Source organism: Ranitomeya imitator, chromosome 2 (assembly GCF_032444005.1).
Source record: "Ranitomeya imitator isolate aRanImi1 chromosome 2, aRanImi1.pri, whole genome shotgun sequence".
NCBI classification, from domain to species: Eukaryota; Metazoa; Chordata; class Amphibia; order Anura; family Dendrobatidae; genus Ranitomeya; species Ranitomeya imitator.
This window is the reverse complement of record NC_091283.1, coordinates 265,698,512-265,842,690: the sequence shown is the minus strand read 5'-3', so window position 1 is coordinate 265,842,690 and position 144,179 is coordinate 265,698,512. Positions and strand designations below refer to the sequence as shown.

Genomic DNA, 144,179 nt, shown 5'->3' with positions numbered 1-144,179 from the left:
CCGGGCCCGTATCTTGCCCAAAACGCGTGGCAAAGCTAAAACCTGTTGGAGGACAGCGTGGCCATCCGGTTAAAGCTCAGTCTGCAATGCCTGAAAAGGTATCCGATGCTAGAAAGAGTGCAGTCTGGCATTTTTTTAAACAACATCCAATTGATCAGCGCAAAGTCATCTGTCAAAAATGTTCAACTACCTTAAGCAGAGGACAGAATCTGAAAAGTCTCAATACAAGTTGCATGCATAGACATTTAACCACCATGCATTTGCAAGCCTGGACTAACTACCAAACGTCCCTTAAGGTTGTAGCACCCTCGGCCAATGAAGCTAGTCAGCAACGCAACATCCCTTCCGGCAGTGTAGGGCCACCATTTTCCGCACCACCTGCAGTATCTGTGCAGGTTTCTTTGCCAGGCCAAAGCCGTCAGGGTCAGGGAATCACCAGTTTCGTAGTAGGAAACACTGCATCTAGGGCACCGGTGGCAACAATACCATCTCCCACCGTCTCTCAGTCTGCCATGTCCACCGGCACCCCCGCTAGTTCCACGATCTCCAGCTCTCCAGTCCAGCTCACCCTACATGAGACTATGGTTAGAAAAAGGAAGTACTTAGCCTCGCATCCGCGTACACAGGGTTTGAACGCACACATAGCTAGACTAATCTCGTTAGAGATAATGCCCTACCGGTTAGTTGAAAGCGAAGCTTTCAAAGCCCTGATGGACTACGCTGTACCACGCTACGAGCTACCCAGTCGACACTTTTTTTCCAGAAAAGCCATCCCAGCCCTCCACCAGCATGTTAAAGAGCGCATCGTCCATGCACTCAGGCAATCTGTGAGCACAAAGGTGCAGCTGACAACAGATGCATGGACCAGTAGGCATGGCCAGGGACGTTACGTGTCCATCACGGCACACTGGGTAAATGTGGTGGATGCAGGGTCCACAGGGGACAGCAAGTTTGGGACAGTTCTGCCTAGCCCACGGTCTAGGAAACAATTGGCTGTAGCCGTTCGCACCCCCTCCTCCTCCTCTTCGTCCTCCTGCAGAAGCGAGAGCTCGTCCACAGACCGCAGTCGCACAACCACTCCATCCGCAGCTGCCACTGTTGCACACCAGGTCTCCCATTATGGGGCAGCTACTGGCAAACGTCAGCAGGCTGTATTGGCTATGAAGTGTTTGGGCGACAACAGACACACCGCGGAAGTTCTGTCCGAGTTCTTGCAGAAAGAAACGCAGTCGTGGCTGGGCACTGTAGATCTTGAGGCAGGCAAGGTAGTGAGTGATAACGGAAGGAATTTCATGGCTGCCATCTCCCTTTCCCAACTGAAACACATTCCTTGCCTGGCTCACACCTTAAACCTGGTGGTGCAGTGCTTCCTGAAAAGTTATCCGGGGTTATCCGACCTGCTCCTCAAAGTGCGTGGACTTTGCTCACATATCCGCCGTTCGCCCGTACACTCCAGCCGTATGCAGACCTATCAGCGTTCTTTGAACCTTCCCCAGCATCGCCTAATCATAGACGTTGCAACAAGGTGGAACTCAACACTGCACATGCTTCAGAGACTGTGTGAACAGAGGCGGGCTGTTATGTTTTTGTGGGAGGATACACATACACGGGCAGGCAGTAGGATGGCAGACATGGAGTTGTCAGGTGTGCAGTGGTCGAAGATTCAAGACATGTGTCAAGTCCTTCAGTGTTTTGAGGAATGCACACGGCTGGTTAGTGCAGACAACGCCATAATAAGCATGAGCATCCCCCTAATGCGTCTGCTGATGCAAAGTTTGACGCACATAAAGGATCAGGCGTCTGCAGCTGAGGAAGAGGAAAGCCTTGATGACAGTCAGCCATTGTCTGGCCAGGGCAGTGTACAGGACGAGGTAGCGGGCGAAGAGGAGGACGAGGAGGATGATGGGGATGATTATATTTTTAATGAGGAAGCTTTTCCGGGGCCACTGGAAATTGGTGGCGCGGCAAGGCCGGGTTCTGGTTTTTTGAGGGACACAAGTGACGTGGATTTGCCTGAAACTGCCCCTCAACCAAGCACAACCGCAGATTTGAGAACTGGAACTTTGGCCCACATGGCGGATTATGCCTTACGTATCCTCAAAAGGGACACACGCATAACTAAAATGATGAATGATGACGATTACTGGTTGGCCTGCCTCCTTGATCCTCGCTATAAAGGCAAATTGCAAAATATAATGCCACATGAGAACTTGGAACTAATATTAGCAACCAAACAATCAACTCTTGTTGACCGTTTGCTTCTGGCATTCCCTGCACACAGCGCCCGTGATCGTTCTCACACGAGCTGCAGGGGCCAGCAGACCAGAGGAGTTAGAGGGGCAGAAATCAGAAGTGGCGTTGGCCAGAGGGGTTTTCTGACCAGGTTGTGGAGTGATTTTGCTATGACCGCAGACAGGACAGGTACTGCAGCATCAATTCAAAGTGACAGGAGACAACATTTGTCCAGTATGGTTACAAACTATTTTTCATCCCTTATCGATGTTCTCCCTCAACCGTCATTCCCATTTGATTACTGGGCATCCAAATTAGACACCTGGCCAGAATTGGCAGAATATGCATTGCAGGAGCTTGCTTGCCCGGCAGCTAGTGTCCTATCAGAAAGAGTATTCAGTGCTGCAGGTTCAATACTAACAGAAAAAAGGACTCGTCTGGCTACCCAAAATGTAGATGATCTAACCTTCATTAAAGTGAACCACAACTGGATTTCGAAATCTTTTGCCCCACCTTGCCCGGCTGACACCTAGCTTTCCTATGAAAAGGTCTTGCCTGTGGACTATTCTGAATGCCTTTTCCAATCTCGTAATTTTCTGCACCTGATTGTCCAGCATACGACATGTTTACACCTCACTAAATGGCCAAACTCCCCACACGGGGCCGTGGTATCGACACTTGGCGCCAGCACCCGTGAGAGTGCAGTTTGTCTGAAGAGGTGGGTGAGCCCGCTTTTGGTCGACGGCACTGCCACTGGGTCCCTCCTAGTACAATAAAGTGTCTCTGGCGGTGGTGGTGCGCACCCAACGTCAGACACACCGTTGTAATATGAGGGGCCCTGGGCCTGTACCGCCGGCCACAAGACAGTTTCCCCCCACCCCAGCTCAAACAGTGCTCTACCACTTGCAAAATTATCTCACAGCTCCACCAATGTTTAGTCTATGCGCTGACATCCTTCAATGCCTGCCACTGACAATACCATTGTATTGACATTTTTGTTATGTTAGGCCTTCGATGCCTGTCTGTGGTCACTCCTTCCACTAGGCCTCCACTGACCACACCACTGCTGCCCGTGTACCCCTGGAACCAATTTAAAATTGCCTACAGCCATGTGTTATTATTTTAGGCCTTCGATGCCTGTCTGCGGTCACTCCTTCCACTAGGCCTCCACTGACCACACCACTGCTGCCCGTGTACCCCTGGAACCAATTTAAAATTGCCTACAGCCAGCCCAATTTTTTTATTTTAGGCCTTTGATGCCTGTCTGCGGTCCATTCTTTCAACTACTACTACACTGACCAGGGCACTGCTGCCCGTGTACCCCTGGAACCAATTTAAAATTGCCTACAGCCATGTGTTATTATTTTAGGCCTTCGATGCCTGTCTGCGGTCACTCCTTCCACTAGGCCTCCACTGACCACACCACTGCTGCCCGTGTACCCCTGGAACCAATTTAAAATTGCCTACAGCCATGTGTTATTATTTTAGGCCTTCGATGCCTGTCTGCGGTCACTCCTTCCACTAGGCCTCCACTGACCACACCACTGCTGCCCATGTACCCCTGGAACCAATTTAAAATTGCCTACAGCCAGCCCAATTTTTTTATTTTAGGCCTTCGATGCCTGTCTGCGGTCCGTTCTTTCTACTACTACTACACTGACCAGGCCACTGCTGCCCGTGTACCCCTGGAACCAATTTAAAATTGCCTATAGCCATGTGTTATTATTTTAGGCCTTCGATGCCTGTCTGCGGTCACTCCTTCCACTAGGCCTCCACTGACCACACCACTGCTGCCCGTGTACCCCTGGAACCAATTTAAAATTGCCTACAGCCAGCCCAATTTTTTTATTTTAGGCCTTCGATGCCTGTCTGCGGTCCATTCTTTCAACTACTACTACACTGACCAGGGCACTGCTGCCCGTGTACCCCTGGAACCAATTTAAAATTGCCTACAGCCATGTGTTATTATTTTAGGCCTTCGATGCCTGTCTGTGGTCACTCCTTCCACTAGGCCTCCACTGACCACACCACTGCTGCCCGTGTACCCCTGGAACCAATTTAAAATTGCCTACAGCCATGTGTTATTATTTTAGGCCTTCGATGCCTGTCTGCGGTCACTCCTTCCACTAGGCCTCCACTGACCACACCACTGCTGCCCGTGTACCCCTGGAACCAATTTAAAATTGCCTACAGGCATGTGTTATTATTTTAGGCCTTCGATGCCTGTCTGCGGTGACTCCTTCCAGTAGGTCTCCACTGACCACACCACTGCTGCCCGTGTACCCCTGGAACCAATTTAAAATTGCCTACAGCCATGTGTTATTATTTTAGGCCTTCGATGCCTGTCTGCGGTCACTCCTTCCACTAGGCCTCCACTGACCACACCACTGCTGCCCGTGTACCCCTGGAACCAACATCAGAAAATATAAAAATAAGTATTTTGCTTATAAAAAAGAAAATACTGGAGAGATATCAAATGCAGACATTTTAACATTAAAAACAAACACACAACTAAAATCTGGTACAGTACTAAAAATGGCCACCAGCTACAATTACTTTCTCCTGCAAGTAGTTAACTAAAAGGTTTTTTAAATTGAAAACACAGATATGGCATCCACCGAGTGTTGTCCTGTCGCGTCTTCTTTATATTATTGCCGAGAAGATGCAAAACAATGAAAATAATAAAATCATTAATTACCAAAATAATAGAGAAAGTCAACACCACATTGCAAATAAACATTCATTCCAAATAAAGAAGCAGGGCGCGTCCGAGGGTGAGTATATATCTAATAAGAATATAATCACCCTCGGACGCGCAATGCTTATTTCCAACAGCCTTCCTTCCTAAGAATCAGCCCTTCCGTGGTGTAGAGAGACGTTGTGTTACACTCCAAGGTGTTCCCCAGGTTGCCTTTCCTGAGCTTCGATCTTCCGGCTCTCGTTTAGTAGTTGTTGGAAACTACACTGCATTAGGCCTTCAAATTGGGTATGGGGTGTAGAGAGAGGGTGTGTTACACTCCAAGGTGTTCCCCAGGTTGCCTTTCCTGAGCTTCGATCTTCATGCTCTCGTTTAGTAGTTGTCGGAAACTACGCTGCATTAGGCCTACAAATTGGGTATGGGGTGTAGAGAGAGGGTGTGTTACACTCCAAGGTGTTCCCCAGGTTGCCTTTCCTGAGCTTCGATCTTCCGGCTCTCGTTTAGTAGTTCTTGGAAACTACACTGCATTAGGCCTTCAAATTGGGTATGGGGTGTAGAGAGAGGGTGTGTTACACTCCAAGGTGTTCCCCAGGTTGCCTTTCCTGAGCTTCGATATTCCGGCTCTCGTTTAGTAGTTGTTGGAAACTACACTGCATTAGGCCTACAAATTTGGTATGGGGGAAACATTGGCGCATCTGCGGTCCCTCCTTCCTCTAGGCCTCCACTGACCTGTCTACTGCTGCCCGTGTTCCCCTGGAACCAATTTTAAATTGCCTACAGGCAGCCCAATTTATTATGTTAGGGCTTCGAAGCCTGTCTGCGGTCCCTCCTTCCACTAGGCCTCCACTGACCTGTCTACTGCTGCCCGTGTACCCCTTGAACCAACATCATAAAATAAAAAAAAAAGTATTTTGCTTATAAAAAAGAAAATACTGGTGAGATATCAAATGCAGACATTTTAACATTAAAAACAAACACACAACTAAAATCTGGTACAGTACTAAAAATGGCCACCAGCTACAATTACTTTCTCCTGCAAGTAGTTAACTGAAAGGTTTTTTAAATTGAAAACACAGATATGGCATTCACCGAGTGTTGTCCTGTCGCGTCTTCTTTATATTATTGCCGAGAAGATGCAAAACAATGAAAATAATAAAATCATTAATTACCAAAATAATAGAGAAAGTCAACACCACATTGCAAATAAACATTCATTCCAAATAAAGAAGCAGGGCGCGTCCGAGGGTGAGTATATACCTAATAAGAATATAATCACCCTCGGACGCGCAATGCTTATTTCCAACAGCCTTCCTTCCTAAGAATCAGCCCTTCCGTGGTGTAGAGAGACGTTGTGTTACACTCCAAGGTGTTCCCCAGGTTGCCTTTCCTGAGCTTCGATCTTCCGGCTCTCGTTTAGTAGTTGTTGGAAACTACGCTGCATTAGGCCTTCAAATTGGGTATGGGGTGTAGAGAGATGGTGTGTTCCACTCCAAGGTGTTCCCCAGGTTGCCTTTCCTGAGCTTCGATCTTCCGGCTCTCGTTTAGTAGTTCTTGGAAACTACACTGCATTAGGCCTTCAAATTGGGTATGGGGTGTAGAGAGAGGGTGTGTTACACTCCAAGGTGTTCCCCAGGTTGCCTTTCCTGAGCTTCGATCTTCCGGCTCTCGTTTAGTAGTTGTTGGAAACTACGCTGCATTAGGCCTTCAAATTGGGTATGGGGTGTAGAGAGAGGGTGTGTTACACTCCAAGGTGTTCCCCAGGTTGCCTTTCCTGAGCTTCGATCTTCCGGCTCTCGTTTAGTCGTTGTTGGAAACTACGCTGCATTAGGCCTTCAAATTGGGTATGGGGTGTAGAGAGAGGGTGTGTTACACTCCAAGGTGTTCCCCAGGTTGCCTTTCCTGAGCTTCGATCTTCCGGCTCTCGTTTAGTAGTTCTTGGAAACTACACTGCATTAGGCCTTCAAATTGGGTATGGGGTGTAGAGAGAGGGTGTGTTACACTCCAAGGTGTTCCCCAGGTTGCCTTTCCTGAGCTTCGATCTTCCGGCTCTCGTTTAGTAGTTCTTGGAAACTACACTGCATTAGGCCTACAAATTGGGTATGGGGTGGAGAGAGATGGTGTGTTACACTCCAAGGTGTTCCCCAGGTTTCCTTGCCATTGCTTCGGTCTTCCGACTCTCGTTTAGTAGTTGTAGAAAAGTACACTGCATTAGGCCTACAAAATGGGTATGGGGTGGAGAGAGATGGTGTGTTACACTCCAAGGTGTTCCCCAGGTTGCCTTTCCTGAGCTTCTATCTTCAGGCTCTCATTAAATTGTGGTTAAATGGAACAACTGCATTTGGCGTACTAGTTGGTTTGGGGCCTACTATCGGTGTCTGCCACTCCTTGCTGTTCTCCTGGTTTCCTGTCCTGAAATTCCATTTTCAGGCTCTCGTTAAGTAGTTGTTAATGTTAGACTGCATTTGGCCTACTAGTTGGGTTGGGGCCTACTATCGGTGTCTGCCACTCCTTGCTGTTCTCCTCCACTGAACAAAGCTGTGCCGCCTGTTTACTACGGTTGCCAATTTTGAACTGCATTTCGACTACTTACTGATTTGGCCCTACTCTCTGTGTCAGCCTCTCATTCCAGTTGTCCTGTACTGCAATGCCCCCTGGTTATTCCTGTGTTACCAATTTTGAACTGCATTTAGCCCACTTTATTCTTTGGGCCTATATCTGTGTTTCCACTTCATCGTGCCCATTGCCCAGCCAGTGATAGATGAGTCTGCTGGTACATTGACCCATAACGCAACATTCCCCGTGCATGCTACACAACAACATTGTGACCCTGCTGAAAGTCAGGTTGCTCTTCCCGCATACCATACCACCTTACACCGGGACAAAGAGGAAGGTGCAGATGAAAGTGCAGGTTCCTTCATCAGGTGGGGGGAGGAATACTAGTTGGCGACGTCACTGGCACAGGGCCTCTCATAGTACGCAAAAGTGTTGCTGCCGGTGGGAGGCGCCCCCGCCGTGCAAACACACCGCTGTACTTTGAGGGGCCCTGTGCCAGTGCCAATGCCAACAAGTGTGCCCCCCCCTGCTTGCTCAGGATCACAGCACTTGCAAAGTTGAAATACTTACCTCTCCCTGCTCCACTGCCGTGACGTGGTCCAGATTTCCTGGGCCCACTAATTACTTGAACCAGCCCTACCCCACACAACTTTAGCCAAATGACCCCCAATTTCAAATGCCTTCCAATTATTATAAGGTAAATTACGCTTGACAAGCTTCATTAAGAAGAATGGATGGTTTTGACATTAAAATGGGCACTCTAGGTGTTTTCCTGGCCCCCACTCACTGCCGACTATGCTGCCCCATTGACTTGCATTGGGTTTCGTGTTTCGGTCGATCCCGACTTTACGTCATAATCGGCCGATTTCACTCGACCCGACTTTTGAGATAGTCGGGTTTCGCAAAACCCGGCTCGACTCTAAAAAGGTCAAGGTCGCTCAACTCTATTCAAGAATATATACCTGACTGCAGCCCATACACTCTAGCATCTTCAGTAGTGAGCCTGCTACACTGTATGTGCTGCAGTCAGGCACCTGGAAGGAGCCCATACAGTTTAGCATCTTCAGTAGTGAGCCGGCTAGACTGTATGGGCTGAAGTCAGGTGACCTGGAAGGAGCCCATACACTCTAGCATCTTCACCAGTGAGCCGGCTAGAGTGTATGGGCTGCAGTCAGGACCTGGAAGGAGCCCATACACTCTAGGCTCAACCCGCACATATGGCTGCTCTGTGCGCACAGGACCTGTGATGAGGTCACAGGAGGGAGGAGTCAGGGTCACGTGATCAGGGGCCTCAGGGAATGCTATCCATGCTGGCATTGGGCAGCAAGCACAGGGTGAGTGAGGCACCGCCCTTCCTCGTGACGTTATGTCCTCCTAGGATCCGGTTGTGCGGCTCTGCGGCTGGCTATAGCGTGTATTCACACCTGGGAGTCCTGGCTGTGTCTGTGCAGTGAGTGCGTTTTCCTCTTTGTCTCCACACAGTAATGTCCTCCCCTGTGTACCGGCCACTAGGGTTGAGCGAAACGGGTCGAACATTTTCAAAAGTCGCCGACTTTTGGCGAAGTCGAGTTTCATGAAACCCGATCCGACCCCTGTGCGTTGTCGGCCATGCGGTACGCGACTTTCGCGCCAAAGTCGCGTTTCAATGACGCGAAAAGCGCCATTTCTCAGCCAATGAAGGTAAACGCAGAGTGTGGTCAGCGTGATGACATAGGTCCTGGTCCCCACCATCTTAGAGAAGGGCATTGCAGTGATTGGCTTGCTGTCCGCGGCGTCACAGGGGCTATAAAGGGGCGTTACCGCCGACCGCCATCTTACTGCTGCTGATCTGAGCTTAGGGAGAGGTTGCTGCCGCTTCGTCAGAAGCAGGGATAGCGTTAGGCAGGGTCCATTATCCACCAAACCGCTTGTGCTGTAGCGATTTCCACTGCCCAACACCACCTTCGGTGTGCAGGGACAGTGGAAGCTACATTTTTTTTTTTTTTCCCCCCTCAGCGCTGTAGCTCATTGGGCTGCCCTAGAAGGCTCCCTGATAGCTGCATTGCTGTGTGTACGCCGCTGTGCAAACCAACTGCTTTTTTCAAAGCACAAATCCTCTTGTTCCTTCCTTTCTGCACAGCTATCTTGTTTGTTTGTCCACACTTTTTATTTAATTTGTGCATCAGTCCACTCCTTATTGCTGCCTGCCATACCTGGCTGAGATTACTGCAGGGAGATAGTAATTGAAGGACAGTTCCTTTTTTTTTTTTTTTTTTTTGGTGGGAGATTAAGATTGGCATTTCTGCTAGAGTGCCATCCCTGTCTGTGTCATCTCTCACTCTGTCGGCCATAGAAAGCCTATTTATTTTTTTTGCTTGATTTGGCTTCTAAAATCTACCTGAAAAAATAACTACATCAATCAGTGGGAGAAAAATATTGGCCTCAGGGCTTGAGTGCCACTCCTGACTCCTGTGTGTGCCATCTGTCACTCAGTGGGCCATAGAGAGCCTATTATTTTTTTTGCTTGATTTGGGTTCTAAATTCTACCTGAAAAAATCAATAAATCAATCAGTGGGAGATTAATATTGGCCTTTGGGCTTGTGTGCCAGTCCTAAGCGTGCCATCTCTCTCTCTCACATAGTGGGCCATAGAAAGCCTATTTATTAATTTTTTTATTGGGTTTATAAATTTTCCCTGGAAAAAAAAAAAAAAGTGGGAGATTAATATTGGCCTCTGGGCTTGTGTGCCAGTCCTGAGCGTGCCATCTCTCTCACAAATAGTGTGCCATAGAAAGCCTATGTATTTTTTTGGTTGATTTGGGTTCTAAATTCTACCTGAAAAAATCAATAAATCAATCAGTGGGAGATTAATATTGGCCTTTGGGCTTGTGTGCCAGTCCTAAGCGTGCCATCTCTCTCTCTCACATAGTGGGCCATAGAAAGCCTATTTATTAATTTTTTTATTGGGTTTATAAATTTTCCCTGGAAAAAAAAAAAAAAGTGGGAGATTAATATTGGCCTCTGGGCTTGTGTGCCAGTCCTGAGCGTGCCATCTCTCTCACAAATAGTGTGCCATAGAAAGCCTATGTATTTTTTTGGTTGATTTGGGTTCTAAATTCTACCTGAAAAAATCAATAAATCAATCAGTGGGAGATAAATATTGGCCTCTGGGCTTGTGTGCCACTCCTGACTCCTGTGTGCGTCATCTCTCACTCAGTGGGCCCTAGAAAGGCTATTTTTTGTTTTATTTGTTTTCTAAATTCTCCCTGAAAAAATCATTTTATTTTATTTGGTTTCTAAATTATTCCTGAAAAAATCATTTTGTTTGTATTTTCTCAGTCGCCCATGACAGCACTACCAGAGAGAGGGAATCCGCCCTTCAGGACAGGAAACCTACAGGATAAAAAGGGCGGTACCTCTCTCCTGCGTCAGTTTTGTTTCCTGTCCTGACAGGGAACCCTCTAGGATGGTACCTGAGATCCGGAGCCGACCAGTCGACCTATGACGGCGGGGAGGCCCCTGTCACGGCTGGCGCGGTATCCGACGCTGCCGCTGCTGGGTCCGATGGGGCTGCAGAGTGCGCGGAGGGAAGCGCGGCCGCCTCCCCAGATTGGGGTAGGGGCTTCGGGGACCCGGTGTGCCTCGGCGGTGAGCAGGCACTTCCTGATTCGGAGCGGTGGCGTGGTGTGTGTAAGGACACCAAGGTGGCCGCCGCACCGGATATAGAAGGTACTACTTCCGGGTCCCGGGCAGAGCGCGCATGCTCAGTGATCCAAGGGGGATCAGCGCTTTCCGGGAACGCAGCCCTGGAGGAGGGGGTGAATCGGCGCCAAAAGATATGATATTTAAACACCGCTGTGGAACCGCTCCTTGCTGCATGCAGTCCTAATAATGGAGGACAGCGACCAGCAGCTCCAGCAGGCGCAGCCCTTGCAGCAGCAGCAGCAGCCACCGCAGCAGCAGCAGCAGCAGCAACGCCAGCGGCACCACCAGCGCAAGCCAGATGACCAAAAGAAAAGGTCCTCTGCAGGCACCAGCAGTACCCTCTCCAGCAGCCATTCCACGCCGCGGAGTAAAGCCAATATGCCTAACCAGTCGACACCGCAGACTACGGATCTGATACAGGATCCTATACCTCCTCCAGAACCGGTACCTGTGGCTGCGCAAGATGGGTGAGTGATCTTCGTGAAAGTTCACCAAATAATTGGGGTCCCCCTTTTCCGTTTGTTTTTAGGCAAGAAAAAAAACGGAGAAAACTAAGAATAGAGTCTGCCCCTTATGCAGTGAACCCCTGTTGCAAAACTGGGATAAGAAATTGTGTGGCTCCTGTATAGGACAAGTCCTATGTGAAGAAACCCCTAGTTTCGCCTCTGAATTGCGATCTGTAATAAGATCAGAGGTGGAAACAGCATTTAAATCTCTTAAAGGGGAAGGGGTCGAGGAAAAAACACCTGTGCCCTATTCTCACTCTGATTCTTCTAGTCCTGAGGGGGACGCTTCAGACAGACAGGGTTCCTCCTCCTCCTCGGATTCTGAGAGCGGAGGCCGCCACTGCTTCCCATTAGACGAAGTAGATGCCCTTGTAAAGGCCGTAAGATCAACCATGGGGGTTGTAGATCCTCGTCCTGACAAAACAGTACAGGACATTATGTTTGGGGGCCTAGGACAGAAAAGGCGCAGAGTCTTCCCACTTAACGAGAATATTCAAGCATTAATTAAGAAAGAGTGGGAGAAACCAGAAAGGAAAAATTCATCTGTCCCCTCCCTTAAAAGAAAATATCCCTTCGAGGAAGAGGCTTCTACGTCATGGGACAAGGCACCAAAACTCGACGTAGCAGTAGCCAAAGCATCAAAAAAATTCGCATTGCCCTTTGAGGACATGGGAACTCTGAAGGATCCCCTCGATAAAAGAGCTGATACTTTCCTTAAAGGGGCCTGGGAATCGGCAGGGGGGTGTCTAAGACCTGCAATAGCAGCCGCATGTACTTCCAGATCTTTAATGATCTGGATAGATAACTTGGAAAAGCAACTAAAAGATGGAGTATCTAGACATAAAATGATTGAATCAATTCCCATGATTAGAGGGGCGGCAGCCTTTTTGGCAGATTCATCAGCCGATTCAATCAAGCTTACTTCAAAATCGGCAGCCCTGTCCAATGCAGCTCGTAGGACGCTGTGGTTAAAAAGCTGGCCGGGCGACCTACAGACCAAACAAAAACTCTGTTCAATTCCATGTGAAGGGAAATTCTTATTTGGGGAAACCCTAGATGACATTTTGCAAAAAGCAGGGGATAAGAAAAAGGGGTTCCCTATCTTAGCCGCACCATTTGTTAGACGGCCCTTTCGGAGTAGGAAGTTTTTTCGCAGACGTCCCCCAAGGGAACAGAACAGATGGGATGATGGGAGAAGGAAGGATAGGGGCTTCCTCTTCGGTAATTCTCCAAGAGATAAAAAACCCCCTAAGTGACACCTTCCCCAGGGTGGGAGGGAGATTGTCTCAATAACTTCCGGCCTGGGAAAAAATTTCAACCAATTCTTGGATTTTAGATCTGATAAAGATGGGACTTCAAATAAACTTTACCTCCCTTCCTCCCCAAAACTATGTGGTCACCCCACTAAAACCCTCACCTCAGCAACAACAGGCCTTGGAACAAGAAATTTCAAAGCTCATAATGAAAGATGTGATCCAAGAAGTTCCCCTACTGGAAAGAGGCAAAGGGTTCTTTTCCCCACTATTTCTAGTCCCAAAACCGGATGGTTCTTTCCGCACAATAATCAATTTACGGAAACTAAACAGTTATGTAAAAAATCAATCCTTCAAAATGGAATCAATAAAATCAACAATAAAAAACCTGTTTCCGAATTGCTTCATGATAGTGTTAGATCTCAGCGACGCGTACTATCATGTCCCCATCCACAAAAATGCCCAGAAATACCTCAGACTAGCAGTAGTCATGGGAGGAGAAATAAAACAATACCAGTACAAGGCCCTTCCATTTGGCATCTCGGTAGCGCCTCGGATATTTACCAAATTGGTAGCGGAAATGATGGCCCACATAAGAGAAAAAGACATTCTAATAATACCGTATCTGGACGACTTCCTAATTGTCAGCAACTCGGCCCAACATTGTCGCCAACAATGCGACAGAGTGATAAAAATCCTAACAGAGTTAGGTTGGCTCCTAAATCTCCAAAAGTCAAAACTAGAACCGACCAGGGTTCAAGAGTTTTTAGGCCTCACTTTGGACTCGATAACACAGGAATGTCGTCTTCCAGACCAGAAAAAACAGAAAATATCAAATCTTGTGTCCAGAGCTCGTTCAAACCCTCATATGACCCTGAGAGGGGCGATGTCACTGCTGGGGTCCCTTTCTGCTTGTCTCCCGGCAATACAGTGGGCACAAATTCACACGAGGGATCTCCAGTGGGATATTCTGAGGAATCAGGTTACACTGGGGGGACACCTAGAAGGAAACATGTCTCTAAATTCAAACACTATTCGTTCCCTAGCCTGGTGGTTAGATTCCAACAACTTATCAAAGGGGGTTCCGTGGGTAATAGAAACATCTCGGATAGTTACCACGGATGCCAGTCCCACGGGGTGGGGAGCTCACCTGGACGACAGTATCACTCAGGGGGTCTGGACAGATCAAGAATACGAGGTATCTTCAAATCAAAAAGAACTTTGGGCAGTGAGTCACGCTCTATCATATTTTCTTCCCAGCCTACAGGGGCATCATGTCCGGGTTTTTTCGGACAATCAGGTAGTGGTAGCCTACCTGAACCATCAGGGGGGAACCAGATCCCAAGCCCTAATGAACACCACTTCCCAGATCTTCACATTAGCAGAAGTCAACTTCCTATCCCTCTCTGCGCTGCATATAAAGGGGGTAGAGAACCAAAAAGCAGACTTCTTAAGCCGTACCCGATTAAAACAGGGGGAATGGGCACTAAACCAAAGCATCTTCGATCGGATTACCAAAATCTGGGGGGTTCCTGTAATAGATCTCTTTGCCAGCACAGAAAACAGGAAAGTAAGGGAATTTTGTTCTCTGAACCCCAAAGGGGGCCCTCGGGCTCTGGATGCATTTACGATCCCATGGACTCAGGGTCTAGCATACGCGTTTCCTCCTTACATCCTTATTCCGGCTGTCCTGCGGAAAATCAGGCAGGACAGGGCGAGAATCATCCTAATAGCCCCCTTCTGGCCCAAAAGGGCCTGGTTTTCCTGGCTGAGAATTCTATCGGTCTCCGATCCCTGGGTTCTCCCGGATCTTCCGGGTCTTTTATACCAGGGACCGGTGTTCCACCCTCAGTCAGCAAACCTCCACTTGACAGCGTGGAACTTGAAAGGTCACTACTAAGGGCAAGGGGCTTTTCAGATAAGTTAGTATCTACACTATTAAAAAGTAGAAAATCAGTAGCAACTAAAATCTACGGTAAAACTTGGAAAAAGTTTTTGTCCACCTCTGGGGTAAAATTACAAGACGGGGTCCAAGTGGTCAAAATATTAGAGTTTCTGCAAAAAGGCTTAGATATGGGCCTCTCGGTGAGCACCTTAAAAGTGCAAATAGCGGCCTTAGGTGCATTATACAGTGAGAGTATCGCCTCTAACCCATGGGTAACAAGGTTTATTAAAGCTGCAATACGGTCTAAACCTTTAAAAATCAGAAGCCTTCCGACCTGGGACTTAAATTTAGTCCTATCCGCTCTGACAGAACCTCCATTCGAACCCATAGATTCATTACCAATTAAAATCTTATCTCTCAAAACGGCCCTTCTCACAGCGTTGACATCTGCTCGTAGAATTAGTGACCTCCAGGCTCTATCTGCGAACCCTCCATTCACACAAATCATGGATGATAGGGTAATACTAAAAACAGATCCCGCTTATCTACCCAAGGTTGCTTCCAATTTCCACAGGTCCCAAGAAATAATCCTTCCCTCCTTTTGTCCAAACCCTAAAAATAAAAAAGAGGAAAAGTTCCACACCTTAGATGTGAGAAGGTGTTTAATACACTACTTAGAGTCCTCCCGACAGTATAGGAAGGAAGGGTCTCTCTTTATCTGTTTTCAGGGACCTAGGAAAGGACTCAAAGCCTCCAAAAGCACTATAGCTCGCTGGGTAACTGATGCGATAGCCTTGGCATACTCGTCCACAGGAAACGCAGTTCCTGAGGGGCTCAAGGCGCATTCTACAAGAGCCATGGCGACCTCCTGGGCCGAAAGGTCGGAGGTACCAATAGACAAAATCTGCAAGGCGGCCACCTGGTCATCACCTTCAACCTTCTTTAGGCACTACCGCTTAGACTTGGCCTCTTCGTCTGACTTAGCCTTCGGAAGAAGGGTCTTGCAGGCTGTGGTCCCTCCCTAAAGCAATGATCTCTGTAATTCTCTCTGGTAGTGCTGTCATGGGCGACTGAGAATACGGTAGTTACTTACCGATAACGGTATTTCTCAGAGCCCATGACAGCACCTGCTTATTCCCACCCTATCACGTGTGCGGTGAGCACCTTATTATATGAAATGTGTGTTTCTAATTTAGACACGGTGTAATCCTGATAAGTATTTTGTTAAAATTGTATATTTTCCTGTTGTCACTAACCTGGAGGACCTCTGATGCTATGTAAACCAAACTGACGCAGGAGAGAGGTACCGCCCTTTTTATCCTGTAGGTTTCCTGTCCTGAAGGGCGGATTCCCTCTCTCTGGTAGTGCTGTCATGGGCTCTGAGAAATACCGTTATCGGTAAGTAACTACCGTATTTTTTTCTCTAAAGTCTCCCTGAAAAAAAAAAAATAAAAATCTGTGGGAGATTCATATTGCCCTTTCTGCTTGTGTGCCAGTCTTGACTCCTGGGTGTGCCATCTCTCTCTCTCTCTCTCTCTCTCTCTCTCCAATTGTGGGCCATAGAAAGCCTATTAATTTTTTTGCTTGATTTGGGTTCCAAAATCTTCCTGAAAAAATCACTAAATCAATCAGTGGGAGATAAATATTGGCCTCTGGGCTTGTGTGCCACTCCTGACTCCTGTGTGCGTCATCTCTCACTCAGTGGGCCCTAGAAAGGCTATTTTTTGTTTTATTTGTTTTCTAAATTCTCCCTGAAAAAATCATTTTTTTTTATTTGGTTTCTAAATTATTCCTGAAAAAATCATTTTGTTTGTATTTTTTTTTCTCTAAAGTCTCCCTGAAAAAAAAAAAAAAACAAATCTGTGGGAGATTCATATTGCCCTTTCTGCTTGTGTGCCAGTCTTGACTCCTGGGTGTGCCATCTCTCTCTCTCTCTCTCTCTCCAATTGTGGGCCATAGAAAGCCTATTAATTTTTTTGCTTGATTTGGGTTCCAAAATCTTCCTGAAAAAATCACTAAATCAATCAGTGGGAGATAAATATTGGCCTCTGGGCTTGTGTGCCACTCCTGACTCCTGTGTGCGTCATCTCTCACTCAGTGGGCCCTAGAAAGGCTATTTTTTGTTTTCTAAATTCTCCCTGAAAAAATCATTTTTTTTAATTTGGTTTCTAAATTATTCCTGAAAAAATCATTTTGTTTGTATTTTTTTTTTCTAAAGTCTCCTTTTTAAAAAAAAAAACACAAATCAGTGGGAGATTAATATTTACATTTGCGCTTCAGTGACAGTCCTGCGTGTGTGGCATCTCTCTCATTTGTTGCCAACAACAACAGAGTGTGTAACATTGTGGCTGATTTTCGTTGTGGTCTCACCCACCTGTAAAGGGGTAGCTAAATCATACTGAAGTTATAGCTCACCGTGTAAGTTGTGTGACAGCAACAAATACCGTTAGTTTGTTAACGTTTTTAAAACAATGAGGAAGTCTGGTGGAAGAGGCCGGGGGCGTTCATTGTCAGCTGGTAATGAGGGTAGTGGTAGTGGTGTAGCATCAGGTGGTCGTGGGAAAAAAAATATTGCACCTAAGTCTGGAGCTGTGGAGCCAGGTTCGTCGTCTGGCTACACAAGGCCTCGAAAGCTCCCTTTTCTGTGAGTAGGAAAACCGCTTTTAAAGCCGGAGCAGCAAGAGCAAGTTTTGGCTTATCTTGCTGACTCAGCCTCTAGCTCTTTTGCCTCCTCTCGTGAAACTGGTAAAAGTAAAAGCAGCGCGTCGTTAGTGGATGTTCACGGTCAGGGACAAGTCGCTTCCTTGTCCTCTTCAGCAAAAACAACAACAGAGAAGAATGCAGCAGGCGACACAACGGGTTACTCCATGGAGCTCTTTACACATACCGTCCCTGGCTTAGAAAGTGAAGCAGTTAACAGTGCATGCCCATTACAAGTTGAATCTGACATGGAGTGCACTGATGCACAGCCACAGCCAGACTACTATGCTGGTCCTTTGACTCAGACCACAACATTGCCCTCGCAGGGTGCTGATCAAGAATCAGACCCTGATGAGACTATGTTGCCCCATCACGAACGCTATACCACCGACCGACACGGTGACACAGACGAAGTTGCACACGAGCTACAAGAAGAGGTAATAGATGACCCAGTTCTTGACCCCGATTGGCAGCCATTGGGGGAACAGGGTGCAGGCGGCAGCAGTTCTGAAGCGGAGGAGGAGGGGCCGCAGCAGGCATCAACATCGCAACAGGTTCCATCTGCCGGGCCCGTATCTTGCCCAAAACGCGTGGCAAAGTCAAAACCTGTTGGAGGACAGCGTGGCCATCCGGTTAAAGCTCAGTCTGCAATGCCTGAAAAGGTATCCGATGCTAGAAAGAGTGCAGTCTGGCATTTTTTTAAACAACATCCAATTGATCAGCGCAAAGTCATCTGTCAAAAATGTTCAACTAGCTTAAGCAGAGGGCAGAATCTGAAAAGTCTCAATACAAGTTGCATGCATAGACATTTAACCACCATGCATTTGCAAGCTTGGACTAACTACCAAACGTCCCTTAAGGTTGTAGCACCCTCGGCCAATGAAGCTAGTCATCAACGCAACATCCCTTCCGGCAGTGTAGGGCCAACATTTTCTGCACCACCTGCAGTATCTGTGCAGGTTTCTTTGCCAGGCCAAAGCAGTCAGGGTCAGGGAATCACCAGTTTCGTAGTAGGAAACACTGCATCTAGGGCACCGGCGGCAACAATACCATCTCCCACCGTCTCTCAGTCTGCCATGTCCACCGGCACCCCCGCTAGTTCCACGATCTCCAGCTCTCCAGTCCAGCTCACCCTACATGAGACTATGGTTAGAAAAAGGAAGTACTTAGCCTCGCATCCGCGTACACAGGGTTTGAACGCCCACATAGCTAGACTAATCTCGTTAGAGATGATGCCCTACCGGTTAGTTGAAAGCGAAGCTTTCAAAGCCCTGATGGACTACGCTGTACCACGCTATGAGCTACCCAGTCGACACTTTTTTTCCAGAAAAGCCATCCCAGCCCTCCACCAGCATGTTAAAGAGCGCATCGTCCATGCACTCAGGCAATCTGTGAGCACAAAGGTGCACCTGACAACAGATGCATGGACCAGTAGGCATGGCCAGGGACGTTACGTGTCCATCACGGCACACTGGGTAAATGTGGTGGATGCAGGGTCCACAGGGGACAGCAAGTTTGGGACAGTTCTGCCTAGCCCACGGTCTAGGAAACAGTTGGCTGTAGCCGTTCGCACCCCCTCCTCCTCCTCCTCCTCGTCCTCCTGCAGAAGCGAGACCTCGTCCACAGACCGCAGTCGCACAACCACTCCATTCGAAGCTGCCACTGTTGCACACCAGGTCTCCCATTATGGGGCAGCTACTGGCAAACGTCAGCAGGCTGTATTGGCTATGAAGTGTTTGGGCGACAACAGACACACCGCTGAAGTTCTGTCCGAGTTCTTGCAGAAAGAAACGCAGTCGTGGCTGGGCACTGTAGATCTTGAGGCAGGCAAGGTAGTGAGTGATAACGGAAGGAATTTCATGGCTGCCATCTCCCTTTCCCAACTGAAACACATTCCTTGCCTGGCTCACACCTTAAACCTGGTGGTGCAGTGCTTCCTGGAAAGTTATCCGGGGTTATCCGACCTGCTCCTCAAAGTGCGTGGACTTTGCTCACATATCCGCCGTTCGCCCGTACACTCCAGCCGTATGACAAACGGATACACGCATATATTGGGAGGGGTACCTCATAATCAATCAGCGTAACTACTAGTGTATTAGATTAGAGGCACTCTCACCCACATCATAGGACGATAAGGACCCACCAAAAACTACATAGAACCACAATGTAGGTAGATCATGAGCGCAAGTGCGCAGCATGCCCCCTGAGGAAGGAAGTGTTATACTTCCGAAACGCGCGTCGGGGAGTGCGGGAGCCCACACTTGCTGGGTGCATATATACGATTGGGTAAGGCTTACAGTATGCTTTTATGTTCTTATACTTTGCTGCGCACTTGCGCTCATGATCTACCTACACCCCAGTATGTGGGCTCTCGCTAACTATGTGGTGATGTACTCTGCTGCCTGATTTTGTCTTGTCCCTGTTTGATACCTTTGTGTATAGTTTTATTAATAAAGTTGTTTCTACCTTTGTACTTGCGGACATTTTTCCACCTTTTTCTTTGTGGTTCTACTCCAGCCGTATGCAGACCTATCAGCGTTCTTTGAACCTTCCCCAGCATCGCCTAATCATAGACGTTGCAACAAGGTGGAACTCAACACTGCACATGCTTCAGAGACTGTGTGAACAGAGGCGGGCTGTTATGTTTTTGTGGGAGGATACACATACACGGGCAGGCAGTAGGATGGCAGACATGGAGTTGTCAGGTGTGCAGTGGTCGAAGATTCAAGACATGTGTCAAGTCCTTCAGTGTTTTGAGGAATGCACACGGCTGGTTAGTGCAGACAACGCCATAATAAGCATGAGCATCCCCCTAATGCGTCTGCTGATGCAAAGTTTGACGCACATAAAGGATCAGGCGTCTGCAGCTGAGGAAGAGGAAAGCCTTGATGACAGTCAGCCATTGTCTGGCCAGGGCAGTGTACAGGACGAGGTAGCGGGCGAAGAGGACGAGGAGGATGATGGGGATGATTATATTTTTAATGAGGAAGCTTTTCCGGGGCCAGTGGAAATTGTTGGCGCGGCAAGGCCGGGTTCTGGTTTTTGGAGGGACACAAGTGACGTGGATTTGCCTGAAACTGCCCCTCAACCAAGCACAACCACAGATTTGAGAACTGGAACTTTGGCCCACATGGCGGATTATGCCTTACGTATCCTCAAAAGGGACACACGCATAACAAAAATGATGAACGATGACGATTACTGGTTGGCCTGCCTCCTTGATCCTCGCTATAAAGGCAAATTGCAAAATATAATGCCACATGAGAACTTGGAACTAATATTAGCAACCAAACAATCAACTCTTGTTGACCGTTTGCTTCTGGCATTCCCTGCACACAGCGCCCGTGAACGTTCTCACACGAGCTGCAGGGGCCAGCAGACCAGAGGTGTTAGAGGGGCAGAAATCAGAAGTGGCATTGGCCAGAGGGGTTTTCTGACCAGGTTGTGGAGTGATTTTGCTATGACCGCAGACAGGACAGGTACTGCAGCATCAATTCAAAGTGACAGGAGACAACATTTGTCCAGTATGGTTACTAACTATTTTTCATCCCTTATCGACGTTCTCCCTCAACCGTCATTCCCATTTGATTACTGGGCATCCAAATTAGACACCTGGCCAGAATTGGCAGAATATGCATTGCAGGAGCTTGCTTGCCCGGCAGCTAGTGTCCTATCAGAAAGAGTATTCAGTGCTGCAGGTTCAATACTAACAGAAAAAAGGACTCGTCTGGCTACCCAAAATGTAGATGATCTAACCTTCATTAAAATGAACCACAACTGGATTTCGAAATCTTTTGCCCCACCTTGCCCGGCTGACACCTAGCTTTCCTATGTAAAGGTCTTGCCTGTGGACTATTCTGAACGACTTTTCCAATCTCGTAATTTGCAGCACCTGATTGTCCAGCATCCAACATGTTAACACCTCCCTAAATGGCCAAAGTCCCCACACGGGGCCGTGGTATCGCCACTTGGCGCCAGCACCCGTGAGAGTACTGTTTGTCTGAAGAGGTGGGTGTGCCTGCTTTTGGTCGACGGCACTGCCACTAGGTCCCTCATAGTACAATAAAGTGTCTGGCGGTGGTGGTGCGCACCCAACGTCAGACACACCGTTGTAATATGAGGGGCCCTGGGCCTGTACCGCCGGCCACAAGACAGTCCCCCCCCCCAGCTCAAACAGTGCTCTACCACTTGCAAAATTTTCTCTCACAGCTCCACCAATGTTTAGTCTATGCGCTGACATCCTTCAATGCCTGGCACTGTCAATACCATTGTATTGACATTTTTGTTATGTTAGGCCTTCGAAGCCTGTCTGCGGTCCCTCCTTCCACTAGGCCTCCACTGACCTGTCTACTGCTGTCCGTGTTCCCCTGGAACTCATTGTAAATTGCCTACATCCCAATTTTTGTTATGTTAAGCCTTCGAAGCCTGTCTGCGGCCCGTTCTTTCCACTACTACTACACTGACCAGGCCACTGCTGCCCGTGTTCCCCTGGAACCAATTTTAAATTGCCTACAGCCATCCCAATTTATTATGTTAGGCCTTCGAAGCCTGTCTGCGGTCCCTCCTTCCACTAGGCCACCACTGACCTGTCTACTGCTGCCCGTGTTCCCCTGGAACCAATTGTAAATTGCCTACAGCCAGCCCAATTTATTATGTTAGGGCTTCGAAGCCTGTCTGCGGTCCCTCCTTCAATAGGCCTCCACTGACCTGTCTACTGCTGCCCGTGTTCCCCTGGAACCAATTGTAAATTGCCTACAGCCAGCCAAATTTATTATGTTAGGGCTTCGAAGCCTGTCTGCGGTCCCTCCTTCCACTAGGCCACCACTGACCTGTCTACAGCTGTCCGTGTTCCCCTGGAACCAATTGTAAATTGCCTGCATCCCAATTTTTGTTATGTTAGGCCTTCGAAGCCTGTCTGCGGTCCCTCCTTCCACTAGGCCTCCACTGACCTGTCTACTGCTGTCCGTGTTCCCCTGGAACTCATTGTAAATTGCCTACATCCCAATTTTTGTTATGTTAGGCCTTCGAAGCCTGTCTGCGGCCTGTTCTTTCCACTACTACTACACTGACCAGGCCACTGCTGCCCGTGTTCCCCTGGAACCAATTTTAAATTGCCTGCAGCCATCCCAATTTATTATGTTAGGCCTTCGAAGCCTGTCTGCGGTCCCTCCTTCCACTAGGCCACCACTGACCTGTCTACTGCTGCCCGTGTTCCCCTGGAACCAATTGTAAATTGCCTACAGCCAGCCCAATTTATTATGTTAGGGCTTCGAAGCCTGTCTGCGGTCCCTCCTTCAATAGGCCTCCACTGACCTGTCTACTGCTGCCCGTGTTCCCCTGGAACCAATTGTAAATTGCCTACAGCCAGCCAAATTTATTATGTTAGGGCTTCGAAGCCTGTCTGCGGTCCCTCCTTCCACTAGGCCACCACTGACCTGTCTACAGCTGTCCGTGTTCCCCTGGAACCAATTGTAAATTGCCTGCATCCCAATTTTTGTTATGTTAGGCCTTCTGTTGTGAATTCTGTGGCTGAATTCACTCCTGTGGTCACAAGTGGTACTGCAGCTTCTGAGCTTCCTCCCTCAGGTGTTCTGGTGAGCTCGTTAACTGCTTCATTACTTAACTCCGCCTGATGCTGCTATCCTTGCTCCTTGTCAATGTTTCAGTGTTGGATCTGAGCTTCTCCTGATTGTTCCTGTGACCTGCTGCTCTGTATAGCTAAGTGCTTTTTGCTTTTTTGTTGCTTTTTTTCTGTCCAGCTTGTCTTTTGTTTTGCTGGAAGCTCTGAGACGCAAAGGGTGTACCGCCGTGCCGTTAGTTCGGCACGGTGGTTTTTTTTTGCCCCCTTTGCGTGGTTTTGCTTTAGGGTTTTTTGTAGACTGCAAAGTTCGCTTTACTGTCCTCGCTCTGTCCTAGAATATCGGGCCCCACTTTGCTGAATCTATTTCATCCCTACGTTTTGTCTTTTCATCTTACTCACAGTCATTATATGTGGGGGGCTGCCTTTTCCTTTGGGGAACTTCTCTGGGGCAAGTCAGGCCTATTTTTCTATCTTCAGGCTAGCTAGTTTCTTAGGCTGTGCCGAGTTGCCTAGGTAGTTGTTAGGCGCAATCCACAGCCGCTTTTAGTTGTGTTTAGGATAGGATCAGGTGTGCAGTCTACAGAGTTTCCACGTCTCAGAGCTCGTTCTTGTATTTTTGGGTATTTGTCAGATCACTGTGTGCGCTCTGATCGCTAAGCACACTGTGTTTCTGGATTGCCTTCATAACACCTGTCATTAGCAAACATAACAGTACAAGGAGCCAAACTAATGATTCTCAATAGAGGGAAAGAAAAAGTTCTGACATCATTTTTTTTTTTTTCTGCTCTGTGTTCACTTTTTTTTTTTCCCCTAGACATTTGGGTGATTCTGGACACAGGTGTGGACATGGATATTCAGGGTCTGTGCTCTTCAATGGATAATCTCGTTATAAATGTACAAAAAATTCAAGATACTATTGATCAGAAATCTATGTTAGAACCAAGAATTCCTATTCCTGATTTGTTTTTTGGAGATAGAACTAAGTTTCTAAGTTTCAAAAATAATTGTAAGCTATTTCTGGCCTTGAAACCTCATTCTTCTGGTAATCCTATTCAACAGGTTTTGATTATTATTTCTTTTTTGCGCGGCGACCCTCAAGACTGGGCATTTTCTCTTGCGCCAGGAGACCCTGCATTGAGTAGTGTCGATGCGTTTTTCCTGGCGCTCGGATTGCTGTACGATGAGCCTAATTCAGTGGATCAGGCTGAGAAAAATTTGCTGGCTTTGTGCCAGGGTCAGGATGATATAGAAGTATATTGTCAGAAATTTAGGAAATGGTTAGTACTCACTCAGTGGAATGAATCTGCGCTGGCAGCTTTGTTCAGAAAGGGTCTCTCTGAGGCTCTTAAGGATGTCATGGTGGGATTTCCTATGCCTGCTGGTTTGAATGAGTCTTTGTCTTTGGCCATTCAGATCGGTCGACGCTTGCGCGAGCGTAAATCTGTGCACCATTTGGCGGTACTGCCTGAGGTTAAACCTGAGCCTATGCAGTGCGATAGGACTATGACTAGAGTTGAACGGCAGGAATACAGACGTCTGAATGGTCTGTGTTTCTACTGTGGTGATTCCACTCATGCTATTTCTGATTGTCCTAAGCGCACTAAGCGGTCCGCTAGGTCTGCCGTCATTGGTACTGTACAGTCCAAATTCCTTCTGTCCATTACCTTGATATGCTCTTTGTCGTCGTTTTCTGTCATGGCGTTTGTGGATTCGGGCGCTGCCCTGAATCTGATGGATTTGGATTATGCTAAACGTTGTGGGTTTTTCTTGGAGCCTTTGCAGTGTCCTATTCCATTGAGAGGAATTGATGCTACACCTTTGGCCAAGAATAAACCTCAATACTGGGCCCAGCTGACCATGTGCATGGCTCCTGCACATCAGGAAGTTATTCGCTTTCTGGTGTTGCATAATCTGCATGATGTGGTCGTGTTGGGGTTGCCATGGCTACAAACCCATAATCCAGTATTGGATTGGAATTCCATGTCGGTATCCAGCTGGGGTTGTCAGGGGGTACATGGTGATGTTCCATTTTTGTCGATTTCGTCATCCACCCCTTCTGAGGTCCCAGAGTTCTTGTCTGATTATCAGGATGTATTTGAAGAACCCAAGTCCGATGCTCTACCTCCGCATAGGGATTGTGATTGTGCTATCAATTTGATTCCTGGTAGTAAATTCCCTAAAGGTCGATTATTTAATTTATCCGTGCCCGAACACGCCGCTATGCGCAGTTATGTGAAGGAATCCCTGGAGAAGGGACATATTCGCCCATCGTCATCACCACTGGGAGCAGGGTTCTTCTTTGTAGCCAAGAAGGATGGTTCGCTGAGACCGTGTATTGATTACCGCCTTCTTAATAAGATCACTGTTAAATTTCAGTATCCCTTGCCATTGTTATCTGACTTGTTTGCTCGGATTAAGGGGGCTAGTTGGTTCACTAAGATAGATCTTCGTGGTGCGTATAATCTGGTGAGAATCAGGCAAGGAGATGAATGGAAAACTGCATTCAATACGCCCGAGGGTCATTTTGAGTATCTAGTGATGCCATTCGGACTTGCCAATGCTCCATCTGTGTTTCAGTCTTTTATGCATGACATCTTCCGTGAGTATCTGGATAAATTCCTGATTGTTTACTTGGATGACATTTTGATCTTCTCAGATGATTGGGAGTCTCATGTGAAGCAGGTCAGAATGGTTTTTCAGGTCCTGCGTGCTAACTCTTTGTTTGTGAAGGGATCAAAGTGTCTCTTCGGTGTGCAGAAAGTTTCATTTTTGGGGTTCATCTTTACCCCTTCTACTATCGAGATGGATCCAGTTAAGGTCCAAGCCATCCAGGATTGGATTCAGCCGACATCTCTGAAAAGTCTGCAAAAGTTCCTGGGCTTTGCTAATTTTTATCGTCGCTTCATCTGTAATTTTTCTAGCATTGCCAAACCATTGATCGATTTGACCAAGAAGGGTGCTGATTTGGTTAATTGGTCTTCTGCTGCTGTGGAAGCTTTTCAGGAGTTGAAGCGTCGTTTTTGTTCTGCCCCTGTGTTGTGTCAGCCAGATGTTTCTCTTCCGTTCCAGGTCGAGGTTGATGCTTCTGAGATTGGAGCAGGGGCGGTTTTGTCACAGAGAGGTTCTGATTGCTCAGTGATGAAACCATGTGCTTTCTTTTCCAGGAAGTTTTCGCCCGCTGAGCGTAATTATGATGTGGGTAATCGAGAGTTGCTGGCCATGAAGTGGGCATTCGAGGAGTGGCGTCATTGGCTTGAAGGAGCTAAGCATCGCGTGGTGGTATTGACTGATCATAAGAACTTGACTTATCTCGAGTCTGCCAAGCGCTTGAATCCTAGACAGGCCCGTTGGTCGTTATTTTTTGCCCGCTTCGACTTTGTGATTTCGTACCTTCCGGGCTCTAAAAATGTGAAGGCGGATGCTCTGTCTAGGAGTTTTGTGCCCGACTCTCCGGGTTTATCTGAGCCAGCGGGTATCCTCAAGGAAGGAGTCATTGTGTCTGCCATCTCCCCTGATTTGCGGCGGGTGCTGCAAAAATTTCAGGCGAATAAACCTGATCGTTGTCCAGCAGAGAAACTGTTCGTCCCTGATAGGTGGACTAATAAACTTATCTCTGAACTTCATTGTTCGGTGTTGGCTGGTCATCCTGGAATCTTTGGTACCAGAGAGTTAGTGGCTAGATCCTTCTGGTGGCCATCTCTGTCACGGGATGTACGTACTTTTGTGCAGTCCTGTGGGATTTGTGCTAGGGCTAAGCCCTGCTGTTCTCGTGCCAGTGGGTTGCTTTTGCCCTTGCCAGTCCCAAAGAGGCCTTGGACACATATTTCGATGGATTTAATTTCTGACCTTCCCGTTTCTCAAAAGATGTCAGTCATTTGGGTGGTCTGTGATCGCTTTTCTAAAATGGTCCATCTGGTGCCCTTGGCTAAATTGCCTTCCTCCTCTGATTTGGTACCTTTGTTCTTTCAGCATGTGGTTTGGTTGCATGGCATTCCTGAGAATATTGTTTCTGACAGAGGTTCCCAGTTTGTTTCAAGGTTTTGGCGAGCCTTTTGTGGTAGGATGGGCATTGACCTATCCTTTTCCTCGGCTTTCCATCCTCAGACTAATGGCCAGACCGAACGAACCAATCAGACCTTGGAAACATATCTGAGATGTTTTGTTTCTGCAGACCAGGATGATTGGGTGTCCTTTTTGCCGTTGGCTGAGTTCGCCCTTAATAATCGGGCCAGCTCGGCTACCTTGGTTTCTCCATTTTTTTGCAATTCTGGGTTCCATCCTCGTTTCTCTTCAGGACAGGTTGAGTCTTCGGACTGTCCTGGTGTGGATTCTGTGGTGGATAGGTTGCAGCAGATCTGGACTCAGGTAGTGGACAATTTGATCTTGTCCCAGGAGAAAGCTCAACTTTTCGCTAATCGCAGACGCCGTGTGGGTCCCCGACTTCGTGTTGGGGATCTGGTTTGGTTATCTTCTCGTCATATTCCTATGAAGGTTTCCTCTCCTAAATTTAAACCTCGTTTTATTGGTCCGTATAGGATTTCTGAGGTTCTCAATCCTGTGTCTTTTCGTTTGACCCTCCCAGACTCCTTTTCCATACATAATGTATTCCATAGGTCGTTGTTGCGGAGATACGTGGCACCTATGGTTCCATCTGTTGAGCCTCCTGCCCCGGTTTTGGTGGAGGGGGAATTGGAGTATATTGTGGAGAAGATTTTGGATTCTCGTGTTTCTAGACGGAAACTCCAGTATCTGGTTAAATGGAAGGGTTATGCTCAGGAAGATAATTCCTGGGTTTTTGCCTCTGATGTTCATGCTTCCGATCTTGTTCGTGCCTTTCATGCGGCTCATCCTGGTCGGCCTGGGGGCTCTGGTGAGGGTTCGGTGACCCCTCCTCAAGGGGGGGGTACTGTTGTGAATTCTGTGGCTGAATTCACTCCTGTGGTCACAAGTGGTACTGCAGCTTCTGAGCTTCCTCCCTCAGGTGTTCTGGTGAGCTCGTTAACTGCTTCATTACTTAACTCCGCCTGATGCTGCTATCCTTGCTCCTTGTCAATGTTTCAGTGTTGGATCTGAGCTTCTCCTGATTGTTCCTGTGACCTGCTGCTCTGTATAGCTAAGTGCTTTTTGCTTTTTTGTTGCTTTTTTTCTGTCCAGCTTGTCTTTTGTTTTGCTGGAAGCTCTGAGACGCAAAGGGTGTACCGCCGTGCCGTTAGTTCGGCACGGTGGTTTTTTTTTGCCCCCTTTGCGTGGTTTTGCTTTAGGGTTTTTTGTAGACTGCAAAGTTCGCTTTACTGTCCTCGCTCTGTCCTAGAATATCGGGCCCCACTTTGCTGAATCTATTTCATCCCTACGTTTTGTCTTTTCATCTTACTCACAGTCATTATATGTGGGGGGCTGCCTTTTCCTTTGGGGAACTTCTCTGGGGCAAGTCAGGCCTATTTTTCTATCTTCAGGCTAGCTAGTTTCTTAGGCTGTGCCGAGTTGCCTAGGTAGTTGTTAGGCGCAATCCACAGCCGCTTTTAGTTGTGTTTAGGATAGGATCAGGAGTGCAGTCTACAGAGTTTCCACGTCTCAGAGCTCGTTCTTGTATTTTTGGGTATTTGTCAGATCACTGTGTGCGCTCTGATCGCTAAGCACACTGTGTTTCTGGATTGCCTTCATAACACCTGTCATTAGCAAACATAACAGTACAAGGAGCCAAACTAATGATTCTCAATAGAGGGAAAGAAAAAGTTCTGACATCATTTTTTTTTTTTTCTGCTCTGTGTTCACTTTTTTTTTTTCCCCTAGACATTTGGGTGATTCTGGACACAGGTGTGGACATGGATATTCAGGGTCTGTGCTCTTCAATGGATAATCTCGTTATAAATGTACAAAAAATTCAAGATACTATTGATCAGAAATCTATGTTAGAACCAAGAATTCCTATTCCTGATTTGTTTTTTGGAGATAGAACTAAGTTTCTAAGTTTCAAAAATAATTGTAAGCTATTTCTGGCCTTGAAACCTCATTCTTCTGGTAATCCTATTCAACAGGTTTTGATTATTATTTCTTTTTTGCGCGGCGACCCTCAAGACTGGGCATTTTCTCTTGCGCCAGGAGACCCTGCATTGAGTAGTGTCGATGCGTTTTTCCTGGCGCTCGGATTGCTGTACGATGAGCCTAATTCAGTGGATCAGGCTGAGAAAAATTTGCTGGCTTTGTGCCAGGGTCAGGATGATATAGAAGTATATTGTCAGAAATTTAGGAAATGGTTAGTACTCACTCAGTGGAATGAATCTGCGCTGGCAGCTTTGTTCAGAAAGGGTCTCTCTGAGGCTCTTAAGGATGTCATGGTGGGATTTCCTATGCCTGCTGGTTTGAATGAGTCTTTGTCTTTGGCCATTCAGATCGGTCGACGCTTGCGCGAGCGTAAATCTGTGCACCATTTGGCGGTACTGCCTGAGGTTAAACCTGAGCCTATGCAGTGCGATAGGACTATGACTAGAGTTGAACGGCAGGAATACAGACGTCTGAATGGTCTGTGTTTCTACTGTGGTGATTCCACTCATGCTATTTCTGATTGTCCTAAGCGCACTAAGCGGTCCGCTAGGTCTGCCGTCATTGGTACTGTACAGTCCAAATTCCTTCTGTCCATTACCTTGATATGCTCTTTGTCGTCGTTTTCTGTCATGGCGTTTGTGGTTTCGGGCGCTGCCCTGAATCTGATGGATTTGGATTATGCTAAACGTTGTGGGTTTTTCTTGGAGCCTTTGCGGTGTCCTATTCCATTGAGAGGAATTGATGCTACACCTTTGGCCAAGAATAAACCTCAATACTGGGCCCAGCTGACCATGTGCATGGCTCCTGCACATCAGGAAGTTATTCGCTTTCTGGTGTTGCATAATCTGCATGATGTGGTCGTGTTGGGGTTGCCATGGCTACAAACCCATAATCCAGTATTGGATTGGAATTCCATGTCGGTATCCAGCTGGGGTTGTCAGGGGGTACATGGTGATGTTCCATTTTTGTCGATTTCGTCATCCACCCCTTCTGAGGTCCCAGAGTTCTTGTCTGATTATCAGGATGTATTTGAAGAACCCAAGTCCGATGCTCTACCTCCGCATAGGGATTGTGATTGTGCTATCAATTTGATTCCTGGTAGTAAATTCCCTAAAGGTCGATTATTTAATTTATCCGTGCCCGAACACGCCGCTATGCGCAGTTATGTGAAGGAATCCCTGGAGAAGGGACATATTCGCCCATCGTCATCACCACTGGGAGCAGGGTTCTTCTTTGTAGCCAAGAAGGATGGTTCGCTGAGACCGTGTATTGATTACCGCCTTCTTAATAAGATCACTGTTAAATTTCAGTATCCCTTGCCATTGTTATCTGACTTGTTTGCTCGGATTAAGGGGGCTAGTTGGTTCACTAAGATAGATCTTCGTGGTGCGTATAATCTGGTGAGAATCAGGCAAGGAGATGAATGGAAAACTGCATTCAATACGCCCGAGGGTCATTTTGAGTATCTAGTGATGCCGTTCGGACTTGCCAATGCTCCATCTGTGTTTCAGTCTTTTATGCATGACATCTTCCGTGAGTATCTGGATAAATTCCTGATTGTTTACTTGGATGACATTTTGATCTTCTCAGATGATTGGGAGTCTCATGTGAAGCAGGTCAGAATGGTTTTTCAGGTCCTGCGTGCTAACTCTTTGTTTGTGAAGGGATCAAAGTGTCTCTTCGGTGTGCAGAAAGTTTCATTTTTGGGGTTCATCTTTACCCCTTCTACTATCGAGATGGATCCAGTTAAGGTCCAAGCCATCCAGGATTGGATTCAGCCGACATCTCTGAAAAGTCTGCAAAAGTTCCTGGGCTTTGCTAATTTTTATCGTCGCTTCATCTGTAATTTTTCTAGCATTGCCAAACCATTGATCGATTTGACCAAGAAGGGTGCTGATTTGGTTAATTGGTCTTCTGCTGCTGTGGAAGCTTTTCAGGAGTTGAAGCGTCGTTTTTGTTCTGCCCCTGTGTTGTGTCAGCCAGATGTTTCTCTTCCGTTCCAGGTCGAGGTTGATGCTTCTGAGATTGGAGCAGGGGCGGTTTTGTCACAGAGAGGTTCTGATTGCTCAGTGATGAAACCATGTGCTTTCTTTTCCAGGAAGTTTTCGCCCGCTGAGCGTAATTATGATGTGGGTAATCGAGAGTTGCTGGCCATGAAGTGGGCATTCGAGGAGTGGCGTCATTGGCTTGAAGGAGCTAAGCATCGTGTGGTGGTATTGACTGATCATAAGAACTTGACTTATCTCGAGTCTGCCAAGCGCTTGAATCCTAGACAGGCCCGTTGGTCGTTATTTTTTGCCCGCTTCGACTTTGTGATTTCGTACCTTCCGGGCTCTAAAAATGTGAAGGCGGATGCTCTGTCTAGGAGTTTTGTGCCCGACTCTCCGGGTTTATCTGAGCCAGCGGGTATCCTCAAGGAAGGAGTCATTGTGTCTGCCATCTCCCCTGATTTGCGGCGGGTGCTGCAAAAATTTCAGGCGAATAAACCTGATCGTTGTCCAGCAGAGAAACTGTTCGTCCCTGATAGGTGGACTAATAAACTTATCTCTGAACTTCATTGTTCGGTGTTGGCTGGTCATCCTGGAATCTTTGGTACCAGAGAGTTAGTGGCTAGATCCTTCTGGTGGCCATCTCTGTCACGGGATGTACGTACTTTTGTGCAGTCCTGTGGGATTTGTGCTAGGGCTAAGCCCTGCTGTTCTCGTGCCAGTGTGTTGCTTTTGCCCTTGCCAGTCCCAAAGAGGCCTTGGACACATATTTCGATGGATTTAATTTCTGACCTTCCCGTTTCTCAAAAGATGTCAGTCATTTGGGTGGTCTGTGATCGCTTTTCTAAAATGGTCCATCTGGTGCCCTTGGCTAAATTGCCTTCCTCCTCTGATTTGGTACCTTTGTTCTTTCAGCATGTGGTTCGGTTGCATGGCATTCCTGAGAATATTGTTTCTGACAGAGGTTCCCAGTTTGTTTCAAGGTTTTGGCGAGCCTTTTGTGGTAGGATGGGCATTGACCTATCCTTTTCCTCGGCTTTCCATCCTCAGACTAATGGCCAGACCGAACGAACCAATCAGACCTTGGAAACATATCTGAGATGTTTTGTTTCTGCAGACCAGGATGATTGGGTGTCCTTTTTGCCGTTGGCTGAGTTCGCCCTTAATAATCGGGCCAGCTCGGCTACCTTGGTTTCTCCATTTTTTTGCAATTCTGGGTTCCATCCTCGTTTCTCTTCAGGACAGGTTGAGTCTTCGGACTGTCCTGGTGTGGATTCTGTGGTGGATAGGTTGCAGCAGATCTGGACTCAGGTAGTGGACAATTTGATCTTGTCCCAGGAGAAAGCTCAACTTTTCGCTAATCGCAGACGCCGTGTGGGTCCCCGACTTCGTGTTGGGGATCTGGTTTGGTTATCTTCTCGTCATATTCCTATGAAGGTTTCCTCTCCTAAATTTAAACCTCGTTTTATTGGTCCGTATAGGATTTCTGAGGTTCTCAATCCTGTGTCTTTTCGTTTGACCCTCCCAGACTCCTTTTCCATACATAATGTATTCCATAGGTCGTTGTTGCGGAGATACGTGGCACCTATGGTTCCATCTGTTGAGCCTCCTGCCCCGGTTTTGGTGGAGGGGGAATTGGAGTATATTGTGGAGAAGATTTTGGATTCTCGTGTTTCTAGACGGAAACTCCAGTATCTGGTTAAATGGAAGGGTTATGCTCAGGAAGATAATTCCTGGGTTTTTGCCTCTGATGTTCATGCTTCCGATCTTGTTCGTGCCTTTCATGCGGCTCATCCTGGTCGGCCTGGGGGCTCTGGTGAGGGTTCGGTGACCCCTCCTCAAGGGGGGGGTACTGTTGTGAATTCTGTGGCTGAATTCACTCCTGTGGTCACAAGTGGTACTGCAGCTTCTGAGCTTCCTCCCTCAGGTGTTCTGGTGAGCTCGTTAACTGCTTCATTACTTAACTCCGCCTGATGCTGCTATCCTTGCTCCTTGTCAATGTTTCAGTGTTGGATCTGAGCTTCTCCTGATTGTTCCTGTGACCTGCTGCTCTGTATAGCTAAGTGCTTTTTGCTTTTTTGTTGCTTTTTTTCTGTCCAGCTTGTCTTTTGTTTTGCTGGAAGCTCTGAGACGCAAAGGGTGTACCGCCGTGCCGTTAGTTCGGCACGGTGGTTTTTTTTTGCCCCCTTTGCGTGGTTTTGCTTTAGGGTTTTTTGTAGACTGCAAAGTTCGCTTTACTGTCCTCGCTCTGTCCTAGAATATCGGGCCCCACTTTGCTGAATCTATTTCATCCCTACGTTTTGTCTTTTCATCTTACTCACAGTCATTATATGTGGGGGGCTGCCTTTTCCTTTGGGGAACTTCTCTGGGGCAAGTCAGGCCTATTTTTCTATCTTCAGGCTAGCTAGTTTCTTAGGCTGTGCCGAGTTGCCTAGGTAGTTGTTAGGCGCAATCCACAGCCGCTTTTAGTTGTGTTTAGGATAGGATCAGGTGTGCAGTCTACAGAGTTTCCACGTCTCAGAGCTCGTTCTTGTATTTTTGGGTATTTGTCAGATCACTGTGTGCGCTCTGATCGCTAAGCACACTGTGTTTCTGGATTGCCTTCATAACACCTGTCATTAGCAAACATAACAGCCTTCGAAGCCTGTCTGCGGTCCCTCCTTCCACTAGGCCACCACTGACCTGTCTACTGCTGCCCGTGTTCCCCTGGAACCAATTGTAAATTGCCTACAGCCAGCCCAATTTATTATGTTAGGGCTTCGAAGCCTGTCTGCGGTCCCTCCTTCAATAGGCCTCCACTGACCTGTCTACTGCTGCCCGTGTTCCCCTGGAACCAATTGTAAATTGCCTACAGCCAGCCCAATTTATTATGTTAGGCCTTCGAAGCCTGTCTGCGGTCCCTCCTTCCACTAGGCCTCCACTGACCTGTCTACTGCTGCCCGTGTTCCCCTGGAACCAATTGTAAATTGCCTACAGCAAGCCCAATTTATTATGTTAGGCCTTCGAAGCCTGTCTGCGGTCCCTCCTTCCACTAGGCCTCCACTGACCTGTCTACTGCTGCCCGTGTTCCCCTGGAACCAATTGTAAATTGCCTACAGCCAGCCCAATTTATTATGTTAGGCCTTCGGAGCCTGTCTGCGGTCCCTCCTTCCACTAGGCCTCCACTGACCTGTCTACTGCTGCCCGTGTACCCCTTGAACCAACATCAGAAAATAAAAAAAAAAGTATTTTGCTTATAAAAAAGAAAATACTGGAGAGATATCAATTGCAGACATGTTAAAATTAAAAACAAACACATACAACAAAAATCTGGTACAGTACTAAAAATGGCCACCAGCTACAATAACTTTCTCCTGCAAGTAGTTAACTGAAAGTTTTTTTAAATTTAAAACACAGATATGGCATCCACCGAGTGTTGTCCTGTCGCGTCTTCTTTATATTATTGCCAAGAAGATGCAAAACAATGAAAACAATAAAATCATTATTTACCTAAAAAAAAGAGTAAGTCAAAAGCACATTGCAAATAAACATTCATTACAAATAAAGAAGCAGGGCGGGTCTGAGGGTGAGTATATACCTAATAAGAATATAATCACCCTCGGACGCGCAATGCTTCTTTCCGACAGCCTTCATTCTTAAGAATCAGCCCTTCCGTGGTGTAGAGAGAGGGTGTGTTACACTCCAAGGTGTTCCCCAGGTTGCCTTTCCTGAGCTTCGATCTTCATGCTCTCGTTTAGTAGTTGTCGGAAACTACGTTGCATTAGGCCTACACATTGGGTATGGGGTGTAGAGAGAGGGTGTGTTACACTCCAAGGTGTTCCCCAGGTTGCCTTTCCTGAGCTTCGATCTTCCGGCTCTTGTTTAGTAGTTGTTGGAAACTACGCTGCATTAGGCCTACAAATTGGGTATGGGGTGTAGAGAGAGGGTGTGTTACACTCCAAGGTGTTCTCCAGGTTGCCTTTCCTGAGCTTCGATCTTCCGGCTCTCCTTTAGTAGTTGTTGGAAACTACGCTGCATTAGGCCTACAAATTGGGTATGGGGTGTAGAGAGAGTGTGTGTTACACTCCAAGGTGTTCTCCAGGTTGCCTTTCCTGAGCGTCGATCTTCCGGCTCTCGTTTAGTAGTTGTTGGAAACTACGCTGCATTAGGCCTACAAATTGGGTATGGGGTGTAGAGAGAGGGTGTGTTACACTCCAAGGTGTTCCCCAGGTTGCCTTTCCTGAGCTTCGATCTTCATGCTCTCGTTTAGTAGTTGTCGGAAACTACGCTGCATTAGGCCTACACATTGGGTATGGGGTGTAGAGAGAGGGTGTGTTACACTCCAAGGTGTTCCCCAGGTTGCCTTTCCTGAGCTTCGATCTTCCGGCTCTCGTTTAGTAGTTGTTGAAAACTACGCTGCATTAGGCCTACAAATTGGGTATGGGGTGTAGAGAGAGGGTGTGTTACACTCCAAGGTGTTCTCCAGGTTGCCTTTCCTGAGCTTCGATCTTCCGGCTCTCGTTTAGTAGTTGTTGGAAACTACGCTGCATTAGGCCTACAAATTGGGTATGGGGTGTAGAGAGAGGGTGTGTTACACTCCAAGGTGTTCTCCAGGTTGCCTTTCCTGAGCTTCGATCTTCCGGCTCTCGTTTAGTAGTTGTTGGAAACTACGCTGCATTAGGCCTACAAATTGGGTATGGGGTGTAGAGAGAGGGTGTGTTACACTCCAAGGTGTTCCCCAGGTTGCCTTTCCTGAGCTTCGATCTTCCGGCTCTCGTTTAGTAGTTGTTGGAAACTACGCTGCATTAGGCCTACAAATTGGGTATGGGGTGTAGAGAGAGGGTGTGTTACACTCCAAGGTGTTCTCCAGGTTGCCTTTCCTGAGCTTCGATCTTCCGGCTCTCGTTTAGTAGTTGTCGGAAACTACGCTGCATTAGGCCTACAAATTGGGTATGGGGTGTAGAGAGAGGGTGTGTTACACTCCAAGGTGTTCTCCAGGTTGCCTTTCCTGAGCTTCGATCTTCCGGCTCTCGTTTAGTAGTTGTTGGAAACTACGCTGCATTAGGCCTACAAATTGGGTATGGGGGAAACATTGGCGCATCTGCGGTCCCTCCTTCCACTAGGCCTCCACTGACCTGTCTACTGCTGTCCGTGTTCCCCTGGAACCAATTGTAAATTGCCAACATCCTAATTTTTGTTATGTTAGGCCTTTGAAGCCTGTCTGCGGCCCATTCTTTCCACTAATACTACACTGACCAGGCCACTGCTGCCCGTGTTCCCCTGGAACCAATTTTTAATTGCCTACAGCCAGCCCAATTTATTATGTTAGGCCTTCGAAGCCTGTCTGCGGTCCCTCCTTCCACTAGGCCTCCACTGACCTGTCTACTGCTGCCCGTGTACCCCTTGAACCAACATCAGAAAATTAAAAAAAAAGGATTTTGCTTATAAAAAAGAAAATACTGGAGAGATATCAATTGCAGACATGTTAAAATTAAAAACAAACACTTACAACAAAAATCTGGTACAGTACTAAAAATGCATTTCAAAAACCTGACCTGCACATCCAAACATAGACTGAGTGTGAACAGGTGCTGAACCCAGAGTCGCCAACTCGTATATAGTTAAGTAAAAAGGGCAGCACACTGCAGCGCCAAAACATGCAAACTTGAAAACACGAAATTTGAACTGCATTACTGCACTAGAAATATGAAAAATGAGAGCTTTTAGCGCATAAAAATGGCCATATTTATGTGTACCTCGTAGCCACTTTACGGCATCTCTCTTATACGAGGTCCTACGCTTGACCTACCTCACCGAGAATAAACGTCTCCATCTGAATGGGTACATGTGAAACCTCTTCTTGGACTCAAATTCTCTCTTTCTGTGGAGGGGTATTGGACCTACTATAATTAAAACACCTGTGGCTAGGAGGCGGGGAGTGCACGATCAGAAGGCTAAAGAATACATTTCAAAAACCTGACCTGCACATCCAAACATAGACTGAGTGTGAACAGGTGCTGAACCCAGAGTCGCCAACTCGTATATAGTTAAGTAAAAAGGGCAGCACACTGCAGCGCCAAAACATGCAAACTTGAAAACACGAAATTTGAACTGCATTACTGCACTAGAAATATGAAAAATGAGAGCTTTTAGCGCATAAAAATGGCCATATTTATGTGTACCTCGTAGCCACTTTACGGCATCTCTCCTATACGAGGTCCTACGCTTGACCTACCTCACCGAGAATAAACGTCTCCATCTGAATGGGTACATGTGAAACCTCTTCTTGGACTCAAATTCTCTCTCTCGTGTTTTCAAGTTTGCATGTTTTGGCGCTGCAGTGTGCTGCCCTTTTTACTTAACAGTACTAAAAATGGCCACCAGCTACAATAACTTTCTCCTGCAAGTAGTTAACTGAAAGTTTTTTTAAATTTAAAACACAGATATGGCATCCACCGAGTGTTGTCCTGTCGCGTCTTCTTTATATTATTGCCAAGAAGATGCAAAACAATGAAAACAATAAAATCATTATTTACCTAAAAAAAAGAGTAAGTCAAAAGCACATTGCAAATAAACATTCATTACAAATAAAGAAGCAGGGCGCGTCCGAGGGTGAGTATATACCTAATAAGAATATAATCACCCTCGGACGCGCAATGCTTCTTTCCGACAGCCTTCATTCTTAAGAATCAGCCCTTCCGTGGTGTAGAGAGAGGGTGTGTTACACTCCAAGGTGTTCCCCAGGTTGCCTTTCCTGAGCTTCGATCTTCATGCTCTCGTTTAGTAGTTGTCGGAAACTACGCTGCATTAGGCCTACACATTGGGTATGGGGTGTAGAGAGAGGGTGTGTTACACTCCAAGGTGTTCCCCAGGTTGCCTTTCCTGAGCTTCGATCTTCCGGCTCTCGTTTAGTAGTTGTCGGAAACTACGCTGCATTAGGCCTACAAATTGGGTATGGGGTGTAGAGAGAGGGTGTGTTACACTCCAAGGTGTTCCCCAGGTTGCCTTTCCTGAGCTTCGATCTTCCGGCTCTCGTTTAGTAGTTGTCGGAAACTACGCTGCATTAGGCCTACAAATTGGGTATGGGGTGTAGAGAGAGGGTGTGTTACACTCCAAGGTGTTCCCCAGGTTGCCTTTCCTGAGCTTCGATCTTCCGGCTCTCGTTTAGTAGTTGTTGGAAACTACGCTGCATTAGGCCTACAAATTGGGTATGGGGTGTAGAGAGGGTGTGTTACACTCCAAGGTGTTCCCCAGGTTGCCTTTCCTGAGCTTCGATCTTCCGGCTCTCGTTTAGTAGTTGTAGAAAACTACACTGCATTAGGCCTACAAATTGGGTATGGGGTGGAGAGAGATGGTGTGTTCCACTCCAAGGTGTTCTCCAGGTTGCCTTTCCTGAGCTTCTATCTTCAGGCTCTCGTTAAATTGTGGTTAAATGGAACAACTGCATTTGGCGTACTAGTTGGTTTGGGGCCTACTAACAGTGTCTGCCGCTCCTTGCTGTTCTCCTGGTTTCCTGTCCTGAAATTCCGTTTTCAGGCGCTCGTTAAGTAGTTGTTAATGTTAGACTGCATTTGGCCTACTAGTTGGGTTGGGGCCTACTATCGGTGTCTGCCACTCCTTGCTGTTCTCCACTGAACAAAGCTGTGCCGCCTGTTTACTACGGTTGCCAATTTTGAACTGCATTTCGACTACTTACTGATTTGGGCCTACTCTCTGTGTCAGCCTCTCATTCCAGTTGTCCTCCACTGCAATGCCCCCTGGTTAGTCTTGTGTTACCAATTTTGAACTGCATGTAGCCAACTTTATTCTTTGGGCCTATATCTGTGTTTCCTCCTCATCCTGCCCATTGCCCAGCCAGTGATAGATGAGTCTGCTGGTACATTGACCCATAACGCAAAATTCCCCGTGCACGCTACACAGCAAGATTGTGACCCTGCTGAAAGTCAGGTTCCTCTTCCCGCATACCATACCACCTTACACGGGGACAAAGAGGAAGGTGCAGATGAAAGTGCAGGTTCCTTCATCAGGTGGGGGGAGGAATACTAGTTGGCGACGTCACTGGCACAGGGCCTCTCATAGTACGCAAAAGTGTTGCTGCCGGTGGGAGGCGCCCCCGCCGTGCAAACACACCGCTGTACTTTGAGGGGCCCTGTGCCAGTGCCAATGCCAACGAGTGGGCCCCCCCTGCTTGCTCAGGTTCACAGCACTTGCAAAGTTGAAATACTTACCTCTCCCTGCTCCACTGGCGTGACGTGGTCCAGATTTCCTGGGCCCACTAATTACTTGAACCAGCCCTACCCACCACAACTTTAGCCAAATGACCCCCAATTTCAAATGCCTTCCAATTATTATAATGTTAATTACACTTGACAAGCTTCATTAAGAAGAATGGATGGTTTTGACATTAAAATGGGCACTCTAGGTGTTTTCCTGGCCCCCACTCACTGCCGACTATGCTGCCCCATTGACTTGCATTGGGTTTCGTGTTTCGGTCGATCCCGACTTTACGTCATAATCGGCCGATTTCACTCGACCCGACTTTTGAGATAGTCGGGTTTCGCGAAACCCGGCTCGACTCTAAAAAGGTCAAGGTCGCTCAACTCTACCGGCCACTGTAAGAATTCTCCCTTCTTCCCCCACATGGTGATATTCACCTACAGAGGCCATACGTCCTTCTATGTGGCCCTAACTAGTATTAGTGGCCCCTGTGTGCCCACATATATTACTACTGGCCCCTGTGTGCCCACATATATTACTACTGGCCCCTGTGTCCCCCCATATATTACTACTGGCCCCCGTGTGCCCTCATATATTACTACTGGCCCCCGTGTGCCCCCATATGTTACTACTGGCCCCTGTGTGCCCCCATAGATCGCTACTAGCCCCTGTGTGCCCCCACAGATCGCTACTGGCCCCCGTGTGCCCCCATAGATAGCTACTGGCCCCCGTGTGCCCCATAGATCGCTACTGGCCCCCGTGTGCCCCCATATATTACTACTGGCCCCCATGTGCCCCCATAGATCACTACTTGCCCCCGTGTGCCTCCATATATTGCTTCTGGCTTCTGTGTGCCCCCATAAATCGCTACTGGCCCCCGTGTGCCCCCATATATTACTACTGACCCCCGTGTGCCCCTATAAATTACTACTGACCCCCGTGTGCCCCCATAGATTGCTACTGGCCCCCGTGTGCCCCCATAGATTGCAACTGGCCCCCGTCTGCCCCCATATATTACTACTGGCCTCTGTGTGCCCCCATATATTACTACTGGCCCCCGTGTGCCCCCATATATTACTACTGGCCCCCGTGTGCCCCCATAGATCACTACTGGCCCCCGTGTGCCCCCATAGATCGCTACTGGCCCATGTGTGCCCCCATAGATCGCTACTGGCCATCGTGTGCCCCCATAGATCGCTACTGGCCCCCGTGTGCCCCCATAGATCGCTACTGGCCCCCGTGTGCCCCCATAGATAGCTACTGGCCCCCGTGTGCCCCATAGATCGCTACTGGCCCCCATGTGCCCCCATAGATCACTACTGGCCCCCGTGTGCCTCCATATATTGCTTCTGGCTTCTGTGTGCCCCCATAGATCGCTACTGCCCCCCGTGTGCCCCCATATATTACTACTGACCCCCGTGTGCCCCTATATATTACTACTGACCCCCGTGTGCCCCCATAGATTGCTACTGGCCCCCGTGTGCCCCCATAGATTGCTACTGGCCCCCGTGTGCCCCCATATATTACTACTGGCCTCTGTGTGCCCCCATATATTACTACTGGCCCCCGTGTGTCCCCATATATTACTACTGGCCCCCGTGTGCCCCCATAGATCACTACTGGCCCCCGTGTGCCCCCATAGATCGCTACTGGCCCCTGTGTGCCCCCATAGATCGCTACTGGCCACAGTGTGCCCCCATAGATCGCTACTGGCCCCCGTGTGCCCCCATAGATCGCTACTGGCCCCCGTGTGCCCACATATATTACTACTGGCCCCTGTGTGCCCCCATATATTACTGCTGGCCCCGTGTGCCCCCATATATTACTACTGGCCCCCATGTGCCCCCATAGATCACTACTGGCCCCCGTGTGCCTCCATATATTGCTTCTGGCTTCTGTGTGCCCCCATAGATTGCTACTGGCCCCCGTGTGCCCCCATATATTACTACTGATCCCCGTGTGCCCCTATAAATTACTACTGACCGCCGTGTGCCCCCATAGATTGCTACTGGCCCCCGTGTGCCCCCATAGATTGCTACTGGCCCCCGTGTGTCCCCATAGATTGCTACTGGCCCCCGTGTGTCCCCATATATTACTACTGGTGCCCCCATATATTTCTACTGGCCACCGTGTGCCCCCATAGATTGCTACTGGCCCCCGTGTGGCCCCATATATTACTACTGGCCCCCGTGTGCCCCCATATATTACTACTGGCACCCGTGTGCCCCCATATATTACTACTGGCCCCCGTGTGCCCCCATATATCACTACTGGCCCCCGTGTGCCCCCATATATCACTACTGGCCCCTGTGTGCCCCAATATATTACTACTGCCCCGTGTGCCCCCATAGATTGCTACTGGCCCCCGTGTGCCCCCATATATTGCTACTGGCCCCCGTGTGCCCCCATATATTACTACTGGCTCCCGTGTGCCCCATATATTACTACTGGCCCCCGTGTGCCCCCATGTATTACTACTGGCCTCCGTGTGCCCCCATATATTACTACTGGCTCCCGTGTGCCCCATATATTACTACTGGCCCCCGTGTGCCCCCATGTATTACTACTGGCCCCCGTGTGCCCCCATATATTACTACTGGCTCCCGTGTGCCCCATATATTACTACTGGCCCCCGTGTGCCCCCATGTATTACTACTGGCCTCCGTGTGCCCCCATATATTACTACTGGCCCCCGTGTGCCCCCATATATTACTACTGGCCCCCGTGTGCCCCCATATATTACTACTGGCCCCTGCTTGCCCCCATATATTACTACTGGCCCCCGTGTGCCCCCATATATTACTACTGGCCCCTGCTTGCCCCACATATTAGTAATGCCCCCTACAGGGGCTTCTCACAAAATTAGAATATAATCAAAAAGTGAATTTATTTCAGTTCTTCAGTACAGAAAGTGATATTCTATATTCCATAGAGACATTACACACAGAGTGATCTATTTCACGTATTTATTACTCTTAATAAACATCGGCCTTGCTATTATATATCTATGGAAAATCTATAGATATATTTATGGATAGATATATCTATAGATACATAGGTATACTAAACATCGGGCTTGGTATTATCTATCTATTATCTATAGTATCTATCATCTATAGATATATCTATCGATAGATAGATAATAGATACGATAGATACGATAGATAATAGATACGATAGATAATAGATACGATAGATAATAGATTCGATAGATGATAGATAGATAATAGGTGACATAGATAGATAAGATAGATCTGTCGTATCTATTATCTATCAATATATCTATCTAGCTATATATAGATATATCTATCGATAGATAGCTCTATCGTAGATATATTTATAGATATCTATTTATCATCTATCTCTCTATTATCTATCGATCATTTATCGATATATCTAGCTATCTATAGATATATCTATTGATTGATGGATGATAGATGTATGATAGATAGATCTATCGTATCTATTATCTATAAATCTATCTATTATCTATCTGTCCCATATCTATCTATAGATCTATCTATTATCTATCTATGTGTGTAAACATTATTCTTCAATGGAGTATGTAAATGAAGAGGTTGGACAAGAAATGACATCACAATTCTTTTTATTTTTTGTATATCTTTATTGAGCTTACAAAAACACACAAATCCGCATGTAAAAACGCATCAAAAACGCAGCTGACCTGCCAGTGACCTCTGGTGCAGATTTGGTGCAAATCTTGATGCAATCCTGACCGTGGAAACATTCCCTAAGTTCTATTGGTCATGAGTTGCTGACACAAGGAATGTGACACTTGTAGCCCATGTCCTGGAGACGTCTGTGTGTGGTGAAGCAATGACTCCAGCAGCAGTCCACCCCTTGTGAATCTCCCCCACATTACTGAATGGCCTTTTCTGAACAATCCTTTCAGGGCTGCGGTTATCCCGGTTGCTTGTGCTCCTTTTTCTACCACACTTTTTCCTTCCACTCCACTTTTCACCTTTAGCAATGACCTTTTGTGGCTTCCCCTCCTTGTGGAGTGTCAGTGACGCCTTCTGGACATCTGTCAGGTCAGAGTCTTCCCCATGATTGTGGAGCTACTGACACAGACTAAGGACCTTTATAAACTCTTAGGAGCCTTTGCAGGTGTTTCTTGATAAAGTGAACCTGTCAGCCGTTGTGGCTGAGATACGATGCAGCCACTGCCTTTCAGGGCTTATCTAAAGCGTTCTATAATGCTGTGGAAAAGCCCCTGATCCAACCTGCAAGACAAGAAAAATAATTTTTATAATGCTCATCCGGGTGGCGGTACTGTGCGGTCTGGTCCGATGGGTGTCGCAGGTCCAGGTCTGGCCTCTTGCTTGCTTCATTGCTCCCCGGCATCGCGCTCCTGCACAGGTGTACTTATATTTCTTGCTGAGAGCAGAGTAAAGTACTGCAGTGCGCAGGCGCCGGGCCCCTCTGACCTTTCCCAGCGCACTGCAGTACTTTCCTCTGATAAGTGCGCCTGTGCAGGAGCGCGATGCTGGGGAGTGATGAAGCAAGAAAATGGGAGGACCCGGACCTGCGACACCCACCAGATCGCACCGTACCGCTCCCCCCGGGTGAGTATAATAACTTATTTTTCTTATCTTGCATTTCGGATCGGGGGCTTATCTACAGTATTCTAGAACGCTGTATATCAGCCCTGAAAGGTAGTGGCCGATTCTTATAGTGACCAAAAGAGGTGACAGGTTCCCTTTAATTGTTCTAATAATCATCAACATTAACAGAAATAAACACGTGAAATAGATCACTCTGTGTGTAATGACTCTATAGAATATATGAACCATTGTTAAACCCCTCTGACCAGTGCGATCATCCAACATACAAGCCTCTGATGGCTCCGGTGATGCCCTGTACTACTGTAGTGCCGTGTATCATCACTGCTGTCAGTGTAATACCTAAATATATAGGATTTATTAGTAGATGTAAAGAATGAAACTAAATACTGTAAAATAATAAATCTCCTCATGTTTCCCTTATTATCTCCAGTAATTGTATTATTACAGGATTCTTATGATGTTACATCGGCTCATCTTCTCATTCAGGTCTCTACAATATCGGATCCTCTCAGTGAAGATCTTCTACAAAAGAACATTTGATGGCGGAGAGGATATTACACCTCACCCTAGAGATCCTCTTCCGGCTTACTGGAGAGGTGAGAGATTCTGATGACGTCACATTACATCATTCTTATCTATGGCAATAACAGATGGACAGAACTGGAGAGGTGAGGACTCTGGAAATGTCTGTAGTGAGATTTATTAATGTGTCTCTCCATTACCAGGATTACACAGTGGTGAAGAAGACCTCATGTGATCGCTGTCAGGACCCTGTGTCTGAGGGATGGGGAAGACCCCTGAGCCCAATCACGGGGCCTCCACCTCACCCCCTGATCCATGAGGACATCAATGACCAGAAGATCCTAGAACTCATCTACAAGATGATTGAGCTGCTGACTGGAGAGGTGACACTGCTGGGAATGCTGGGACATTATACAGTAACACTATGAAGGGATCGGGGGATGACGGTATCATTGTATGTGTCAGGTTCCTATAAGGTGTCAGGATGTCGCTGTCTATTTCTCCATGGAGGAGTGGGAGTATTTAGAAGGACACAGACATCTGTACAAGAACGCCATAATGGAGGTTCCCCAGCCCCTCACATCTCCAGGTAATAGGACAGGACTAAATACACACGGCCTATAATTATCTGTATGTAAAGAATGAATTCACTCCCTGTATGTGTTTCCTCCAGATCTATCCAGTAAGAGGACAACACTAGAGAGATGTCCCCATCCTCTTCTTCCACAGGACTGCAAGCAAGAAGATCCCAATGCTCCTCAGGACCATCAGGTAGATGGAGAGAAGGTGTCAGGAGATCTCCCCTATGATGTGTAGACGCCGGTGAAGGTCTTGTGCTCAGTCTTGTTTTATCCACCAGTATTATATGTTTTATACTTGTGTAATGAGAACGGTGGAGATGGCAGGATTAGAGCTGATCATAGATGTGACTTCTCCATCTGTCGGTGACTTTTATAATATTTGTTTCAGGGTGAAGATCTGACCCATATTAATACTACGGAGACATATGTGAGAGGTGATGAGCGGTGTAAAGAGGAGATTCCTACATATGGCTACCCAGGTGAGTAGTGACCACTAAATGCAGAGAAGTCACAGATTCTTCTCAGTCACCGGCTGTGGCTGCTTTATCGGTGGTGTAGTCCGGCCGTATTCCCATGATCACCATTTTGCCTCTAGACCACAACATTCTCCTCCACCCAAAACTGTTCTAATGACTTTGGTCATTGAAAGCCCTTTTCTATAGATCTTACAACCTGGTAGATCCACCTACCCCCTGGGTTTAGGAGACGCTGTTACCTGCCCAGATCTGTGAACTATAAAGCCAAATGACAGCGTACGTAGAATGTGCTGACAAGATGGAAAATCACTTGAAGAAAAATATGATGATGGGCTGTAAGAGAAAGCGGAGGGTAATGATGCTGTTGGCTTCCTAGAACCCTGAGATCTTATCGGAGGAATCTCCCTTCTCTCCCTTCTGTGCTGCTGAATGTGATCATATGGTCCCTACAAGACCAGGTCCAGTCTTTCTGGCCAAACTTCACTTTTATGATCGACAACATTAAATGTGCAGTGAGGCCAAGTGTGAATTTCTGTATAATAACAGAGTTTCCCTTTATCCTGACTTTTCAATTTGTATTAAAACCGACTAACTTCCAGGAGGATTGTGATAATCTACATAAACCCATCACACCGGTGCCATGATATATCTCTGAGCTGTGCGTGGCTGATGGCTGTAATATACATTTATTCCCACCTGCAGGAGATGTGTTGTCTCCAGCCCTGGTTTCATGGATTCACTCCACCTCATAAATTACATTGTTTCTGATCCTAAGAAATTCAGATTACTGCACAATCTCTCCTGACATGGGGAGTGATATTATTTCTTCTGGTCAGGATTCATAGTAGTTCCAATGGTCCACCATAAATGAATGCAACTCTGGTTTACTGTTGTTTAATCTGTGTTTGTAGTTTTCAGTTAATGAGATTCTCGTACTCTGGGGCGGGGCTTTATGTGGTGCTCTGGGGCGGGGCTTTATGTGGTGCTCTGGGGCGGGGCTTTATGGGGTGGGCTGTGGGTGGGGCTTTATGTGATGCTTTGATTACATATTCATCTGACAGTGAACAAGAAAATAGTCCGGCACTCACCCTTTTTTTTTTTTTTGCTGTGAGATTCGTGTTCTTTATTGGAAGTTAAAATAGTAACATGTAGTACATCTGTTAGGACATCAGGTCAAACATGAGGGTGTGGGAGCGGAGGAAGGACGACGGCCGTTTCGCACAGTGTGTGCTTCAACGGGTCCAGGTGATTGATTACCATACGTCATTTCCTTTTTAAGGGTTTCTGACGAACATGCATATTACAAAAAGGTTTAATACAAAGTGAAAAAATGTTAGTGATTGTGAATTAATAACAAGTAATCATTTCTCTTATGCAGACTGTAACTACAACAAACATTATTTTAGAATCTATTTTCCATGTACCTTAAGATTTTTAACCCTTTATTAATTTCTTGCTTATAAGAATACCACCATATCTAACCTATCGTTTAAGCCGATTGGACCTTGTGCGTTAGAATCAAGTATCCATCTGGCTTCTTTTTGTAATAATAATTTATTCCGATCTCCTCCTTGCAGAGGGTATTTGACGATTTCTAGACCAGCAAATTTAAGCAAATCAGGATTAGCGTTGTGTTTCTCTTTCATGTGCTGGCTTAACCTTAGACAACCTTTATCTGTCGTTATAGAGTTAGGGTACCGTCACACAGTGCAATTTTGATCGCTACGACGGCACGATTCGTGACGTTCGAGCGATATAGTTACGATATCGCAGTGTCTGACACGCTCCTGCGATCAGGGACCCCGCTGAGAATCGTACGTCGTAGCAGATCGTTTGAAACTTTCTTTCGTCGTCTAGTGTCCCGCTGTGGCGGCATGATCGCATGGTGTAACATATATCGTATAAGATGTGCGCATAGTAACCAACGGCTTCTACATCGCACATACGTCATGAAATTATCGCTCCAGCGTCGTAAATTGCAAAGTGTGACAGCAGTCTACGACGCTGGAGCGATATTGTTACGATGCTGGAGCGTCACGGATCGTACCGTTGTAGCGATGAAAATTGCACTGTGTGACGGTACCCTTACAGTGTTCTTTAAATCTCGTTATCAGAAGTCTTATTGTTTTTCCGATATAAAAATATCGGCAAGGACAAAATACAACGTAAACTACAAATTTAGTCTTACAAAATATTTAATCCTGCACTTTATGTGTAATGGGACCTATTTGGATAGGGTTATCTGAAATATGAAGATGACAGAATCTGCAATTTCCGCACCTGTAATTACCCACTAACGGGTTACTAGTCAACCAACTACTTCTAGGTATTGAGATTCTATTATGCACTAATATGTCTGAGAGATTACAGGTACGTTTATATGCAAATTTAGGGGCATTAGTGTGTATGCTCTCGAGATCTTTATCAGTTTGTCACACATGCCAATTTTTTCGTATTGATGAAACCCTTAAAAAGGAAATGACGTATGGTAATCAATCAACTGGACCCGTTGAAGCACGCACTGTGCGAAATGGCTGTCGTCCTTCCTCCGCTCCTGCACCCTCATGTTTGACCTGATGTCCTAACGGATGTACTACATGTTACTATTTTAACTTCCGATAAAGAACACGAATCTCACAGCAAAAAAAAAAAAAAAAAGGGTGAGTGCCGGACTATTTTCTTGTTCATTGTCGGATTATTTGGCTGTATGCTTTTAGTGCAGAGCACCATATGCCCAGTTTATTCGTGACACCTGCATATTGGTCCATAAGAAGTCGCACTCGTCTGGTGCCGTCCCTTTCCATACTTTTGTTTTGTTGGTTACATATGCACCTATATTGGCTTATGACCGGTCGCTGATCCCTCACTGTCCTGCCCCCATTTTTACATAATGCATATAATACTGTTGATATTATTGTTGATAATGCCTATATTATTGTGGTTATTGGGAGGCTTAGAAAAAAATTACATCCTGCAAAATGACACCAGCGGCGCCTGTCCAGTAACATCTATCTCTTACTTATAGATGCTACTGCGCAGGCGCCGCCATCACCGGTGACCTCTTGCTGGATGTGATATATATATATTTTTTTTTTTTCTAAGCACGAGAATCTCATTAACTGAAAACTACAAATACAGATAAAACAACAACCACAAGACGGATTTCATCACCACGTATCTGTGTAATCAGTATAACTGCACCAACCTGACAGTGTCTGTAGTCACTGAGCACAATCCTGCTGACAGGTTCCCTTTAAGACATCTCTGCACTATTATACACAGTTCTCTTTAAATCTAATATATAAAGCTGAATGTGTGTATGTATGTGTGTATGTCCAGGATTGGCATCTGCACCGTCGCAGCTACAGCCACAAAATTTTGCACACTCACACGTGTGGACCCCGAGAGCGTTATAGGCTATGTTGTGAGGTGAAATTTTAACCCCGCGCATTCCAATTCACCAACAATTTTCCTATCACCACAACAGCACCCCTACGAGAGAGGGTATCCGCCCACCTTCCGGAAAGGAACCTACAGGATTTAAAGGGGCGGTCCCCCTCAACACTCCAGTTTGGGTTCCTGTCCGGACGGCGGGAGCCTGCAGCAGCAGTCTTACCCGGGCCTCCATGCCTCTGCGCGGTATCTTCAAAGAACGGCAGAATCGGGGGCTCGAAAGCAGCGTCGGGGGTGTCCTGCGCGCAGACCTCCCCTCGTCTGGCCATGTGGAGCGCGTCCCAGGAGTCGGGCAGTGCCGTCCTGGTCCGCAGTTGAGCACGGTGTGCAGCGTCCACACCGGCGCTGGTGAACCCGGAAGTAGTTAGTACACTTCCGGGGTAAGCCGGGTGAGGAGCGCTGCAGCGCTATAAAAAAGCGGCGCCTATGGAATGAGATTGTGCAGCCATGTCCTCAGTAGGGGACGCCGAGCACCCTCATGGAGAGGGAACGGAGCAGCGCAGTAAGAGCGGTAGCGGCCGCTCAAGGAGAAGCGGCAGCAGCGTGGTACGGGGGCAGCAGCGTGCGAGCGCCCCAGCGTCACATTTGGATCCCACTCCTCCAGAACCGGTATTCACAGAGTCAGCCTTAATGGTGAGTGTTAACTAAACACCTGGTGCTGATATGGTCTGTTATTTGTGCTTTGTTTTAGGGGAAAAAAACAACTAAATCTAAGCACAAGCAATGTGCTCTATGCATGACTCCAATGCCTGACAGTTATACCAAGAGGCTTTGTCAGGCTTGTATCTGTCAGACCTTAGAAGAGGAAGCTCCCCTTCGGTCATCAGACCTTAGAGCGGTCATCAGGGAGGAAATAAGTTATTCCCTTAGAGGCAGCCGCCAGGAAAGGTCGGGCAGGGACGTATCTCCAGGATCTAGTCTGTCCCTGCAAGAAGGGGAATGTTCCCGCTCCTCATCTCCATGCTCCTCAGATGAAGAGGGAAGGCCTTGTTTCTCGGTGGAAAACATGGAAATGTTAGTTAAAGGAGTCCGAGCAACCATGGGTGTTGCAGAGAGCAAGGAACCAAGGTCCGCACAGGACATAATGTTTGCGGGCTTGTGCCAGAGGAGTCGTAAGGCATTCCCGGTTGTGGATACAGTTAAGTCCCTTATAAAGCGGGAATGGGATAAGCAGGATAAAGGTTTCCTGCCGTCATCAGCCAAGAGAAGATATCCCTTTGACGACAATGATCTGGCGGAATGGATGAAAGTTCCAAAAGTGGATGCAGCGGTGGCTTCTACGTCTAAAGCCGGTGCTTTGCCGCTGGAGGACGTGGGCCTTCTGAAAGATCCGTCAGATAGGAAGGCGGATATGTATTTGAAAAAAGTATGGGAGTCATCTGCAGGGGCGTTCAAACCTGCCATCTCTAGCACGTGTACGGCTAGATCCGTCATGGTATGGATATCTTAGCTGGAGGAACAGCTAAAATCCAAGGTGCCCAGAGACAAGATGCTGAACTCCCTTTCGCAAATACGGGAAGGGGTGGCGTATTTAGCGGATGCATCAGTAGATTCTTTAAAACTAGCGGCAAGATCAGCAGGCCTCTCAAACGCTGCTCGCCGAGCCTTATGGCTTAAGACCTGGAAAGGAGATGCCCAGGCGAGAGCTAAACTGTGTACAATACCGTGTAGGGGTGAGTACCTGTTTGGCCCGGTATTGGATGATATCCTAGCTAAGGCGGAAGATAGGAAGAAAGGTTTTCCTAAAGCTTTCAATCCTACCTTTAGGAATACCTTCAGGAAACGCTTCCAATACCGAAGACCTTACCACAACCGAGACTGGGAACCAACAGACCTGAAAAAGAAAGGTTCAGACTTTAATGCCTCATCATCTTCCTCAAGAAGAAGAAGAAATTATCGCTAGTAAAGATCTTCCAGTAGGGGGCAGGTTAAAATATTTCTATGCGCAGTGGGCTAAAATAACTGCGAGTAATTGGGTTTTAGGTATAATTGATTCAGGGTTAAAATTAGAGTTTCGGGAAAAACCTTCTGATTTTTATACTTTAACTGCCCCTGATTCCTTAGACCAACAAAAAGGCCCTTGAAAAAGAGGTCCATATGTTAAGACGGAAGGAAGTTATAGTGGAGGTTCCAAAACATCAGCAGGGGAAAGGGTTCTATTCCCCTTTATTTTTAATCTCCAAGCCAGATGGATCCTTTCGAACCATCATAAATTTACGGAGATTGAACAAACATCTAGAGTATCATGCCTTTAAGATGGAATCTATTAAAACGGCGACTAAACTTCTTTTTCCCAGATGTTATATGACAGTCCTGGATTTAAAAGATGCATATTACCATCTGCCCATTCACCAGGATCATCAACAATTCCTCAGAATGGCGGTGTGCTTAAACGACCAGGTCAGACACTTTCAGTTTACTGCAATGCCATTTGGTCTATCTATGGCACCGAGGGTGTTTACTAAAGTCATGGCGGAAGTAATGGCCCATGTCAGAGAACAGGATACATTAATTGTACCCTACTTGGATGACTTCCTGGTAGTGGGAAATTCGTTTTTTCAGTGTAGTACTCGCCTAAATCATGTAATATCTTCCTTACAGGACTTGGGGTGGATAGTCAATATGGAAAAATCGAGATTGGAACCTTCAACAACTCAGACCTTCCTGGGTATTCTGCTAAATTCGGAAAAGCAACAATGTTTCCTTCCGGAAGACAAAAAGCAGAGGATTGTGCACAAAGTCAGTACGGTAACAAGGAAGCCAGATCTGACTTTAAGAGACGCTATGTCCCTTCTGGGATCCCTAGCGTCTTGCATACCAGCCGTCCAGTGGGCTCAATTCCACACTCGGGTGTTGCAGGCCCAAGTCTTGGATGCAGAGAGGAGTCTTCAAGGGCAATTAGGCGGAAGACTCAGGCTGTCCACCGCCACTTTACACAGTCTGAGATGGTGGTTAAACAGGAGACATTTAGAAAAAGGGAGTACGCTGGAGTGTAGTACCAGACAACACAGTTACAACCGATGCCAGTCCAATAGGTTGGGGAGCTCATATAGGAGATGTTTGGACTCAAGGGCAATGGTCTCTCTTAGAGGCTCAAGAGTCCTCAAATTGGAAAGAGCTCACAGCAGTAAAGAAGGCCTTAAGGTACCGTCACACTAGACGATATCGCTAGCGATCCGTGACGTTGCAGCGTCCTCGCTAGCGATATCGTCCAGTGTGACAGGCAGCAGCGATCAGAATCCTGCTGTGATGTCGCTGGTCGGGGAAGAAAGTCCAGAACTTTATTTCGTCGCTGGATCTCCCGCTGACATCGCTGGATCTCCCGCTGACATCGCTGAATCGGCGTGTGTGACGCCGATTCAGCGATGTCTTCGCTGGTAACCAGGATAAACATCGGGTTACTAAGCACAGGGCCGCGCTTAGTAACCCGATGTTTACCCTGGTTACCATCGTTAAAGTAAAAAAAACAAACACTACATACTTACCTACCGCTGTCTGTCCCCGGCGCTCAGCTTCTCTGCACTCCTCCTGCACTGGCTGTGAGCACAGCGGCCGGAAAGCAGAGCGGTGACGTCACCGCTCTGCTTTCCAGCTGCCCGGCGCTCACAGCCAGAGCAGAGAAGCAGAGGGCCAAGGACAGACAGCGATAGGTAAGTATGTAGTGTTTGTTTTTTTTACTTTAACGATGGTAACCAGGGTAAACATCGGGTTACTAAGCGCGGCCCTGCGCTTAGTAACCGGATGTTTACCCTGGTTACCGGGGACTTCAGGATCGTTGGTGGCTGGAGAGCTGTCTGTGTGACAGCTCTCCAGCGACCAAACAGCGACGCTGCAGCGATCCGGATCGTTGTCGGTATCGCTGCAGCGTCGCTAAGTGTGACGGTACCTTTACTCAGGTTGCTTCCATCTCTGCAGGATTCACATGTAAGAGTCCAGACAGACAACACAACAGTAGTGGCGTATCTCAACCATCAAGGGGGCACAAGGTCAAGATCCCTAATGAACACCGCCACAGACATACTCAAAGTAGCCGAAACCCACTTTCGCTCTCTATCAGCTGTTCACATTCGGGGAGAGCTCAACACAGAAGCAGATACCTCAGCCGTCATTCTTTACGTCAGGGAGAATGGGTTCTGAATCGACGGGTGTTCAATCAGATAGTAGACCTATGGGGGTTGCCCTTTATCGATCTATTTGCAACGAGAGAGAACAGACAGACCAGGAACTTCGCTTCTCTTCAGGTGGCGGACAAGCCCTGTATAATAGACTCCCTTCAAATACACTGGGATGTCTCTCTGGCTTATGCGTTCCCCCCAATGTGTCTGATCCCTATAGTCCTCAGGAAGATCAGGGAGGAGAGAGCGAGAGTGATCCTGATTGCCCCCTTTTAGCCCAGGAGGGCATGGTTCTCGTTACTCAGGGCAATGTCTGTGTCCGACCCCTGGGTACTGCCGACCAGCCCGGAGCTTCTTTCTCAGGGTCCATTCCGTTACCCCAATGTGGAATCCCTGCATCTGACGGCGTGGAATTTGAGAGGGAGTTATTGAGGAGAAGAGGGTTTTCAGAGGCTCTCATATCTACCCTTTTAAATAGCCGGAAAGAAGTTACCATTAAAATCTATGCTAAAATTTGGAAAAAGTTCCTTGCCTTCTACCAAAATCCCTTTTCTAGCAAGGTCCCAATTCCGGCTATTCTGGAGTTTTTACAGAAAGGCCGAGAATTGGGCTTGGCGGTAAATACCCTTAGAGTCCAAGTATCAGCTTTGGGAGCGTTATATAACAGCGATGTGGTGGGAAATAGATGGGTTTCCCAATTTATTAGGGCCACTGAACGTAGTAACCCAGTGTATATTCCTAGATTACCACCATGGGATTTAAATTTGGTTTTAGACGCCTTAACAGAACCCCCCTTTGAGCCATTAGATTCTGTCTCCATAAAAAATTTAACTTTAAAAACAGCCTTCCTAGTAGCCCTGACCTCTGCTAGGAGAGTGAGTGACTTACAAGCTTTGTCGATAGATCCTCCTTATTTAATGGTCTTTCAGGACAGGGTAGTGTTAAAACCTGATCCAGCATACCTACCAAAAGTGGCTTCCAAATTTCATAGAAGTCAGGAAATAATTTTACCATCTTTCTGTGACAATCCGAATTCAGCTGACGAGCAGAAATATCACATGTTAGATGTTAGAAGAGCTCTATTAGAATACCTACACAAAACAGAACCATGGAGGCAGAGTAGGGCTCTGTTTGTTTCCTTTCAGAATCCAAGGAAAGGGGCGAGTGTAACTAAGGCGTCTATCGCTAGATGGATAAGAGATGCCATATATCTTGCTTATACTGCTAAAGGCCAGACACCACCAGATGGCATCAGGGCCCACTCCACTCGAGCCATGGCTTCATCCTGGGCGGAAAGAGCGGACGTCTCCATAGACGTAATATGTAAGGCGGCAACGTGGTCATCTCCTTCCACCTTTTATAGACATTATCGTCTTGACTTATCTTCAGAGGCCAATTTAGTTTTTGGCCGTACAGTACTTAGTGCTGTAGTCCCTCCCAGGTGACTGATCTTTGAAAATCTCTCGTAGGGTGCTGTCGTGGCGATAGGAAAACCGGTTTTTATGTACCGGTAATAGGATTTTACGGAGCCACGACAGCACCCGCACATTCCCCCCCGTAGTTATTCACTGGTTTATGCACCCTTTGGGGAAAGTGTGCTTGTTAAAAAATCACTCTTTAGAAGGTGATGGTATTTAGTAATGTTTAAGTATATATGTTATGTACTAACTCAATGGCGGTGTCCCTCATACTCTGAAACACAAACTGGAGTGGTGAGGGGGACCGCCCCTTTAAATCTTGCAGGTTCCTGTCCGGAAGGTGGGCGGATCCCCTCTCTCGTAGGGGTGCTGTCGTGGCTCCGTAAAATCCTATTACCGGTACGTAAAAACCGGTTTTGCCCCTATCTACATAATGGTGAAAAAGTGAAAGGAAAAGTGTTGGAGGCAAATTGACAGCTGCCAGATGTGAACAAGGGGGACTTATAGAATAAGAGCGATGGCACCAAAGAGTATATACCATACAGTTACTAAGGTGGGGCCCCGACATGGGATACTCACCACACAAGGGGATATGAACACACACACAAAATGCGCCACACACTACCACGTGCTTGAACACATATACCACCCTCAGCACACATTTCACCACACATACACCAACCTCGCCACATAAAAGTCGAAACAGAAAAGTCGCCGCTCAAAACTCGCCACGTCCAAAACTCGCCACGTGCAAAACTAGGCTCACGCAAAACTCGCCACACGTGCAAAACTCACCTCATGGAAAACTCGCCACACGCGGAAAAATTGCCACATGCACAAAAGTTGCAACACATGCAAAAGTTGCTGCACACAACTTGCTACACTAACCTGTCACATGCAACTCGACACAAAAAGTTGCTACATGCATGTCGCCACACAAAACTCATCTCACAAAAGTCGCTACATGCATGTCGCCACATGCAACTCAACACACACAACTTGACACATGAAACTCGCCCTAAAACACACACAAGTCTGGTATTATCCTTCAAAAATAAAAATCTGATTAATAAGCAGACAAACTACAAGAGCAACAAATGTATCCATATAGGAAATACGCCAGCTGTCAGTCACATGACCTGTCTATCATTTGTATGTGTGAGCTAATATATACTGCCAGGGGGGAGGGCTTCCTGTTGGCTGGGGATTTATCAGGCTGCCAATTTAGCTTACAAATACTGAGGTAAAAATACTGACCAAATAACGTGTGAGCGAGGTCTAATACAGGAGGAGATGACATACAGATATATACTATACAGGTCCTTCTCAAAAAATTAGCATATAGTGTTAAATTTCATTATTTACCATAATGTAATGATTACAATTAAACTTTCATATATTATAGATTCATTATCCACCAACTGAAATTTGTCAGGTCTTTTATTGTTTTAATACTGATGATTTTGGCATACAACTCCTGATAACCCAAAAAACCTGTCTCAATAAATTAGCATATTTCACCCATCCAATCAAATAAAAGTGTTTTTTAATAACAAACAAAAAAACCAACAAATAATAATGTTCAGTTATGCACTCAATACTTGGTCGGGAATCCTTTGGCAGAAATGACTGCTTCAATGCGGCGTGGCATGGAGGCAATCAGCCTGTGACACTGCTGAGATGTTATGGAGGCCCAGGATGCTTCAATAGCGGCCTTAAGCTCATCCAGAGTGTAGGGTCTTGCGTCTCTCAACTTTCTCTTCACAATATCCCACAGATTCTCTATGGGGTTCAGGTCAGGAGAGTTGGCAGGCCAATTGAGCACAGTAATACCATGGTCAGTAATCCATTTACCAGTGGTTTTGGCACTGTGAGCAGGTGCCAGGTCGTGCTGAAAAATGAAATCTTCATCTCCATAAAGCATTTCAGCCGATGGAAGCATGAAGTGCTCCAAAATCTCCTGATAGCTAGATGCATTGACCCTGCCCTTGATGAAACACAGTGGACCAACACCAGCAGCTGACATGGCACCCCACACCATCACTGACTGTGGGTACTTGACACTGGACTTCAGGCATTTTGGCATTTCCTTCTCCCCAGTCTTCCTCCAGACTCTGGCACCTTGATTTCCGAATGACATGCAAAATTTGCTTTCATCAGAAAAAAGTACTTGGGACCACTTAGCAACAGTCCAGTGCTGCTTCTCTGTAGCTCAAAAGTGGCTTTACCTGGGGAATGCGGCACCTGTAGCCCATTTCCTGCACACGCCTGTGCACGGTGGCTCTGGATGTTTCCACACCAGACTCAGTCCACTGCTTCCTCAGGTTCCCCAAGGTCTGGAATCGGTCCTTCTCCACAATCTTCCTCAGGGTCCGGTCTCCTCTTCTCGTTGTACAGCGTTTTCTGCCACATTGTTTCCTTCCAACAGACTTACCATTGAGGTGCCTTGATACAGCACTCTGGGAACAGCCTATTTGTTGAGAAATTTCTTTCTGGGTCTTACCCTCTTGCTTGAGGGTGTCAATGATGGCCTTCTTGACATCTGTCAGGTCGCTAGTCTTACCCATGATGGGGGTTTTGAGTAATGAACCAGGCAGGGAGTTTATAAAAGCCTCAGGTATCTTTTGAATGTGTTTAGAGTTAATAAGTTGATTCAGAAGATTAGGGTAATAGGTCGTTTAGAGAACCTTTTCTTGATATGCTAATTTATTGAGACAGGTTTTTTGGGTTATCAGGAGTTGTATGCCAAAATCATCAGTATTAAAACAATAAAAGACCTGACAAATTTCAGTTGGTGGATAATGAATCTATAATATATGAAAGTTTAATTGTAATCATTACATTATGGTAAATAATGAAATTTAACACTATATGCTAATTTTTTGAGAAGGACCTGTATACAGGGGATATGTGTTGTGAGTTCTGTTTTTGGGCTCCCTCTGGTGGTTGCTGATGGTACTGGGTGACTTGTCTTTCCTGGGTCTCTGGGTTTCACCTGTTCCATCAGGGTGTGGGAGTTTCCTATTTAACCTGGCTTTGCTGGCATTTCCTCGCCGGTTATCAATGTATCCAGTGTGTCTTGTTACCTCTGCTCCCTGCTCCTAGAACCTTCTGGTCAAGCTAAGTTTGGATTTTCCTGTTTTGGTGTTTTGCTTTATTTGTTTTTTTAGTCCAGCCTGCAGATATGTGATTCTTTGCTGCTGGTTGCTCTGGTGGGCTGAAATTGCTCCTCATGTGCCATGAGTTGGCACATGAGTTCAGGTAATTTCAGGATGGTTTTTTGAGGGGTTTTTCGCTGACCGCGCAGTTCACTTTTGTATCCTCTGCTATCTAGCTTTGGCGGGCCTCATTTTGCTGAAACTGTTTTCATACTGCGTATGTGCTTTCCTCTCATTTCACCGTCATTATATGTGGGGGGCTGCTATTTCTGTGGGGGATTTCTCTGGAGGCAAGAGAGGTCTGTGTTTCTTCTATTAGGGGAAGTTAGATCTTCGGCTGGAGCGAGACGTCTAGGATCATCGTAGGCACGTTCCCCGGCTACTTTTATTTGTGTGTTAGGTTCAGGGTCGCGGTCAGCTCAGGTTCCATCGCCCTAGAGCTTGTTTGTATCTGTGCTTGTCCTTTAGTGATCCCCTGCCATTGGGATCATGACAGTATAACCGGCCCACAAAGTGTTAATTGTATTGGCTGAAGTAGGAGGATAAGTAGTCTGAGGAAGTTTTTTTTTTTTTTTCTCTTTCCCTCAGAGTTTGCTGCCTAGCCTTATTGCAGCCTGGCTACTTCCTCCTCCTCTTAATCTTTGAATGGCTCTGATCCCAGCTGTTTATCATGGACGTCCAGAGTTTGGCTTCCAGCCTGAATAATCTTGCCGCTAAGGTTCAAAATATACAGGATTTTGTTGTACATGCTCCTATGTCTGAACCTAGAATTCCTGTCCCAGAGTTTTTTTCTGGAGATAGATCTCGTTTTCTGAATTTTAGGAACAATTGCAAGTTGTTTCTTTCTTTGAAATCTCGCTCCTCTGGAGACCCTGCTCAGCAAGTCAAGATTATTATATCTTTCCTGCGGGGTGACCCTCAGGATTGGGCATTTGCATTGGCACCAGGGGACCCTGCGTTGCTTAATGCGGATGCGTTTTTTCTGGCATTGGGTTTGCTCTATGAGGAACCTAACCAAGAGATTCAGGCTGAAAAAGCTTTGTTGGCCCTCTCTCAGGGGCAAGATGAAGCAGAAATTTATTGTCAAAAATTTCGGAAGTGTTCGGTGCTTACCCAGTGGAATGAGTGCGCCCTGGCTGCAAAGTTCAGAGATGGCCTTTCTGAGGCCATTAAAGATGTTATGGTGGGGTTCCCTGCGCCTACTGGTCTGAATGAGTCTATGACTATGGCTATTCAGATTGATCGGCGTTTACGGGAGCGCAAACCTGTGCATCATTTGGCGGTGTCGTCTGAACCGTCACCTGAGATAATGCAATGTGATAGAATTCAGTCCAGAAGTGAACGGCAAAATTATAGGCGGAAAAAAAGGTTGTGCTTTTATTGTGGTGATTCAGCTCATGTTATATCAGCATGCTCTAAACGCACAAAAAAGGTTGATAAGTCTGTTGCCATTAGTACTTTACAGTCTAAGTTCATTCTGTCTGTGACTCTGATTTGTTCATTATCATCCATTTCCGTCGATGCCTATGTGGATTCAGGCGCTGCCCTGAGTCTTATGGATTGGTCATTTGCCAATCGCTGTGGGTTTAGTCTGGAGCCTCTGGAAGTCCCTATTCCTTTGAAGGGAATTGACTCTACACCTTTGGCTATGAATAAACCTCAGTACTGGACACAAGTGACCATGCGTATGACTCCTGTTCATTAGGAGGTGATTCGCTTCCTGGTACTGTATAATTTGCATGATGTCCTAGTGCTTGGTCTGCCATGGTTACAAACTCATAATCCAGTCCTTGACTGGAAATCGATGTCTGTGTTAAGCTGGGGTTGTCAGGGGGTTCATGATGATGCACCTCCGATTTCTATCGCTTCATCTACTCCTTCTGAGATTCCTGTGTTTTTGTCTGACTATCGGGATGTTTTTGAGGAGCCTAAGCTCAGTTCGCTTCCTCCTCACAGGGATTGCGATTGTGCTATAAATTTAATTCCAGGCAGTAAATTTCCTAAAGGTCGTTTGTTCAATCTGTCAGTGCCAGAGCATACTGCTATGCGGGATTATGTTAAGGAGTCCTTGGAAAAGGGACATATCCGGCCATCTTTGTCCCCTTTGGGAGCAGGTTTTTTTTTCGTGGCCAAAAAAGATGGTTCCTTGAGGCCTTGTATAGATTATCGTCTTTTGAATAAGATTACCGTAAAATATCAGTATCCTTTGCCATTGTTGACTGATTTGTTTGCTCGCATTAAGGGGGCTAAATGGTTCACTAAGATTGATCTTCGGGGTGCGTATAATCTTATACGAATAAAGCAAGGTGATGAGTAGAAAACCGCATTTAATACGCCTGAGGGCCATTTTGAGTATTTGGTAATGCCTTTCGGACTTTATAATGCTCCTTCAGTCTTCCAGTCCTTTATGCACGATATTTTCCGTGAATATCTGGATAAATTTATGATTGTGTATTTGGATGATATTTTGTTTTTTTCTGATGACTGGGAGTCTCATGTTCAGCAGGTCAGGAAGGTGTTTCAGGTCCTGCGGGCCAATTCCTTGTTTGTAAAAGGCTCAAAGTGTCTCTTTGGAGTCCAGAAGATTTCTTTCTTGGGGTATATTTTTTCCCCTTCTACTATTGAGATGGATCCCGTCAAGGTTCAGGCTATTTGTGACTGGACGCAGCCTACATCTCTTAAGAGTCTACAGAAGTTCTTGGGCTTTGCTAATTTCTATCGTCGTTTTATAACTAATTTTTCTAGTGTTGTTAAGCCTTTGACGGATTTGACTAAGAAGGGTGCTGATGTTGCTAATTGGTCTCCTGCGGCTGTGGAGGCCTTTCAGGAACTTAAGCGCCGGTTTTCTTCTGCTCCTGTGTTGCGTCAGCCAGATGTTTCGCTCCCTTTTCAGGTTGAGGTTGATGCTTCCGAGATTGGAGCGGGGGCGGTTTTGTCACAGAGAAGCTCCGATGGCTCAGTGATGAAGCCATGCGCGTTTTTTTCTAGAAAGTTTTCGCCGGCTGAGCGGAATTATGATGTTGGTAATCGGGAACTTTTGGCCATGAAGTGGGCATTTGAGGAGTGGCGTCATTGGCTAGAGGGTGCTAGACATCGTGTGGTGGTCTTGACTGATCACAAAAATTTGATTTACCTTGAGTCTGCCAGGCGTCTGAATCCTAGACAGGCTCGTTGGTCACTGTTTTTCTCTCGTTTCAATTTTGTGGTTTCATACCTGCCAGGTTCAAAGAATGTGAAGGCGGATGCTCTTTCTAGGAGTTTTGTGCCTGACTCCCTTGGAAGTTCTGAGCCCTCTGGTATCCTTAGGGATGGGGTGATTTTGTCTGCTGTCTCCCCAGACTTGCGACGTGCTTTGCAGGAGTTTCAGGCGGGTAAACCTGATCGTTGTCCGCCTGAGAGACTGTTTGTTCCGGATAATTGGACCAGTAGAGTCATCTCCGAGGTCCATTCTTCTGCGTTGGCAGGTCATCCTGGAATATTTGGTACTAGAGACTTGGTGGCCAGGTCTTTTTGGTGGCCTTCCTTGTCGAGGGATGTGCGTTCTTTTGTGCAGTCTTGTGAGGTTTGTGCTCGGGCTAAGCCTTGCTGTTCTCGGGCCAGTGGATTGTTGTCACCTTTGCCTGTCCCGAAGAGGCCTTGGACGCACATTTCCATGGACTTTATTTCGGATCTCCCTGTCTCTCAAAAAATGTCTGTCATCTGGGTTGTGTGTGATCGCTTTTCTAAAATGGTTCATCTGGTACCCTTGCCTAAGTTACCTTCCTCCTCTGAGTTGGTCCCTCTGTTTTTTCAGAATGTGGTTCGTTTGCTTGGGATTCCTGAGAACATCATTTCTGACGGGATCCCAGTTTGTGTCTAGATTTTGGCGGACGTTCTGTGCTAAGATGGGCATTGATTTGTCCTTTTCGTCTGCATTCCATCCTCAGACGAATGGCCAGACTGAACGAACTAATCAGACCTTGGAAACTTAATTAAGGTGTTTTGTTTCTGCTGATCAGGATGACTGGGTTACCTTTTTGCCGCTGGCCGAGTTTGCCCATAATAATCGGGCTAGTTCTGCTACCTTGGTTTCTCCTTTCTTTTGTAATTCGGGGTTTCATCCTCGTTTTTCCTCTGGTCAGGTGGAACCTTCTGATTGTCCTGGAGTGGACATGGTGGTGGATAGGTTGCATCGGATTTGGAGTCATGTGGTGGACAATTTGAAGTTGTCCCAGGAGAAGGCTCAGCAGTTTGCTAATCGCCGTCGCCGCGTGGGTCCTCGACTTCTTGTTGGGGACTTGGTGTGGTTGTCTTCTCGTTTTGTTCCTATGAAGGTCTCTTCTCCTAAGTTCAAGCCTCGGTTCATCGGTCCCTATAGGATCTTGGAAATTCTTAACCCTGTGTCGTTTCGTTTGGATCTCCCGGCATCGTTTGCTATTCATAATGTGTTCCATCGGTCGTTGTTGCGGAAGTATGAGGTACCTGTTGTTCCTTCGCTTGAGCCTCCTGCTCCAGTGCTGGTGGAGGGAGAATTGGAGTATGTTGTGGAGAAGATCTTGGATTCTCGTGTTTCCAGACGGAAACTCCAGTATTTGGTCAAGTGGAAGGGTTCTGGTCAGGATGATAATTCTTGGGTGGTTGCCTCGGATGTTCATGCTGATGATTTGGTTCGCGCTTTTCATAGGGCTCATCCTGGTCGCCCTGGTGGTTCTCGTGAGGGTTAGGTGACCCCTCCTCAAGGGGGGGTACTGTTGTGAGTTCTGTTTTTGGGCTCCCTCTGGTGGTTGCTGATGGTACTGGGTGACTTGTCTTTCCTGGGTCTCTGGGTTTCACCTGTTCCATCAGGGTGTGGGAGTTTCCTATTTAACCTGGCTTTGCTGGCATTTCCTCGCCGGTTATTAATGTATCCAGTGTGTCTTGTTACCTCTGCTCCCTGCTCCTAGAACCTTCTGGTCAAGCTAAGTTTGGATTTTCCTGTTTTGGTGTTTTGCTTTATTTGTTTTTTTAGTCCAGCCTGCAGATATGTGATTCTTTGCTGCTGGTTGCTCTGGTGGGCTGAAATTGCTCCTCATGTGCCATGAGTTGGCACATGAGTTCAGGTAATTTCAGGATGGTTTTTTGAGGGGTTTTTCGCTGACCGCGCAGTTCACTTTTGTATCCTCTGCTATCTAGCTTTGGCGGGCCTCATTTTGCTGAAACTGTTTTCATACTGCGTATGTGCTTTCCTCTCATTTCACCGTCATTATATGTGGGGGGCTGCTATTTCTGTGGGGTATTTCTCTGGAGGCAAGAGAGGTCTGTGTTTCTTCTATTAGGGGAAGTTAGATCTTCGGCTGGAGCGAGACGTCTAGGATCATCGTAGGCACGTTCCCCGGCTACTTTTATTTGTGTGTTAGGTTCAGGGTCGCGGTCAGCTCAGGTTCCATCGCCCTAGAGCTTGTTTGTATCTGTGCTTGTCCTTTAGTGATCCCCTGCCATTGGGATCATGACAGATATGACACAGGTATATACTATATACAGGGGAGATGACACACAGATATATACTATATACAGGAGGAGATGACATACAGGTATATACTATATACAGGGGAGATGACACACAGGTATATACTATATACAGGGGATATGGCACACACAGGTATATACTATATACAGGGGATATGACACACCGGTATATACTATATACAGGAGGAGATGACACACAGATATATACTATGTACAGGAGGAGATGACACACAGATATATACTATATACAGGAGGAGATGACACACCGGTATATACTATATACAGGAGCAGATGACACACATACTATATACAGGGGATATGACACACATGTATATACTATATACAGGGGAGATGACACACAGGTATATGCGATATACAGGAGGAGATGACACACAGATATATACTATATACAGGAGGAGATGACACACAGATATATACTATATACAGGAGGAGATGACACACAGGTATATACTATATACAGGAGCAGATGACACAGGTATATACTATATACAGGAGGAGATGACACACAGATATATACTATATGCAGAAGGAGATGACACACAGGTATATACTATATACAGGGGAGATGACACACAGGTATATACAGGAGGAGATGACTCACAGGTATATACTATATACAGGAGGAGATGACACACAGGTATATACTATATACAGGGGAGATGACACACATGTATATACTATATACAGGGGAGATGACACACACATATATATACTATATACAGGGGAGATGACACAGGTATATACTATATACAGGAGGAGATGACACACAGATATATACTATATACAGAAGGAGATGACACACAGGTATATACTATATACAGGAGGAGATGACACATGTATATACTATATACAGGAGGAGATGACATACAGGTATATACTATATAAAAGAGGAGATGACACATAGGTATATAGAGGAGGAGATGACATACAGCAGGTATATACTATAAACAGGGGAGATGACATACAGGTATATACTATATACAGGAGATGACAACAGGTGTATACTATATATAAGGGAGATGACAAACATGTATATACTGAGGGGAAGATGAGAGGTGTGAGTGCAAAATGAGAGGAGTGATCGGAAAATGACTGATGTGATGTCGAAATGACAAGTGTTAGGGGGGAATGAGTGGATTGAGGGGGAAAATGAGAGGCGTGATGGGAAAATAAGAGAAGTGAGGTGCTATAACTAACCACAGATATTTACTATGCCCAGGCAACCCTAGTGTGTAATATTTTTTCTTGAAACTCATCTGACAGAAAATATTGGAGCTTCCGATAGTTTAGATTGTGAAGTCACCGAGCCCCGTGCTCTAATTACCCCAGAGAGGTTTCACCACTAGCTGCTCATTTGTTACTGATGAAGACTGTTCAGTTTGAGCCTTTCAGTAGATGTTATTGTCTATAGTCAGTTTTTGATTACAGTAGTGTCAACAAAGCAAAAAATCTGTATATAGAATGTGAGTCATACAGATGATCCCACTAATAATTAATCATAACAAAGCAAAAAAGTGGAAAATAAAACATAACTTTTAATTCACGAAAGTCATAAAATCACGTCACCCAAGTGAATATAAAACACAGAAGGGCCAAGTCTCAACCATATGTGATGGATTAGAGATACAAATGAGCCCAAAATAGGATTAGTAAAATTCCGACAGTAATTGCGGAACCTCTATTACTGAGACAGGGATCACAAGGTGCTGTAACCAGAAAAATGAGAGACAGCACCAATCCCTATATCCTCAGGTGCATACATAGACAATAAACAATTTGCTTAGCATGTACTGTAAGAGATGCTTATTGTAACTTTTAAACAAACTAAAAGGAACTGTCTCACCAATTCCATCAGGCAGGCATAGGAGCACCAGATGTTCCCACGTCCGATAAACACCCGGGTAAAGCAGAGATGACAATCCCTATGTCAATCCCTATGAGGCTAACAGTAAGCTATCCCCAAAGCTCCTGCCCTTACAAGGGCAGTCCACAGTTACTCCTGTATGCACATGCCCTGCACTCTCCCTTTCTTGTCGTCCCGACGCGTTTCTTCCAAGCTCAAGTCATCAGGGGACCTGCTTGTATAAGGAGGTGTTGCTAAGTGCTGGTAAAGGAGGGACAAAAAGTCCTGCCACCCTCTATGCTGTCCTGCAGGTGGTAGGTCTTTAATCGTTCTGCTGTCCTAGGACAGGTACCTGTATGGCAGGCAGCCTTGGCCGTGTGAACTGGGGTCTGTTCTTGGTGACTCCAGGCTCCTAGGTGCTGCTGTGCCACAGGTAATTATGGGCGAAGTCCTTGTAGAACAATACCCCCCAGTTCTGCTCTGTGTTTTACAATCCACAAAAGCCTCGGGCTCCCGGTACCGGAATACTTGCGCTGATACTCTTCAGAAGCCTGCTCATGGCCTCCTGTGTTGTGAATTCTGTGGCTGAATTCACTCCTGTGGTCACAAGTGGTACTGCAGCTTCTGAGCTTCCTCCCTCAGGTGTTCTGGTGAGCTCGTTGGCTGCTTTGTTATTTAACTCCACCTGATTCTGTCTTCCTTGCTCCTTGACAATGTTCCAGTGTTGGATCTGAGCTTCTGGATCTTTCCTGTGGCCTGCTGCTCTGCTTAGATAAGTGCTTTTTGCTTTTGTTGCTACTTTTTCTGTCCAGCTTGTCATTTCGTTTTGCTGGTAGCTCTGAGACGCAAAGGGTGTACCGCCGTGCCGTTAGTTCGGCACGGTGGGTCTTTTTGCCCCCTTTGCGTGGTTTTTTGCTTTAGGGTTTTTTGTAGACTGCAAAGTTCTCTTTGCTATCCTCGCTCTATCTAGAATATCGGGCCTCACTTTGCTGAATCTATTTCATCCCTACGTTTGTCTTTTCATCTTGCTAACAGTCATTATATGTGGGGGGCTGCCTTTTCCTTTGGGGTATTTCTCTGAGGCAAATCAGGCTTGTTTTTCTATCTTCAGGCTAGTCAGCTCCTCAGGCTGTGCCGAGTTGCATAGGTAGTGTCAGGCGCAATCCACAGCTGCCTTTAGTTGTGTTTAGGTTAGGTTCAGGTATTGCGGTCTACAGAGATTCCACGTCTCAGAGCTCGTTCTATTGTTTTTGGGTTATTGTCAGATCACTGTATGTGCTCTGATTGCTGGCACACTGTGTCACTGGATTGCCTACATAACAGTACAAGGAGCCAACCTAATGATTTTCAATAGAGGGAAAAAAGAAGTTCTGACATCATTTTTTTCTCTCAGCTCTGTGTTCAGTCTTTTTTTTCCCCTAGACATTTGGGTGTTTCAGGACACAGGTGTGGACATGGATATTCAGGGTCTGTGCTCTTCAATGGATAATCTCGTTACACATGTACAAAGGATTCAAGATACTATTGATCAGAAATCTATGTTAGAACCAAGAATTCCTATTCCTGATTTGTTTTTTGGTGATAGAACTAAGTTTCTTAATTTCAAAAATAATTGTAAGCTATTTCTGGCCTTGAAACCTCATTCTTCTGGTAATCCTATTCAACAGGTTTTGATTATTATTTCTTTTTTGCGCGGCGACCCTCAGGACTGGGCATTTTCTCTTGCGCCAGGAGACCCTGCATTGAGTAATGTCAATGCGTTTTTCCTGGTGCTCGGATTACTTTACGATGAGCCTAATTCAGTGGATCAGGCTGAGAAAAATTTGCGGGCTTTGTGCCAGGGTCAGGATGATATAGAAGTATATTGTCAGAAATTTAGGAAGTGGTCAGTACTCACTCTGTGGAATGAATCTGCGCTGGCAGCTTTGTTCAGAAAGGGTCTCTCTGAGGCTCTTAAGGATGTCATGGTGGGTTTTCCTATGCCTGCTGGTTTGAATGAGTCTATGTCTTTGGCCATTCAGATCGGTCGACGCTTGCGCGATCGTAAATCTGTGCACCATTTGGCGGTATTGTCTAAGATTACACCTGAGCCTATGCAGTGCGATAGGACTATGACCAGAGTTGAACGGCAAGAACACAGACGTCTGAATGGTCTGTGTTTCTACTGTGGTGATTCCACTCATGCTATTTCTGATTGTCCTAAGCGCACTAAGCGGTTCGATAGGTCTGCCGTCATTGGTACTGTACAATCTAAATTCCTTCTGTCCATTACCTTGATATGCTCTTTGTCATCGTATTCTGTCATGGTGTTTGTGGATTCAGGCGCTGCCCTGAATCTGATGGATTTGGATTATGCTAAACGTTGTGGGTTTTTCTTGGAGCCTTTGCGGTGTCCTATTCCGTTGAGAGGAATTGATGCTACACCTTTGGCCAAGAATAAACCTCAGTACTGGACCCAGCTGACCATGTGCATGGCTCCTGCACATCAGGAAGTTATTCGCTTTCTGGTGCTACATAATCTGCATGATGTGGTCGTGTTGGGGTTGCCATGGCTGCAAACCCATAATCCAGTATTGGATTGGAACTCTATGTCGGTATCCAGCTGGGGTTGTCAGGGGGTACATGGTGATGTTCCATTTTTGTCTATTTCGTCATCCACTCCTTCTGAGGTCCCAGAGTTCTTGTCCGATTATCAGGATGTATTTGAAGAGCCCAAGTCCGATGCCCTACCTCCGCATAGGGATTGTGATTGTGCTATCAATTTGATTCCTGGTAGTAAATTCCCTAAAGGTCGATTATTTAATTTATCCGTGCCTGAACACGCCGCTATGCGCAGTTATGTGAAGGAATCCCTGGAGAAGGGACATATTCGCCCATCGTCATCACCACTGGGAGCAGGGTTCTTTTTTGTAGCCAAGAAGGATGGTTCGCTGAGACCGTGTATTGATTACCGCCTTCTTAATAAGATCACTGTGAAATTTCAGTATCCCTTGCCATTGTTATCTGACTTGTTTGCTCGGATTAAGGGGGCTAGTTGGTTCACTAAGATAGATCTTCGTGGTGCGTATAATCTGGTGAGAATCAGGCAAGAAGATGAATGGAAAACTGCATTTAATACGCCCGAGGGTCATTTTGAGTATTTAGTGATGCCGTTCGGACTTGCCAATGCTCCATCTGTGTTTCAGTCTTTTATGCATGACATCTTCCGTGAGTATCTGGATAAATTCCTGATTGTTTACTTGGATGACATTTTGATCTTCTCAGATGATTGGGAGTCTCATGTGAAGCAGGTCAGAATGGTTTTCCAGGTCCTGCGTGCTAATTCTTTGTTTGTGAAGGGATCAAAGTGTCTCTTCGGTGTGCAGAAAGTTTCATTTTTGGGGTTCATCTTTTCCCCTTCTACTATCGAGATGGATCCGGTTAAGGTCCAAGCCATCCAGGATTGGACTCAGCCGACATCTCTGAAAAGTCTGCAAAAATTCCTGGGCTTTGCTAATTTTTATCGTCGCTTCATCTGTAATTTTTCTAGCATTGCCAAACCATTGACCGATTTGACCAAGAAGGGTGCTGATTTGGTTAATTGGTCTTCTGCTGCTGTGGAAGCTTTTCAGGAGTTGAAGCATCGTTTTTGTTCTGCCCCTGTGTTGTGTCAACCAGATGTTTCTCTTCCGTTCCAGGTCGAGGTTGATGCTTCTGAGATTGGAGCAGGGGCGGTTTTGTCACAGAGAGGTTCTGGTTGCTCAGTGTTGAAACCATGCGCTTTCTTTTCCAGGAAGTTTTCGGCTGCTGAGCGTAATTATGATGTGGGCAACCGAGAGTTGCTGGCCATGAAGTGGGCATTCGAGGAATGGCGTCATTGGCTTGAAGGAGCTAAGCATCGCGTGGTGGTATTGACTGATCATAAGAACTTGACTTATCTCGAGTCTGCCAAGCGCTTGAATCCTAGACAGGCCCGTTGGTCGTTATTTTTTGCCCGCTTCGATTTTGTGATTTCGTACCTTCCGGGCTCTAAAAATGTGAAGGCGGATGCTCTGTCTAGGAGTTTTGTGCCCGACTCTCCGGGTTCATCTGAGCCGGCGAGTATCCTCAAGGAAGGAGTCATTGTGTCTGCCATCTCCCCTGATTTGCGGCGAGTGTTGCAAAAATTTCAGGCGAATAAACCTGATCGTTGTCCGGCGGAGAAACTGTTCGTCCCTGATAGGTGGACTAGTAAAGTTATCTCTGAACTTCATTGTTCGGTGTTGGCTGGTCATCCTGGAATCTTTGGTACCAGAGAGTTAGTGGCTAGATCCTTCTGGTGGCCATCTCTGTCACGGGATGTACGTACTTTTGTGCAGTCCTGTGGGATTTGTGCTAGGGCTAAGCCCTGCTGTTCACGTGCCAGTGCGTTGCTTTTGCCCTTGCCGGTCCCAAAGAGGCCTTGGACACATATTTCGATGGATTTCATTTCTGACCTTCCCGTTTCTCAAAAGATGCCAGTCATTTGGGTGGTCTGTGATCGCTTTTCTAAAATGGTCCATCTGGTGCCCTTGGTTAAATTGCCTTCCTCCTCTGATTTGGTGCCTTTGTTCTTCCAGCATGTGGTTCGTTTGCATGGCATTCCTGAGAACATTGTTTCTGACAGAGGTTCCCAGTTTGTTTCAAGGTTTTGGCGAGCCTTTTGTGGTAGGATGGGCATTGACCTATCTTTTTCCTCGGCTTTCCATCCTCAGACTAATGGCCAGACCGAACGAACCAATCAGACCTTGGAAACATATCTGAGATGTTTTGTTTCTGCAGACCAGGATGATTGGGTGTCCTTTTTGCCGTTGGCTGAGTTCGCCCTTAATAATCGGGCCAGCTCGGCTACCTTGGTCTCTCCATTTTTCTGCAATTCTGGGTTCCATCCTCATTTCTCTTCAGGACAGGTTGAGTCTTCGGACTGTCCTGGTGTGGATTCTGTGGTGGACAGGTTGCAGCAGATCTGGACTCAGGTAGTGGACAATTTGACCTTGTCCCAGGAGAAGGCTCAACTTTTCGCTAATCGCAGACGCCGTGTGGGTCCCCGACTTCGTGTTGGGGATCTGGTTTGGTTATCTTCTCTGTTATGTCTGCTAATGACAGGTGTTATGAAGGCAATCCAGAAACACAGTGTGCTTAGCGATCAGAGCGCACACAGTGATCTGACAAATACCCAAAAATACAAGAACGAGCTCTGAGACGTGGAAACTCTGTAGACTGCACACCTGATCCTATCCTAAACACAACTAAAAGCGGCTGTGGATAGCGCCTAACAACTACCTAGGCAACTCGGCACAGCCTAAGAAACTAGCTAGCCTGAAGATAGAAAAATAGGCCTGACTTGCCCCAGAGAAATTCCCCAAAGGAAAAGGCAGCCCCCCACATATAATGACTGTGAGTAAGATGAAAAGACAAAACGTAGGGATGAAATAGATTCAGCAAAGTAGGGCCCGATATTCTAGGACAGAGCGAGGACAGTAAAGCGAACTTTGCAGTCTACAAAAAACCCTAAAGCAAAACCACGCAAAGGGGGCAAAAAAAAAAACCCACCGTGCCGAACTAACGGCACGGCGGTACACCCTTTGCGTGTCAGAGCTTCCAGCAAAACAAAAGACAAGCTGGACAGAAAAAAAGCAACAAAAAAGCAAAAAGCACTTAGCTATACAGAGCAGCAGGTCACAGGAACAATCAGGAGAAGCTCAGATCCAACACTGAAACATTGACAAGGAGCAAGGATAGCAGCATCAGGCGGAGTTAAGTAATGAAGCAGTTAACGAGCTCACCAGAACACCTGAGGGAGGGAGCTCAGAAGCTGCAGTACCACTTGTGACCACAGGAGTGAATTCAGCCACAGAATTCACAACAGTACCCCCCCCTTGAGGAGGGGTCACCGAACCCTCACCAGAGCCCGCAGGCCGACCAGGATGAGCCGCATGAAAGGCACGAACAAGATCGGAAGCATGAACATCAGAGGCAAAAACCCAGGAATTATCTTCCTGAGCATAACCCTTCCATTTAACCAGATACTGGAGTTTCCGTCTAGAAACACGAGAATCCAAAATCTTCTCCACAATATACTCCAATTCCCCCTCCACCAAAACCGGGGCAGGAGGCTCAACAGATGGAACCATAGGTGCCACGTATCTCCGCAACAACGACCTATGGAATACATTATGTATGGAAAAGGAGTCTGGGAGGGTCAAACGAAAAGACACAGGATTGAGAACCTCAGAAATCCTATACGGACCAATAAAACGAGGTTTAAATTTAGGAGAGGAAACCTTCATAGGAATATGACGAGAAGATAACCAAACCAGATCCCCAACACGAAGTCGGGGACCCACACGGCGTCTGCGATTAGCGAAAAGTTGAGCTTTCTCCTGGGACAAGATCAAATTGTCCACTACCTGAGTCCAGATCTGCTGCAACCTATCCACCACAGAATCCACACCAGGACAGTCCGAAGACTCAACCTGTCCTGAAGAGAAACGAGGATGGAACCCAGAATTGCAAAAAAATGGAGAAACCAAGGTAGCCGAGCTGGCCCGATTATTAAGGGCGAACTCAGCCAATGGCAAAAAGGACACCCAATCATCCTGGTCTGCAGAAACAAAACATCTCAGATATGTTTCCAAGGTCTGATTGGTTCGTTCGGTCTGGCCATTAGTCTGAGGATGGAAAGCCGAGGAAAAGGATAGGTCAATGCCCATCCTACCACAAAAGGCTCGCCAAAACCTTGAAACAAACTGGGAACCTCTGTCAGAAACAATATTCTCAGGAATGCCATGCAACCGAACCACATGCTGAAAGAACAAAGGTACCAAATCAGAGGAGGAAGGCAATTTAGCCAAGGGCACCAGATGGACCATTTTAGAAAAGCGATCACAGACCACCCAAATGACTGACATCTTTTGAGAAACGGGAAGGTCAGAAATTAAATCAATCGAAATATGTGTCCAAGGCCTCTTTGGGACCGGCAAGGGCAAAAGCAACCCACTGGCACGAGAACAGCAGGGCTTAGCCCTAGCACAAATCCCACAGGACTGCACAAAAGTACGTACATCCCGTGACAGAGATGGCCACCAGAAGGATCTAGCCACTAACTCTCTGGTACCAAAGATTCCAGGATGACCAGCCAACACCGAACAATGAAGTTCAGAGATAAGTTTATTAGTCCACCTATCAGGGACGAACAGTTTCTCTGCTGGACAACGATCAGGTTTATTCGCCTGAAATTTTTGCAGCACCCGCCGCAAATCAGGGGAGATGGCAGACACAATGACTCCTTCCTTGAGGATACCCGCTGGCTCAGATAAACCCGGAGAGTCGGGCACAAAACTCCTAGACAGAGCATCCGGCCTTCACATTTTTAGAGCCCGGAAGGTACGAAATCACAAAGACGAAGCGGGCAAAAAATAACGACCACCGGCCTGTCTAGGATTCAAGCGCTTGGCAGACTCGAGATAAATCAAGTTCTTATGATCAGTCAATACCACCACGCGATGCTTAGCTCCTTCAAGCCAATGACGCCACTCCTCGAATGCCCACTTCATGGCCAGCAACTCTCGATTGCCCACATCATAATTACGCTCAGCGGGCGAAAACTTCCTGGAAAAGAAAGCACATGGTTTCATCACTGAGCAATCAGAACCTCTCTGTGACAAAACCGCCCCTGCTCCAATCTCAGAAGCATCAACCTCGACCTGGAACGGAAGAGAAACATCTGGCTGACACAACACAGGGGCAGAACAAAAACGACGCTTCAACTCCTGAAAAGCTTCCACAGCAGCAGAAGACCAATTAACCAAATCAGCACCCTTCTTGGTCAAATCGGTCAATGGTTTGGCAATGCTAGAAAAATTACAGATGAAGCGACGATAAAAATTAGCAAAGCCCAGGAACTTTTGCAGACTTTTCAGAGATGTCGGCTGAATCCAATCCTGGATGGCTTGGACCTTAACTGGATCCATCTCGATAGTAGAAGGGGTAAAGATGAACCCCAAAAATGAAACTTTCTGCACACCGAAGAGACACTTTGATCCCTTCACAAACAAAGAATTAGCACGCAGGACCTGAAAAACCATTCTGACCTGCTTCACATGAGACTCCCAATCATCTGAGAAGATCAAAATGTCATCCAAGTAAACAATCAGGAATTTATCCAGATACTCACGGAAGATGTCATGCATAAAAGACTGAAACACAGATGGAGCATTGGCAAGTCCGAACGGCATCACTAGATACTCAAAATGACCCTCGGGCGTATTGAATGCAGTTTTCCATTCATCTCCTTGCCTGATTCTCACCAGATTATACGCACCACGAAGATCTATCTTAGTGAACCAACTAGCCCCCTTAATCCGAGCAAACAAGTCAGATAACAATGGCAAGGGATACTGAAATTTAACAGTGATCTTATTAAGAAGGCGGTAATCAATACACGGTCTCAGCGAACCATCCTTCTTGGCTACAAAGAAGAACCCTGCTCCCAGTGGTGATGACGATGGGCGAATATGTCCCTTCTCCAGGGATTCCTTCACATAACTGCGCATAGCGGCGTGTTCGGGCACGGATAAATTAAATAATCGACCTTTAGGGAATTTACTACCAGGAATCAAATTGATAGCACAATCACAATCCCTATGCGGAGGTAGAGCATCGGACTTGGGCTCTTCAAATACATCCTGATAATCAGACAAGAACTCTGGGACCTCAGAAGGGGTGGATGACGAAATCGACAAAAATGGAACATCACCACGTACCCCCTGACAACCCCAGCTGGATACCGACATGGAATTCCAATCCAATACTGGATTATGGGTTTGTAGCCATGGCAACCCAAACACGACCACATCATGCAGATTATGCAACACCAGAAAGCGAATAACTTCCTGATGTGCAGGAGCCATGCACATGGTCAGCTGGGCCCAGTATTGAGGTTTATTCTTGGCCAAAGGTGTAGCATCAATTCCTCTCAATGGAATAGGACACCGCAAAGGCTCCAAGAAAAACCCACAACGTTTAGCATAATCCAAATCCATCAGATTCAGGGCAGCGCCCGAATCCACAAACACCATGACAGAAAATGACGACAAAGAGCATATCAAGGTAATGGACAGAAGGAATTTGGACTGTACAGTACCAATGACGGCAGACCTAGCGGACCGCTTAGTGCGCTTAGGACAATCAGAAGTAGCATGAGTGGAATCACCACAGTAGAAACACAGACCATTCAGACGTCTGTATTCCTGCCGTTCAACTCTAGTCATAGTCCTATCGCACTGCATAGGCTCAGGTTTAACCTCAGGCAGTACCGCCAAATGGTGCACAGATTTACGCTCGCGCAAGCGTCGACCGATCTGAATGGCCAAAGACAAAGACTCATTCAAACCAGCAGGCATAGGAAATCCCACCATGACATCCTTAAGAGCCTCAGAGAGACCCTTTCTGAACAAAGCTGCCAGCGCAGATTCATTCCACTGAGTAAGTACTGACCATTTCCTAAATTTTTGACAATATACTTCTATATCATCCTGACCCTGGCACAAAGCCAGCAAATTTTTCTCAGCCTGATCCACTGAATTAGGCTCATCGTACAGCAATCCGAGCGCCAGGAAAAACGCATCGACACTACTCAATGTAGGGTCTCCTGGCGCAAGAGAAAATGCCCAGTCTTGAGGGTCGCCGCGCAAAAAAGAAATAATAATCAAAACCTGTTGAATAGGATTACCAGAAGAATGAGGTTTCAAGGCCAGAAATAGCTTACAATTATTTTTGAAACTTAGAAACTTAGTTCTATCTCCAAAAAACAAATCAGGAATAGGAATTCTTGGTTCTAACATAGATTTCTGATCAATAGTATCTTGAATTTTTTGTACATTTATAACGAGATTATCCATTGAAGAGCACAGACCCTGAATATCCATGTCCACACCTGTGTCCAGAATCACCCAAATGTCTAGGGGGAAAAAAAAAAAAATGAACACAGAGCAGAAAAAAAAAAAAAAAAAAAATGATGTCAGAAGTTTTTCTTTCCCTCTATTGAGAATCATTAGTTTGGCTCCTTGTACTGTTATGTCTGCTAATGACAGGTGTTATGAAGGCAATCCAGAAACACAGTGTGCTTAGCGATCAGAGCGCACACAGTGATCTGACAAATACCCAAAAATACAAGAACGAGCTCTGAGACGTGGAAACTCTGTAGACTGCACACCTGATCCTATCCTAAACACAACTAAAAGCGGCTGTGGATAGCGCCTAACAACTACCTAGGCAACTCGGCACAGCCTAAGAAACTAGCTAGCCTGAAGATAGAAAAATAGGCCTGACTTGCCCCAGAGAAATTCCCCAAAGGAAAAGGCAGCCCCCCACATATAATGACTGTGAGTAAGATGAAAAGACAAAACGTAGGGATGAAATAGATTCAGCAAAGTGGGGCCCGATATTCTAGGACAGAGCGAGGACAGTAAAGCGAACTTTGCAGTCTACAAAAAACCCTAAAGCAAAACCACGCAAAGGGGGCAAAAAAAAAACCCACCGTGCCGAACTAACGGCACGGCGGTACACCCTTTGCGTCTCAGAGCTTCCAGCAAAACAAAAGACAAGCTGGACAGAAAAAAAGCAACAAAAAAGCAAAAAGCACTTAGCTATACAGAGCAGCAGGTCACAGGAACAATCAGGAGAAGCTCAGATCCAACACTGAAACATTGACAAGGAGCAAGGATAGCAGCATCAGGCGGAGTTAAGTAATGAAGCAGTTAACGAGCTCACCAGAGCACCTGAGGGAGGGAGCTCAGAAGCTGCAGTACCACTTGTGACCACAGGAGTGAATTCAGCCACAGAATTCACAACACTTCTCGTCATATTCCTATGAAGGTTTCCTCTCCTAAATTTAAACCTCGTTTTATTGGTCCGTATAGGATTTCTGAGATTCTCAATCCTGTGTCTTTTCGTCTGACCCTCCCAGACTCCTTTTCCATACATAATGTATTCCATAGGTCGTTGTTGCGGAGATACGTGGCACCTATGGTTCCATCTGTTGAGCCTCCTGCCCCGGTTTTGGTGGAGGGGGAATTGGAGTATATTGTGGAGAAAATTTTGGATTCTCGTGTTTCTAGACGGAAACTCCAGTATCTGGTTAAATGGAAGGGTTATGCTCAGGAAGATAATTCCTGGGTTTTTGCCTCTGATGTCCATGCTCCAGATCTTGTTCGTGCCTTTCATGTGGCTCATCCTGGTCGGCCTGGGGGCTCTGGTGAGGGTTCGGTGACCCCTCCTCAAGGGGGGGGGGGGGTACTGTTGTGAATTCTGTGGCTGAATTCACTCCTGTGGTCACAAGTGGTACTGCAGCTTCTGAGCTTCCTCCCTCAGGTGTTCTGGTGAGCTCGTTGGCTGCTTTGTTATTTAACTCCACCTGATTCTGTCTTCCTTGCTCCTTGACAATGTTCCAGTGTTGGATCTGAGCTTCTGGATCTTTCCTGTGGCCTGCTGCTCTGCTTAGATAAGTGCTTTTTGCTTTTGTTGCTACTTTTTCTGTCCAGCTTGTCATTTCGTTTTGCTGGTAGCTCTGAGACACAAAGGGTGTACCGCCGTGCCGTTAGTTCGGCACGGTGGGTCTTTTTGCCCCCTTTGCGTGGTTTTTTGCTTTAGGGTTTTTTGTAGACTGCAAAGTTCTCTTTGCTATCCTCGCTCTATCTAGAATATCGGGCCTCACTTTGCTGAATCTATTTCATCCCTACGTTTGTCTTTTCATCTTGCTAACAGTCATTATATGTGGGGGGCTGCCTTTTCCTTTGGGGTATTTCTCTGAGGCAAGTCAGGCTTGTTTTTCTATCTTCAGGCTAGTCAGCTCCTCAGGCTGTGCCGAGTTGCATAGGTAGTGTCAGGCGCAATCCACAGCTGCCTTTAGTTGTGTTTAGGTTAGGTTCAGGTATTGCGGTCTACAGAGATTCCACGTCTCAGAGCTCGTTCTATTGTTTTTGGGTTATTGTCAGATCACTGTATGTGCTCTGATTGCTGGCACACTGTGTCACTGGATTGCCTACATAACACTCCTGGAGCTCTCTCTTTCCTTAGTGCTCCACTCCTGTCTGTCCTTGCACACAGACTCCTGCTACAAACTGAGCCATCTCCGCCTCCAAACCAGGATCTTTATTGAGGGAATCTGCTCTAAAACAGGGCTTGGTGCTCCCCCTCCTGGCCTGGAAGTGGAAGGTGTTGTGTGAGTGTAAACGTACCAAAGGAAACCTCAGTTGTCTCCAGACATAGCACTATCCTCCCCGTGAGGAAGACAGCACTACTGTGATACCCGAACTCCTGGAGTGCCACATTCCCCCATCAATCCCCCCCCCCCCCCGTTAAATCCAGTACTCCCGGACTAGGAAACGAGAATAACAAAAATACAAGTTAAATAATGCAAACAACCTAGACAAACATTTGAACAATAGTGAACTTTGGCTTCCCTTTATGGGGGGTAAGGACACTTGAACGTTGCAAAGCAAGTCTATAAAAGTTCATCTGGTATTGTCTTTGGTCAGATGAAACAAACAAGGGCTCAACCCACCCCGCAAATGGGCCGAACCAATGTGCACCGTGAGGGTGCCAAACTATTCACAATGAAGGATTTTGAGTAAGCATTGTCTATTACCTCAGTGTCCATTTTTAAACCTGTAACAAAGATAAGCAAGAAATTCAAACAGATAACAGGAGTTATTGACATTTCTAGTTCTTGTAACGAGTTGGGATTTGACTCTTGGTACTACGTGTAGACCTGCACAGTATAGGGATTGCTAGTGACCTGACAGGATTCACTGTTCTCACTACCACTGGTGTAGTGCACTGTCTTATGGCTACACTTCTGGTGAGTCTACGTAGCCCTGGTATACTGGACCTTCTGGGACTACTTCAACTTACTGTGGGCATTGCAGATTCACCAATAGCAGAGGGTGGATTTTCTGGTTCCACTGCTGGGGTGATACTGGCTGCTTGAATCTGTTGGTGCGGAGTCTCTTCAGGTTCTGGATGGTTCTGAGTCGCTTCTTTCTGTGTTTCCGGGTGGGGAAATGTTAAGACAGGTATCACTATGGCCTGAAATGCTTGAGTCCAAGACTGGGGAATATCTCCAAGAACAGTGCAAATTTTCTTTTCCTCTGTTTCCATAGGTGGAGATGTTCCTTGGTTTGTTTCTCTGTTCCTCAGTTTATCAGGGCATTTCTTGTGGATACTGCTGTCGAAGTTTCTCGTCCATCTTTACTGATAATGCAGACTATCGTGTTATCGAAGTTTGAAGGCAGGATAGTATACGGTTCCGCTTCCCATTGGTCATCAAGTTTGTGTAATCTCCTTTTACGCTTGAGCACTTGTTCACCTGGTGACAAGGGACTTGCAGGAGCATGTTGATTAACCCCTTAATCCCATATGTCGTACTATCCCGTCAAGGTGACCTGGGACTTAATTCCCAGTGATGGAATAGTACGTCACATACGATCGGCCGCACTCACGGGGGGAGTGCGGCCGGGTGTCAGCTGACTATTGCATCTGACATCCGGCGCTATGTGCCAGGAGTGGTCACGGACTGCTCCCGGCACATTAACCCCCGGCACACTGTGATCAAACATGATCGCAATGTTCCGGCGGTACAGGGAAGCATCGCGCAGGGAGGGGGCTCCCTGCGTGCCTCCCAGAGACGATCGGTACAAGGCGATGTACTCACCCTGTACTGAGCATCTCGTCCCTGCAGGCCCGGGATCCAAAATGGCCGCGGGGCTACTTCCAGGTCCTGCAGGGACTGCTTCCGGGTCCAGAGCAGGCTCTGGTAACCAAGGAGCAGGGCACGCCAGATCGCTGATCTGACACAGTGCTCTGCAAAGTGTCAGATCAGCGATCTGTCACTATACAGTGATGTCCCCCCTGGGACAAAGTAAAAAAAAAAATATATATATATATTTTTTTTTTTTCCCCATAAATACATTTTTTTTATCTACATAAAAAAACCAAAACAATAAAAGTACACACATTTAGTATCGCCGCGTCTAACGACCCGACCTATAAAACTGTCCCACTAGTTAACCCCTTCAGTGAACACCGTAAAAAAAAAAAAAAAAGAGGCAAAAACAATGCTTTATTATCATACCGCAGCGTTCTGGGGGCATAGGGAAGAATCGCGCAAGGAGGGGGCTCCCTGTGGGTTTCCCTGAGACCCTCGGTACAAAGCGATGTGCTCATCTTGTACCGAGCGTCTCCTCCCTGCAGGCCCCAGATCCAAAATGGCTGCGGGGCTACTTCTGGGTCCTGCAGGGAGGTGGCTTACAAGCGCCTGCTCAGAGCAGGCGCCTGTAAGCCTGGAGCAGTGCATGTCAGATCGCTGATCTGACAGTGCTCTGCAAAGTGTCAGATCAGCGATCTGTCACAATATAGTGATGTCCCCCCCTGGGACAATGTCATAATGTAAAAAAAAAAATAGATGTGTTAAAAAAAAAAAAAAGAAAAAATAATTCCTACATAAAGAAAAAAAATATTGTCCCCATAAATACATTTCTTTATCTAAGTAAAAAAAACAATAAAAGTACACATACTTAGTATTTCCGCGTCTGTAACGACCCGACCTATAAAACTGTCCCACTAGTTAACCCCTTCAGTAAACACCGTAAAAAAAAAAAAGAGGCAAAAACAACGCTTTATTATCATACCGTCGAACAAAAAGTGGAATAACACGCGATCAAAAAGACTGATATAAATAACCATGGTACCGCTGAAAACGCTATCTTCTCCCGCAAAAAACGAGCCGCCATACAGCATCATCAGCGAAAAAATAAAAAAGTTATAGTCCTGAGAATAAAGCGATGCAAAAATAATTATTTTTTCTATAAAATAGTTTTTGTATAAAAGCGCCAAAGCATTAAAAAATGATGTAAATGAGGTATCGCTATAATCGTACTGACCCGAAGAATAAAACTGCTTTATCCATCTTACCAAAAGTGGAACGGTATAAACGCCCCCCCCCCAAAAAAAAGAAATTCATGAATAGCTGTTTTTTTGTCATTCTGCCACACAAAAATCGGAATAAAAAGCTATCAAAAAATGTCACGTGCCCGAAAATGTTACCAATAAAAACGTCAACTCGTCCCGCAAAAAACAAGTCGTCACATGACTCTGTGGATCAAAATATGGAAAAATTATAGGTCTCAAAATGTGGTAACGCAAAAAATATTTTTTGCAATAAAAAGCGTCTTTCAGTGTGTGACAGCTGCCAAATATAAAAATCCGCTAAATAACCCGCTATAAAAGTAAATCAAACCCCCCTTCATCATCCCCTTAGTTAAGGAAACATAAAAAAAAATGTATTTATTTCCATTTTCCTATTAGGGTTAGGGTTAGGGCTAGGGTTAGGGCTAGGGTTAGGGTTGGGGCTAGGGTTAGGGTTGGGGCTAGGGTTAGGGCTTCAGTTAGGGTTGGGGCTAAAGTTAGGTTTAGGGTTTGGATTACATTTACGGTTGGGAATAGGGTTAGGGGTGTGTCAGGGTTAGAGGTGTGGTTAGGGTTACTGTTGGGATTAGGGTTAGGGGTGTGTTTGGGATAGGGTTTCAGTTATAATTGGGGGGTTTCCACTCTTTAGGCACATCAGGGGCTCTTCAAACGCGACATGGCGTCCAATCTCAATTCCAGTCAATTCTGCGTTGAAAAAGTAAAACAGTGGTCCTTCCCTTCCGAGCTCTCCCGTGCGCCCAAACGGGTCTACCCCAACATATGGGGTATCAGCATACTCAGGACAAATTGGACAACAACTATTGGGGTCCAATTTCTCTTGTTACCCTTGGGAAAATAAAAATTTGGGGGTCTAAAAAAACATTTTTGTGGGAAAAAAATTAATTTTTATTTTCACGACTCTGCATTATAAACTGTAGTGAAACACTTGGGGGTTCAAATCTGTCAAAACACATCTACATAAGTTCCTTGGGGGGGTTTAGTTTCCAAAATGGGGTCACTTGTGGGGGGTTTCTACTGTTTAGGTGCATCAGGGGCTCTGCAAATGCATTGTGACGGCTGCAGACCAATCCATCTAAGTCTGCATTCCAAATGGCGCTCCTTCCCTTCTGAGCTCTGCCATGCGCCCAAACGGGTTGTTCCTCCCCACATATGGGGTATCGGCGTACTCAGGACAAATTGGACAACACCTATTGGGGTCCAATTTCTCTTGTTACCCTTGGGAAAATAAAAATTTTGGGGGCTAAAAAACATTTTTGTGGGAAAAAAAATTAATTTTTATTTTCACGGATCTGTGTTAAAAATTGTAGTGAAACACTTGGGGGTTCAAAGTTCTCACAACACATCTAGATAAGTTCCTTGGGGGGTCTAGTTTCCAAAATGGTGTCACTTCTGGGGGGTTTCTACTGTTTAGATGCATCAGGGGCTTTGGAAATGCAACGTGACGCCTGCAGACCAATCCATCTAAGTCTGCATTCCAAATGGCGCTCCTTCCCTTCCGTGCTCTGCCATGCGCACAAACGGTGGTTCCCCCCCACATATGGGGTATCAGCATACTCAGGACAAATTGGATAACAACTTTTGGGGTATAATTTCTCCTGTTACCCTTGGAAAAATACAAAATTGGGGGCTAAAAAATAATTTTTGTGAAAAATAAATAAATTTTCACAGCTCTGCATTATAAACTGTAGTGAAACACTTGGGGGTTCAAAGCTGTCAAAACACAGCTAGATAAGTTCCTTAGGGGGTCTAGTTTCCACAATGATGTCACTTGTGTGGGGTTTCAGTGTTTAGGCCCATCAGGGGCTCTCCAAACATGACATGGTGTCCTATCTCAATTCCAGTCAATTTTGCATTGAAAAGTCAAACAGCGCTCCTTCCCTTCCGAGCTCTGCCGTGCGCCCAAACAGTGGTTTACCCCCACATGTGGGGTATCGGCATACTCAGAACAAATGGCACAACAACTTTTGAGGTCCAATTTCTTCTCTTACCCTTGGGAAAATAAAACAAATTGGAGCTGAAATAAATTTTTTGTTAAAAAAGTTAAATGTTAATTTTTTTTTTAAACATTCAAAAAATTCCTGTAAAACACCTAAAGGGTTAATAAACTTCTTGAATGTGGTTTTGTGCACCTTGAGGGGTGCAGTTTTTAGAATGGTGTCACACTTGGGTATTTTCTATCATATAGACCCCTCAAAATGACTTCAAATGTGATGTGGTCCCTAAAAAATATTGGTGTTGTAAAAACGAGAAATTGCTGGTCAACTTTTAACCCTTATAACTCCCTAACAAAAAAATTTTTGGTTGCAAAATTGTGCTGATGTAAAGTAGACATGTGGGAAATGTTACTTATTAATTATTTTACATGACATATCTCTGATTTAAGGGCATAAAAATTCAAAGTTGGAAAATTGCAAATTTTTCGCCAAATTTCTGTTTTTTTTCACAAATAAACGCAAGTTACCGTATATCGAATAAATTTTACCACTATCATGAAGTACAATATGTCACGAGAAAACAATGTCAGAATCACCGGGATCCGTTGAAGCATTCCAGAGTTATAACCTCATAAAGGGACAGTGGTCAGAATTGTAAAAATTGGCCCGGTCATTAACGTGCAAACCACCCTTGGGGCTTAAGGGGTTAAAGCCTCTTTCTTGCTTTTGTCTGGCTTGTGCTAAACTTCTCTCTACGTATTCTTGTACTTGGCGGTACTTTTCTTTTCTCTCAGTTTCCCAATCTATATCTGGTGAAGTATCTTCTTAGATTACGACTCCCATGTCTAGATCGACAGGTAGTTGACTGGACCTTCCCCTCATTAAGTATGCTGGCGTACAGTTGGTGGAATTTACTGGGACATGGTATCAAGTCTGGTAACTTTTCTGGCCATAAATTCCTTTGGTGTGAAGGCAATGTCTTCAGGAAATCAATCACTATCTGATTCATTTTCTCACACATTCCATTTGTTTGTGGGTGATACGTAGTTGTTCTGATCTTTTTACATCCGTACAGGTGGCAGAATTCTTGAAATACCTCCGCTTCAAAGGCTAGACCTTGGTAAGCACCTTCTCAGGGTATCCATGCGGTCTACAGAAGTACTGCTGGAAGGCTTGGGCTGCTGTCTTGGCTGTCTGATCCTTGACAGGTACAACCACCAGGAATCTGGAGCAGTGATCCACAATAGTCAAAGCGTAGACATAGCCTGAGCGGCTTGGTCTTAGCTTCACATGGTCTAAGGCCACCAATTCAAGTGGCTTTTTAGTGACTATGGGCTGTACAGGAGCCCTTTGGCTGTCACGGTCCTTTCTGCGCAGACTACATGGGCCACACTCACGGCACCACTTTTCGATGGTTTTCCTCATGCTAGGCCAGTAGAATCTTCCACGTAACAGGATCTCCAATTTCTTCCATCCAAAGTGTCCTGCTCCGTCGTGGTACGCTTCTAGAACCATGGGCGCATCTCGTCTTGGGACCACTATCTGCCAGACTAGCTCATGTGTGCGTGGATCAATGTTCCTTCTGCGCAGTTTACCATCGTAGATGAATAGTTTGCCTTTTTCATTCCAGAGTCGCTGTGTTTCTTGTGGATCATTTGGACCAGGGTGCGAGTCTGCCTGTGTCAGCAGTTCTTTCACCAGACGGATTGTGGGGTCGCTATCCTGCGTTTCTGCCCATCCATGGTGGGGCAACGGATTCTGCATGGATTCGCGTTTGTTTTTCCGCCTGTTTCTCACATAGTGAGAGTACTGAGTCGCTCCAGGGTGATGGAACGCTGGCAGCTCTACTTCTTCAAGTTCTTCTGGATCCTCTTCCACGTCTGGTAGGTTGGGCATTCTGAACAATGCGTCTGCGTTGGCATTCTTGTGCCCTGCACGGTATCTGATGGTGAAGTCGTAATTGGACAACCAAGCCATCCATCGCTGCTCCAAAGCACCGAGTTTTGCTGTCTCTAAGTGGGTCAGCGGGTTGTTATCCGTATAGACTGTAAATTTTTGCAGAGGCTAGATAATGTTTAAATCTCTCTGTCACGGCCCAGATGATGGCGAGGATATCCAGCTTAAAGGAGCTGTAATTTTCGGGGTTCCTTTCTGTGGGGCGTAGCTTCCTGCTGGCATACGCGATTACCCTTTCTTTGCCTTTTTGTACTTGGGACAGTACTGCTCCAAATCCCATGTTGCTGGCATCTGTGTACAGCACAAACGGTTGGTTGTATTCTCGGTAGGCCAGTACTTCTCCCGTGAGAGCCAACTTCAATCAAGTGAAGGATCTCTCCAGCCCGTCGTCCCAGTCAAATGGGGTATTCTCACCCTTGGTCTTCTTGGATTGGCCCACTAGCAGGTCTTGCAGTGGTGCGGCTATCTTAGTGAAATCTTTCACAAATCTTCGGTAATAGCCTACCAACCCGAGGAACTGTCGGACTTGATGGAGGTTACTGGGTTTTGGCCAGTTCTTGATGACAGTGACCTTGTCTGGATATGGGGCCACTCCTTCTGAGCTCACCACATGGCCCAGGTACTGCACTTTGGATTTCAACAGTTGACATTTTGAGGGTTTTACCTTCAAGCCAAAGTTGGACAGGGCTTCAAACACCTCGGCCAGGTGCTTCAGATGATCCTTATACGTCTTGGAGAATACAATGACGTCGTCCAGGTACAACAAGATACATTCGAAGTTCTTGTGTCCGAGACAGCACTCCATCATCCTCTGAAACGTTCCTGGGGCGTTGCACAGTCCAAACGTCATGTAATTGAACTCGGAGAGACCCATCGGTGTTGGGAAGGCTGTCTTCTCCTTGTCCACCTCTGCTACGGGAACCTGGCAGTACCCACTGGTGATATCCAAGGTAGAGAAGTAGTCAGCAGATTTTAAAGCAAATAAGGACTCTTCTATTCTGGGCAATGGGTATGCATCCTTGTGTGTAATGCGGTTTATCTGCCTATAATCCACACACATCCTCATGGTGCCATCTTTCTTTCTGTCGAGGACTAATGGAGCTGCCCAGGGGCTACAACTATCTCTGATTACCCCAGCCTCCTTCATCTCTCGCAACATACTTTTGGCACACTGATAATGAGCTGGAGGTACAGGCCAGTATCTCTCATTGATGGGTGGATGACTACCCGTGGGGATGTGATGTTGTACCCCTTTTACCTGCCCGAAGTCTAGTAGGTGTTTACTGAAGACTCGATCATACTCTTGAACCACCCTGTAAGCTCCTTGTTTCTGGTGTTCAGGTGTAAAGTCAGCGCCCATGTGAAATTTTTTACACCAATCTTCCATTCGACCTGCAGAGCCATTGTCCTCTGCCTGGGTGGACGGGACCAAGGGTTCACATTATTATCAACAGTAAACAGTTTGGCAATGGTGGCATATCTGGTTAGGTGAACTTCTTTCTCTCCACAGTTGAGAACAGGTATTGGTACTCTTCCTTTGCGGACTTCAACCACCCCTCTGGCTGTCAGAATCGTAGACCTACTATCAGAATACACAGGTTCTACTAGCGCCTGTGATACCTATTTACCTCTGATACCTATTGATGCCCGACACCAGATCAACATTTCACTTCTGGGGGGTACTGCAATGGGGATTGGATCACTCACTGTGACTCTGCCAATTTCTCCACCAGACAGTTCTACCTGCTGTCTTTGTACCAGAACCCTGATTTCTTTCTGTAGGACTCTCTGTTCACTGGAACCAGCTGTTTCGGCCACCTACTGTAACAAAACAATAACCTCAGACAGACAATTTTCAATAACATTAGTGCCAATGGTCATCATGGGGATACATTCACGTTGATCAATATCCACAATCACAATCCCTTGGTACTTGGTAGTTAACTCTACTCGCCCCACTTTAATGGTGACCTCTTTGTACCCCACTTGGGGCAATGGCTGACTGTTACTGGCTACTATGGTGAAATCATCATCAGGGCCACGGGTAATGTCTGTGTCAGCCCAATAACGTTTATATAGAATGTAAGGCATAGTTGTCACCTGAGAACTGGTGTCCAACAGAGCGTTCATGGAGATGCCGTTGATCACAATGGGGAGAACAGGTCGTCCCCCAATGTACTTGGCTCTCCAGTTTTGTGGGCCTGGTCGTCCTACTCCTGGGGATTGGCCCTCAGCCCCAGGGGTCGCTCGTTTTAAATGACAGTACCTTGCAATGTGGCCTGCCTGGTTGCAACAGCGGCAGATGGGTCGTCCGTCCTGATGATAGCGATCGTCGTCTCTCCCTCTGGTCGGTGGGATCCTCTTCTGTCGTCGCCAGGGAACATCCTCCGGTCTGGAAGCCAGCTTGATCTTCATCTTGGAGGCCTCCTGTAGGGACTGCACGGTCTGGGCTAATGCAGCAAAGTTCTTGGTCAGCTCCTGAATCTGAAGGCATAGTCCTGCGGGAGAATCATCATCGAGGACCTGGGCATCAGCCTCAGCAGGGGCTTGAGGATATGGTGCCACCTCATGGTGGTACGTGAGGGCTGGTCGCTTAGGAGGTACTGCACGGCTGGGTGGAGGTTCGTGCAACACCCGGATGGCGTTGTCCTTAAATTGCGCAAAGTCTAGGTTAGGGTTTTGCAACGCCAGGATATGTAATTGAGCCTTGTGGGTAAGAGACAGAAACCCCTCAATGAACTGCTCTTTCAAAAGTTTATATGTGTCCTGTACGCTGTTAGGATCTACTTGTTCAACAGCCCGGAGTGCATCCTGCAAATTAAGTGCAAAGTCCCATATACTGTCTTGGGCTTTTTGCTTACACCCGAAGAACTTAATTTTTATCTCTGCAGCGGTGCCGGTGTCAAAAGTAACTTTGAGCTTAGCAAAGATCTGCTGCACAGTCCCTTTATCCACATCCGGCCAGGATTTTACCTCCCTCAGGGCCGCTCCAGACAGTTGGCCAGTTAGAATATGAATCTTCTGATGCTCTGTCAGGGGATAAACTTCAAACAGGCTACAGAGTCTTTCTTTAAAATCGGTGAACATATGTGATTCGCCAGAATATTGCGGGAGCCTGGCTGCTCCAGGTATGTACGGCATGGAGAGGGGGATGATGGCCGCTGTAGCTGTGGCGGTGTACAGCCGGCTTATGGGAGCTGCGGACTCGACTAGCGGTACAGGGACTGCGGCTGCGTTCTCCGCGGGGCCCGGGGGCATCACTGGACTTGCAGGTGCGTCCACTGCGAGGCCTGGGGGTGCTATGAGGTCCGTGGCTGCGACCGCCGCCAACTCCCCTCTTGGACTGGACATGGCTCTTTCCCCTCACTAACCTGGTAGAGGTCGGATCTCCTGTCCGGAATCTGCGATGGTTCCTCCGGTGCTCCGTTTGGCACTTTGCAGCGTCTTTTCTTCCGGCTTTGCCGTACAACGTCTTCACTTCCGGCGCTCCAGTCAGCAGCGCGGCACCCGTTTTCCTGCTTTGCGCTCTTTTCAGCTGGCTCCGCCCACGATGGTATGTCTCCTCCTCCTCACGCTCCACGCGGCGCGGATTTTGGCGGCAATTCACAATACACCGTCTCTGGCACAAAACAGTTAGGCACAGTCCTTTAGGCGCACATGAGCCAATTTTCAGGGTCAGTAGATCCTGTTCGTGATGCAAGATGTCGCCCCGCGGGCTAGGGGTACTCTGTACCGGGTCCTGCTGTTTCACAGGGGGATGTCACGGTGGCTGCGACCCGGTCCGTGGCCCTGGGTGCCCATGTAAAAGGGGAAGGTCTTTAAAGAGATAAAGTTTGTGTTCGTGACGCCACCTGTGGTATTCTGTCAGGGTGACCGACGCTGCTTTAAGGGGTCCGCTGGGGTGATGTTATGGCAGCTAGATGGTATACCTTCCCACAGGTGAAGTATATCCCCAGGGCTTACCAGTGTGTAGATGGTGGTATGGTGAGAGGCGCGGAGAAGAACGAGGACACAAGGTTGCATTCTCTTTACCTTTTACTGAAGACTTCAGACAGCCACAGTCCAGGGCACCAGACCACAGGGCAGGTAGAGAAGTCCGGGCAGTCCAGAGACAAGCAAGTTCCCCAGGGTAAGTCATGTGGGAGCCTACCACTCTGCGCTTTCTGTCTCTAAGTCCCTGCTGCCACTAAGTGTCTCAACAAGGTCTTTAATCGTTCTGCTGTCCTAGGACAGGTACCTGTATGGCAGGCAGCTCGGGCTGTGTGAACTGGGGTCTGTTCTCGGTGACTCCAGGCTTTTAGGTGCTGCTGTGCCACAGGTAATTATGAGCGAAGTCATTGTAAAACAATACCCTCTGGTTCTGCTCTGTGTTTTATAATCCACCAAAGCCTCGGGCTCCCGGTACCCGGATTCTTGTGCTGATATTCTTCAGAGGCCTGCTCATGGCCTCCTGGAGCTCTCTCTTTCCTCTGTGCTCCACTCCTGTCTGTCCTCGCACACAGACTCCTGCTACAAACTGAAGTGTCTCCGCCTCCAAACCAGGATCTTTATTGAGGGAAGCTGCTCTAAAACAGGGCTTGGTGCTCCCTCTCCTGGCCTGGAAGTGGAAGGTGTTGTGTGAGTGTAAACCTACCAAAGGAAACCTCAGTTGTCTCCAGACTTAGCACTATCCTCCCCGTGTGGAAGACAGCAGTACTGTGGTACCCGAACTCCTGGGGTGCCACATATATGGTGGAGGGAGCAGGTTGACAGCAGCACAGAGTATTTCAGGAGAGCAGTGTGCTGGTCTATGGGGGGTCACAGAGGGAGATATATGGGGGAAGGAGCAGGGTGACAGCAGCACAGAGTATTTCAGGAGAGCAGTGTGCTTGTCTATGGGGGTCACAGAGGGAGATATATGGAGGAGGAGCAGGGTGACAGCAGCATAGAGTATTTCAGGAGAGCAGTGTGCTGGTCTATGGGGGTCACAGAGGGAGATATATGGTGGAGGGAGCAGGGTGACAGCAGCACAGAGTATTTCAGGAGAGCAGTGTGCTGGTCTATGGGGGTCACAGAGGGAGATATATGGTGGAGGGAGCAGGGTGACAGCAGCACAGAGTATTTCAGGAGAGCAGTGTGCCGGTCTATGGGGGTCACAGAGGGAGATATATGGTGGAGGGAGCAGGTTGACAGCAGCACAGAGTATTTCAGGAGAGCAGTGTACTGGTCTATGGGAGGCAGCCTGTTCGGTGCGCGGAGCAGCCAGGGATTGTACATAGAGTGCTGTCTTTTATACACATGGATGGACTGTCTGCTCCACAAAAATCCAGGAAACATTTCTGTTGATTGATGTCCTGTTCTGATCCAGACTTTGCATGCCAAGATCCCATTCCTCTCCTCAGTTCTTGTCCTGGTGATGTGTGAAAGCGAAGCGACAGGTGCAGTCTGGGATGACGCTGGGAAGCAGGCTGGGGGGAAATGTCGCCATATAGTAATGATAAAAATGAGACCCCTCTCTTCAGCTGCCTCACCAGCCCTCCCCTGACTGCACCTAACTGGAGGTCATGCTGCCCCCTCTGTTACCCCAGACCCATGTGCAGGTGCTCAGCTAGATCCACCCTAGAATGGGTCCCCTCTCTGAAGATAATACTGCCATAGTGTTCTCACATAATACCGCCATACAGATCACACATAACTGTCCCATAGATCACACATATTATTGCCATATAGATAACGCATAATACCGTCATATAGATCACACATAATACCGCCGTATAGACCACACATAATACCGCCATAGCGATCACACATAATACCGCCATATAGACCACACATAATACCGTCATATAGATCACACATAATACCGCCATATAGATCACACATACCGCCATATAGACCACACATAATACCGTCATATAGATCACACATAATACTGTCCTATAGATCACACACAATACCGCCATATAGATCGCACAATGCCGCCATATAGATCTCACACAATACCGCCATAGCGATCACACACAATACCGCCATAGCGATCACACACAATACCGCCATAGCAATCACACACAATACCGCCATAGCGATCACACACAATACCGCCATAACGATCACAAACAATACCGCCATAGCGATCACACACAATACCACCATATAGATCACACATGATACTGCCATATAGATAACACATAATACCGTCATATAGATCACACATAATACCGCCATATAGACCACACATAATACCATCATATAGATCACACATAATACCGCCATACAGATCACACATAATACCGTCCTATAGATCACACATAATACTGCCATATAGATAACACATAATACCGTCATATAGATCTCACACAATACCGCCATAGCGATCACACACAATACCGCCATAGCGATCACACACAATACCGCCATAGCGATCACACACAATACTACCATATAGATCACAGACAATACCGACATAGCGATCACAGATAATACCGACATAGCGATCACACATAATACCGCCATATAGATCACACATAATACCGCCATAGCAATCACACATAATACTGCCATATAGATCACACATAATAGAGCCATATAGATCAGATCACACATAATGCAGCCATATAGACCACACATAATGCAGCCATAGCGATCACACATAATACCGCCATATAGATCACACATAATACCGTTATATAGATCACACATAATGTCATCATACAGGATGACCCCCGCAGCTCCTGTTTTCGTATGCACTGAGCTGTGTGTGCAATGGGGAAAGACATGCAGGGGGAGAAAAGTGCATAGGAGAGGATTAGCTACACAACTCAGCAGACCGTATCACACAGGAGAGGATTAGATACACGACTCAGCAGTCAGTATCACACAGGAGAGGATTAGATACACGGCTCAGCAGTCAGTATCACACAGGAGAGGATTAGATACAGGGCTCAGCAGCCAGTATCACACTGGAGAAAATTAGATACACGGCTCAGCAGTCAGTATCACACAGGAGAGGATTAGATACACGGCTCAGGAGTCAGTATCACACAGGATAGGATTAGATACACAGCTCAGCAGTCAGTATCACACAGGAGAGAATTAGATACACGGCTCAGCAGACAGTATCACACAGTAGAGGATTAGATACACGGCTCAGTAGTCAGTATCACACAGGAGAAAATTAGATACACGGCTCAGCAGTCAGTATCACACAGGAGAGGATTAGATACACGGCTCAGGAGCCAGTATCACACAGGAGAAAATTTGATACACGGCTCAGCAGTCAGTATCACACAGGATAGGATTAGATACACAGCTCAGCAGACAGTATCACACAGTATAGGATTAGATACACGGCTCAGCAGTCAGTATCACACAGGAGAGGATTAGATACACGGCTCAGCAGTCAGTATCACACAGGAGAGGATTAGATACACGGCTCAGCAGTCAGTATCACGCAGGAGAGGATTAGATACACGGCTCAGCAGTCAGTATCACACAGGAGAGGATTAGATACACGGTTCAGCAGACAGTATCACACAGGATAGGATTAGATACACGGCTCAGCAGTCAGTATCACACAGGAGAGGATTAGATACACGGCTCAGCAGTCAGTATCACACAGGAGAGGATTAGATACACGGCTCAGCAGTCAGTATCACACAGGAGAGGATTAGATACACGGCTCAGCAGTCAGTATCACACAGGAGAGGATTAGATACACGGTTCAGTAGACAGTATCACACAGGATAGGATTAGATACACGGCTCAGCAGTCAGTATCACACAGGAGAGGATTAGATACACGGCTCAGCAGTCAGTATCACACAGGAGAGGATTAGATACACGGCTCAGCAGTCAGTATCACACAGGATAGGATTAGATACACGGCTCAGCAGACAGTATCACACAGGATAGGATTAGATACACGGCTCAGCAGACAGTATCACACAGGATAAGATTACATACACGGCTCAGGAGTCAGTATCAGACAGGATAGGATTAGATACACATCTCAGCAGACAGTAAAACACAGGATAGGATTAGATACATGGCTCATCAGACTGTAAAACACAGGAGAGGATTAGATACATGGCTCAGCAGACAGTATCACACAGGATAGGATTAGATACACGGCTCAGCAGTCAGTATCACACAGGATAGGATTAGATACATGGCTCAGCAGACAGTATCACACAGGATAGGATTAGATACACGGCTCAGCAGTCAGTATCACACAGGAGAGGATTAGATACACGGTTCAGTAGACAGTATCACACAGGATAGGATTAGATACACGGCTCAGCAGTCAGTATCACACAGGAGAGGATTAGATACATGGCTCAGCAGTCAGTATCACACAGGAGAGGATTAGATACACGGCTCAGCAGTCAGTATCACACAGGATAGGATTAGATACACGGCTCAGCAGACAGTATCACACAGGATAGGATTAGATACACGGCTCAGCAGACAGTATCACACAGGATAAGATTAGATACACGGCTCAGCAGTCAGTATCAGACAGGATAGGATTAGATACACATCTCAGCAGACAGTAAAACACAGGATAGGATTAGATACATGGCTCATCAGACTGTAAAACACAGGAGAGGATTAGATACATGGCTCAGCAGACAGTATCACACAGGATAGGATTAGATACACGGCTCAGCAGTCAGTATCACACAGGATAGGATTAGATACATGGCTCAGCAGACAGTATCACACAGGATAGGATTAGATACATGGCTCAGCAGACAGTATCACACAGGATAGGATTAGATACATGGCTCAGCAGACAGTATCACACAGGATAGGATTAGATACACAGCTCAGCAGTCAGTATCACACAGGATAGGATTAGATACAGGGCTCAGCAGTCAGTATCACACAGGAGAGGATTAGATACACGGCTCAGCAGTCAGTATCACACAGGATAGGATTAGATACACGGCTCAGCAGACAGTATCACACAGGATAGGATTAGATACACGGCTCAGCAGACAGTATCACACAGGATAAGATTAGATACACGACTCAGCAGTCAGTATCACACAGGATAGGATTAGATACACGGCTCAGCAGTCAGTATCAGACAGGATAGGATTAGATACACATCTCAGCAGACAGTAAAACACAGGATAGGATTAGATACATGGCTCAGCAGTCAGTATCACACAGGATAGGATTAGATACACGGCTCAGCAGTCAGTATCACACAGGAGAGGATTAGATACATGGCTCAGCAGACAGTATCACACAGGATAGGATTAGAAACATGGCTCAGCAGACAGTATCACACAGGATAGGATTAGATACACGGCTCAGCAGACAGTATCACACAGGATAGGATTAGATACACGGCTCAGCAGACAGTATCACACAGGATAGGATTAGATACACGGCTCAGCAGACAGTATCACACAGGATAAGATTAGATACACGACTCAGCAGTCAGTATCACACAGGATAGGATTAGATACACATCTCAGCAGACAGTAAAACACAGGATAGGATTAGATACATGGCTCAGCAGTCAGTATCACACAGGATAGGATTAGATACACGGCTCAGCAGTCAGTATCACACAGGAGAGGATTCGATACACGGCTCAGCAGACAGTATCACATAGGAGAGGATTAGATACACGGCTCAGCAGACAGTATCACAGGATGGGATTAGATACACGGCTCAGCAGACAGTATCACACAGGAGAGGATTAGATACACGGCTCAGCAGACAGTATCACACAGGAGAGGATTAGATACACGGCTCAGCAGACAGTATCACACAGGACAGGATTAGATACACGGCTCAGCAGACAGTATCACACAGGAGAGGATTAGATACACGGCTCAGCAGACAGTATCACACAGGAGAGGATTAGATACATGGCTCAGCAGTCAGTATCACACAGGAGAGGATTAGATACACGGCTCAGCAGACAGTATCACACAGGAGAGGATTAGATACACGGCTCTGCAGACAGTATCACACAGGAGAGGATTAGATACACGGCTCAGCAGTCAGTATCACACAGGAGAGGATTAGATACACGGCTCAGCAGTCAGTATCACACAGGAGAGTATTAGATACGCAGCTCAGCAGTCAGTATCACACAGGACAGGATTAGATACACGGCTCAGCAGACCGTATCACACAGGAGAGGATTAGATACACGGCTCAGCAGACAGTATCACACAGGAGAGGATTAGATACACGGCTCAGCAGTCAGTATCACACAGGAGAGGATTAGATACACGGCTCAGCAGTCAGTATCACACAGGAGAGGATTAGATACATGGCTCAGCAGACAGTATCACACAGGACAGGATTAGATACCCGGCTCAGCAGACAGTATCACACAGGATAGGATTAGATACACAGCTCAGCAGTCAGTATCACACAGGAGAGGATTAGATACACAGCTCAGCAGTCAGTATCACACAGGAGAGGATTAGATACACAGCTCAGCACAGTATAGGATTAGATACACGGTCTGCTGTCCTGATCAGGAGCTGCAGTGAGGCCGGAGCAGCACAGAGCCTCCCCCTCCCCCGTCTCTGTGTCTCTTCTCTGCAGCTCCTGATAAGGACATCAGATGGCCGCAGTTCATCCTCTCTGGCAATTCTAGAGATTCCAGGCCGCATAGAAGAGGACAGGGAAAGCGCGCCGCGTACAGTGTGAAGGGGGGACAGATGGAGCTGCCCCTCCTATAACACCGCAGCTCTCTTACAATGTGGGCTCCAGAACGATGGCGCCGACCTCCTCCCTCTGCTGTGATGTGGACGGCCCAGGGGGCAGCTCAATGCAAAGTGTAGGGTTGGAATCCGACCGCTGACTCCTATGCCCAGGGAAGCCGTATTTGCAGCCGTATTTCTAAGTGTCGTGATGGGACTCTTAGGCTATGTGCACACGTTTAGTTTTTTTTGCGCATTTTTTCCGCTATAAAAGCGCAAAGAAACCGCTTACATTAAGCATTCTATTTATTAGAATGCAATCCGCATTTTTTGTGCAAATGCTGCTTTTTTTTTCTGGAGCGGAAACGCATTCCGGAAAAAAACGCAGCATGTTCTTTAATTTTGCGGAATCGCGGTGATTCCGCAGCCATATCAATGCATTGATCTGCTTATTTCCTACATAGGGCTATGCCCACCATGCAGGAAGTAAGCGGATCATGTGCGGATGGTACCCAGGGTGGAGAAGACTCTCCTCCAGGCCCTGGGAACCATGGATGCTTTGCGCGCAGGACTTGGGATGACGTCGCGGTCACGTGACCGTGACGTCACAAAATGTCCTTCACGCAAAGCATCCTTGGTAGCGGAAGCCGCCTTGTGCACCACTGAGATCGGGGGCCGTCGAAAGGTGAGAATAATCTTTTTTTTATTATTATTATTATTATTTTTAACATTAGATCTTTTTACTATTGATGCTGCATAGGCATGTTTGACAAGTGTGACCAACCTGTCAATCAGTTTTCCAAGCGATGCTACAGATCGCTTGGAAAACGCTAGCATTCTGCAAGCTAATTACGCTTGCAAAACCCTAGTGTTTAGCGGGACAATGCATGCCAATTCCGCTTGTGTTTTTCCCGCGGCAGGAAGTCCCGGAATTGCCACGGAAATTTCAGCGGCAATTCCGGACGTGTGCACATAACCTTACACTCCTGCAAAGCAAAATAGCGGCGCCCAGTTGCTGCAAAAATAATTAATAATAATAATAAAAGATATTACAGTTAAAAAAAAAATTTGTATTAAAAATAATTGTTTATATAAACAATAATTTTTAATACAAACAAAAAATTGTGCCACCTTCCCTTTAACCTCTTCCCGCAGCCAGTTTTGTGTTCTTAATCCGGACCCATTTTTACAATCTGATATGTGTCACTTTATGTGGTGATAACTTTGGAATTATTCACAAAGGATAATAGAAAATAAATGGATCTTACAAATTATTTTCCAGCTTCTCACAATACCCTACATACGATTGTACACTACTCTCTGGGCACATGGCAGTGTTCAGTAGGGAAGGAGCGCCATTTAGCTGTTTGACTGCAGATCTAGCTGGAATAGTTTGCAGACACAATGTGTTGGGAGCACTGTTCGTGGTCAACTGGCAGCTCAAGAGATCTCCACCATGAACATGCTTGGCACTATCTTCTCTGCTTTCCATGTCCCAAGGATTGCCTTGCTCATCGCCCTTTATCACCATTACATGGATCTGGACTTACACTGGAACCCCTAGGCTTGGACCATGGTGTTACCTGCTCTTCTGTGGTATTAGATGGCAACAAGAATAGTCAGGTAGCTGGGTCAGAACCAGAAGGACAGAATACAGAATCCGAAGACACAAGAGTAGTCAGTAAACGGGCCACGGTCACAACAGTAACCAAATACACAAGCCACAAGCTGAGCACAGAGGACTGAACCAGAGGAGAACAACGCTGTTTCTGGCAGATTCCGGCCATGTGCTTTGAGCTTTAGTAGGGTGTGGTACTTTCCATTTGGCTGAAGTAGGGATCAGATTACTCCAGCAGGACAGCAGGAACAGATCCCAGATGAGATTGGACACACCATATGCAGAAGCCCTAATATGAATAAATGACAGAAAACCGGAATAGTCAAAATCCCCATAAAGTCATTCTATTTTATAAATTAATTCACTGAGGGCTATAATCTATACATATGTGGTCAAAGTTGTTGGTACTTCTCGTTTAATGGCAGAAAAAACCACAATGGTGACAGAAATAACTTGAATCTGACAACAGTAATAAGAAATAAAAGATCTATGAAAATGAACAAATGAAAGTCAGACATTGCTTTTCAACCAAGCTTCCACAGAATGTAAAAAAATAAAACTCCTGAAATAGGCCTGGACAGAAATGATGGTACCCCTGAAAATAATGTGACAAAAGGGACATGTTAAATCGTGGTGTGTCCACTAACTAGCATCACGGGTGTCTACAATCTTGGAATCAGTGAGTGGCCTGTATATAGGGCTACAGATACTCACTGTGCTGTTTGGAGAAATGGTGTGTATCACACTCAACATGGACCAGAAGAAGCGAAGGAAAGAGTTGTCTGAGGAGATTAGACAGAAAATTATAGAGAAACATGTTAAAGGTAAAAGTTTTAAGACCATCTCCAAGCAGCTTGATGTTCCTGTGACTACAGTTGCACATATTATTCAGAAATGTAAGATCCATGGAACTGTAGCCAACCTCCCTGGACGTGGCCGCAGGAGGAAAATTGATGGCAAATCAAAGAGACGGATAATACGAATGGTAACAAGAGCCCAGAAAACTTCTAAACAGATTAAAGGTGAACTTCAAGCTCAAGGAACATCAGTGTCAGATCCCACAATCCACCGTTGTATGAGCCAAAGTGGACTTCACGGGAGACGACCAAGGAGGACACCACTGTTGAAAAAAAATTCATAAAAAAGCCAGACTGGAATTTGCCAAACTACATGTTGACAAGCCACAAAGCTTCCGGGAGAATTTACTATGGACAGATGAGACAAGAATGGAACTTTTTGGCAAGGCACATCAGCTCTATGTTCACAGACAGAAAAATGAAGCATATCAAGAAAAAAACACTGTCCCTACTGTGAAACATAGAGGAGGCTCTGTTAAGTTATGGGGCTGCTTTGCTGCAACTGGCACAGGGTGTCTAGAATCTGTGCAGGGTACAATGAAATTTCAAGACTATCGAGGGATTCTAGAGAGAAATGTGCTGCCCGATGTCAAAAAGCTTGGTCTCAGTCGCAGGTCATGGGTCTTGTAACAGGATAATGACCCAAAACACACAGCTAAAAACACCCAAGAATGGCCTAAGAGGAAAACATTGGACTATTCTGAAGTGGCTTTCTATGAGCCCTGACCTAAATCCTATTGAGCATCTTTGGAAAGAGCTGAAACATCTGGAAAAGGCAACCTTCAGGCACGAGACAACTGGAGCAGTTTGCTCTTGAGGAGTGGCCAAAATACCAGTCGAGAGGCGCAGAAGTCTCATTGACAGTTACAGGAATCGTTTGATTGCAGTGATTGCCTCAAAAGGTTGTGCAGTAAAATATTAACCCTTTCGCGCCAGAGCCTGTTGTTGCCTTAGTGACCGGGCCAATTTTTTCAATTCTGACCAGTGTCACTTTATGAGGTCATAACTCTAAAATGCTTCAACGAATCCTGGTGATTCTGAGATTTTCTTGTGACATATTGTACTTTATGATAGTGATAACATTTCTAAATTTAAATTTTTATGCTCTTAAATCAGTCATATCACACAAAAGTTAGTAAATAAATATTTCCCACATGTCTACTTTACATCAGCACAATTTTTTTTTTTGTTAGGAAGTTATAAGGATGAAAAGTTGACCAGCGATTTCTCATTATTACAACAAAATTTACAAAACCATTTTTTTAGGGACCACCTCACATTTGAAGTGAGTTTGGGGGGTCAATATGACAGAAAATACCCAAAAGTGACATCATTCTAAAAACTGCCCCCCTCTAGGTGCTCATAACCACATTCAAGAAGTTTATTAACCCTTCAGGTGCTTCACAGGAATGAATGGAATGTGGAAGGAAAAAATGAACATTTTGCTCTTCTGTGAAAAAAATTTTTCTTTATGCCTAATTTTTTTTTACTTTCACAAGAGTAACAGGAGAAAATGGACTATACATTTTGTTTTGAGATTTCTCCTGAGTATGCCGATACCCCATTTATGGCACAAATCTACGGCAGGGCTCGGAAGGAAAGGAGCGCCATTTGATTTTTTTTGAATGTAGAATATGCTGGAATAATTAGCGGTTACCATGTCGCGTTTGGAGAGCCCCTGATGTGCCTAAACGGTGGAAATGCCCCCTCAAGTGACCCCATTTTGGAAACTAGACCCCCCAAAGGAACTTTTCTAGATGTGTAGTGGGCACTTTGAACACCCAAGTGCTTCACAGAAGTTAATTACCGTATATGCTCGAGTATAAGCCGAGATTTTCAGCCCACTTTTTTGGGCTGAAAGTCCCCATCTCGGCTTATACTCGAGTCATACCCAGGGGTGGGCAGGTGAGAGGGAGCGGGGGCTGTCCAATTATACTCACCTACTCCTGGCGCAGTCCCTGCAGATCCCTGGCTTCCCGGCGCCAGCAGCTTCCTCCTGTACTGAGCGGTCACATGGTACAGTAATAAATATGCGGCTCCACCTCCCATATTCATTACTGTAATGAACGGTAACGGTGACCGCTCAGTACAGGAAGAAGCTGCAGCGCCAGGGAAGCAGGGACTGCACAGCGCCAGGAGCAGGTGAGTATAACGGGGAGGGGGAGCGCTGCGCTGCACGATACTCACCTGCTCCTCGTTTCGGCGCCGCTCCATCTTCAGCAGTGGCAATCAGGTCAGAGGGCGCGGTGACGTGCTTAGTGCGCGCCCTCAGCCTGAACGCCAGTGCTGAAGATGGAGCGGCGGCGGAACGATCAGCACGTGAATATTGAAAGCGCCGGGGGCCTGAGCGATGGAGAGGTGAGTATGTGATTTTTTTTTTTTTTATCACAGCAAATGGGGCAAGTGTCTGTATGGAGCACCCATGGGGCCATAACGTTTGTGCAGCACTATAAGGGGCCATAACGTTTGTGCAGCACTATATGGGGCCATAACATTTGTGCAGCACTATATGGGGCCATAACGTTTGTGCAGCACTATATGGGGCCATAACGTTTGTGCAGCACTATATGGGGCCATAACGTTTGTGCAGCACTATATGGGGCCATAACGTTTGTGCAGCACTATATGGGGCCATAACGTTTGTACAGCACTATATGGGGCCATAACGTTTGTGCAGCATTATTTGGGGCCATAACGTTTGTGCAGCTCTATATGGGGCAAATATCTTTATGGAGCATCTTATGGGGCCATAATCAGCATTTGCATAGCTTTATATTGGGCAAATATGTCTATGGAGCATCTTATGGGGCCATTATTAACCTTTATGCAGGATTATATGGAGCATATTTTAATATGGAGCATCTTATGGGGCCCATCATGAACTGTATGGAGCATTGTATGGGGCTCCTGATTCAATATGGATATTCAAAAACACTTAACCTACTGATGTCTCAATTAATTTTACTTTTATTGGTATCTATTTTTACTTTTGACATTTACCGTTAGCTGCTGCATTTTCCACCCTAGGCTTATACTCGAGTTTTCCCAGTTTTTTATGCCAAAATTATACTCGAGTATATACGGTACATAGAGACGTGAAAATAGAAAATCATATGTTTTTCCAGAAAAAATGATCTTTTTGCCCTCAATGTTTTTTCTCCAAAGGGTAACAGGAGAAATTGGACCCCAAAAGTTGTTGTGCAATTTGTCCTGAGTATGCTGACCCCCATATGTGGGGGTAAACCACTGTTTGGGTGCATGGCAGAGCTCAGAAGGGAAGGAGCGCCATATTGGAGAGCAGATTTTGCTGGAATTGTTTGTGGGTGACATGTCACATTATCAGAGCCCCTGAGGTGCCAGAACAGCATTAGCCCCCAAAAGTGACTGCATTTTACTAAATACTTCCCTGAATGAATTCTTCTAGTGGTGCAGTGAGCATACTGACACCACAGCTGTTCCATAGAAAATTATACCATTGGGCAGTGAAGAAAAAATAATTACATTTTTACCACTAAAATGTTGTTTTAACCCCAGAATTTACATTGGAAAGTAGGTAGATTGGTAAATGGTCACTTTACCCATAGATGAATTCCCAGAGGGGTGTCATTTCCAAAATGGCGTCACTTCAGGGGGGATTCTGCTGTTATGGCACTTTGGAGAGCTGCTAAGTGCCAGAACAACAGAATCCCCCCTGAAGTGACCCCATTTTGGAAATGACACCCCTCTGGGAATTCATCTATGGATATAGTGACCATTTCCACTACATGGATGATTTCCAGAAACACGTAGTGGAAGTTTTAGAGCAAAAATTGCAAAAATGTCATTGTAGTGCCCAATATATTGTGCCCAGCTTGTGTCTCTAGAGACATCCTGCCACCTAACCCCGGAAATTGTTAAGTCAGCTCTACTCAGATGTGTCTGTCACTAAATAAACCAAATGCTTGAATGTCAAAACAGATTAAAAACGTTGTTCTGTGTGGAATAATAATAATCTTTATATAGCGCCAACATATTCCGCAGCGCTTTACAGTTTAACAGTTTCAAACACAAACAGTAACAACGTTAACAATACAATAATTAAAGCAAAATAAAACGACCCTGCTCGTGAGAGCTTACAATCTACAATGAGGTGGGGGAGAAACAAAGTACAGGTGTGTATTTACAATGATGGTCCAGCCATCTTCAGGGGGTGGGGGATAGATGGAGATAGTGAATGGGCTACACACACACAAACATAAAATGACTTTGATTACTGAATGTGATAGGCCACTCTGAACAAATGTGTTTTGAGCAAGCGCCTAAAACTATGCAAATTGTGGATGGCAGGCATTCTGATCAGATATCATTTTGCTCTAGATAAATACATTTGTGTTGAGCTTTTGAAATAGTGCAGTAGTCCATTTAAAATGGGCAAGGCAAGGGATGGGGAAGTGGACATGATGCTGATGGTGCATGCAGAGGACTAGGCCATGGCCAAGGTGAAAGTGGGCCACAACAAAGACCCACATCTTCTCGCTCGACCTTCCTGTCCCAGTTTCTAGGGGACCGCAGCAGACCACTTTTGAAGCCAGAGCAGTGTGAAACGGTTGTTAGTTGGATAGCGGATAATGCTTCCAGTCACTTAGCCACCACCACCATGTCTTCCACACGATCAAGTCTGAGTAGCCGTGAGTGTGGCCCAGATATTGCTCACCCTGATCCTCCTTCCTCCCACCATGCCGAGTGCCCTGAGACAACTGATTCCACACTTGGACACTCTGAAGAGCTGTTCAGTTTTCCATTTCAAGATTCTGGACTCTCAGCTAGTCAACTTGAAGTGGGGACAGATGAGATCACACGTAGAGATGCCCAAAGCTTTGACTAGCCTCGGTCACACGAAGGCTATGGTGGGAAAGTGTCAGAAGAGGTGGACGATGATGAGACACAATTGCCAGAAAATCAGGAGGAGGAGCAGGGTGCAGATGTGGAAGACGAGGTGGTGGATGACTGTGACTGACCCAACCTGGCAGGAGGAGATGCAGAGTGAGTGCAGCAGCACACATGGTGAAGGAGGCATATCCCCCAACAGGCAGGAAGAAGCAGTGTGGTGGCCACAGACAGAAGGCATGCATCCGTTCCCCATAACACCAACATGAGGGAAGTTGCCATTCCAACTGTTAGATCTTCCTGAGTCTGGTTATTTTTTAAATATACAAAAAAGGTTGCACTCTATCGTGCAAAAGCATGTCTAATATGAAATATATGAAATATGAATAGCAAAATGGCTTTTGAACATTAGGAAAATATTTAAGAGACGCTTTGCACAGAATTTGATATAATCAAATAGTGTGAGCCCATCAACCAGTCGTCAAGGTGGTCTCAGAACTGATGGGTCCCTGACCCCCCTGTCCAAATGTGAACACTTACCAAAGGCCAATGTCTGTATGCCTGGGTGAATGAGGACACCTCTGTTCAGTAAAGCCTACATATGAGTTGGCCGGGACCAAGTGTGATGAGATGCAATTAAAAACCACATGGTGATGGGAGGAGTGCGCAGTCAGTAAGCTAACACAGAAATGACAAAAAAAAGACTCGCACATCCAAACTAGTGTGAATAGGTGCATACCAGGAGCAGCTACCTCCATACATAAATATACAAAAAAGGTTCCACTCTATCGTGCAAAAGCATGTCTAATATGAAATATATGAAATATGAATAGCAAAATGGCTTTTGAACATTAGGAAAATATTTAAGAGACGCTTTGCACAGAATTTGATATAATCAAATAGTGTGAGCCCATCAACCAGTCGTCAAGGTGGTCTCAGAACTGATGGGTCCCTGACCCCCCTGTCCAAATGTGAACACTTACCAAAGGCCAATGTCTGTATGCCTGGGTGAATGTGGACACCTCTGTTCAGTAAAGCCTACATATGAGTTGGCCGGGACCAAGTGTGATGAGATGCAATTAAAAACCACATGGTGATGGGAGGAGTGCGCAGTCAGTAAGCTAACATAGAAATGACAAAAAAAAAAAAAAGACTCGCACATCCAAACTAGTGTGAATAGGTGCATACCAGGAGCAGCTACCTCCATACATAAATATACAAAAAAGGTTGCACTCTATCGTGCAAAAGCATGTCTAATATGAAATATATGAAATATGAATAGCAAAATGGCTTTTGAACATTAGGAAAATATTTAAGAGACGCTTTGCACAGAATTTGATGTAATCAAATAGTGTGAGCCCATCAACCAGTCGTCAAGGTGGTCTCAGAACTGATGGGTCCCTGACCCCCCTGTCCAAATGTGAACACTTACCAAAGGCCAATGTCTGTATGCCTGGGTGAATGTGGACACCTCTGTTCAGTAAAGCCTACATATGAGTTGGCCGGGACCAAGTGTGATGAGATGCAATTAAAAACCACATGGTGATGGGAGGAGTGCGCAGTCAGTAAGCTAACATAGAAATGATAAAAAAAAAATGACAAAAAAAAGACAAAAAAAACATGTCATTTCCATGGTTATTTTTTAAAGACTCTGCTGATAACCCCAAACAGGCCATTTGCAGCACCTGCCATGCCCGCATCAGCAGGGGTAGCAAAACAACCAGCCTGACCACCACCAGCATGATCAGGCACATGGAAGCAAAGCACCCGACTCCAGGTGACACCACTGCTTCTTCCACTGTTTTGCGTAGAAGCCAATCCCCAGTCCACCGTGCATGTGAAGATGCCTCTAGCCCTGCACCTGTTGTTGCCCACAGTCAAGCAGCACCATCCTTAAGCCCGTCCACGTCCTTGTCCCAGCACAGCCTTCAGTTGTCTATACCCCAGTCTTTGGAATGCAAGCGGAAATGCCCATCCAACGCCCCATAGACCACAGTCCTAAATTCTAAAAACTTATTTTCTGCTTGCTCTCGAAATGTTGCCTTTAGTGTCGTTGAGACGGAAGCTGATGGCGGCAGCCGTCCCAAGGTACTAAGTCCCCAGTCGCCACTATTCGCCCCGGTTAATCTTGATGCGCATTTGCTGTGTGATCTTCAACAGGTTCTGCAGATGAGCATTCGCCGAGTCCTAATTTCTCCGGGTGTAAAAGAGCAGCCAATTATTCATATCTCGGGGGCTGATCAGGACGGGACCCCTCTGCTCTTGCAACCAATCAGCAAAGTGTGGATTATATTCAGCAGATTTGTCTTTTTGCATGATATATATCCGGAGGTGCGATTCTCCCTTCGAAATGTTCCAGTTCGCTATCGAAATAAATTCCCGTCACATAGTTCTTTCTGAACTCTCTCTTATCCTTGTGTATGTAGTTCATGAACTTCCCAACTTGCCGCCCCCTCTGTTCTGGTGTTAAGCGGGTGTGAACGGCCAGGTCTTTTATGATGTTTAAGTCGTTTCTCATTCTGTCGGTCAGACCTGTTAGGTTACAGAACTCTGGCACCAGTATGATGGCTCCATCTGTGGCTCCCGGCGTCGACCTCTGGGGGATGTTCACGATTAGCGGCTGGATCATGTCTTTCACTTGTTTATTATATTGGTTCTTATACACCGTGTTCCAAATTATTATGCAAATTATATTTTTCTCGTTTTTTCCTAAATGATCGGTGCAAATGACATTCAGTCTAATAGAAGTCATCACCCGTTAAATTATACATCACATTTTATTGAAGAAACATCCCAATGATAACCGTATAATCTCCAAAAAGAATTAAAACTTAAAATGCACTGTTCCAAATTATTATGCACAGTAGAATTTCTAAACATTTGATGTTTTGAAGAACTGAAAATGCTCATTTGTAGAATTTGCAGCATTAAGAGGTCACATTCACTGAACAAAAAAGCTATTTAACTCCAAAACATGCTAGCAGGCCAAGTTACATATTAACATTATAGGACCCCTTCTTTGATATCACCTTCACAATTCTTGCACCCATTGAACTTGTGAGTTTTTGGAGAGTTTCTGCTTGTATTTCTTCCCTCCCAGAGCTGCTGTTTTGATGTGAACTGCCTCCCACCCTCATAGATCTTTTGCTTGATGATGCTCCAAAGGTTCTCTGTACGGTTGAGGTCAGGTGAAGATGGTGGCCACACCTTGAGTTTATCTCCTTTTATGCCCATAGCAGCCAATGATTCAGAGGTATTCTTTGCTGCATAAGATGGTGCATTGTCATGCACTAAGATGATTTTGCTCCTGAGGGCACGTTTTTGCCTTTTATACCATGGAAGAAAGTTGTCAGTCAGAAACTCTATATACTTTGCAGAGGTCATTTTCACACCTTCAGGAACCTTAAAGGGCCCTACCAACTGTTTCCCCATGTTTCCGGTCCAAAACATGACTCCTCCACCTCCTTGCTGACGTCGCAGCCTTGTTGGGACATGGTGGCCATCCAGCAACCATCCACTACTCTATCCATCTGGACCATCCAGGGTTTTTCTACACTCATCAGTAAACAACTGTTTGAAATTTAGTCTTCATGTATGTCTGGGCCCACTGCAACTGTATCTGCTTGTGAACACTGTTTAGGGGTGGCCGAATAGTAGGTTTATGCACCACAGCAAGCCTTTGAATGATCCTACATCTTGAGGTTCGAGGGACTCCAGAGGCACCAGCACCTTTAAATAACTGTTTGATGCTTTGTAATGGTATTTTATAGAAATAGGAGGAAAACTGAGTATAACGGATTAAGAACAAAATACTTTATTATTAAATCTGTCACATGACAAGCAGTACAAAAATCTATATATTAAAACCAGAAAAGGATGTATGGACGATCCCCGGCACCATTAACCCCCCATAAATGTAAGAAATAACTCAATGGCAATACACCAACTCTCCATATGATATACAAATGCAACGACCAAGTGGTTTACATGAACATAGTAAATATACTATACATATACTAGAGCAGCGCTTACCAGGATATATAATAAAGTAACAAAGCTGGGTGGCTGGTGGTACCGGGTTGGATCTTGCAGACACCCCAACGTACGTTTCGCCTCTTTTAGTACACAGCTTTTTCAAGGGGATACCGCCATAGCTCAACAAGGACCTTTTATGAGTCATATAGCGTCACATGGGGCCGGTCACATGTTGTGAAGCGGCCAATAGTATTGGCATAAGCGGCGCATGCGTCCCGCAACCCGCAGGTCCTGCTCCGGCCGACGGCGTCAAGCACAGACGCGCACGCGCAGCGACAGGACGTCACCGCGCACGCGCGAGAGGCCAGGGAGACGCCGCAACCGAAGGAGGAGACCGCGGCAGCCGAGCGCATGCGCACAGCCAGGTAACCATAGCAAAAAGGCACACACATCCTCAGAGATGCAATATCCACGACAGATAAAGATAATCCTCTGATGCAATCAGGTTCCGTGGATCATAGTGAGTCTCTGGCTGATATTTACAACAGGTAGTCCTTCTGTGGATGTGATGCCTCCGCACAGCATATGTCATTGCCAAAACATCAAGCTCGATCTGAATTTATGCGATGCCTCAGAGTCACTATAGGTATAAATAGGCGTATTTAGGTCCGTGTCTTGAGCTTAACTAAAGATATAAAGAGAAATCAAGCAAATTATTAAAAACACTATAAAAACACAAAAAGATCCATACCAGGATCCCGGGAGAGCAAGATATTACAGGAATGGGGACGATTTCATGACCCATTGGAAAAACGTATTAAGTCACAGGAATGAAGCAAAGCTCAATGACTCATTTAGCCCATTAGGTACCATTGTATTGAGGCGCACAATCCAGCTTGCCTCTCGTTGGGCTAAAAGTTTTTTATAGTTCCCACCCCTAACACCCAGGTGTAGACTTTCGATCCCCCTGACCCGAAGGGACCCCGCGTCACAATCATGGAAAGTCCTGAAGTGACGCGGAATCGTCTTCAGCCCAGAGGGATCGACCACCGTTCTGGCCACGCCAATGTCTCGAACGTGCTCACGCACCCTAACCCTGAACTCCCGAGACGTAAGGCCTATATAGATCTTAGGACAGGCACATGTGGCATAATAGATGACATTTTTTTGTGCCACACGTAATGTGCTGTCTAATTTGGAATTGTCTCAGCCCGTCGGAGGTTTCAAAGGTAGAGGTGCGTTGGACATTGGCGCATGCCACGCAGTGGCCACACTGAAAGCAGCCCAAGGGGGGGCCCCCTGGTGCCAAAAATGTTAATAGGTGGAATATAATGACTCCTGACTAATAGGTTGCCAATATTTGGTTCCCTTCTAGCAGTCATGGCAGGAAAGTCGCCTAAACTGGCCCCCAGGGCGGGCTCGGTCTTCAAAATAGACCAATGCTTGTTCAGAATGCCCCTGATGTTAGACCATTCATGGTTATAGGTACCAATGAACCTAATGGTATCCTTCTCACCTCCTCTTTTGTGTCTCTTGGTTGCATATAGCAAGTCACCCCGCCGAGTTTTCCTTGCTCTATCAAATCCACGCTTGATGCATCTACGGCTGTAGCCGCGTGCCTCAAAGCGGGATTGCAAATCAGCTGCTTGATTGTAAAATTTCTGATCAGTTGAGCAAATCCGTCTTACTCTCAGGAACTGTCCGACCGGGACAGCTCTGATGGTGGCAGGGTTATGAGCCGAATCCGAATGAATCAAGGAATTGACGGAAGTTGGCTTACGAAATACATCAGTCTGGATACACCAAGCATTATCGAGTTCCAGTGTGATGTCCAAAAAGTCAATCCTAATCGGATTGTGTTGGTAAGTCAATCTGATATTGTATTGATTCGTGTTCAACCTACACATAAAGTCCTCGAGCTGCTGTGAAGTCCCCGCCCACATGAAAAAAATATCATCAATGTAACGAAGCCAGCACAGCACATGGTCGGCGGCCCCTGCGCACTCGTCGCCAAATAAGAATCTCTCCCAGTACCCCAGGAAGAGATTAGCGTACGAGGGCGCGCAGGCCGCACCCATGGCTGTGCCGCGCTTCTGTAAATAAAATGCGTCTTTAAAGACAAAAAAGTTATGGGTTAGGATAAAACACAGCAGCTCGAGGATCAGTTCACACACAGAGCTGTCCAGGTCGAAGGTCCCCAAGAAAAAACGAACCGCTTCAAGACCGTGTGTATGGTCTATGCAGGTATACAGAGTCTGTATATCGGCGGTGACTAGCAACACTTGTTGATCCACCGAGACGCCATCGACCCTCGTGAGGAAGTCCGCAGTGTCGTGCACATACGATTGTAAATTTTCTACCAAGGGTTTTAAAAAGTAGTCGATAAATTTGCATATAGGGTCAGATAGACCCTCAATGCCGGACACTATCAGACGCCCAGGAGGGTCGACGATATCTTTGTGGATCTTAGGCAGGAGGTAGAAGGTTGGAGTCTTGGGGGACCTGACCATCAACCCCTCCAACATCCTTTTGTCTATAATGCCCTCCTCGTGAGCTCTTACTAAGATTTGCTGCAACTGAGATGAAAATGAGGTCACTGGATTGTATGACAGTTTTGTATATGTATCAGTGTCTTTCAACTGTCGATAAGCTTCTTTTTCATATTTATGACATGGCCAGATCACGATGTTTCCCCCCTTATCCGCTGGTTTATAAACCACGTCCTTATAAGATTGTAATTCTTCCAGAGCCTTATTATTGTGATTCAGTGAAGAGGTATTTGGAAAGCCTTTAACAAATACCTGTGTGAATTGGTGTGAGTTGCTGAATTGGGGGTAGCTATATTCATAAGGGTTAACTTAGGGTGGGGGCTCATAGTTAAGGGTTTATAAGGGGCAGCTGTTTGGGGCTCAAGTCCTTTTTGGAAGTGCATTTGAACAGCAAGGTTGATTGCTGTTGAGGGGAACTAGGAAAAAAAAAAAAAAAAAATCTCTATAAATCTTCAGCAGAGCGAGTGTGAGCGAGCTGAGTGTGACCAGAGCGTAAGTGTGGACGGTGGTAAGTGTGACTTGTGATTCAGTGACTTTGGAGTCAGGGAGTTTTCAGGGGAGGAATTACTGAATTGCTGTCTGATTTTTATTAATACTTTGTATTTATTTTTTTTTTTTTATTGAACTGTTCTGTCTGGTGCAATCCCCATTAGGAAATGTGCTCCACTCTTGTTAATGCCATCCAGTGCACATCTTACCACATGTATGCAATCCTTGAGCAGCCGATCGAGGGTGCATACTGCTGTGCGAGATGTGAGCACGTTGTGCATTTGGAAACCCAGATTCTGACTCTAAATGTGCAGCTGGCAACACTGAGATCCATAGACAACATGGAGAGGAGTCTTCTGCTCACGGAGCAGACGCTCAATGGGACAGATGAGGGGGGGGATGGTGGGATGGAGCTGCAGGACAATGAAGTAGCAAGCTGGGTGACAGTTAGGAAGCGGGGTAGAGGGAAGAGTGCCAGGGAGGCTAGTCCTGATCTGGAACACCCCAATAAGTTTGCTAAGTTGGCAGATGAGGGGGGTGCCAGTACAGGGGTAGCACTGCTGCAGCCAGGCATGTCCTCTGAAAGCCGGAGGAGTGACTGCTCCAGTAAGGAGGGAAATAGGAGAGCAGGGCAGGCCAGACAGGTGCTGGTAGTGGGCGACTCAATTATTAGGGGAACAGATAGGGCAATCTGTCACAAAGACAGGGATCGTCGAACGGTGTGCTGCCTACCTGGCGCTCGAGTCCGACACATCGCTGATCGGGTGGACAGATTATTGGGAGGGGCTGGTGAGGACCCAGCGGTCATGGTGCACATTGGCACTAATGACAAAGTTAGAGGTAGGTAGAAGGTCCTTAAAGATGATTTCAGGGAATTAGGCTGCAAGCTGAAAGCAAGGACCTCCAACGTGGTATTTTCCGAAATACTGCCGGTACCACGTGCCACGCCAGAGAGGCAACGGGAGATTAGGGAGGTTAATAAGTGGCTCAAGAATTGGTGTAGGAAAGAGGGGTTTGGGTTCCTGCAGAACTGGGCCGACTTCTCAGTTGGCTACAGGCTCTACGCTAGGGACGGGCTGCACCTCAATGGGGAGGGTGCAGCTGTGCTGGGGGAGAGAATGGCTAGAAGGTTGGAGGAGTGTTTAAACTAGGAATTGGGGGGGAGGGTATTCATTTTATAGGAGGGGAAGATAGTGCAGACAGAGTCCTGGGCACAAATAAGGAAGTTGGGGGTGGCGGTGGCATGGGGGGTGGGGTCAGAACAGTTAATAATTTAAGAAATAGAAGTATAGAGAGGAACATAAAGTGCATGTATACTAATGCCAGAAGCCTCGCCAACAAAATGGACGAATTAGAACTAATGTTGTTAGAGCATAATTATGACATGGTGGGGATATCTGAAACGTGGCTGGATGAGAGCCATGACTGGGCTGTTAACTTGCAGGGCTATAGCCTGTTCAGAAATGACCGTACAGATAAGCGAGGGGGAGGGGTGTGTCTATATGTAAAATCATCCTTAAAACCCATCCTGCGCGATAATATAGGTGAATTTAATGAAAATGTAGAATCCCTGTGGGTGGAGATAAGGGGAGGGGGAAAAAATAATAAATTACTGATAGGGGTTTGTTATAAATCTCCAAAAATAATGGAAGCAATGGAGAATATCCTAGTAAAGCAAATAGATGAAGCTGCGACTCAAGGAGAAGTCATTATTATGGGGGACTTCAACTACCCTGAAATAGATTGGGGAACAGAAACCTGCAGTTCCAGCAAAGGTAATCGGTTTTTGACAATTATGAGAGACAATTACCTTTCACAACTGGTTCAGGACCCAACAAGAAGGGGGGCACTGCTAGACCTAATATTAACCAACAGGCCAGACCGCATATCAAATATAAGGGTTGGGGGTTACTTGGGAAATAGCGATCACAAAATAATAAGTTTTCATGTATCCTTTAAAAAGATGTGTAGTAGAGGGGTTACAAGGACACTAAACTTCAGGAGGGCAAATTTCCAACGGATGAGAGAGGATCTTGGTGCAATTAACTGGGACGATATCCTGAGACACAAAAATACACAGAGAAAATGGGAGACGTTTATTAGCATCCTGGATAGGACCTGTGCACAGTATATACCGTATGGGAATAAACATATTAGAAATAGGAGGAAACCAATATGGCTAAATAGAGCTGTAAGGGGCGCAATAAGGGACAAAAAGAAAGCATTTAGAGAATTTAAGGAAGTAGGTAGTGAGGAGGCATTAAATAAATACAGAAAATTAAATAAATTCTGTAAAAAGCAAATCAAGGCAGCAAAGATTGAGACAGAGAGACTCATTGCCAGAGAGAGTAAAAATAATCCTAAAATATTCTTTAACTACATAAATAGTAAGAAACTAAAAAATGATAGTGTTGGCCCCCTTAAAAATAGTCTGGGTGAGATGGTGGATGAGGATGAGGAAAAAGCCAATATGCTAAATGACTTTTTTTCATCAGTATTTACACAAGAAAATCCCATGGCAGACAAAATGTCTAGTGATAAAAATTCCCAATTAAATGTCACCTGCTTAACCCAGCAGGAAGTGCGGCGGCGTCTAAATATCACTAAAATTGACAAATCTCCGGGCCCGGATGGGATACACCCTCGAGTACTGCAGGAATTAAGTACAGTCATTGATAGACCATTATTTTTAATCTTTAAAGACTCCATAATAACAGGGTCTGTGCCACAGGACTGGCGTATAGCAAATGTGGTGCCAATATTCAAAAAGGGAACAAAAACTGAACTCGGAAACTATAGGCCAGTAAGCTTAACCTCTACTGTGGGTAAAATCCTGGAGGGCATTCTAAGGGACGCTATACTGGAGTATCTGAAGAGGAATAACCTCATGACCCAGTATCAGCACGGGTTTACTAGGGACCGTTCATGTCAGACTAATTTGATCAGTTTCTATGAAGAGGTAAGTTCCGGATTGGACCAAGGGAACCCAGTGGATGTAGTGTATATGGACTTTTCAAAAGCTTTTGATACGGTGCCACACAAAAGGTTGATACATAAAATGAGAATAATGGGGATAGGGGAAAATATGTGCAAGTGGGTTGAGAGCTGGCTCAGGGATAGGAAACAAAGGGTGGTTATTAATGGAGCACACTCGGACTGGGTAGCGGTTAGCAGTGGGGTACCACAGGGGTCAGTATTGGGCCCTCTTCTTTTTAACATATTTATTAATGACCTTGTAGGGGGCATTCAGAGTAGAATTTCAATATTTGCAGATGACACTAAACTCTGCAGGGTAATCAATACAGAGGAGGACAATTTTATATTACAGGATGATTTATGTAAACTAGAAGCTTGGGCTGATAAATGGCAAATGAGCTTTAATGGGGATAAATGTAAGGTCATGCACTTGGGTAGAAGTAATAAGATGTATAATTATGTGCTTAATTCTAAAACTCTGGGCAAAACCGTCAATGAAAAAGACCTGGGTGTATGGGTGGATGACAAACTTAAATTCAGTGGCCAGTGTCAGGCAGCTGCTACAAAGGCAAATAAAATAATGGGATGCATTAAAAGAGGCATAGATGCTCATGAGGAGAATATAATTTTACCTCTATACAAGTCACTAGTTCGACCACACTTAGAATACTGTGCACAGTTCTGGTTTCCGGTGTATAAGAAAGACATAGCTGAACTGGAGCGGGTGCAGAGAAGAGCGACCAAGGTTATTAGAGGACTGGGGGGTCTGCAATACCAAGATAGGTTATTACACTTGGGGCTATTTAGTTTGGAAAAACGAAGACTAAGGGGTGATCTCATTTTAATGTATAAATATATGAGGGGACAGTACAAAGACCTTTCTGATGATCTTTTTAATCATAGACCTGAAACAGGGACAAGGGGGCATCCTCTGCGGTTGGAGGAAAAAAGGTTTAAGCATAATAACAGACACGGATTCTTTACTGTAAGAGCAGTGAGACTATGGAACTCTCTGCCATGTGATGTTGTAATGAGTGATTCATTACTTAAATTTAAGAGGGGACTGGATACCTTTCTGGAAAAGTATAATGTTACAGGGTATATACACTAGATTCCTTGATAGGGCGTTGATCCAGGGAACTAGTCTGATTGCCGTATGTGAAGTCGGGAAGGAATTTTTTTCCCTAATGTGGAGCTTACTCTTTGCACATGGGGTTTTTTTGCCTTCCTCTGGATCAACATGTTAGGGCATGTTAGGTTAGGCTATGGGTTGAACTAGATGGACATATAGTCTTCCTTCAACCTTAATAACTATGTAACTATGTAACTATGTAACTGTCGTTGAGTCAAATTGTCAAATTTACGTCTAGTTGACAATTTTTTCAGATCTTCTGTCACTAACCTTGTGAAGATCTCAACGGCAGGACATAAGGAAAAGGGGGGAAACCTCGTAGATCTGGGCATGACTGTTGCTGGGAACCTACCTGGATGTGGATAGTCTGTTCATCGAGGAGGTCCTCCAGATTTTGCAGTGCCTCCTTCTCCATCTCGGTCAGCGTTTCATTAGTCGATGCTTCCTTATAGTGTAGTTTCTTTAAAATAAGCTTCCGGGAGAACAGATGTAAATCTTTCAATGCTAGAAAATAATAAAAGGAGTTAGTGTTGGAGAAGGTCAGGCCCCTCCCAAGAACATCCAATTGGGCATCCGAAAAAACACGAGATGACAAGTTATGTACCTGCAGCCCGCCCTGGGATCCAGACGCAGGCCTCCCCCCCCCGAAGGGCCCTTTTGCTTAGCAGCCTGTCGGGTAACCACTCCCTTAACGGGCGGATTCAGCGTGGTCGTCTCACCAGAGGGCTGTGGATGGGATGTATGTCTCTCAATGTGATGCATATGATTTTCTCAAAGTAGATCTTGACCGAGAATACGAGAAGGGTCTATCACGAGGGCGAGATCTATCATTAGGTCCATGCCATCTGTATACATGGCTATTCAGCCTATCATTTGCATCCCTTTTAAATTTCTTGGTCTTAATAGTCTGTATATCATTGACCCATTTCTGTAACTCTGCATCCATGTCATCGTTAAACTTTTTAAGAGTCTCTGCGGTCATATCTCTCTTGAGAGTGAGTTGTAAGGCCTCCATTTCTGTTTCAATGTCATTTAAGTTTTTGGAATCTATTTCTTTTAATAGCTCCATGTGGCCCCTAGAGCAGGTGTTTGAGCATTCCTCCCATCTAGCTTTAATCTCCTCATCCAAAATTGGAAATGAGGGAAACACCTGCACTCTAAGGCCACGAGGGATGAGCCCCTCCTCCAAATACTTTTCCAAAAAGGCCTTATTCCACCATACTCTCGTACGTTTGCGTAGAAGTTCTTTAAATTGAGCCATAGTTTCCTGAAGGTCATTATTCGCCCCATTAGCTCCCCCATTACCATCATCCTTGACCGTTTGATTAATTTGGGCACGCCAAATCGAGTCTTGTGCCCTATAGTCCATGGAAGACCAGCAAAATACTGTGGAGAACACAGTTACAATTAATAACATCAGAATGCCAGGAACCCACATAATGACTAGGTCCTATCTAAATTGCACAAGACAATACCTCTCCAAAGAGAGCCATATGTTAACCCACTCCATAAATACATAGAAATAGGAGGAAAACTGAGTATAACGGGTTAAGAACAAAATACTTTATTATTAAATCTGTCACATGACAAGCAGTACAAAAATCTATATATTAAAACCAGAAAAGGATGTATGGACGATCCCCGGCACCATTAATCCCCCATAAATGTAGGAAATAACTCAATAGCAATACACCAACTCTCCATATGATATACAAATGCAGCGACCAAGTGGTTTACATGAACATAGTAAATATACTATACATATACTAGAGCAGCGCTTACCAGGATATATAATAAAGTAACAAAGCTGGGTGGCTGGTGGTACCGGGTTGGATCTTACAGACACCCCAACGTACGTTTCACCTCTTTTAGTACACAGCTTTTTCAAGGGGATACCGCCATAGCTCAACAAGGACCTTTTATGAGTCATATAGCGTCACATGGGGCCGGTCACATGTTGTGAAGCGGCCAATAGTATTGGCATAACATCTTGATCTGGCCATGTCATAAATATGAAAAAGAAGCTTATCGACAGTTGAAAGACACTGATACATATACAAAACTGTCATACAATCCAGTGACCTCATTCTCATCTCAGTTGCAGCAAATCTTAGTAAGAGCTCACGAGGAGGGCATTATAGACAAAAGGATGTTGGAGGGGTTGATGGTCAGGTCCCCCAAGACTCCAACCTTCTACCTCCTGCCTAAGATCCACAAAGATGCCGTCGACCCTCCTGGGCGTCCGATAGTGGTCTATCTGACCCTATATGCAAATTTATCGACTACTTTTTAAAACCCTTGGTAGAAAATTTACCATCGTATGTGCGCGACACTGCGGACGTCCTCACGAGGGTCGACGGCGTCTCGGTGGATCAACAAGTGTTGCTAGTCACCGCCGATATCCAGACTCTGTATACCTGCATAGACCATACACACGGTCTTGAAGCGGTTCGTTTTTTCTTGGGGACCTCTGACCTGGACAGCTCTGTGTGTGAACTGATCCTCGAGCTGCTGTGTTTTATCCTAACCCATAACTTTTTTGTCTTTAAAGACGCATTTTATTTACAGAAGCGCGGCACAGCCATGGGTGCGGCCTGCGCGCCCTCGTACGCTAATCTCTTCCTGGGGTACTGGGAGAGATTCTTATTTGGCGACGAGTGCGCGGGGGCCGCCGACCATGTGCTGTGCTGGCTTCGTTACATTGATATTTTTTTCATGTGGGCGGGGACTTCACAGCAGCTCGAGGACTTTGTGTAGGTTGAACACGAATCAATACAATATCAGATTGACTTACCAACACGATCCGATTAGGATTGACTTTTTGGACATCACACTGGAACTCGATAATGCTCGGTGTATTCAGACTGATGTATTTCGTAAGCTAACTTCCGTCATTTCCTTGATTCGTGCGGATTCGGCTCATAACCCTGCCACCATCAGAGCTGTCCCGGTCGGACAGTTCCTGAGAGTAAGACGGATTTGCTCAACTGATCAGAAATTTTACAATCAAGCAGCTGATTTGCAATCCCGCTTTGAGGCACGCGGCTACAGCCGTAGATGCATCAAGCGTGGATTTGATAGAGCAAGGAAAACTCGGCGGGGTGACTTGCTATATGCAACCAAGAGACACAAAAAAGGAGGTGAGAAGGATACCATTAGGTTCATTGGTACCTATAACCATGAATGGTCTAACATCAGGGGCATTCTGAACAAGCATTGGTCTATTTTGAAGACCGAGCCCGCCCTGGGGGCCAGTTTAGGCGACTTTCCTGCCATGACTGCTAGAAGGGAACCAAATATTGGCAACCTATTAGTCAGGAGTCATTATATTCCACCTATTAATAACATTTTTGGTACCAGGGCCCCCCCCCCTTGGGCTGCTTTCAGTGTGGCCACTGCGGGGCATGCACCAATGACCAATGCACCTCTACCTTTGAAACCTCCGACGGGCTGAGACAATTCCAAATTAGACAGCACATTACGTGTGGCACAAAAAAATGTCATCTATTATGCCACATGTGCCTGTCCTAAGATCTATATAGGCCTTACGTCTCGGGAGTTCAGGGTTAGTGTGCGTGAGCACGTTCGGGACATTGGCGCGGCCAGAACAGTGGTCAATCCCTCTGGGCTGAAGACGATTCCGCGTCACTTCAGGACTTTCCATGATTGTGACGCGGGGTCCCTTTGGGTCAGGGGGATCGAAAGTCTACACCTGGGTGTTAGGGGTGGGAACTATAAAAAACTTTTAGCCCAACGAGAGGCAAGCTGGATAGTGCGCCTCAATACAATGGTACCTAATGGGCTAAATGAGTCATTGAGCTTTGCTTCATTCCTGTGACTTAATACGTTTTTCCAATGGGTCATGAAATCGTCCCCATTCCTGTAATATCTTGCTCTCCCGGGATCCTGGTATGGATCTTTTTGTGTTTTTATAGTGTTTTTAATAATTTGCTTGATTTCTCTTTATATCTTTAGTTAAGCTCAAGACACGGACCTAAATACGCCTATTTATACCTATAGTGACTCTGAGGCATCGCATAAATCCGGATCGAACTTGATGTTTTGGCAATGACATATGCTGTGCGGAGGCATCACATCCACAGAAGGACTACCTGTTGTAAATATCAGCTAGAGACTCACTATGATCCACGGAACCTGATTGCATCAGAGGATTATCTTTATCTGTCGTGGATATTGCATCTCTGCGGATGTGTGTGCCTTTTTGCTATGGTTACCTGGCTGTGCGCATGCGCTCGGCTGCCGCGGTCTCCTCCTTCGGTTGCAGCGTCTCCCTGGCCTCTCGCGCATGCGCGGTGACGTCCTGTCGCCGCGCGTGCGCGTCTGTGCTTGACGCCGTTGGCTGGAGCAGGACCTGCGGGTTGCGGGACGCATGTGCCGCTTATGCCAATACTATTGGCCGCTTCACAACATGTGACCGGCCCCATGTGCTGCTATATGACTCATAAAGGGTCCTTGTTGAGCTATGGCGGTATCCCCTTGAAAAAGCTGTGTACTAAAAGAGGCGAAACGTATGTTGGGGTGTCTGCAAGATCCAACCCGGTACCACCAGCCACCCAGCTTTGTTACTTTATTATATATCCTGGTAAGCGCTGCTCTAGTATATATATAGTATATTTACTATGTTCATGTAAACCACTTGGTCGTTGCATTTGTATATCATATGGAGAGTTGGTGTATTGCCATTGAGTTATTTCTTACATTTATGGGGGGTTAATGGTGCCGGGGATCGTCCATACATCCTTTTCTGGTTTTAATATATAGATTTTTGTACTGCTTGTCATGTGACAGATTTAATAATAAAGTATTTTGTTCTTAACCCATTATACTCCTATTTCTATGTATTTATGGAGTGGGTTAACATATGGCTCTCTTTGGAGAGGTATTGTCTTGTGCAATTTACATAGGACCTAGTCATTATGTGGGTTCCTGGCATTCTGATGTTTGTAATGGTATTTTAGCAGCTGCTCTCTTAATCCAATGAATTTGTCTGGCAGAAACCTTCCTCATTATGCCTTTATCTGCATGTACTCTGTGCTCTGTTTCAGTCACAAATCTCTTCACAGTATGATGATAACTCCTAAGTTTTAGTGAAATATCTAATGTTCTCATACCTTATCCAAGGCAGAGAGATCCTTTTTATTTCCCATATTGCTTGAAACCTGTGACCTGCTTAATAATGTGGAACATCATTTTTAAGTACTGTATATACTCGAGTATAAGCCGACCCGAGTATAAGCTGACCCCCCTAATTTTGACACAAAAAACTGGGAAAACTTAATGACTCGAGTATAAGCCTAGGGTGGAAAATGCAGCAGCTACCGGTAAATGTCAAAAGTAAAAATAGGTACCAATAAAAGTAAAATTAATTGAGACATCAGTAGGTTAAGTGTTTTTGAATATCCATATTGAATCAGGAGCCCCATATAATACTCCATAAAGTTTGATGGGCCCCATTAAATGCTCCATATTAAAATATGCCCCATATAATCCTGCATAAAGGGTAATAAGGGCCCCATAAGATTCTCCATAGACACATTTGCCCAATATAATGCTCCACAAACGTTGTGGCCCCATAAGATGCTCCATACAGTCACTTGCCCCATATGCTGTGGCTGCGATAAAAAAAAAAATTTAAAAAAAATCACATTTTCACCTCTCCGTCGCTCCGGACCCCGGCAATTTCACCTGCTCCTCGTTCGGGTGCGGCTCCGTCTAGCACTGACGTTCAGCAGACGGCACGTACTGACCATGTCACCGCGCCCTCTGACCTGAACGTCACAGCCAGAGGATGCTGATGAAGGAGCCGCACCGGAATGAGGAGCGGTAAATATCGCGCAGGACTGCGCTCCCCCTCCCCGTATACTTACCTGCTCCTGGCGCGGTGCAGTCCCTGCTTCTCTCGGCGGTGCATTTTCTTCCTGTACTTAGCGGTCACCGTTACCGCTCATTACAGTAATGAATATGTGGCTCCACCCCTATGGGAGGTGGAGCCGCATATTCATTACTGTAATGAGCGGTACCATGTGACCGCTCACTACAGGAAGAATATGCAGCGCTGGAAGAAGCAGGGACGTGCAGGGACCGCGCCAGGAGTAGGTGAGTATAATTAGACAGCCCCCGCTCCCCCTCCCCTGCCGACCCCTGGGTATGACTCGAGTATAAGCCGAGAGGGGGACTTTAAGGCCCCAAAAATGGGCTGAAAATCTCGGCTTATACTCGAGTATATACGGTAGTTTTCCTTTAATTAGAATCACCTGGAAAACTAATTATCACATGTGTTTAAGATTTCAGTGATCCATAGAGCCCTGAGACACAATACCATCCACGAGTTTATTTGAAAAACAAAACAATTAAATCTTTATTACACTTAAATCCAATTTGCATAATAATTTGGAACACACTGTAGTAGTCCACAAAGCTGATCTCGCTTCCATCTGCCTTCTTGAAGGTGGACGCTGTAGTCATGTTCCAGGCGATCTCGTCTATACGGTAGGTTTTAGTGTTGGACTTGGTGAGGACGATCTGTCCAATCAGCTCCTTCCAGCAGGCATCCTGGAACCTCTGAGAGCCACATGAGGAGTAGAGGCTGCTCATGATGTCGTGCACAGTCTCGTTCCTGAGGACTTTATGGCTGACATCAATGCTCATCAACATCAGAGGTGTCAAACTGCATTCCTCGAGGGCCGCAAACAGGTCATGTTTTCAGGATTTCCTTGTATTGCACAGGTGATAATTTAATCACCTGCACAGAATGATTCCAGCACCTTGTGCAATACAAGGAAATCCTGAAAACATGACCTGTTTGAGGAATGCAGTTTGACACCTCTGCTCAACATGACGCTGGACTCGTACTGGAGGATGGAGGTGGAAAATCCCGGGCAGATGGCGAGTCGGTGGGCTCAGACTTCGGTGGCGTCTCTCGGGTTGCAATAGTTGCTTCCTATCTGCTTCATATCCATTATCTTCAGGAGTCTTCGAGAAATGATGTTATAGAAATTGAAGCAGGTGGGCGAGGTCGGTGGAAGCTCGTTGGTCAGGGTGATTGTTATCCGCACGTTCTCTCCATTTCGAGTTTGGCTGATCACTTCGGTGACCTTATTCAGTCTTTTTGGTAAAAACAACATGGTTCCATCAAACGCCCGCGCCTTCCTTATGGTTTTTTCTTGCTGTACAGGAGTCCATACCGAAAACGCTTGGACTTAATGGCGGGGTTGAAGTCAACGTGATACTGGTACAGGGCCCGCAGTGGTCGGGACACCAGTAAGATGTGGTTGGTCGCAAGAGCAATCTTGGTTCCAGAGGCACCATCTTTCGGTTTTTGGACATGTTTGATAGTCTGCCGGGTGTTCACCCCGACATCATGGAGGTCATGCCTACAGCCGCACTGTTCCCCAATAGACACTTCTGCATGTCCAGCTGACACCTGCAGAACCTCGAGCGATGGTCTCTCTGCTGCCGGCGGACCTCTCTGGCACCCTCTTCCGACGAGCAAAGGCTCAGGCGCTGGCTGCTGAGATCTGACTGCTCGCCAGAGTCCTTGGGGCTGCTGTACCTGTCCAGATAGTCTTTGTGGGGCCTGCTCCTGCACACGAGCTCGGCCGCGGACCAGGGATCTTGCTCGTCAGCTCATCTTTTACTTCATACAAGAACCACGCACTAGTGTGTATTGTGGACACAAAAGTCACAGTAAATCAGCAAGTGCTAGTCAAAAAATGAAAAAATACAGGGTATTTAGTTAATACTTTTTTTGCAAAAAAAGTATGTTAAGCTGTTTCTACAAGACTGGGGAGTCCACCACTCCTCTGTGGGTCATTTGCATTATAGCTGTTCTATCTTGCAAGTTCTGCATGGATATTTTCTCTCTGAGCCCTGTTCACACAGGTACTATACAGATGATCAGGTTTTTAAATACATCAGATAGGGATTATATACATTAGACAGGACTGCTCTATTATTGGTATACCTTGGCGATTGGTGGAGCAGCTTAACATACTTTTTTTGCAAAAAAAGTATTAACTATATACCCTGTATTTTTTCATTTTTTGACTAGCACTTGCTTATTTACTGTGACTTTTTTACAACAGAGTATTTTTTCACCTCTCTGTGCGCTTTTGTGTCTTCAAGTTCTTTAGTGGTGTGAACAGGTTTATACAGACTTGTTCACTGTGCAAGTAGCCCATGTGTTTTTGGTTTCACTAGTGTGTATTGTGCCTAGTTTTTAATGAGGCCTTCATCAATGTTTCCTCATTCTCCACCACTAGATCACCATGGTGAACATGTTGTATGCTGCTACAGCCATTCAATTTTTGGGCAACGGTGTCTATGATACTAACCATAAATTTTTTTTTAAAGCTTTAACCACCATGGGGAAATGTTTGTCAGCCCATACACTTAGTGTATGGGCATTACAAGTGTAGGAGAAACGCTCCTTTCAATTGGGCCTAGGTTTTAATGAGGCCTTCCTCCACCTCTTATCATTTCCCACCACTAGATCACCAGGGTTCATGTGTTCCGTGCTGCTACAGACAATCCATTTTTGGCAAGGGTGTCTAGGATGCCCATAGTATGTTTTTAGTCAATGTATCCCCCTTGGGGAAATGTTTGTCAGCCCATACACTTAGTGTATGAGCATTACAAGTGTAGGAGAAACGCTCCTTTCAATTGGGCCTAGGTTTTAATGAGGCCTTCCTCCACCTCTCATAATGGGCTCGTTGCTCGGGTCGAGCACCCGAGTATACCAATCTGCTCTACCCAAACAAAAGCACCCGAGCATTTTAGCGCTTGCTCATCACTATTGGAGAGTGAAAATTACACATTTGCCATTTTATTACCCAGCACATAGTGCCCAGATTGTGCTCCAGGTGACAAACACCGTAAATTAAGTAGATTCTTCTCACTATAATATTGCTATATACAGGGATCCTAAATGTTGTTTGAGCACACTGAAAGACTCAGAAGTGAGAGTGGATTTTGCTGGATTGGTTTTCAGAAACTCTGTTGCTTTTCAACAGCCTTTGAGCCACTAATAGTGTGGAACCTCTGTTTTTCCATTGACAGATGATGGACCTGAGTGGGGACTTGTTTTTTCTGAGATGAGAATTGACATTATTTTCACCTACATAACATTGATTGTTTTATTTATTCAATATTTGGGAGGCAGAATGAAAGAACATTTGAATGCCACACACTACTGGTTCATCCAACAAGGTTTTCTATGACTGTGAACTGTCATGGTCTTGGTAAATAATTAAAGTTTTTGCATAGTAGAAATGTTCAAAAATATAAAACTCAAGGATATTGTATATAAAAAAAATGTTTTTTATCTTAGCAGATGACTGTACCGGGAGATCAGAGGGACAGCTGACATCTTCAATTTTTAAATCTGATGATCTTGAGAGCCTACAAGATACAACTGAAGTGAATGCCATTACTTCAGATATATCATCATCCATTCACAGCAAAGATCTGTCATCTGATCCTATGAAACAGGTCCCATCTTCTGATTCATTACTGACTACTATGGAAAGTCAAAGTCGCAAAAGAGGCATTAAAAAACAAACTGCTGCTAAAGCAAAGAAGTCATTTTCATGTTCAGAATGTGGGAAATGTTTTAAGAACAAATCACATTTTGTTTCACACCAGAGAACTCACACAGGGGAGAAGCCTTTTTCATGTTCAGAATGTGGGAAATGTTTTAAGAACAAATCACATTTTGTTACACACCAGAGAACTCACACAGAGGAGAAGCCTTTTTCATGTTCAGAATGTGGGAAATATTTTATCCAGAAATCAGATTTGGTTATTCACCATAGAACTCACACAGGGGAGAAGCCTTTTTCATGTTCAGAATGTGGGAAATGTTTTATTTCCAAAGGGAATCTTGTTAGACACCAAATAACTCACACAGGAGAGAAGCCTTTTTCATGTTTAGAATGTGGGAAATGTTTTACTTCCAAAGGGTATCTTGTTAGACACCAAATATCTCACACAGGAGAGAAGCCTTTTTCATGTTTAGAATGTGGGAAATGCTTTAACCAGAAAGGGCATCTTGTTAGACACCAAATATATCACACAATAGAGAAGCCTTTTTCATGTTCAGAATGTGGGAAATGTTTTAAATGGAAACCAGATTTGGTTAATCACCATAGAACTCACACAGGGGAGAAGCCTTTTTCATGCTCAGAATGTGGGAAATGTTTTAAATGGAAAGCGCTTCTTGTTCGTCACCAGAGAACTCACACAGGGGAGAAGCCATTTTCCTGTTCAGAATGTGGGAAATGTTTTATTTCCAAAGCGCATCTTGTTACACACCAAATAACTCACACCGGAGAGAAGCCTGTTTCATGTTCAGAATGTGGGAAATGTTTTACTTCCAAAGGGCATCTTGTTAGACACCAAATATCTCACACAGGAGAGAAGCTTTTTTCATGTTTAGAATGTGGGAAATGCTTTAACCAGAAAGGGCATCTTGTTAGACACCAAATATCTCACACAATAGAGAAGCCTTTTTCATGTTCAGAATGTGGGAAATGTTTTAAATGGAAATCAGATTTGGTTAATCACCATAGAACTCACACAGGGGAGAAGCCTTTTTCATGTTCAGAATGTGGAAAATGTTTTAAATGGAAAGTGCTTCTTGTTAGTCACCAGAGAACTCACACAGGGGAGAAGCCTTTTTCCTGTTCAGAATGTGGGAAATGTTTTATATCTAAAGGGCATCTTGTTACACACCAAATAACTCACACAGGAGAGAAGCCTTTTTCATGTTCAGAATGTGGGAAATGTTTTACCTCCAAAGGACATCTTGTTAGACACGAAATATCTCACACAGGAGAGAAGCCTTTTTCATGCTCAGAATGTGGGAAATATTTTAACCAGAAAGGGAGTCTTGTTTCACACCAAAGAACTCACACAGGAGAGAAGCCTTTTTCGTGTTCAGAATGTGGGAAATGTTTTAACCGGAAATCATATTTGGTTAGTCACCAGAGGTCTCACACAGGGGAGAAGCCTTTTTCCTGCTCAGAATGAGGGAATTGTTTTAAATGGAAAGCGCTTCTTGTTAGACATCAAAGAACTCATACAGAGGAGAAGCCTGTTTCCTGTTCAGAATGTGGGAAATGTTTTAACTGGAAAGTGCTTCTTGTTAGACATCAGAGCAGTCACAGAGAGGAGAAGTCTTTTTCATTTTCTTAATGTGGGAAATATTTTACTTGGAAATCAACTGTTAATAAACAACAGAGGCGTCAGATAGGGGAGAAGCATTTTTTATGTTCTGAATGTAGGAGATGTTTTAACTAGAAATGGCATCTTGTTAAGCACCAGAGAACTCACACAGGGGAGAAGCCTTTTTCCTGTACAGAATGTGGGAATTTTTTTAACAGGAAAGCGCTTCTTGTTAGATATCAGAGCAGTCACACAGAGGAGAAGCATTTTTCATTTTCTTAATGTGGGAAATATTTTACTTGGAAATCAACCGCGGCATCCGGGTCCTGCAGGGACGGAGATGGCTTCACAGCGCCTGCTCAGAGCAGGCACTTTGAAGCCTGGAGCTCTGCGTGTCTGATCGCTGATCTGACACAGTGCACAGCAAAGTGTCAGATCAGCGATCTTACACTATAACATGATGCCCCCCCCCCCATACCCCCCAGGGGCAATGTTATAGTGTAAATAAAAAAATATTCACATGTGTAAAATAAAAAGTAAAAAAATTCCCCCCCAAAAAAAAAATATTGTTCCTATAAATACTTTTCTTTATCTAAATTAAAAAAAACAATAAGTACACATATTTAGTATCGCCTCGTCCGTAACGACCCCACCTATAAAACTTGCCTGCTAGTTAACCCCTTCAGTGAACGCGGTAAAAAAAAAAGCGCGGCAAAAAACGCTTTATTATCATACTGCCAAACAAAAAGTAGAATAACATGCGATCAAAAAGACAGAAATAAATAACCATGGTACCGCTGAAAATGTCATTTTGTCCCGCAAAAAACGAGCCGCCATACAGCATCATCAGCGAAAAAATAAAAAAGTTAGTCCTCAGAATAAAGCGATGCAAAAATAATAATTTTTTCTATAAAATAGTTTTTATCGTATAAAAGCGCCAAAACATAAAAAAAATTATATAAATGAGGTATCGCTGTAATCATACTGACCCGAAGAATAAAACGGCTTTATCCATTTTACCAAACGTGGAACGATATAAACGCCTCCCCCAAAAGAAATTCATGAATAGTTGGTTTTTGGTCATCTGCCTCACAAAAATCGGAGTAAAAAGCGATCATAAATTGTCACGTGCCTGAAAATGTTACCAATAAAAACGTCAACTCGTCCCGCAAAAAACAAGACCTCACATGACTCTGTGGACCAAAATATGGAAAAATTATAGCTCTCAAAATGTGGTAACGCAAAAAATATTTTATGCAATAAAAAGCGTCTTTCAGTGTGTGATGGCTGCCAATCATAAAAATCCACTAAAAAAACCCGCTATAAAAGTAAATCAAACCCCCATTCATCACCCCCTTAGGGAAAAATTAAAAAATTTAAAAAATGTATTTATTTCCATTTTCCCATTAGGGTTAGGGTGAGGGCTAGGGTTGGGGCTAGGGTTAAGGCTACAGCTAGGGTTGGGGCTAAAGTTAGGGTTAGGGTTTGGATTACATTTATGGTTGGGATTAGGGTTAGGGGTGTGTCAGGGTTAGAGGTGTGTTTGGATTAGGGTTTCAGTTATAATTGGGGGGTTTCCACTGTTTGGGCACATCAGGGGCTCTCCAAACGCGACATGGCATCCGATCTCGATTCCAGCTAATTCTGCGTTGAAAAAGTAAAACAGTGCTCCTTCCCTTCCGAGCTCTCCTGTGCGCCCAAACAGGGGTTTACCCCAACATGTGGGGTATCAGCGTACTCAGGACACATTGGACAACAACTTTTGGGGTCCAATTTCTCCTGTTACCCTTGGGAAAATACAAAACTGGGGGCTAAAATATAATTTTTGTGGAAAAAAAAAATCTTTTTTATTTTCACGGCTCTGCGTTATAAACTGTAGTGAAACACTTGGGGGTTCAAAGTTCTCACAACACATCTAGATAAGTTCCTTGGGGGGTCTAGGTTCCAATATGGGGTCACTTGTGGGGGGTTTCTACTGTTTAGGTACATTAGGGGCTCTGCAAACGCAGTGTGACGCCTGCAGACCATTCCATCTAAGTCTGCATTCCAAATGGTGCTCCTTCCCTTCCGAGCTCTCCCATGCGCACAAACGGTAGTTCTCCCCCACATATGGGGTATCAGTGTACTCAGGACAAATTGGACAACAACCTTTGGGGTCCTATTTCTCCTGTTACCCTTAAAAAAATACAAAACTGGGGGCTAAAAAATAATTTTTGTGGGAAAAAAAATAATTTTTATTTTCACGGCTCTGCGTTATAAACTATAGTGAAACACTTGGGGGTTCAAAGCTCTCACCACATATCTAGATAAGTTCCTTAGGGGGTCTACTTTTCAAAATGGTGTCACTTGTGGGGGGTTTCAATGTTTAGGCACATCAGTGGCTCTCCAAACGCAACATTGGCGTCCTATCTCAATTCCAGTCAATTTTGCATTGAAAAGTCAAATGGCGCTCCTTCCCTTCCGAGCTCTGCCATGCGCCCAAACAATGGTTTACCCCCACATATAGGGTATCGGCATGCTTAGGACAAATTGTACAACTTTTGGGGTCCAATTTCTTCTCTTACCCTTGGGAAAATAAAAAATTGGGGGCGAAAAATCATTTTTGTGAAAAAATATGATTTTTTATTTTTACGGCTCTGCATTATAAACTTCTGTGAATCACTTAGTGGGTCAAAGAGCTCACCACACATCTAGATAAGTTCCTTAGGGGGTCTACTTTCCAAAATGGTGTCACTTGTGGGGGGTTTCAATGTTTAGGCACATCAGGGGCTCTGCAAACGCAACATGGCGTCCCATTTCAATTCCCTTCCGAGCTCTGCCATGCGCCCAAACAGTGGTTTACCCCCACATGTGGAGTATCAGCATACTCAGGACAAATTGTACAACAACTTTTGGGGTCCATTTTCTCCTGTTACCCTTTGTAAAATAAAACAAATCGGAGCTGAAGTAAATTTTTTGTTAAAAAAAAGTTAAATGTTCATTTTTATTTAAACATTCTAAAAATTCCTGTGAAACACCTGAAGGGTTAATAAACTTCTTGAATGTGGTTTTGAGCACCTTGAGGGGTGCAGTTTTTAGAATGGTGTCACACTTGGTTATTTTTTTTATCATGTAGACCCCTCAAAATGACTTCAAATGAGATGTGGTCCCTAAAAAAAAAATGGTGTTGTAAAAATGAGAAATTGCTGGTAAACTTTTAACCCTTATAACTCCCTAACAAAAAAAAATTTGGTTCCAAAATTGTGCTGATGTAAAGTAGACATGTGGGAAATGTTACTTATTAAGTATTTTGTGTGACATATCTCTGTGATTTAATTGCATAAAAATTGGAAAATTGCAAAATTTTCAAAATTTTCGTTTTTTTCATAAATAAACACCGGTAATATCAAATAATTTTTACCACTATCATGAAGTACAATATGTCATGAGAAAACAGTGTCAGAATCACCGGATTCCGTTGAAGCTTTCCAGAGTTATAACCTCATAAAGGGACAGTGGTCAGAATTGTAAAAATTGGCCCGGTCATTAACGTGCAAACCACCCTTGGGGGTAAAGGGGTTAATAAACATCAGAGGCATCACATAGCGGAGAAGCCTTTTTTATGTTCATAATGTTGGAATAGTTTTACCCAAAATTGAATCTTCTTAAATGGGTTGTCTCTTGTCATTTCTCATGTTTGCTGACAAAAGGATAAAACTAAACTTTATTAATTCTAAATGTAAAACTATACCCATAATTCACTCCCTGAAGGTTAGTCAGTAGGTGACTATTAGAAAAAACATGTACCCCACATTTCATTATATAGGGTGAGGTGACGTATACACACTCACTCTCCAAGCCTCTCATTTCTACGGGTTTCATCGTCCTCACAAAGGCGACTCATCAGGAGACTATTTAATATTGAACTATATTCAAGTGAGACTAAACAAAAAAAAACTAAAATCATGTATCATGTTATCCGAAACATTCAGAAAACTAGCCACATATTGGCAGATCTCAGACCTCAAACTAAATACTTCATAAGTTTATAATTATAAGCCACTCCAGTGTCAGGAATAGATAGTATGTGACAATACAGTATAATTCTTGTGTTTTCCTCCTATAGGGACTAGTTTGGTATTGTAACAGCTGTTAATTAGTAGTGCAGACAAATTGTCCTAGACTAGACTTCCAATATCTACCACTCAGGGAAAACTCACCTGCTCCAAAGATCAATAGCAGCTTCTAACTAATGGCCATGCTGCGGTCTGTCAAGGAATGAGTGCAATAACGTTGTAAAGACTAGGGATGTGTGCACTCATAATGTCTGGAAGATCTGTGCCATTATTTAGTATGAATATGGAGATTATCTCTGAAATTTAAGTGTTCCCTGAGCGGTATATACTGTATTTTCACATACTATCTATTCCTGACACTTTAGTGGCGTATAAACTTGCAAAGTATATAGTTTGAGGTCTGGGGTCTGCCGATATGTGGCTAGTTTTCTGACTGATAACATGATAAATGATTTTAGGGTTTTCTTCGTCTAGTCCCGCTTGAATGTAGCTCAATATTAAATAGTCTCCTGATGAATAAAGCCAATGAATATTAATTTCTCTTAAGTAGCGGCACAAGTGACCGCCGGCAGCAGCAGGAAGCCGGTGGCTGACACTGCGCACTACTGGAGAGCAATGAATACTCACCGCTCTCTGTGCATAGTCCGAGTACTCCGGCAGCTGTGCTCTGCTTGTGACGTCCCTGCCATGTGCTGCTTATAAACATAAAGCAGCTGCTGGCATCGGAGCAGGATGCTGTGAGGGTGCGCCGGGTAGGTAAGTGTAATGTTTTGTGTTTTTTTTATGTTTTCTGATGGGGCCATGCATACCAGGATGGGGGTGAGGGGCAGTTATAAGGATTAGTAAAGCATACCAGGACTGGGATGGGGGCCAATCGTACAAGAATAGGGATGGGGTCCTGCATACCAGGATAGGGATGAGGGCGATCATTCCTGCCAGGATACGGATGATAGGGCCATGCATACCAGGGTAGGGATGAGAGGCATGTATATTAAGTACAGAATTGACCACATTTTTTGCTTCTATTTTTTTTGCCTAATTTCCTCCTCTAAAACCTAGGTGCATCTTATAGTCCAAAAAATACGGTATATATATATTTTTTTTTCACAGTAAACTCATTGCTCATTTTTGGCCTCATTAAGATAAAAACACTCATACTCCGCTGGCGGCCGGCTCCACTTCAGCAGTGTCGAGACTCACTGTCCCGGGGTTTATGTGAGGTTGTTACATCACACGAGCACTGCACCCGATCAGCGGCAGCTTCACTGTTCCATCGGACATATTGAACATGAACAGGAAGCCAGGGTCACGGCTGCTTTCTGACTGCCTCATGATGCTTGATTTGTCCAAAGGTGGGGACAGTGACGTCAGCGCTGATTGGGCACAGGGCTCACATGACGAAAAAACCTCAGAAGAGCCCCAAGCGCCAATACCACTGAAACGGCGCCTCCATGGGAGGTTTGTATGAGGATTTTTATTTTCACAGGACCAAACCTGAGGAATGAAAAGGGCTTGTCCAACAAGTTGACAACCTTTTTAAACATCAAAAATCCCACACAGGAAAAATCCATTATTATACCTAGAGTGTGAGAAATGAATTACAGGAAAATCGTATTTTGTTGACCTTCAAAAATAACTCAGAAGGGGAGAACCTACAGTGCCTTGGGAAAGTATTCGGCCCCCTTGAACTTTTCAACCTTTTCCCACATATCATGCTTCAAACATAAAGATACCAAATGTAAATTTTTGGTGAAGAATCAACAAGTGGAACACAATTGTGAAGTTGAACAAAATGTATTGGTTATTTTACATTTTTGTGGAAATTAAAAAACTGAAAAGTGGGGCGTGCAATATTATTCGGCCCATTTAACTTAATACTTTGTTGAGCAACGTTTTGCTGCAATTACAGCTGCAAGTCACTTGGGGTATGTCTCTATCAGTTTTGTACATCGAGAGACTGAAACTCTTGCCCATTCTTCCTTAGTAAACAGCTCGAGCTCAGTGAGGTTTCATTGGAGATCGTTTGTGAAGAGCAGTTTTCAGCTCTTTCCACAGATTCTCGATTGGCTTGAGGCCTGGACTTTGACTTGACACCTGGATACATTTATTTGTGAACCATTCCATTGTAGATTTCTCAGTCTCCCGTGACAGCACCACGGAGAGAGGGGATCCGCCCTTCAGGGACAGGAAACCTACAGTTAAAAGGGCGGTGCCTCTCCCTCGCATCAGTTGGTTTCCTGTCCCTGACGGGGAACCTTCAGTGCAGTACCTGCATGAAGATGTCTGATGAAGATACAAGACCGGGGCCGGCCAGTTGAAATCCTTCAGCGAGGAGGCTCCTGCCACGGCTGGTACGGTGCCCGAAGCCGGAACCGCTGGAACTGATGGGTTCTTCAGGGGGAGCACTGCCGCAGCTCCGGAGAGGAGACAGGGGCTCTCAGGATCCTGGGGAGCGTGCTCCTGCAGAGTGAACTGCGGAAGGTGCACTCATGCGCAGTAAGGACGCTTCCCTACTGACGTGGCGCAGGAGGAGGGGCGGGTCCGGAAGCGCTGAAAGTGGTGACTGATTTAAAAGGGGAGTTGACATCCCTGCTACACACAGTCCCCGGTGAACCATGGAGGACAGCGATAACCAGCAAGACCTGGAACAGCAGCTTAGGCAGCATCACCAGCTCCACCACAAACAGCAATTAAAGGTTCCTAAAGACAAACTAAGTGGGTCCAATAGCCACTCTACACAACGCAGCAGATCTGCTGCAGTGAGCAAGTCACCTTCCCTGGATCTTCCTCCGCAACAACCTTTTCCCCCTCCAGAACCGGTACCTGCGTCCGCATCTAAATGGTGAGTGATCATCGAGAAAGTTCTCTATTATAATAGGGTTCCTTCTCTTCCCTTACTAGGGAAAGAAGAGATCCGGGAAAATCAAGGTGCTGTCCCACCTGTAACAAAGCTTTTACCGGTATCCTGGGACAAAAAGCTTTATAATTCCTGTATTCAACAAATGTTATGTGAGGAAACCCTGGATTTTGCCTCTGAACTAAAATCTGTAATCAGATCAGAAGTTCAGAGTGCTTTTGCATCCGTTGGTAAAGGGGAAAAAATAAAGAACAAGGAGACAGTATATTCCTAACCTGACCCTTCTACTTTAGGAGACGCGGACTCAAATAGATTAGATTTCTCCTCATCTTCCTCGGACGAAGAATCAGGTCACCACTGCTTTCCCTTAGATGAAGTAGATACCCTAGTAAAAGCCATGAGATCTACTATGGGAACTGCACAGGATATGTTTGGGGGATTGGGACAGAAAAAACGAAGAGAATTTCCCATAAACCTGAATGTCCAAACCCTAATGAAAAAGGAATGGGAAAAACCAGACATAAGAAACTCCTCAGTACCTTCTCTTAAAAGGAAATATCCTTTTGAAGAGGAAGCATCCACATCCTGTAAAAAATATCCTAAACTTGATGTTGATGTAGCCAAAGCCTCAAAAAATTTCGCCCTCCCCTTTTGAGGACATGGGTACACTTAAAGACTTCTTAGATAAAAAGACTGACACCTTTCTTAAATGGGCTTGGGAATCAGCAGGGGGTAATTTAAGACAAGCTGTAGCAGCAACATGTACCTCCAGATCTCTAATGGTATGGGTAGACCAGATGGAAAAACAGATAAAGGATGGCACACCCAGAAACAAAATCTTAGAATCCATTCCTGTAAGAAGAGCTGCAGCGACTTTCCTAGCAGACTCATCAGCGGATTCTGTCTGCTTAACATCCAAATCCGCAGCCCTTTCAAATGCAGCCAGGAGAACCCTATCACTTAAAAGCTGCACAGGGGATCTTCAAACAAAACTTAAATTATGTTCCATTCCCTGCGAGGGGACATTCTTGTTTGATGAAACTCTAGATGACATACTCCAAATAGCAGGAGTTAAAAAGAAGGGATTCCTAACCCTCTGACCGACACCTTTTAAACAGTATTTTCAGAGCAGGAAATTTTTCCATAGAAACCCCCTCAGAGAGCAAAATAGATGGGATGAAGGAAGAACAGGGGTTTCCTCTTTGGTAACTTCTCCTGAGGCAAAAAACCCTCCAAGTGATGTTCTCCCCAGGGTGGGGGAAAGACTAAACTCTTTCCTTCCGGCCTGGAAAAAAATATCAAACAACTCATGGATTCTAAATCTAATCAGGTCCGGTTTGAGAATAGATTTCCTCTCTTCCCCCCTCCCCCTCCCCTCAAAATTATGTGGTAACCCGACCAAGATCTTCAGCAGCAGGACAAAAAGCTTTGGAAAGCTAAATCCTAACCCTTTTACAGAAATCAGTACTACAGGAAATTTTCCCCCAAGAAACAGGGAGGGGATTCTACTCCCTATTATTTCTAGTGTCAAAGCCAGATGGCACCTATCCAACAATAATAAATTTATAGAAATTAAATATGTCAGAAACCAAAAATTCAAGATGCAATCAATAAGATCCGCCATCAAAATCCTGTTTCCGAACTGTTTTATGATTGTGTTACATCTCAGCGATGCATATTACCACATTCCTTTCCACAAACAATTCCGGAAATTTCTCATATATGGACAAATACTTCAATTCCAGTACAAAGCTTTCCCCGGGTGTTCACAAAGATAGTGGCAGAAATGATGTCTCATCTAAGGGAGCAGAACACATTAATAATCCCTTACTTAGACGATTTTCTCATAGCAAGCGACTCGGCCCAAAGCTGCAGAGAGCAGAGGGAGTGTAATAAGTACCTTGACAAACTTGAGCTGGCTTATAAACTTAAAAAAGTCAAGGTTGGAGCCCTGCTGAATCCAAGAATTTTTGCGACTAACGTTGGACTCTCACAACCAGGAGTGCCATCTTTGCAAAAAAAAAGCAGAACATTACGCGCATGGTAGCAAGGACTCTACACAATCCCTCCATGACACTAAGGAAAGAGATGTCGCTATTGGGCTCCCTTTTATCATGTCTACCAGCAGTACATTGGGCACAATTACACACAAGAGAGCTTCAATGGGATGTACTAGAAAAGCAATCGATACAAAGAGATCATCTAGAGGGCCACATAACTCTAACTTCCTCTTCTACTCATTCCCTACTGTGGTGGGGAGAACACAACAACCTATCCAGGGGGATCCCCTGGGTGACAAGTGTCCAACATAATAACAACCGATGCAAGTCCCATGGGTTGGGGAGCTCACATGGGGAACAATGTTGCTCAGGGGGATTGGGGAAGTCAGGAATTAACAGCCTCCTCAAACCAGAAAGAGCTTTCATATTTTCTGCCTTACATACACGGACATCATGTCCGTGTATATTCAGACAACCAAGTAACTGTGGCATATATAAACCATCAAGGGGGAACCAGGTCTCGAACTCTGATGGCAGGAGGCAGAATAAATGTAAGCTCTTATTTTTTCACCATCCATTGTGGGGCTGTCTTGTTGTTCTTTTTGGTCTTTGAACTCTGATGGAGTCTTCCTCCAGGATCCTCAGCTTCGCAGAGGAAAACCTACTATCCCTCTGTGCACTACATATTCAAGGATCAGAAAATCACAAAGCAGATTATCTGAGCCGTACTCAACTAAAACAGGGCGAGTGGACTCTAAATCAGTCCATTTTCAACCAAATTACAAAAATGTGGGGGACTCCGGTAATAGATTTATTCGCCAATTTAAAAAACAAAAAGGTAAGAGCATTCTGCTCCCTAAACCCCAAGGGGAATCCTCAGGCGCTAGATGCTTTTCTAATTCTGTGAACTTACAACTTAACATATGCCTTTACCCCGATTATCTTGATTCCGGCAGTCATACGGAAAGTCAGAGAAGACAAAGCGAAAATTATACTAATAGCCCCATTTTGGCCAAAATGAACCTGGTTTTCCTGGCTAAGGATACTATCGATCTTCGACCCTTGGATCCTACCGGATCTTCCGGACCTTCTATATCAGGGACCAGTATTCCATCCTCATGCAGCGAACCTCCATTTAACAGCATGGAATTTGAAGGGGCGCTGTTGAGAGAAAGGGGTTTTTCAGAGAACTTAGTTTCTACGTTATTAAAAAGTAGGAAACCAGTTACTACTAAAGCTTATGGAAAACCCAGGAAAAAGTTCCTATCTACAGTACAGACCAAAAGTTTGAACACACCTTCTCATTCAAAGATTTTTCTGTATTTTCATGACTATGAAAATTGTACATTTACACTGAAGGCATCAAAACTATGAATTAACACATGTGGAATTATATACTTAACAAAAAAGTGTGAAACAACTAAAAATATGTCTTATATTCTAGGTTCTTCAAAGTAGCCACCTTTTGCTTTGATGACTGCTTTGCACACTCTTGGCATTCTCTTGATGAGCTTAGCACTTGTTGGCCCTTTTGCCTTCACTCTGCGGTCCAGCTCACCCCAAACCATCTCGATTGGGTTCAGGTCTGGTGACTGTGTAGGCCAGGTCCTCTGGCGTAGCACCCCATCACTCACCCTCGTGGTCAAATAGCCCTTATACAGCCTGGAGGTGTGTTTGGGGTCATTATCCTGTTGAAAAATAAATGATGGTCCAACTAAGCGCAAACCGGATGGAATAGCATGCCGCTGCAAGATACTGTGGTAGCCATGCTGGTTCAGTATGCCTTCAATTTTGAAGAAATTCCCAACAGTGTCACCAGCAAAGCACCCCCACACCATCACACCTCCTCCTCCATCTCCATACTTCCCGGTGGGAACCAGGCATGTAGAGTCCATCCATTCACCTTTTCTGCATCGCACAAGGACACGGTGGTTGGAACCAAAGATCTCAAATTTGGACTCATCAGACCAAAGCACAGATTTCCACTGGTCTAATGTCCATTCCTTGTGTTCTTTAGCCCAAACAAGTCTCTTTTGCTTGTCCTTAGCAGTGGTTTCCTAGCAGCTTTTTTTTACCATGAAAGTCTGCTGCGCAAAGTCTCATCTTACAGTTGTTGTAGAGATGTGTCTGCTGCTAGAACTCTGTGTGGCATTGACCTGGTCTCTAATCTTAGCTGCTGTTAGCCTGCGATTTCTGAGGCTGAAACTTATCTTCAGAAGCAGAAGTGACTCTTGGTCTTCCTTTCCTGGGGCGGTCCTCATGTGAGCCAGTTTCTTTGTAGCGCTTGATGGTTTTTGCAACTGCACTTGGGGACACTTTCGAAGTTTTCCCAATTTTTCGGACTGACTGACATTCATTTCTTAAAGTAATGATGGCCACTCGTTTTTCTTTATTTACCTGCTTTTTTCTTGCCATAATACAAATTCTAACAGTGTATTCAGTAGGACTATCAGCTGTGTATCCACCAGACTTCTGCACAACACAACTGATGGTCCCAACCCCATTTATAAGGCAAGACATCCCACTTATTAAACCTGACAGGGCACACCTGTGAAGTGAAAACCATTTCCCGTGACGACCTCTTGAAGCTCATCAAGAGAATGCCAAGAGTGTGCAAAGCAGTAATCAAAGCAAAAGGTGGCTACTTTGAAGAGCCTAGAATATAAGACATATTTTCAGTTGTTTCACCCTTTTTGTTAAGTACTGTATATAATTCCACATGTGTTAATTCATAGCTTTGATGCCTTTAATGTGAATGTACAATTTTCATAGTCATGAAAATAAAGAAAAATCTTTGAATGAGGTGTGTCCAAACTTTCGTTCTGTACTGTATCTCCAGAGTAAAGGTTCAGGATGGGGCTTCAATTACTAAAATTCTAGAATTCCTACAAAAAGGTCTGTAACGAGACCTAGCAGTCAGTACTTTAAAAGTAGAGGTGGCAGCTTTAGGTGTACTCTACAATCAGGACATTGCAGGCAACCCATGGATAACACGGCTCATTAAAGCTGCAACAAGATCTAAACCTTAAGTCACTCAAAAGCTACCATCATGGGATCTAAATCTAGTCCTATCCGCTCTATCAAGTCCCCCATTTGAGCTCATAGAGACAGTTCCCCTTAAGATCTTATCCTTAAAGTCCAGTCTCCTGGTAACTATAACATCTGCACGCAGAGTAAGCGACATTCAAGCCCTATCTGCAAACTCACCCTTTACAAAGATCTTAGATGATAGTCATCCTTAAACCTGACGCGGCCTATTTACCAAAGGTGGCATCTAAATTCCACAGATATCAAGAGATGTCCCTTCCATCCTTTTGCTCAGATCCTAAAAATAAGAAAGAGCAGAAATTCCACATCTTAGATGTTAAAATATGTCTGGTTTAATACCTAGAATCTACCCAGAGGTGTAGGAAGGAAGGCTCTCTGTTTGTCTGCTTCCAGGGACCCAGGAAGGGATTCAAAGCATCCAAGGGTACTCTGGCGAGGTGGATAAGGGAGGCGATAGCCTTGGCATATTCATCCACGGGGAATACCGTCCCAGATGGCTTAAAATCTCATTCCACAAGGGCCATAGCAACCTCATGGGCTGAGAGTTCAGAGGTATCAATAGAACAAATATGTAAGACAGCTACCTGGTCATTACCTTCAACATTCTTTAACACTATAGATTAAATCTAGCCTCTGTGTTTGACTTGACCTTTGCGAGAACGGTCCTTCAGGCGGTGATCCCTCCCTAAGCTTCCAATCTCTGTAATTCTCTCCGTGGTGCTGTCATGGGAGACTGAGAAAAGTGTTGTTACTCACCGATAATGGTGTTTCTCAGAACCCATGACAGCACCAGCTTATTCCTGTTGTGAATTCTGCTTTTGGGCTCCCTCCGGTGGTTGTAGGTGGTAATGCAGTTGTCCCTGGGCTGCAGTCCTGGACAGGTGTATCTGCTGATTGCAATTCTGACTGGGGTATTCAGGTTTGCAGGACTCATTAGTCCTTGCCAGTTGTCAATGTTTCTTGGAAGGTGTTGGACCTCTGTCTGGCTTCTCCTGCTTAGCTGCCAATTCAGCAAAGATAAGTGTCTGTTTCTTTTTCTATGGCACACTTGCTGTGTGCTTGTTTTTTTTTATTGTATTCCTGCTCTGAGTGTAGGATTCTCTGGAGTTGCAGATATACGTTCCACGTCTTTAGTTAGATGGAGGAATTTTTGTATAATCTGCTGTGGATATTTTTGGAAGGGTTTTAATACTGACCGCACAGTACTCTGTCCTATCCTTTCCTATTTTAGCTAGAGTGGCCTCTTGTGCTAAATCCTGTTTTCTGCCTGTGTGTGTCTTTCCTCTCCTACTCACAGCCAATATTTGTGGGGGGGTTGCCTATCCTTTGGGGTTCTGCTCTGAGGCAAGGTAGAATTCCTATTTCCATCTTTAGGGGTATTTAGTCCTCCGGCTGTGACGATGTGTCTAGGGTTTGTTAGGTACACCCCACGGCTACTTCTAGTTGCGGTGTTAAGATCAGGATTTGCGGTCAGTACAGTTACCACCTACTCCAGTGAAAGTTTTCATGCTGCTCCAAGGTCATAACATATTCCCTCCTGTCACTTGTGTGGTGTAGGTAGATAGCCGTAGGCACAGCTTTAATACAGTGATGCTCAAGTAGGTGCCCAAACCATATAATATGAAAGATAAGCTTGGCACACACTCAGTGGGATGCAGTGAAAAAGATTTTTTTTTTTTTTTCAAATTTTCAAAATACATGAAGAAACAAAATGGCACACATGAATCAGAGACATAACGTTACAAACTTCTGAATATAATGAGTTATACCATACAGATGCAAATTGTTCATTGAAAGTGACATAGCTTTGGTAATTTGTATAAAATGCTTTTGGTGAGTTTAGGTCACGAATTGGGTTGTGCGACCCGAAACGCTCAAAAGAAAATGGAGAACACCGAAACATGTGAGCCGAGAGAACAAAAAACTGTAAAATCTGTAAAAGAAGGGAGGGGGGGGAAAGGCACCGGAGGGAAAAGGTGATCGAAGTAGAAATTTCTAACTAGAAGACCTTCGTCTGAGGAGTACGGTTATAATTAGACTTTAAAACAGTAGGGATTAGACAGGAAATTTCGACCAACTGTAAAAGAGTACTATGGATAATATTACTTAAAACTAGTATAGTCAGGTGAGTAAGTAGTGTCCGGGTCCATCACAGTGCATTTTCAATAATTTTTATCAGTTCACGGCTTAACAAAGTTGTTTTAATTAAGAAGAGAGGCTAGTGGAAGGCGGTGAGGAAGGGTTATTTAACATTTGCCATGGCAACCATGTCCGAAAGAATTTATCGTGTGAGTGAGAATCCCAGCTGGACAATTCCTCCATCCTACAGATGTCTTGGACTTTTTTGGTCCATTCATCGATTTGAGGGGGTTTCTTTTGTCTCCAGTGCAAGGAGATTAAGTGTTTTGCTGCAGCTATTAGGAGAGGAAGAAGGTAATGTTTTTTCGGCTTGTATGACTTCGTGGGAAGTGACAATAGAGCTTCTTGGGGTGTTAGGTTGTGGGTTATTAGTCCCAGCTTACGAAGTCGGTCAAAGACGTCTTCCCAGAAATTTGTGATAGATGGGCATGACCAGAATATGTGTGATAGTGAGCCCTTTGACTCCATACACCTCCAGCAAAGTGGCGAGTCTGAGAGGCCTAGGTGATAGAGTGACTCGGGGGTTCTATACCATCTGGAAAGGACTTTAAATGCATTCTCCTGTAACAGGACACACCTTGAGAACCCGTGTGAGTGCCCTAGTATTTGATCTGATTCCCTATTGGTGAGAGATATGTTCAACTCAGACTCCCAAGAGGATAGGTATAAGGGTTTAAAATTAGTGTTTGGGGAAATTAGGTTGTGGTATAGTTTGGATATTAACTTAGGGGGTGTGGGGTTGAGTTTTAGTATAAGCTCAAGCCAGAGCCAATCTGGTTTATTTTGGATGTTTGACCTCAGTTTGGATATGATGTGTTGTACATGGTGTAGCTGCATGAAGTCTCGGGGACGCTTCCTGGCCTCACATGGCCAGCTATTTATACAGTTTATTTGATTAGAAAGCAAATGAGAAACTGGGAGGTTCGGTAAAGAGTCCCAGAGGTCAAATGCGTCTATGTATTTTGGTTCGATAAGCCAAGGTATTACCCCCAGAGGTATGTTATCCAAAAAGAGACAATCTGGCCAGTTGTTTGGGATCAGTTTCCTCCTAATGGACAGTGTGTTGCTAGTTATTTCTTCAAGGGAATTTTGCGGGGGTACGGCTGAGGTCCAGAGGTATTTCTCGGCCCCTCCTCCCAGTAGCAAGAGCTCCAGATTAGATGTTTTTTGATGCGGTTTAGATTTGGTCAGAGATATCCACCTGGCCAAACGGATTGCCCGGTTGTAAGTCTCAAAATTCGGAAGTCCAAGACCCCCTTTCTTTCTCGGGAGTGAGATGATTTTGAACGGGAGTCTAGGTCTTTTGCCCTTCCAAACATACCCTTTGACTATGTTATTGATTGCTGTGAAGAAAGTTTTGGGAAGGGGTATAGGAATCATGTTCATGTGATAGAATATCCTTGGAAGGATGTACGATTTGATTATGTTTATCCTCCCAATCCAGGAAATGTATGGTAAGTTATAGGTTTTAATGAGTGTTTGGAGATTGTCCAGGAGGGGTTCAAAATTGTGTTTGTAGAGAGTAGATGGGTTTGCAGTAAGAAAGACACCTAGATATTTCAATTTATCTGTAAGCCAATTGAAGGGGGTAGACTTTTTGAGATATGAAGCAACCTCGTTTGGTAGTGAGACGTTCATGACTTCTGATTTGTGCATATTTACTTTGAAGTTTGAGACGACCCCGAACTTCTCAAGAAGTTTCGAAATAGAGGGGAATGCAGATTTTGGATTTGAAATCAAGATCATAAGGTCATCTGCAAAAGCAGCCGTTTTAAATTCTGTATGATCCACGGTTAGACCCCTTATTGACTCTTCCTGTCTTATTTTCAGTATTAGTGTCTCCATAACTAGTACAAAGAGTGTTGGGGAGAGAGGGCAGCCCTGCCTGGTCCCATTTCCTATCTCAAATGGGTCCGAAAGCAGACCGTTGACTCTAACTCTAGCGGTTGGAGTTGAATACAGAGTCATGATGGCATCAATAAGAGGCTGTGGGAAGTTAAACTTCTTTAGAGTGCATACCATGTAGTGCCAACTGACTCTGTCAAAAGCCTTCTCGGCGTCAGTTGATAATAGAGCCAACGGGATTCCGGAGCGTCTGGCGTGTGAGATGGCTAAGAGGATTTTTAATGTGTTGTCCTTCCCTTCGTGACCTCTGACAAAACCCACTTGGTCAGGGTGTATCAGGGATTCAAGGACACTATTGATCCTAGATGCTAGAATTTTAGCCCAAAGTTTTAGATCAGAGTTCAATAGAGATATTGGCCGATAGTTGCTGCATTGACCGCCATCTCTCCCCTCTTTGGGGATAACAGATATGTGTGCTTCTAAAGTCTGTCTGGGGGGATTCCTGCAAGAAAGGAGTTAAACAGGGAAGTCAGATGTGGTAGGAGTAGGTCCGAAAATTTTTTGTAGTAAGACAGTGGGAAGCCATCTGGGCCCGGGGTTTTATTGGTTGCCATATTTTGTAAAGTGTCGCTAATTTCTTGACTGGTAACTGGAGACAGGAGGACTGCATGATCTTTGGAATGGACCTTTGGGAGGGAGAGAGGAGCTAAGAAATCCTGAATCTTATCTGCTGCAGCTACACAGTCTTTCATAGAATCTGGGGGCACTAAATTATATAGGGATTGGTAGTAGCGTCTAAACGCCTCAGCAATGTCTTTGGATCTGTCGACCTTCGCGTTTAGATCATTGTGTACATGCTTTATGAATTTGTTCTCCTTCTGTTTTTTGAGAAGGTGGGAGGTCAGCTTGCTATTTTTGTTCCCGTGCATATAGAATCGATGTCTACAATGCATGAAAATCTTAGCTGATTTGACATTAAGCAAGTCTTTTAACCTGACACGTAGGTCGACCAGCTCCCGTTGAAGATCTTGCATGTTAGTTTTTTTATGAAGACGTTCTGCGACTGCAATTTGGTGTAGGAGAGACATTATCTCTTTATCTCTTTGTTTTTTTGCGTAAGTTCCGATTGAGATGAGTTCTCCTCGGAGTACCGCTTTGTGGGCCTCCCATATGTTGGGTGTTAGTGACCCCTCCGTGACATTTTCTATAAAATATCGTGAAAGTGCGTACTTTATTTTCTCTAAATTTTGTGGGTTATCTAATAGAGATTCATTTAGTCTCCAAGATGTTGCTGGGCGGGGCAAGGTATCAATTACAATGTCTATGAATATCGGTGCGTGGTCTGAGATTGTGATTAAGCCAATGCTAGCTGACTTTATTAATTTTAAGGACCTCGATTGTGTCAGGAGGAGGTCAATACGGTGGTAGGATGAGTGAGGGGGGGAGAAAAAGGTGAAGTCCTTAGTGGTAGGATGGATGACACGCCATGGGTCAATGAGGTGCAGGTTGGATAGTTTGTTCAGAAGACTATACCTTAATTTTTTTGAAACAAAGGACAGGCCGCTTGAGGAGTTAATCTCTGGATTTAGGGTGATGTTAAAATCTCCCCCTACAATTAGTAACCCCTCGGTGAAGAGTTGTAATACATCTAGTGTTTTCAAAATCCACTGAACCTGGTGTTTATTGGGTGCATAGAGGTTGGCAAATGTAACTAGCGTGTTGGCTAGGTGCCCCTTAACGAAGATATATCTCCCCTCATGGTCACTCAGTGTGTCCTTTGGCGAGAACGGTAAACCTTTTTTTAGGGCTATACTAACCCCCTTGGACGCAGAGGAGTTACAACTATTGAACCACGTTGGATATGGGGAGAAGGAGGTGTTAGGTGTCCTACCGCTTTTAAAGTGTGTTTCCTGGAGGAAGGCAACTTGGGTTTTCTGTTTCTTAAGGAGATTAAGAATTTGGTTTCTTTTTGCGGGCGTGTTAAGGCCTTTCACATTAAAGGAGGCAACTGTGATGGACCCGGAGCTCACCTTGTTATTCGCACTCATCATGTCTTGGAGAGAAGATTATCCCATCACGGTACCTAGGGGAAGAGGGGAAGAACATGAACATCAAAATATATACATTTAAGTTCTCGCCCATCGCGGGGGGGGGAAGAATACCCAAACATAGGCGAGGGTTAGTCCAGGTTGTGATCTGATCTATAGTAATGTAAAATTACAATCAAGTGGTTTAAAGATAGAAACTTTAACAAGGCAGAGGTAGTTATCCGAAGAAAAAGAAATCTAAACAAGCCAAACAACTACTCTATTGTACCAAATGATGGGCCAAAGAAGGAATAAGGTTTTCATGGTGGGTGTTTCTTAGGGTCTTGCTTCTTGACTTTAGGCGAAGTGTGTTTCTTCCTTTGCGACCATTCCAAGGGTTTTTTCATTGGGGGCAGGTTCCAGTCGGAGTCAATTGGCATCCAGGAGGGTATGTTTATTGGAGAAATGTCTAGGGTTTCCCAGGCCTTCTGAAGGTCCTCTGGGGTGCGGATCGTAATTTGACGACTGGCGGTATTCACTGCAAGGCCAAAAGGGAACAGCCATTTATATGACAAGTTCTTGGCCTTCAGGGCGGCAAGGAGAGGTTTGAGGATTCGTCTTTTTGCTAAAGTGGAAGGGGCTAAGTCTTGGAAAAGCTGTATTTGTGAGGTTTCATGTAGGATTTTGTCTTGCTCTCTAGCGCTTGCTAGGATCGCGGCTGTATCCACAAAGCTAAGAAGTCCACATATGATGTCTCTAGGAGGTTCCTTAGGTTTTGGTTTAGGCCTTAGAGCACGATGGATCCTTTCAATTGTAACTTTGGAGGCTCTCTCTGGTCCCAAGAGGTTGGCGAAGATTTCTTTAGCAACTTTATCTAGCGCCTCTCGGGCGAAGGATTCTGGGACCCCTCTAATCCTAATATTCTTCCTCCTGCTTCTGTTTTCTTGGTCTTCGACGGCTAGCAGTGCTGTGTTCAGATGTTGTTGCTGTTTAAGAGCTTGTTCATTAAGACAGGTAATAGCCTCCACCACGTCGACATTTGCAGATTCAAGGGACTCAACTCTGTGGCCGAGATGTTGAAGGTCTGAGCGCATACCTGAGACTTCCTCCATAAGTGGCTTCATGTTTTGGGCCATCAGTTTTCTCATGAAGGCTCTAGAGATAGGGGCAATGTCTCCTACAGTTGAATCGCTGTCAGAGTCCACCTCACTGGGGTCTGATTCCTCAATGTTTTCGGAGGAGATCGCTTTTTTGAGAGATCGCCTAGCAGGGGTTTGAGAGACATAATTTTTCTTTTTCAGATATGAGTCAAGAGCACCATGAGCACCTTTTTTCTGATCGTCTGCCATGGTTTTATTTGCTGACTTTTCACGTTCTTTCTGTGATTTAACCATTTTGAAGCTGTTTGTTAACGTGAAGTGCTACGATCACAACCTGGACGTGAATGAAAAAATCTATTTACATATTGTAATGGAATTAAAGCACATTTTCAGAGTGGTCACTATGTGTCGCTTTAAGATCAGAAAAGAAAGCGAAAAGGAAAATGCCTTGTTGAATCCAGTTATCAATGCACAACGTTGTAGATTGTAAGAAAAAAAATACTAGTAGCAATTTCTGCAATTCACCAGAAGATGGCAGAGATGAGCTGTGACTTTTTTTTTTTTGTTAACTCTTTACTTGCTGAAAAGATGAAGCAGAGTTGTAGTTAACTCTCTAATGGGACATTCGGTGTCACAATGCAGGGGGGTTCTGTCTGTCCCAGGCAAGCGGAGCGAGTCGAAACGAGGGGGTCAGCAGCGGTTACCAGCAGCTTCCCACGCTCGGCACTCCGGAGCAGGATGGAGACCAGCGCAGCTTCGCGTCTCCCCTCAGGTCGATCTTCCAGCCACAGCGGGCTGCGGCGGACTCGGCGACCGGGGGGTGGGGCGACGGGGCCGCAGGGCACCTCTCTCCCTCAGTCTCCTCACCTTCTCCCGTCACCGCGGCCCGGCTCCAGTCACCTCCGTCCGCACTCCCGCCGATCAGCCGCTCCACTCGCCGGGGGAGGCGAGGAGGTTTC

The 144,179-nt window shown here is 45.6% G+C and overlaps 1 protein-coding gene and 1 pseudogene across 1 annotated transcript; one reads left to right on the top strand and one right to left on the bottom strand.

Moving 5' to 3' along the window:
- Positions 1-44,899: 44,899 nt before the first annotated feature.
- Positions 44,900-127,633, top strand: LOC138663039 (oocyte zinc finger protein XlCOF7.1-like). Its single transcript, XM_069749097.1, has 4 exons — positions 44,900-45,014; positions 45,099-45,196; positions 45,395-45,485; positions 122,315-127,633. The coding sequence occupies exons 1-4, from the start codon at positions 44,930-44,932 to the stop codon at positions 124,012-124,014; spliced, it is 1,974 nt and encodes a 657-aa protein (XP_069605198.1). The 5' UTR covers positions 44,900-44,929; the 3' UTR covers positions 124,015-127,633.
- On the bottom strand, positions 104,032-120,616 carry LOC138663041 (piwi-like protein 1; annotated as a pseudogene).
- Positions 127,634-144,179: the final 16,546 nt, after the last annotated feature.

What these genes read in the sequence shown, in the direction of transcription:
- LOC138663039 (XM_069749097.1), top strand. Translation starts at nt 44,930, where the DNA reads ATGGAGGAGTGGGAGTATTTAGAAGGACACAGACATCTGTACAAGAAC. An exon ending in CCAGCCCCTCACATCTCCAG is followed by an intron (nt 45,015 to 45,098) that starts GTAATAGGACAG and finishes TGTTTCCTCCAG; the next exon opens with ATCTATCCAGTAAGAGGACA. An exon ending in TCCTACATATGGCTACCCAG is followed by an intron (nt 45,486 to 122,314) that starts GTGAGTAGTGAC and finishes TTTTTATCTTAG; the next exon opens with CAGATGACTGTACCGGGAGA.